Source organism: Microcaecilia unicolor, chromosome 5 (genome assembly GCF_901765095.1).
Source record: "Microcaecilia unicolor chromosome 5, aMicUni1.1, whole genome shotgun sequence".
Classification (NCBI taxonomy): Eukaryota; Metazoa; Chordata; class Amphibia; order Gymnophiona; family Siphonopidae; genus Microcaecilia; species Microcaecilia unicolor.
In genome coordinates, this window is record NC_044035.1 from 357783328 (window position 1) to 357927506 (window position 144179).

Sequence of the window (144179 nt, forward strand, 5' to 3'; positions counted from 1 at the left end):
TCTAGAAGCCTGCCCTTGACTCACAGAAACTTGCACGGCCACGTTGCTGATCTGCAAGGGCAGGCTTCTACATTACTACTACTACTTATCACTTCTATAGCGCTACAAGGCATACGCAGCGCTGTACACCATACATGAAAAGACAGTCCCTGCTCAAAGCGCTCACAATCTAAATATGGAATGTTGCTAGTGGAATAGCAACATTCCATGTAGAATCTCAAATAGTAGCAACATTCCATATTCCACTGCACTAACCACTAGGCTACTCCTCCACTAGCAACATTCCCCTTAGAATCTCAAATAGTGCCAACATTCCATGTAGAATCTCAAGTAATAGCAACATTCCAGAATCTCAAATAGAAGCAACAGAATCTCAAATAGTAGCAACATTCCATGTTCCACTGCACTAACCACTAGGCCACTCCTCCACTAGCAACATTCCATCTAGAAGCCTGCCCTTGACTCACAGAAACTTGCACGGCCACGTTGCTGATCTGCAAGGGCAGGCTTCTACATTACTACTACTACTTATCACTTCTATAGCGCTACAAGGCATACGCAGCGCTGTACACCATACACAAAAAGACAGTCCCTGCTCAAAGAGCTCACAATCTAAATATGGAATGTTGCTAGTGGAATAGCAACATTCCATGTAGAATCTCAAATAGAAGCAACAGAATCTCAAATAGTAGCAACATTCCATGTTCCACTGCACTAACCACTAGGCTACTCCTCCACTAGCAACATTCCCTGTAGAATCTCAAATAGTAGCAACATTCCATGTTCCACTGCACTAACCACTAGGCCACTCCTCCACTAGCAACATTCCATCTAGAAGCCTGCCCTTGACTCACAGAAACTTGCACGGCCACGTTGCTGATCTGCAAGGGCAGGCTTCTACATTACTACTACTACTTATCACTTCTATAGCGCTACAAGGCATACGCAGCGCTGTACACCATACATGAAAAGACAGTCCCTGCTCAAAGCGCTCACAATCTAAATATGGAATGTTGCTAGTGGAATAGCAACATTCCATGTAGAATCTCAAATAGTAGCAACATTCCATATTCCACTGCACTAACCACTAGGCTACTCCTCCACTAGCAACATTCCCCTTAGAATCTCAAATAGTGCCAACATTCCATGTAGAATCTCAAGTAATAGCAACATTCCAGAATCTCAAATAGAAGCAACAGAATCTCAAATAGTAGCAACATTCCATGTTCCACTGCACTAACCACTAGGCCACTCCTCCACTAGCAACATTCCATCTAGAAGCCTGCCCTTGACTCACAGAAACTTGCACGGCCACGTTGCTGATCTGCAAGGGCAGGCTTCTACATTACTACTACTACTTATCACTTCTATAGCGCTACAAGGCATACGCAGCGCTGTACACCATACACAAAAAGACAGTCCCTGCTCAAAGAGCTCACAATCTAAAAATGGAATGTTGCTAGTGGAATAGCAACATTCCATGTAGAATCTCAAATAGAAGCAACAGAATCTCAAATAGTAGCAACATTCCATGTTCCACTGCACTAACCACTAGGCCACTCCTCCACTAGCAACATTCCATCTAGAAGCCTGCCCTTGACTCACAGAAACTTGCACGGCCACGTTGCTGATCTGCAAGGGCAGGCTTCTACATTACTACTACTACTTATCACTTCTATAGCGCTACAAGGCATACGCAGCGCTGTACACCATACACGAAAAGACAGTCCCTGCTCAAAGAGCTCACAATCTAAAAATGGAATGTTGCTAGTGGAATAGCAACATTCCATGTAGAATCTCAAATAGAAGCAACAGAATCTCAAATAGTAGCAACATTCCATGTTCCACTGCACTAACCACTAGGCTACTCCTCCACTAGCAACATTCCCTGTAGAATCTCAAATAGTAGCAACATTCCATGTTCCACTGCACTAACCACTAGGCCACTCCTCCACTAGCAACATTCCATCTAGAAGCCTGCCCTTGACTCACAGAAACTTGCACGGCCACGTTGCTGATCTGCAAGGGCAGGCTTCTACATTACTACTACTACTTATCACTTCTATAGCGCTACAAGGCATACGCAGCGCTGTACACCATACATGAAAAGACAGTCCCTGCTCAAAGCGCTCACAATCTAAATATGGAATGTTGCTAGTGGAATAGCAACATTCCATGTAGAATCTCAAATAGTAGCAACATTCCATGTTCCACTGCACTAACCACTAGGCTACTCCTCCACTAGCAACATTCCCCTTAGAATCTCAAATAGTGCCAACATTCCATGTAGAATCTCAAGTAATAGCAACATTCCAGAATCTCAAATAGAAGCAACAGAATCTCAAATAGTAGCAACATTCCATGTTCCACTGCACTAACCACTAGGCCACTCCTCCACTAGCAACATTCCATCTAGAAGCCTGCCCTTGACTCACAGAAACTTGCACGGCCACGTTGCTGATCTGCAAGGGCAGGCTTCTACATTACTACTACTACTTATCACTTCTATAGCGCTACAAGGCATACGCAGCGCTGTACACCATACACAAAAAGACAGTCCCTGCTCAAAGAGCTCACAATCTAAAAATGGAATGTTGCTAGTGGAATAGCAACATTCCATGTAGAATCTCAAATAGAAGCAACAGAATCTCAAATAGTAGCAACATTCCATGTTCCACTGCACTAACCACTAGGCCACTCCTCCACTAGCAACATTCCATCTAGAAGCCTGCCCTTGACTCACAGAAACTTGCACGGCCACGTTGCTGATCTGCAAGGGCAGGCTTCTACATTACTACTACTACTTATCACTTCTATAGCGCTACAAGGCATACGCAGCGCTGTACACCATACACGAAAAGACAGTCCCTGCTCAAAGAGCTCACAATCTAAAAATGGAATGTTGCTAGTGGAATAGCAACATTCCATGTAGAATCTCAAATAGAAGCAACAGAATCTCAAATAGTAGCAACATTCCATGTTCCACTGCACTAACCACTAGGCCACTCCTCCACTAGCAACATTCCATCTAGAAGCCTGCCCTTGACTCACAGAAACTTGCACGGCCACGTTGCTGATCTGCAAGGGCAGGCTTCTACATTACTACTACTACTTATCACTTCTATAGCGCTACAAGGCATACGCAGCGCTGTACACCATACACAAAAAGACAGTCCCTGCTCAAAGAGCTCACAATCTAAAAATGGAATGTTGCTAGTGGAATAGCAACATTCCATGTAGAATCTCAAATAGAAGCAACAGAATCTCAAATAGTAGCAACATTCCATGTTCCACTGCACTAACCACTAGGCCACTCCTCCACTAGCAACATTCCATCTAGAAGCCTGCCCTTGACTCACAGAAACTTGCACGGCCACGTTGCTGATCTGCAAGGGCAGGCTTCTACATTACTACTACTACTTATCACTTCTATAGCGCTACAAGGCATACGCAGCGCTGTACACCATACACGAAAAGACAGTCCCTGCTCAAAGAGCTCACAATCTAAAAATGGAATGTTGCTAGTGGAATAGCAACATTCCATGTAGAATCTCAAATAGAAGCAACAGAATCTCAAATAGTAGCAACATTCCATGTTCCACTGCACTAACCACTAGGCCACTCCTCCACTAGCAACATTCCATCTAGAAGCCTGCCCTTGACTCACAGAAACTTGCACGGCCACGTTGCTGATCTGCAAGGGCAGGCTTCTACATTACTACTACTACTTATCACTTCTATAGCGCTACAAGGCATACGCAGCGCTGTACACCATACACAAAAAGACAGTCCCTGCTCAAAGAGCTCACAATCTAAAAATGGAATGTTGCTAGTGGAATAGCAACATTCCATGTAGAATCTCAAATAGAAGCAACAGAATCTCAAATAGTAGCAACATTCCATGTTCCACTGCACTAACCACTAGGCCACTCCTCCACTAGCAACATTCCATCTAGAAGCCTGCCCTTGACTCACAGAAACTTGCACGGCCACGTTGCTGATCTGCAAGGGCAGGCTTCTACATTACTACTACTACTTATCACTTCTATAGCGCTACAAGGCATACGCAGCGCTGTACACCATACATGAAAAGACAGTCCCTGCTCAAAGAGCTCACAATCTAAAAATGGAATGTTGCTAGTGGAATAGCAACATTCCATGTAGAATCTCAAATAGAAGCAACAGAATCTCAAATAGTAGCAACATTCCATGTTCCACTGCACTAACCACTAGGCCACTCCTCCACTAGCAACATTCCATCTAGAAGCCTGCCCTTGACTCACAGAAACTTGCACGGCCACGTTGCTGATCTGCAAGGGCAGGCTTCTACATTACTACTACTACTTATCACTTCTATAGCGCTACAAGGCATACGCAGCGCTGTACACCATACACGAAAAGACAGTTCCTGCTCAAAGAGCTTACAATCTAAATTGGACAGGTAAACAGACAGAACAAGTAAGAGGTAGGGGAATTAAAGAGGAGGGGATAGAAGGGTACAGGGCAAGTGAGTAGTGGTTAGGAGTCAAAAACAGAGTTAAAGAGGTGGGCTTTCAGCCTGGATTTGAAAACGGCAAGAGACGGGGCTAGACGTACAGGCTCGGGAAGTCTATTCCAGGCGTGAGGTGCGGCGAGGTAAAAGGAACGGAGTCTGGAGTTAGCAGTAGAGGTGAAGGGGACAGACAAGAGAGATTTATCACTCGAGAGGGGGCGTAGGGAGAGATAAGAGTGGAGAGGTACTGGGCAGCGGTAGAGTGAAGGCTCTTATAAGTCAACAAGAGAAGTTTGAATTGAATGCGGAATCATTCTCTGTTCTATTTTCTTCCTCATCCCCTTCACTTCCACCTTCATTTCTTCGGTTTGCTCATCTTCCCATTTCCTCTTCCCTCCCTACATCTCCTTTGACTGACTTGATGTAACGCACTATATACGAGTTGATGAAATGAATCTCTTTGGATGCAATGACTTGATATGTAATCAGCAAGCAGGGGGTTCACATTTCCTCTCACTCCTTTCCATTTGCGAAGGTTATAGGGTCAACTGGGAGATTTTGCAAGCTGGTTCTTGCCAACAAGTTTTGTTTCTTTAGCAGAAACCCTTGGAAAGTTATCCCTGAAGTAGTTCATTTCATAATTATCTGGACATGACTGAATGTTGGTGGCTGAAACTTCCATATTAATTGCTTCACATTCGCTCCCTCTCGCACCTGCATCACTAATGAAAGCTTCAGAAAGCCTTTCAAGCATATTAGAAGCCCTAAGCATTGACCTACATTTCACTTTGTCTATAAGTCTATAAAGAATGTCCCTTTTTTTTTTGTCCAGTGCTGAAATTAAAAATAGAACTTCCCTTCCCTCTCATTTCCCCTCTTGCAGCTTTTGAAGGTGCTGCACAAAATCGACTTCCTGATGCCCCTGTTCTAGTTGGTGATTTAGCAGCTGGGCTCATTAAAGAATCTTGCGGTATTTTCTCTCCGTGTAATGAGGAGAAGTCCTAGTGATGTTTCTTTTCAGTCTAATGCACAAACCCCTAAATTCTATATACTGTGCCTTAATTTCCGTGTGGAAATTGAAGCATATTCCATAACAATGCGTGTAACTTAATTGGTTAACAAGCTAATCAATGCTCTCAATTGGATTCATAGGAGCCAACTTTTCAAAATGATTGGAGGTGCTGAAATTTTTTTTTACAGGTGGTGCAATCCCCCCTCCACCCCACTCTCCCCCACCCCCTCCCTCTCCACCCCCCCCTCCATTCATATCCAGCAATTCTCCTCTCTCCCCTACCCTCCCTCCCCTCTCATCCATGTCCAGCGAATTCTCTTCTCTCCCCTGCCCTCTCCTCCCTCCATCCATGTCCAATAAGTCTCATCTCTCCCCTGCCCTCCCTTCCATGTCCAGCGATTTCTCCTCTCCCATCCATGTCCAGTAACTCACCCAAAATACCACCTGCTCCTTTTCAGCCCCCCTCTCCTCTGAGTTCCAGGCCCCCCTCCTCTCCTCTGAGTTCCAGGCCCAACCCCAGCCCGACCTCTTCTCCCACAAGAGTCATCTGTCCTCGCCTTCCTGCCTTCCAGAATTTAAAACTCATCTTACCTCGCTCAGTCCCGGCAGCAGCAGTGAAAGGCGAGCAGGCTCAGCGCTTCAGCCTTCCCTTCTCTCTCAGCTCTGGTTCCGCCCTTGCGGAAACAGGAAATGAGGGCGGGACCAGAGCTGAGAGAGAAGGGAAGGCTGAAGCACCGAGCCTGCTCACCTTTCACTGCTGCTGCCGGGACTGAGCGAGGTAAGATGAGTTTTAAATTCTGGAAGGCAGGAAGGCGAGGATGGAGGACTCGAGGGAGAAGAGGGCGGGCAGGTCGGGCTGGAACCGGAACCGGAAGTTCCAATGGCGGGGAAAATATTGGGGGTGCTCGAGCACCCACAGCACCCACAGAGTCAGTGCCTATGATTGGATGTTAACAAGCAGTTATCAGCATTAATTGGCATTAATTACGATTTATACGCACAACTCACTAATCGTATTCTGTAATCTGATGCGTGTAAATTCCAAGTCAAACAGTTGAAAAGGGGGTGTGGTTATGGGTGTAGAATGAGAATTTGTAAAATCTATGCATATTATTATAGAATACATCCGCTCTGCACCTAATATAGGCGTTGGGATTTACGCCAAGGAAAAAATGGCCTAAATGAATGTGACCAACTTTGGACGCATGGAAAGGCGCTCAGCGTGTTCTATATACCGTGCGGAAATTTAAGCCTATTCTATAAAATTTAGGCATACTTTACAGAATACGCCAAGGTGTATTTTTTTTTACCGCGTGGATTTTTCAGGCGCCATATATAGAATTTAGCCCAAAGTGTTCTTGGATGTGGAATAACTCCTGAAGAAAGCTAAAAAAAGATGCTGGAAATTTTGTTTTCAGAACTCTTTGAACAGAAATCTTTGACTACTCCTGATTAATTAGACTGAACATTTTAACGTATTTCCTGAGCATGTACACCAGAGGAATTGTGGAAGTCAGAAGCACTCTGTGGGATTGGATCATCCCTTAGTAGCAGATGATTTTTTCGTTATTTTTACATGGAAATATCATTGTATATCTAGTTCTGTTACTTAAATACCGGGATTCCATGCAGGAGGTGAATTAAGATTCTTCCACTGCTTCACTTAATAGCTTTCTCGCTGACACCAGAATTAGACCTCTTATTTTAGGCTTGTTAGTTTATTTATCTTACTCAAGAGAAGCTTGTGAACTAGCTCCAGGCTATCAATGTCCTCCTGTAACTATTCTGGGATCTGCATCTTTCATAATAGAACAGGAACCTATGAGTGCAGGCATTGTGTATCTCAATGGGAGAGGGGATGAAATCTTCACATTAAAATTAGCATATTAGCAACATTGTTGGATTGTTGGTGTGATCACGAAACGGCAATGAATGTGACTATGCTGCCTTTATGTGGCTGGTGTTGTGACAAAATGCCCACTGCCCTGATTGTGATGCCAATGTTTAATCGTAAAGCTGTGAGACCTTGATGGGCAGTCTGGATGGACCATGCAGGTCATTATCTGCTGTCATTTACTACGTTATTATGTTTATTTATTTATTTATTTGTTACATTTGTATCCCACATTTTCCCACCTATTTGCAGGCTCAGTGTGGCTTACATAGTACCGTAAAGGTGTTCGCCAATTCCGGTATGAACAAATACATTAATGTGGTAGAATAAAGTTCGTGTGTACAGACACATTAGGGAATCGTAGAGAGGAAGAGTTATTATATGTCCATTACGAGCTTTGGTTTCGTTGTGTTGCAGGGTACAGGCATTTAAGTTGGGTCGGTAGGGTATGCCTTTTTGAACAGGTTAGTTTTTAATGATTTCTGGAAGTTTAGGTGATCATAAGTTGTTTTCACGGCTTTTGGTAATGCGTTCCATAGATGTGTGCTTATGTAGGAAAGGCTGGATGCATAGGTTGATTTGTATTTGTTAACCTTAGAGTTAGGAAATACATACATGAACTCAAGGACTTGTGACCTTGAGCTTGTGTGCTGGTCCTACGGTACCTACCTTCACTCTAGAGTAAAACCTAGGACTCCATTGCCAGTCTGAGCCCAATGAAAGGCTGAAAACATTCTGTAAGACTTCAGAGTCTGGGGGGACATTTATAACACGACATATGATATGGATGAACCACGTTATGATGCCCTAATACAGTGGGGGAAATAAGTATTTGATCCCTTGCTGATTTTGTAAGTTTGCCCACTGACAAAGACATGAGCAGCCCATAATTGAAGGGTAGGTTATTGGTAACAGTGAGAGATAGCACATCACAAATTAAATCCGGAAAATCACATTGTGGAAAGTATATGAATTTATTTGCATTCTGCAGAGGGAAATAAGTATTTAATCCCTCTGGCAAACAAGACCTAATACTTGGTGGCAAAACCCTTGTTGGCAAGCACAGCGGTCAGACGTCTTCTGTAGTTGATGATGAGGTTTGCACACATGTCAGGAGGAATTTTGGTCCACTCCTCTTTGCAGATCATCTCTAAATCATTAAGAGTTCTGGGCTGTCGCTTGGCAACTCGCATCTTCAGCTCCCTCCATAAGTTTTCAATGGGATTAAGGTCTGGTGACTGGCTAGGCCACTCCATGACCCTAATGTGCTTCTTCCTGAGCCACTCCTTTGTTGCCTTGGCTGTATGTTTTGGGTCATTGTCGTGCTGGAAGACCCAGCCACGACTCATTTTTAAGGCCCTGGCGGAGGGAAGGAGGTTGTCACTCAGAATTGTACGGTACATGGCCCCATCCATTCTCCCATTGATGCGGTGAAGTAGTCCTGTGCCCTTAGCAGAGAAACACCCCCAAAACATAACATTTCCACCTCCATGCTTGACAGTGGGGACGGTGTTCTTTGGGTCATAGGCAGCATTTCTCTTCCTCCAAACACGGCGAGTTGAGTTCATGCCAAAGAGCTCAATTTTTGTCTCATCTGACCACAGCACCTTCTCCCAATCACTCTCGGCATCATCCAGGTGTTCACTGGCAAACTTCAGATGGGCCGTCACATGTGCCTTCCGGAGCAGGGGGACCTTGCGGGCACTGCAGGATTGCAATCCGTTATGTCGTAATGTGTTACCAATGGTTTTCGTGGTGACAGTGGTCCCAGCTGCCTTGAGATCATTGACAAGTTCCCCCCTTGTAGTTGTAGGCTGATTTCTAACCTTCCTCATGATCAAGGATACCCCACGAGGTGAGATTTTGCGTGGAGCCCCAGATCTTTGTCGATTGACAGTCATTTTGTACTTCTTCCATTTTCTTACTATGGCACCAACAGTTGTCTCCTTCTCGCCCAGCGTCTTACTGATGGTTTTGTAGCCCATTCCAGCCTTGTGCAGGTGTATGATCTTGTCCCTGACATCCTTAGACAGCTCCTTGCTCTTGGCCATTTTGTAGAGGTTAGAGTCTGACTGATTCACTGAGTCTGTGGACAGGTGTCTTTCATACAGGTGACCATTGCCGACAGCTGTCTGTCATGCAGGTAACGAGTTGATTTGGAGCATCTACCTGGTCTGTAGGGGCCAGATCTCTTACTGGTTGGTGGGGGATCAAATACTTATTTCCCTCTGCAGAATGCAAATAAATTCATATACTTTCCACAATGTGATTTTCCGGATTTAATTTGTGATGTGCTATCTCTCACTGTTACCAATAACCTACCCTTCAATTATGGGCTGCTCATGTCTTTGTCAGTGGGCAAACTTACAAAATCAGCAAGGGATCAAATACTTATTTCCCCCACTGTATTGTAGATTTATGATGCTGATGCTTTGTATTTGGCACATCAATGCTCAGTAGTATCTAACGATGGTTGGTTGTATAGAATGAGATATTTCTCTGATAATGTAGTATTGCCATTTCATTTAAAACTGATGATGAAATGGGATGTATATATCACATGCACTGTCCCATGAATACTAATGGTCTCTTTAATCCAACAGAAGATAGAAGTGGAATCTCCCTTCCGTGACCTGCTAAACCAAATAAAAAGCTGATTCAACCTACGAAAGGAATTCGTCACCTTTAAATCTGCTTTAAAAACTTGGCTCTTCCAAGAAATATACAGCTCCACTTAGACCTACTGCAATACTATCACCATCTTTCCCCACCCTTCTCTTTTCCCTTCCCTTTCTTCTCACTCCTGTCTCTCAATGCTTACCTCTCCTCCATAGCATTACCTCTTTTATTCTAGGTCTTGAATGTTTCTGAGTGTGGTGTTCTTTCCTATCCAAACATTGTAGTTCTTCTTTTCCATTATTAATTTAAGATTTAGATTGTAAACCACCTTGATCTGCAAGTTAGCAAAGGCAGTATAACAAAATTTAAATAAACTAGAAACTATTCCAAGTCATAAGGCATAAAATTAAAAAACACACAACTAATATTTGTTCATAACATCCAGAAGACTGCTTCAGTGGACAGAGCAGAGATATCCATATCAGGTACTTTAAGAAACTTGTTTTTAGAATATCCTCGTGCATTTGGGACCTCTGGGAAAAATTAATTCCAGCATTACCTCTGCATGATGCCATTCAGATCAGGTACTTTAAGAAACTTGTTTTTAGAATATCCTCGTGCATTTGGGACCTCTGGGAAAAATTAATTCCAGCATTACCTCTGCATGATGCCATTCAGATCCTCGGCAAAGTAACTGGACAGTGCTGGGGGTGGGTTCCTGTACAACCTGGATCGCTGGATTAACCCATCCATGGGAATTGAAAGCCAGATTAGAGAATGACACGGGGACTGGGACACGCGGTTAACCACAAGGATGACAGAGCTCATGGAGATGGGGTGGGGACACAGCCAGCGGGAATGGGGACAGAACCCACAGGGACAGGGACAAACTTTATGCCCATCCCCATGTCATTCTCTAATCATAACAGTGCTTCACAGGGCTTATTTCTCCCCCTGCTAGGGCAAGTGGTTATATTTTGTCCTCAGGGACATTTTAACAGGGTGGGTTAGGATTTCTTGGGGTAGTAGAAGTCAGCTATTGTTGGGACTAGAAGGGTAGAGGAGGTTATTATAGTTGGTCATTGTTATTCCTGTTTTCTATTTGTGATTTATAAACAACAGTTGTACAGAATATTATTCCTTTTTATACTTTAATAAAGAGATTTAAATACAAAAAAACATTTTTACAGATGAGGACAAAGCCCGTAGGGATAGGGACAGAGTTCATGGGGATGGGGACAAACTTTGTCCCAATGTCATTCTCTAAGCCAGATGCAAGCAGCAGATCTCATACAGCAAACAGCCCCGAGACCTAGAGAAATGCAAAATGTTTCATTCAAAGTTGGAAATGTTTTCATGCTGCCCATTTCTGATTTTATTACATTGGTTCTGACACCTTTTAAAGGATCTACATAAGAATTCTCCAGAGAGAATTTCAGACCACAAACCTCACTTCCCTTTGTTTCACATGTGCAGTACACAGCTCATGTACTGTAACTGTCACTGAAGAATTCTTGTGTGACCTAATAACAATCCAATTTTCTCAGAAATAATCAAGATCCTAAAACTCTGCAGTGTATCATGCAAAAGACACTTCATCCCAGAGCAGCTGGCATTGCAGCTGACAAGGAAGAACCTCATTATTATGAAACTAGTAAAAAAGCCCCGTTTCTGATGCAGATGAAACGGGGGCTAGCAAGGTTTTCTTCAGAGTGTGCATGTGGGAGTGTGTGTGTCCCTGCCCTGTGCCCTCTCTCCCCCTCCCCCCTCTGAGTCCAGTCCTTCAGTGTTAAGTTTCCTGCTGTACTGTGTTTGTGTTACAGAGAGAGTGAGGGTGTCTCTCTCCCCTCCCCCCTCTGAGTCCTTCACTGTTACAGAGAGAGGGATTTTGTGCTGTGCTGTTTTCCTTCACTCATGGGGAAACCGGATATCTCTGACGCTTCACACTTTCGGCTGGAGGCTTCGTTAGAACGTTGGTGGTGCCTTTTATATATAGAGATAGAGATTCAAGGAATCCATAACAGAGACAAATGGAGGCCGATAGCTCTTTTATTCTTTGGTGTTTCAAAACTGTAATTTTAAGGGTTTATTTTCCAATCATTTAGTGTTGTTTTGAGGGTACAAAACTCAATGTTTATCATGGGGGGGGAGGGGTTGACATAGGTATTATTGCTGGGCATCTGATCTAGTGGAATCAAGAAAGGTGTTTTTGTCACTTAGGGGATGTTAACACAGAAAAGGCACAAAAACTTCAAAGACAAAAGATAAACCAGGGGAGGGGTGAGAGAGGATTGCAGGGGGGGGGAGGGGGGTTACGTTGTTCCAGTGTTTATTCAGTAAACACCTATTCTAAATCTGTGACATTGGCGTATATTGGCTAAAACCTAAAGACTGAGGCCCAGATGCATCAACCAAACGTAAAAAAAGCAAAATTGTTAAAGCCATTACCGAATTTTAAAAAACGACCAATGCTCCAAAAAAACAAGTCGCACTTCAGTGCGGTATTGTAAAGAACGATGCACTAATCCCCGTCGGTAATCGGCTCGTAAAGCATGCGCAGAGCAGCCAAGCGTTATGCTGGCTGCTCTGCGCATGCCAGAAACGTAAAAGAAAACACAAACACGTGGCTCCCCACTTTCCCCTGCATGTCTCCACAAACATTAAAGGATCGGGAGGGGGCAAAGGCGCTCATCAGCAGCGTCCTGTATCTACGTAGATAACTGACGTCAGAGGAGGGCGGGCACAGGAAGAAGAAGGAGACATCGGAGGAGACAGAAGAGATCAAGAACAGCTGATCCATCCCGTGCAGCGCCTTCAAACATAGGTGAGAGGCGCTGCACCGGCCATTATGGTGGAGGGGGGGAGCGGTGGGGACGAACGGGGGTGGGGGGGCACGGAGGTGGAGGAGGGCAGGAGGCGGAGCATTGCCGACTGAAGAAGAGAGAGACAGGAAGGGAGGGGGAGCCCAGCAACTGCAAAGGTTTCATTTTTAACAGCTTTTATTTCACAATCGGAGCAGCGAGGAGCAGCGGGGACTTCGGGGGGGGGGGGGGGGGGGGGCAAGGCAAGGCCGTCTATACAGGACGCTGCTGATGAGTGCCTTTGCCCTCTCCCGATCCTTTTTTAATTTAGTTTCGTTTTTTATTTTAGGCACAGGGAAGCAGGGAGCCACTTTTCTTTTTAAACATGCCAGCAATTTGGTTTTTCATCGTGCAGGGGGCAGCGGGGAGATGACAGCTCAGGCTTTAACGACAGGTCTGAGCGGACGTTAAATTTCTGGCGGTAAGTGAATCGTTGCTATCGTCGGTATGGTTAGTGCATTCCGAATTGTCTACATTTCAATGGTAGTTTATCATTTGCATTCCAGTTTCGTTAGCTGCTAGCTTCCTCGGAAAATGGCCTTTGATGCATGCTACGTTTGAAAATTTCTTCATTAAGGGTCATTAAAAGGGTCGTTCAGGTTTAGTGCATCTGGGCCCGAAACCCTAAATATATATGAGCTATTACAGTGTCAAAGTTCTGCAAATCTTGTCCCTCACTACTGCCAGCAAGTCACAACTACAACAGTCCCTTCAGTCCTGATTAGATTGTAAGTTCTGTGGAGCAGGGACTGTCTCTTCATGTTCAAGTGTACAGCGCTGCGTATGTCTAGTAGCACTATAGAAATGATAAGTAGTAGTAATCTTTGGGATTCCAGAATCTTGCTACTCTTTGGGATTCCACCTGGAATCTTGCTACTCTTTGGGATTCTGGAATCTTGCTACTCTTTGTCCTTATGCCTTATTTGTCCTGTTTGTCTGTCCTAATTAGATTGTAAGCTCTGTCGAGCAGGGACTGTTCAAGTGTACAGCGCTGTGTACGTCTAGTAGCGCTATAGAAATGATAAGTAGTAGTAGTCTTTGGGATTCCAGAATCTTACTACTCTTTGGGATTCCAGAATCTTGCTACTCTTTGTCCTTATCCCTTATTTGTCCTGTTTGTCCTGATTAGATTGTAAGCTCTGTTGAGCAGGGACTGTCTCTTCATGTTCAAGTGTACAACGCTGTGTACGTCTAGTAGCGCTATAGAAATGATAAGTTGTAGTAGTCTTTGGGATTCTGGAATCTTGCTACTCTTTGGGATTCTGGAATCTTGCTACTCTTTGTCCTTATGCCTTATTTGTCCTGTTTGTCTGTCCTAATTAGATTGTAAGCTCTGTTGAGCAGGGACTGTTCAAGTGTACAGCGCTGTGTACGTCTATTAGCGCTATAGAAATGATAAGTTGTAGTAGTCTTTGGGATTCTGGAATCTTGCTACTCTTTGGGATTCTGGAATCTTGCTACTCTTTGTCCTTATGCCTTATTTGTCCTGTTTGTCTGTCCTAATTAGATTGTAAGCTCTGTTGAGCAGGGACTGTTCAAGTGTACAGCGCTGTGTACGTCTATTAGCGCTATAGAAATGATAAGTTGTAGTAGTCTTTGGGATTCCAGAATCTTGCTACTCTTTGGGATTCCGGAATCTTGCTACTCTTTGTCCTTATCCCTTATTTGTCCTGTTTGTCCTGATTAGATTGTAAGCTCTGTTGAGCAGGGACTGTCTCTTCATGTTCAAGTGTACAGCGCTGCGTACGTCTAGTAGCGCTATAGAAATGATGAGTAGTAGTAGTAATAGTAGTAGTACACACCCCACACTGCACGTCACAGCTACAACAGTCCCTTCTACACACCCCACATGACAGTCCCTTCTACATACCCCACACTGCATGTCACAGCTACAAGAGCACCCTCTGCACACCCCATAGTGGAGATGGCAGCTATGCACATAAGTTAGTCCAATTTTCAAAGGAAAAGTATGGTCAGATACACATTTCTTGTTTTATTTTGTATACTAGATGTCTATTTTGCAAAGCATCCAACAAATTGCAGAAAATACAAAATGGCTCTGTACTAAGGGGAAAAGCCTCAAAGGGCTCCGAGACCAAAATTTGATCTCAAGGAGCTTAAATGGACCAAAATGGTCCTCTCTTCATCATAGGCAAAAAAAAAAAAAAAAAAACCCCGTGCCACAGATCTAAATAACTTTCATTGTCTGTGGTAGCTATGCTCTATGCTGAATATGCATGATATTTTTTTGGTTTTATGTTTTTACGAATACAAAAAGCAGTCTGTTGTCCATGCTTTTTTGCAAATACAAAAACAGACTGTTATCCGTGCGTAGAACACTATTGGAGCTTAACACGCTATCAAATTAACACTATTTCACTTATCTTAATAGAATAGTGTTTGCTGGATACCGCTCTCCGCTGTGCGGTCCTCCTCCACTTGCTGCCCTGAGCCGACGGTGGCCAGCGTTTCACTGTTTCTTCAGGGTCTCAGGCTGCAACTGAGAGAGAAAAAACTTTTTTGTCCAGCACAACAAAACATGCACAGATAAACAAACAGCATAGAGCTTAGCTACCACAGACAATGAAAGTTATTTAGATCTGTGGCACCGTGGTTTTTTTTTTTTTTTTTGGCCTATAATGAAGAGAGGACCATTTTGGTCCATTTAAGCTCCTTGAGATCAAATTTTGGTCTCGGAGCCCTTTGAGGCTTTTCCCCTTAGTACAGAGCCATTTTGTATTTTCTGCAATTTGTTGTTTGTTTTGAAATTTTGTATACGTCCACACCACGTGAACAGTTCTCTAGTGTATTTTACAAAGCACCCAGGTTGGATGAATTTATGCGTATACAGGCTCTATGTGTACTACTATAGTGGATTCCAGATTTAGAAAAAGCCATTTCTACAGGTAAACACTGTTTTATTCATGAAAGTGGCTTTTATAATTACCCTCTTAATTTCACTGACAAAGGGAATCAGGATGGAGCAGAAGGGCTAAGAATAACCATGTTTTGGGTAAAGATCATGGGGTCCTGCTATAAGGGTACCTGCAGAGTCATCAAATGGGTCTCCTATGGAAAAACACGATTCCTTTTACTTTACCATGACATCACTGGTTGTTACACAAAAAAAAAGAGCTTCCAGTGCCCAGTATTATAACGAGGGCAGGGACTTCATTTTGGAGGGAAGTTCCCTGGGGTAGAAAACCCTGAGCTCAGTTCAAATTCTTGCCTTTGGATATTTGCCTTTCCAGCTGATGACCTGCATGTGCGGGGGAGAATCTTTCCAGCACCAAAGCCCAGCACTGATTTCATGGGGCAGGATCGGGCACTACAGATCCCACACTGCTTTGGGATGTAAAACCAGGATTGGCCAAAAGGTCTCCAGCTTGGAACTGGGTTAGAGATACCTGGCTGCCCTAGTCAGAACAGCCTGGGAGCATTTCCAGTGACAGTGCTGGGCTGTGACTGGGACAGTGGGAAAAGGAGCAAAGAAGAAACTGGGTCTGGTTGTCCATTAGGGCATCTGAACAGGATCCTGAAACAGCAACAAATCATCTGGGGACCATCACATGTCCCATTACTACTACTACTACTATTTAGCATTTCTATAGCGCTACAAGGCGTACGCAGCGCTGCACAAACATATAAGAAAGACAGTCCCTGCTCAAAGAGCTTACAATCTAATAGACAAAAAATAAATAAAAAGTAAGCAAATCAAATCAATTAATGTGTACAGGAAGGAGGAGAGGAGGGTAGGTGGAGGCGAGTGGTTACAAGTGGTTACGAGTCAAAAGCAATGTTAAAGAGGTGGGCTTTCAGTCTAGATTTAAAGGTGGCCAAGGATGGGGCAAGACGTAGGGGCTCAGGAAGTTTATTCCAGGCATAGGGTGCAGCGAGACAGAAGGCGCGAAGTCTGGAGTTGGCAATAGTGGAGAAGGGAACAGATAAGAAGGATTTATCCATGGAGCGGGGTGTAGGGAAGGACGAGTGTGGAGAGATACTGGGGAGCAGCAGAGTGAGTACATTTATAGGTTAGTAGAAGAAGTTTGAACAGGATGCGAAAACGGATAGGGAGCCAGAGAAGGGTCTTGAGGAGAGGGGTAGTATGAGTAAAGCGACCCTGGCGGAAGACGAGACGGGCAGCAAGACGAAGTCACCTACGCACTGTTTTGAAGCTTCAGAATGCCTGAGTCTCTCTGCACCTCTAACAGCTAAGAAATAGTGACAATCTTCCCTGCGTTATCCTTATACTATCTGCTACACTGTTATTAAGGAAAAAATTCACATATGCTGACAAAGAAGAAAGGTTGCAAGAGTGAGGACTTGGAGACTTTGTAAATACATTTTGCTTACTGCCTCTGCCAAAGTGAATTGTTTATCATTTATTACATTTTGATACACTGCCTAGCTTTATCAGATCAAGGCAGTTTACAATGATACAATATTATATCAAGAAAGGAACTCAGCAAGCATTTAAGGACCGGACTGAATGATGTTCTGCTCTATGAGATAATTTGTGCTGATAAGTTTGCCTTATTTATTAAGTTTTGTATTATATATTCCCTACCAAAAATTTATAGATTGCACAGGTTATACATTTTTAAATAAATAAATACAAAAGATAGGAAAGACCTAACACAGACGTACTAAGAAAACTACTACGTTTACTAGCTATATGCTACATTATATCTGACAGAAACTGCTCATGAATTCCCCACCTCCACAGGTTGGATGAAAAAGTGAATTTTTAACAGGAGGGGTGGCCTAGCGGTTAGAGCACCCGTCTTGCAATCCAGAGGTGACCGGTTCAAATCCCGCTGCTGCTCCTTGTGATCTTGGGCAAGTCACTTAACCCTCCATTGCCTCAGCTACAAACTTAGACTGGGAGCCCGCCAGGGACAGCAAAATACCCATGAATGTAACTCTCATTGAGCTACTATTGAAAAAGGTGTGAGCCAAATCCAAATAAATGTAATTTCTGGCAGGTACTTGTGACCTGGCTTGGCCACTGTTTGGAAAATAGGATACTGGGCTAGATGGACCATTGGTCTGACCCAGCATGGCAGTTCTTGCACTCCCTCATGTTTACTCTCCCATTGTGCTTTTGCTGGAGAGAGGATCGCCATCCTTTGTTCACGCATAGATCTCCCTGCCCTAGCAAGTATGTATAGAATGCCCTAGCATGTATAGAAGAAATTGCCGGGGAATTCAAATGCACAGGCCAGTTTGCTCATAACAAGCTCTATAATTGTATTCTATAAAAGACAAAAAAACCAATGAAAAAAGACGAGTAACTGTCTCTGTTAACATTATTGTCCACAGACTTAAAGTAAATGTGTTCAGAAAAACAGTATTAGAATGCTGTGACCAGGGGCGTATCTGGACTCCGGCGGTAGGGGGGGCCAGAGCCAGAGGGAGGGGGCACATTTTAGCCCCCCCCCGCCGCCGCCGAGCCCCCACCGCCACCAATGACTCTCTCCACCCCCCTCCCGCCGCCAACCCTCCCCCGCTGCCGTTCTTACTTTTGCTGGCGGGGGACCCCAACCCCCGCCAGCTGAGGTCTGCTTCCACCTGCCGCAAAAACTTCTTCTTCAGCCGGCGGGGGACCCCAAACCCCCGCCAGCCGCCCCGCGGTGTTTAAAATTCATCTTCGGCCTCCTTGGCCGTGCTGCTGTGATAGGCGCTGTTGAAATCCACTTCGGAGTCTGACGTCGTTGTACGTTGTACGTGCTGCGACGTCAGACTCCGAAGTGGATTTCAACAGCGCCTATCACAGCAGCACGGCCACGGAGGCCGAAGATGAATTTTAAACACCGCGGGGCGGCTGGCGGGGGTTTGGGGTCCCCCGCCGGCTGAAGAAGAAGTTTTTACGGCAGCGGCAGGTGGAAGCAGACCTCGGCTGGCGGGGGTTGGGGTCCCCCACCAGCAAAAGTAAGAACGGCAGCGGGGGAGGGTTGATGGCGGTAGGGGGGTCCAGGGCAAAATCTGCGGGGGCCCAGGCCCCTGAGGCCCCACGCAGATACGCCCCTGGCTGTGACTCGCTTACTGTGTAGACTAATTGCCTATGGGCTCCTGGAGGTTGTCAGCCCCAGCCCTGGTCCCAAACAATAGAGGTCTATAAAATAATGAGTGGAGTGGAAAAGATATGGAGCGTCTGTTTACGCTTTCCAAAAATACTAGGACAAGGGGGCATACGATGAAGCTGGAGTGCAGTAAGTTTAAAACAAATAAGAGAAAAGTTTTCTTTACTCAGCGCGTAATTCGACTCTGGAATTCGTTGCCGGAGAATGTGGTTAAGGCGGTTAGCTTAGCAGAGTTTAAGAAAGGTTTGGACGGCTTCCTGAAGGAAAAGGCTATAGAATGTTATTAAATGGATGTAGGGAAAAATCCACTATTCCTGAGACAAGCAGTACAAAATGCTTTGCTCCGTGGATCTTGTCGGGTGATTGTGACCTGGATGGGCCACTGTTGGAGACAGGGTGCTGGGCTAGATGGACCTTTGGTCTGTCCCAGTGTGGCGATGCTTATGTCTTATGTCTTTATGTGAACAGTGCCCTCCCATACAGTCTTGGGGCATAAGCAAGGGTCCGACTTACATTTGTTTCCTGTGTTGCTGTCCTTGAAAAGCCTTTTTTTCCTTGCTTATTACAGAAACTTTATGTCTGGGGGTCACGTGATGCTTGCGAGCTGAGCGGACGTCTCCAGCTCGGGCTCCGCTCCCACTGCCGGAAAAAAACCCCGGTTTTGCGCACTAAAACCCCCCGAACACGCCGCAGGAACAGTTGAGGGGCACCCGCTTCTAATCGGCGATAATCGGAGAGCTGAATAAGCGCTGGCGGTGAGAGGGAGCGGTGTTATGCCCGTAAAGACACAGCGGCAGAGTAAGCAACGCGTGGCCATGGCGAGTCCCAAGATGGCGGACAAAACAGAGCCCGCGGGGATCCTGACCCTGCCGAGCACGGCGATTCAAGAAATCACACAACAAATCACTGCGAGCTTGGATGAAAGGCTAACTAAAATACAGACCTCAGTGGACTCCATTAAGGATGCGATGGAACGTCAAAATGCCAGAATGCAGCAAGCGGAGGATCGAATTTCCCGCCAAGAGGACAGATCGGAGGAGATGCAGGCTCGAGTGGAAACGATGGAAGTGCGCCAGGCCCAGCTTTCCCAGCAGATTGATGATTTGGAAAATCGTAGCAGGCGCAACAACGTCAGAATTATCGGCCTGCCAGAAGCGGTTAAGGATGTTGAACTGCGGAATTTAGTTGAACATTGGCTGCCTGACCAGCTGGGGCTCCAGTCAGCCGACACGAAAATGCTGGTCGAGAGGGTCCACAGAGTGGGGTTCCAGCGCGAGAAGGACACGCGCCCGAGACCAGTAATTGCGCGCATCCTTAACTATGCCGATAAAGAAAAACTTTTCCACGCTTATCGCAGCAAGAAATCCTTGGAGTATGACGGCCACAAGCTTTTGTTGTTTCAAGATTTCTCTGCACGAGTCACAGAGCAGCGAAAGAAGATGGGCCCACACTGCAAGAGACTGTTTGATAAGGGGGTGCGTTTCGCCCTCCTATTCCCGGCGAAGGTGAGGATCCTCCACGACAACAAAACGTTATTCTTTACGGACCCTAAAGAGTTGGAGGCCTTTGTCAGGCACCTGCCGTGAGGAGTTCTTCAGGGAGCGTGATTGGAGGATCAGGACTGAACTGAGAAAATGGGCCTCTTGGGATTTGTGGCAGATGGCATGTAAGCATTGGGGGCCCCGCGGATAAAGGAACTATAATAGCAGCCCAGGGATGATGTGGCTTCTGCGGTTTTGCGGACGCTTCAAGTTGCCGCTCGCACATATCAATGGGGGCCTTAAACCTGTGGGTGGTAAGGGGGAGCACAGTTACTCTAAGTTGTTTTACTTAATGTTTTCTTTAACCGGAGCCATGCGCTGGAAGGGAGGGGGCCGGGGCTGGAACAGGGCACCGGCACCTGGACTATGTAGAGGGTATTGTTCTGTTATACAAAGCATGGCTCCAGCCGATGCATTGACAGTTGAAAGTTATATTGGTTGCATTGTCATATAGTTTCCTACGAGACTATGTATAAGTTTTAGGAGGGGATAAAGGGGTTTTTTTTTTTTTTTTCCTCTTTCTTCTTATTTCTATTTGATGACAGGGGGGCGGAGCCACGGGCGGGTGGTTATTGGTGGGTTATAGGAGGGAAAATAGCTCCTGGGTGGGGGTTCGGGAGGGAAGGGGGGGAGGGGGGGAGGAAGGGGGAGTATGGATGTGTACGAGGGGAAGGTTGGGGGGTGGATGGAAGAGAGGAAGTGGAAGGTGTGTGTGTGCAGGGTAGGGCGGGGGGGGCTGGGGGAAGTCTGAAAGATACGCAAAACTTGAAGCCTAAAAGTGTGGTTTGCCTGAGTGAAGCAGGCAGACGTGGCATAAGTTTGTTGATGAATGTTTGGTGGCCGGAAGGTTGGCGCAGCTGTTCCCGCAGGCTATGCTGGGAGGCCTGTGAGAACTTTTGTCAAGAATTGAGTGCTAGAATTTGTGAATGCTTAAAATATGGTTAATTTAAAGATCATCACACTTAATGTTGATGGGATCCATTCTCCCATCAAGCGTACAAAACTACTCTCCTGGTTGTCTAAAGCGGGGGCTGAGATTGCTTATTTACAAGAGACACATCTGTCAGCGGCAGAACATCAGAAACTCCGAAGGGGATGGGTAGGGGAGATAGGATATTCCTCCTACAATGCAAGACAGAGAGGGGTGGCTATCTTGATACATAAAAGACTCCCCTTCATTGTTCATAAAACAATAGCTGACAGAGATGGGAGGTATGTCTTGGTTCTGGGAGAACTCTGGGGACAAAAACTTTTACTGTGTAATGTGTACGGGCCCAACGTATACTCTCATAAGTTTTTCTCCGAGGTGGTGGCCAGGGTGGGCGCCTACTCTGAATACCAGCTGATTGTAGGGGGGGATTTTAATGTGGTAGCGGACCCCTCAATTGACTGCAAGCCAGCGAAATGTAAGGGTGGAAACTGGGAGCACAAAGGGGTGAATTTTGTATGTAATCAGACGGGGCTAGTGGATATCTGGAGGTTACTGAACCCACAGCAGGAGGAGTTTACGTTTTATTCACACCCTCATGGGGTTTATTCTAGACTGGACTACCTCTTGGTGGACCTCTCCCTGTCTGCTCGGATTTCTAGAGCGCATATAGTAAATCATACCTTAAGTGACCACCAGGCAGTGGAGATAATTATTCCGTGGTGTACGGAGCCGAGCGAGCGGGTGTGGAGGTTCTCCCCTCTGTTAGGTACTGATAGAGGTTTTCAGGAGTATATGCGGGCTAAGTGGGTGGAGTATCAACAGCACAATCAGACATCAGATGTGAGCTCGGGAACATATTGGGAAGCTTCCAAGGCTGTTATGAGAGGGCACATCATAGCATACGCGGCGGGTGCAAAGAAGAAGAGAGAGGCGGACTTGTTGCGCCTGTCTCAAGAATACCATCAGTTACGCCGGAAGCACATTTCTCAGATAAACGAGGACAATAAGCTTGCCCTGAAGCAGGTTAAACAGCAGATAGATGAGATCTTGCGGCAACGAGCCGAAAGGGATATATATTACCAGCGGTTCCGACTTTTTAAATGGGGTAATAAGGCAGGCAAGTTGTTGGCCAGTTTGGTGCGACCCTCGCGAAAGAGACAGATCACATCTATTATTCAGGATGAGCAGGGGAGGTCATACACTACAGAGTCCGAAATTGAACAACAATTTGTGGAATTTTATAGTTCCCTGTACAGGGCCCGAGATTTTGACCAGACCAAGTATGAGGCTTTTTTCAAGGATTGCAGCTCCCACGCCTGGATGGGGAGCAGCTAGCCCATCTGAATGCCCCCATTTCAGAGCAGGAGATAAGGGAGGGCATAGGAGCCCTGAAAATGACTAAGGCCCCTGGGCCCGATGGCTTTGGGCCTGAATATTATCGAATCATGGCAGACCTGGTGGCACCACCGATGAGGACCTGGTTTAATGATTTGGTTGACAGGGGGGTGCCCCTGCAGCGTAATGAGGCCCATGTGGTGCTTTTACCGAAACCGGGGAAGGACGTGGCCAGGGTGGGGTCTTACCGACCAATTTCGCTATTAAATCAGGATGTTAAAATCTTGGCGGCTATCCTGGCCAGGCGTCTGAACCGGGTCATACATACCTTAGTACATGAAGATCAGGTGGGCTTTGTGCCAGGGAGGCAAGCTTCTATGAATATCATGCAAGCCTTGATGGCCATCCATGAGTGTAAGAGGAAGGAAGGCCCGGCGGCTATAGTAGGGCTGGACATGGAAAAGGCCTTCGACAGTATCTCGTGGGAATACTTGTTTAGGGTGCTGGAGCAATTTGGGATTCGTGGGGCCTGCTCTGAGTGGATCCGGGCACTTTATGCCAATCCCTTTGCACGATTACAGATAAATGGGAGGCTTACTGATTATTTTACAATTCAACGGGGTACAAGGCAGGGGTGTCCCCTTTCGCCGCTTCTTTTTGTGCTGGCTATAGAGCCTTTGGCTGCAAAGATCCGTGGTAGTGAAGAGGTCCGAGGTATTCGGGTAGGGGGTAGGGAGCTGAGGGTGAACCTCTTTGCTGACGACATTCTATTATATGTTGCCCATGCCCCAAGGGATTTGGAGAAGGCACTCTCTGTGGTTGGGGGCTTTGGGGATATCTCAGGACTCAGAGTTAACTATAATAAGTCGGAGTTGCTGCCCATGACGGATACTCAGGGGGCGAGGGGGATGGCGGGGCTTCCGATACAACCGGTGGCAGGGGCAATGAGATATTTGGGCATCTATCTAAGCACTAATAGAACTACATTTTATAGGAAAAATGTGATAGATGCTCTGGACAAGATCAAGAGTTTGTGTGACAGATGGAGGGACTTGCCCCTTTCGCTGATGGGGCGAATAGCATTAGTAAAGATGGTGTTGCTTCCCAAGATTTTATACCCGATACAGGCTGCACCAATCTGGGTTCTCAGACGGGAAGAACGCAAGTTCCGATCCCTTATTAGGACTTTTATATGGAGGGGGAAGGGGGCACGAATAGGGGTCTCCAAATTATGCCACAGCAAAGACAGAGGGGGTCTGGGATTACCGGACTTACGCCGGTACGTGGCGGCGTTAATGCGCCTTATTTATGAGGGAATGGGAAGGAGCAATTGTTTCTTGCCTATTGAGGGACTAGGAGACTGGAGTCACCCGTGGACTTTTCTTAATCTGCTGCACGTGGGATCGAGTAGTGACTCTTGTATGTCACACAAGTTGGCTTTCTTACGACCCTTAAGGAGAGCTTGGATGTGGTGGAGAGGTCAGCAGCGGTGCTCTTCGGATGCCTCACCATATTTGAGTATGACAGGTAATGCGGCATTCCCGGCGGGCATGGGATTTTCTATTTTTTCTAAATGGGCAGATTTGGGCTGCAGGATATTGGGACAACTTTTGGAGGAAGGATCGGGCGTCTTCTTGTCCTTTGACCAAGTTAAGGCACAGTGGGCCGTACCAAATAACAACTTATTACAGTACTTGCAGGTTAGACACTACTGGTCTACTATAAAGGCGCAACATGGAGACGGTTGGCTTTGGGGTCCCCTAGATAAGATTTTGTTACGTATGCCCACTAAGGCTAACAGTTTGTCTACTTGGTATAAGATCCTAACAACGAACGGGCAGTGGGGGGACATGGAACAGCTGGTAATGCGCTGGAATGAGGATGTAGGATCTAGGTACACGGAAAAGGAGTTTGGGAAACTTTTCACTAACCTGTATAAGATGGTTAGAGCTGCTGACCTGCAGGAGACACAATACAAGATCCTCCATAGAGCATTTATTTCTAGAGCAAAGGGGGCAGCCATAGGACTCTGGACAGATGACAGATGCCTTAAGTGCAGGACTGAGGGGGGAACCCTTGTACACTCTTTCTTGGAATGCTCGGCTCTATCACTGTGGAATGTGGCTTTTCAATTATTGGCTGCCGTGTTGCAGCGGGAATTGGAATGGGACTATACAACTTTACTGTTAGGGGATCAGTCATTATTGGTGGTCCAGGGATTGCGATATCCACAGCGTCGATTTGTGTATGTCTCTCTGCTGCTGGTTAGAAAAACAGTCTTGCATTTCTGGGTGTCACCGGAGCCCATACCTGCAGAAGCTTGGAAGGCAAAAATGAGGGAAGTAGGCAAATATGAGAATCAGATCTACAGGGGATCCCCCAGACTGGCCAATAGACAGTACGCTTACATATGGGCTTCATGTTTAAATATCATGGGCTAAGGCTTCCATGATAGTAGGAGGGGAGGGGGATAGGGGGAAGGGTATGGGTAGATGGGTGCGTGGAGTACGAATGTTGTGATGGGATGTGTATGCATGATGGCTTGCTAGTGTGTGAAAGTGGGGAAAAAAGGAGGGTTATAAAAGAAAATTCAGTATGGAATACATCTCACTTTTATGATAATGTTTCCTTGTTCTGTCGAATTTTGTATCAGTATTGGTGTGCAGAGTGACCTAGACTATGTTTTTTCTGCTTTTTATGAGTGTATTGTGTACTGAAGAAGTTAAAAAATAAAATTAAAAAACAAAAAAAAAAAGAAACTTTATGTCTGAGGTAGTTGAAAATGAACGGCTTTCACAGATGTCTCTGGATCTCTCCTACATTCTATGTACTATTCCTTGTGCCAGCACTTCCCGGAAATCCTGGATGTCTCCTGACATTCTGTGTGCCACCCCCCCCCCACCCCCCGCACACGCACAAACACACACTCGCAGGAGTCACCAGATATGTCCTGGCACACTCTATACCACTCCCTAGTGCCAGCATTACCAGGTTTTCATATCTTCTTTCTATCCTGAAAATCCAATCAATGAGAAATAAACAAGGCAAAGAGACCAGGAACACAATGTGCTCAAAAGAAAGAATTTAGAGCTAAAAAGCAGGAAAAAGTTTAAAAAAAAAAAGAGAGAGAAACCATGTGCCAGAATGTGTGTGTGTGTGTGTGTGTTTGTGTGTGTGTGTGTGTGTGTGTGAGAGAGAGAGAGAGAGAGAGAGAGAGAGAGAGAGAGAGAGAGCATGTGGAATTCGTTGCCAGAGAATGTGGTAAAGGCAGTTAGCAGGGTTTAAAAAAGGTTTGGATGGCTTCCTAAAGGAAAGGTCCACAGACCATTATTAAAATGACTTGGAGAAAATCCACTACTTATTTCTGGGATAAGCAGCATAAAATGTAATGAGCTTTTTTGGGATCTTGCCAGGTATTTGTGACCTGGACTGGCCACTGTTGGAAACAGGATGCTGGGCTTGATGGACCTTTGGTCTGTCCCAGTGTGGCAATACTTATCTACTTATTACATTTTTGTTGTAAAAGGGTCCCCCTGATCGGTTAATTTGTTTTACGGCTTAACCATTATGCAGAGTAAGCAGCGAGCTTGGACAGTAACTTTGGGAGGGGCAGGAGGAGGTGCCAAGAGCAGCTACAATTAAAGCGAAGCAATCGATCCCGGCAATCACACAAACTCAACAAATCCTCAGTGTCTGCTTTTATCTACAGGGAGAGTACACAGAGAAACATGACGGCAGATAAAGGCCAACTATCCCATCTAGTCTGCCCATCCACAGCAACCTCTATCTCCTCTTTTCCCTAACAGATCCCACATGCCTGTCCCATGCTGACTTAAATTCAGATACCATCCTCGTCTCCACCACCTCCACCAGGAGGAGATTCAACGTATCCACCACAGTCTGCAAATGGTTCATCTGTCCCCATTAAAGAGCTTTTGGAAATGGCCAAAATATCAAACAAATCCAACAAATCACTCAACTAACACATAGTGGCGGTTATCTTAGCGGAGTTTAAAAAAGGGTTGGACGGCTTCCTGGAGGAAAAAGCCATAGAATGTTATTGAATGGACGAGGGGATAATACAGTATTTCTAGGATGGGCGGGACAAATTGCTTGTTCTTTTGGCCGTTGTCGGTGACAGGGTCTGTACCAGCATGGCGATCCTTATGTACTTATGATATTCAGAACGCAGGAGTTAGCCGAACTGCATCCCACAGTCGGTGGTGAACCCGGAAATTCAATGTAAGGCTGTATTCGGTGACCAGCATTAAATTTCCAGGTTCTTTTGGGCGGCCTGAACACAGCCAGTTATGCTGATATTCATCAGCTGACCAGCTAAGTTATAGCAGGCAAAGATAGACCCTGCTATTTATACGGGTCTATTTGGCCACTGAACTTAGCCAGTCATGACAGCCAGTGACCACTAATATTCAGCCGAGATATCAGCTATCTGACGCTGAATTAATTTTCCAGATCTTACATGGGTCTTACAGCAGAACTGTTAACGAGAATCGCTTCACTATGTCTGGTCAAGTCCAATAGACTAAAAGAACAAATGATGCTAGCGACACCCGCTCATAAGGCAATCCGATACCAGAAGATCTTTGGTGCCATATTGCCAGTACCAGGAGTCAAAACATGGAACTTTCTATCTATGACCAGGATCCTCAGGAGCTTAGTCAAGATCGGGAGGCGGGGCTGGTGGTTGGGAGGCAGGGATAGTGCTGGGCAGACTTATACGGTCTGTGCCAGAGCCGGTGGTGGGAGGCAGGGCTGGTGGTTGGGAGGCGGGGATAGTGCTGGGCAGACTTATACAGTCTGTGCCAGAGCCGGTGGTGGGAGGTGGGGCTGGTGGTGGGGAGGCGAAGATAGTGCTGGGCAGACTTATACAGTCTGTGCCAGAGCCGGTGGTGGGAGGCGGGACTGGTGGTTGTGAGGCAGGGATAGTGCTGGGCAGACTTATACAGTCTGTGTCAGAGCCGGTGGTGGGAGGCGGGACTGGTGGTTGGGAGACAAGGATAGTGCTGGGCAGACTTATACGGTCTGTGCCAGAGCCGGTGGTGGGAGGCGGGACTGGTGGTTGGGAGGCAGGGATAGTGCTGGGCAGACTTATACGGTCTGTGCCAGAGTTGGTGGTGGGAGGCAGGGATAGTGCTGGGCAGACTTATACGGTCTGTGCCAGAGTTGGTGGTGGGATGCAGGGATAGTGCTGGGCAGACTTATACAGTCTGTGCCAGAGCCGGTGGTGGGAGGCGGGACTGGTGGTTGGGAGGCAAGGATAGTGCTGGGCAGACTTATACGGTCTGTGCCAGAGCCGGTGGTGGGAGGCAGGGATAGTGCTGGGCAGACTTATACGGTCTGTGCCCTGAAAAGGACAGGTACAAATCAAGGTAAGGTATACACAAAAAGTAGCACATATGACTTTATCTTGTTGGGCAGACTGGATGGATCGTGCAGGTCTTTTTCTGCCGTCATCTACTATGTTACTAATGTAACTAACCTCAGCTTCCGGAAGAGGCTAAAAACTGATTTAATTTGAATATTAGCGCTTAGCAGGCTTTAGGCTATTTAACTGGCCAGGAGTCATTCCTGGCCGGTTAACTAGCACTGAATAACCAACCCATATTTGTCTCGTCCATATTTCAGTACATAGTAAAGCACATATTTATGTAACAAACTCAGATTTCCTTGTTATGCTACAGTATGTGAGACAGGCTGTCACTTCTAAAACCAGCGTCACATCGACTGATCTTTGGCGTCAGTGCACATAAAGCCAGTTCATTCTGTTTATTATTCTGCTCTTTATTTGGGGGGGGAGGGGGGTTTGGAAGATTAAAACAATATTCAAACACTGAAAGTCCACTTCTTTAGCTCTCATTCCACTCTGGTCCACTCCATACATTGCAGGATATCCCATTCAGACTAAATGTTAATTATTAATATCCCTTTAAAAGTGCACATTAATTATTACAGGGCTTATGCACATACAGCAATGGGTATTATTAATGTTTCAAGTGCAATTTGTTTCATATGTATATGAAACCAAGTATAATGTTTAAAAGTATGATGTCCAACTATACATTTTTACAGCTGTATTCTAGGAAAAGCGGTATTGCGGTGATGATGGCTGACTTCAATTAGCCAAAGTGCAGGGGGACTGAGAGACTGAATGGTGATTGAGAGGGGGACACAAGGCTGAAGGTCCAGCTCCTCAGGTGCCTGAAATCATTCGCTCGACCCCATCTGGAAATGCCATGTAACTCAGTGGCATAGCCACAGGTGGGCCTGGGTGGGCCAGGGCCCACCCATTTAGGGCTCAGGCCCACCCAAAAGCAGCACACGTTTGGTGGTAGCTGGTGGGGATCCCAAGCTTGGCCAGCTACTCTTCACGATACCGGCACCTGAGCATGCTCATTTTTCAGTGCATGCCTGCTGCAGACTGCCGAGGTGGAAAGAAACGTTTTCCCATCAGTTGAAATATTAGTTTGGTGGTGGTTGGGGGGAACAACACTTGGTGCCCACCCACTTCTTGCCTAGGCCCACCCAGTCTGGCTACGCCCCTGATGTAACTGTTGGAAGATAACGGATGGTGGACACTCATTCAATGGATGAGCATTAAGGGGGTGATGTTATACAGTAATACCTCAGTTTTCGTTGACCGGTTATTGTTGATTTTTTCCGTGAAAAATTTGTCTCGGATTTTGTCAGTTGCCATGGATTTCGTCGGCGTGCCCACGTGACCTTGCTGCTAATTTTGCAAAAACAAAGGGCGACCCACACGTTCTCCTTTCTCATTGATTCATATGGAAATAATTGCCTCGGTTTTCGTCGGTTTCGGATTTCGCCGATTGTTTTCGGACGGATTATCGACGAAAACCGAGGTATCACTGTAAAGGAGTTTTCATGTGGAATTTAAGTCATGGTTTACGCATGTAAAATATCCCATAAAATTACTACAAGGATTACGCCCCCCCCCCCCATTCTATAACAGGGTGTCTAAAGTTAGGTGCCATGGAGGGTATTCTATAAATAGCATCAAGATTTCATACCAGAAAGGAGCGCCCTTTACAGAATAGCCCATTATAAAAATTATTGAAACATAAACCATAAAGTTGTATTGCTATGTTTATCACCCTCATCTCACCTATCCACCCCATCCTGTTAGACTATCAATGAAATGCTTGGATGTTTTACTTATAAATACTGTCATCTACCACATTTGCTTATTTCCGATCTGACGAAGGGCAACCTTCGAAAGCTAATCAAGAAATGTATTAAGTTATGTCCAATAAAAAAGGTATCATCTTATTTTCTTTTCCATGTTTTATTTTGTTTGATTTCTATTGATTACCTTTAAAAGTGGACTAACAAGGCTACCACACCTCTCTACTTAGAATAGCACTTAGAGCCCATTTCATGCCAAAAGTTGGGTGCTGAAACCTGGTGTAAACACCAGTGCCCAACTCCAGGCATTTTGGCATAGAAATGGGGCTATTCTATAACAACCCCCCCCCCCCCCCCATCCTCTTCTACTGTAATGCTGAAATAGCAAATAAAACAAAAATTGTGCAGAAAAAAGACCCCAGACAAGCAGAAGTCATGCCACAGCAACAAATAACAGTGCAAATAGGAACGCTCCTTCATAATCACAGGTCAGAAAAAAACTCCACTTAAAACAGCTTTTCAGCATTACAATAGGTTAATGTTCATGTTACTGCCAAAGGCTTATGATAATGTCCCCAGTAACCACTCAGCAACAGCAGTAGCAAATTCAGAAATGGCCAAAGCCGTCAACTACAAAAGCCGCAATACTGATCCCAACAGGAGTACTCTTTCTCCCACAAGAACGTCATCAGGGTGAAAGACAGCTTCTCGCCTCCACTGCTGGCTCAAAGTTGGCCGAGTGTAGAACTGGATGACAACTTTTTAAACCAAGGGGCCCTTTAACCAAGTCGCGTAGGTTCCTACGTGCATCCAATGGAACAGCAGAGAAGGAGTGGGGAAGGTAGGCTCTTTCCAAACGCACAGGCAGACGTGCGGTTAAAAATAGCTTATTGGTAACATCAAACAAATATATGACTCAACACAGCTGTGTTCCGGCGCCGGATCGAGTAACTTCTGCAAGCAGAATTGTAGCCTCAATGACATGCTCGCAGAAGTTACTCAATCCGGATTGTGGACTGTGGTCCCACTTGCAGTATATATTTAGCTGGATTTTAACATCATAGTCCTTCATAAGACTCCTGAAGAAGGCGCTATGGCTTCGAAACACAGCTGTGTTGAGTCCCCACTCCTTCTCTGCTGTTCCATTGGACTTCTTTCGTGGGGATCTAGTGCACCTCCACACCTCATAAACCTTGGAAAACAGGATGCTGGGCTAGATGGACCATTGGTCTGACCCAGTATGGCTACTCTTATGTTCTTCTTATGTTTCCCAATGATATGTTACAGGATACTTGTCGCACAGCAATTTTCCATGACATATGCACACAACTGATGCGCAAAGCTTTCAGAATACTGTAAGTTATGCATGTAATAGCCGCACCTGTCAAAAGTGGACCCACCTAAGTATGCACATATTTCTGCGACTTACGCCTGCATTCTGCAGAGGACTCTGAGTGCACCAATGCCATTACAGGACACATCCAGGTACCCAAACAGAGGCCCCCAGTTACAGAAGAGTTGGTGCGGTGACAAAAGGGCACAATACTTTTATGCAATCTACATGTAGGTGCATTTGGGGCGTAGTCTGGGAAGAGCAGTGGTGGAATCACAAAGTTTGTGTGTAGTTTATAAAACACACACATGCATTCCGTGTACATTTACACCTACTTCTGAGCATGTCCAAATACATGCAGGTCTCTTTTAGACCATGACTGTGCAGATTTTGTGAGGCTGTTTTATAGATACTTATCTGCCATTATAACATAGCTGTTAGAGACTTTTCCTTCACATACAGCCATTTCACTCGTCTCTGATATTGTGTTAGTTTGAAATGAATGGAACATAAACCATAGGGGAAGCACTCTGCAACCTGAATTGCAATTGTTAACCAGGGGCGTAGCTATGGGTGGGACTAGAGGGGAACAGGCCCCTCCAGCACTGGCTCAGGCCCCTCCAACTTCAGTGACCTGGGGCTGGGGGTATTTATTATTACAGTTGGTGAGGATCCCTCAGGCTCCACTCCCTGAATTGCTCTGGATACTCTCTGTTTATTCTAATGTACAGTCGAAGCTGCAAACTCGTTGGGACCTCTCAGGCACCATGATCATGGTTGGGGCATGAGTCTCATGAGGAGCAAAATAAAACCATGACAGTTCCTCAGAATTGAATTGTGCTACCTTGGCCTACCTTTATCAGCCTAGCAGGCATCACATACCCAAATATTACAGCACTAAAGCGCATACGAAGGAGCCTTCAGTGCCTTCATGACCAGTTGCTCTCCAGACTGCCCGGAAACAGAGCCCTATAAGAACTGCTGTCTGCTGCTGAGGCCTCCGCTTGCTCGCCATTTCACAGTCACTCTGCTAGCTGTGCTGTTTGTTTGCTACTGCAGCACTGGAATGACATAATAGGCAACAGCTAAGCTCCATCAGATTTGTCCCAGGAGTTCTGAAAATGAAGACGTGATCATATGAAGGCTGCTCTCAAGCAAGCATCTGCACACACTTTGGATCAGAAGTCCATCAGGTGATGATTGTATCATTGGCACCAGACCACAGCAATGCAAGCCAAGCCAGCTTTTTTCTTCCACCATTTCCTCATTAGTGGTCATTGTGACAAGCTAGCCTCTATCTTCCAAACATGTAACCACCACAGGTGAACAACCTTCCAGGAGCTGTGTAGAGCTGGAAACTGTCCATTTCTGGTAGGCTGTACCTGTTTTCCAACCATTGTTTGTCATTCAGTGAGTTTTTAGTATTTAAAGCCCACTGATGATAAAGTGTTATAGGGCTGTGCAGTATCATGGGGAAGATGAGATTTTTTTCATTCCTGGGTCCGGCTTCTGCTCATTGGGCCACCTAGTGGTCAGACTCAAAGTGCACACTTACGCAGTTCGACAAGGGGCCCCAGTTTGGTCCCTGACTAAGGATTTGTCACTGATGAGTATCAGGAAATTGTGGGATCAATAAAAAAGAAAAGAAAGCTAATACTACCAGGACGAACTCAGTGCAGGCAGTGGGCTTCAAGAGTACACATGTAGGACACGAGTCTCTGCATGATGCCATCTCCACAGCTAGAAAGCTGCCAGTCCCTCCCACCCAGAGTCTTTTCCCTTGTTAATCAGTTGGACATATGGGGGATGCTGTAGAGTGGGTCAAGGGACAGCATGCGTGGCGGGGTGGGTACATCTGTGTGACTGAGCGAGCGCCATCTGACGTATTCAATTATCTGCTGCTGACTCCAGTAATCTAGGAGACACTTCGTTGTGGGGCTTGGCAATGCTTTCATGACAGACTCGGATGATGTCATTAGTAGGAAGGACGAGACCCCGCTGGCATGAAGCCATCATTAATTAGCAGGCTGTGAGTCTAGCTGGCTGATAAAACACTACAGATAAATGGATGCACTTCAATCATCAGTCTCCTGCTTTCATTGTAACACACACACACAAAAAAAAACACAACATGTTACACTGACTTTCTGTCATCTCAGAATTTAAAGGTGCAGTGCTGGATATGGGGAAGAGTGAGGAGCAAAGAGAGACAGAACAGAGAGTGATTTGATAAAGGCTTGGCGTAGTTCTCAGCGTGAGCTCTGCACACAATTTTCTGCGTTATTATGGCTACCCTATTGAAAACTGAGTTCAGTGTTACATTCAATGTTACATTGAATTTTTGCTGCATTGTCGGCTGTGAAATAAGTTATTGCACTTTTTGGACATTTGAGTTATACACATATGAAAGAGCATGTGATGGTGTGAAAATATAATTATAGGGTCTGGACATTTTGTTAGGGCTTGTCCTATGACCTATTTAACACTGAGTTTCATTTTGCTGATGCTCTTTTAAAAAAAATAATAATATATTTTATAAAACCATTCGATTTATTGTTGTCCCAAGTTTTATAGTCTCCACTTGACTGTATTTAGTCCTAGAAAAATTCCAAACATGCCTATATGCCTGTAATGGACTTAGATACAAATCTACTTATGCATCCAGCTTTTCTTACATAAGTACACAACTGTGGAACACTTTGCCCAAAGCTGTAAGGTCTATCCACAACCACCTTAACTCCAGGAAAATACTGAAAACCATCCTGTTTAAGAAAGCTTATCCCCCTGATCCAGATTAACTTTCTACTTCCTGCGAAACACCTAAATATGGACATTTCTTGTAGCTTAGTTATACTTATGTTTCTTATCATGCTTTCTACTTCATTATGTACCTGTATTATTGAACCGGAGCTCTCCGGTATTGTGTAAGCCACATTGAGCCTGCAACTAAGTGTGAAAATGGGGGATATAAATGTGAAATAAATAAATAAATAAAGACTCACATAAACATCAGAGCGCAGTGCTTAATAAATCCAAATGGTAATGAAGGTGTTAGTTATTCAAAGATGTCCACAGAAGACCTGAAGGTGCTGGGGCTTGAGTGTGTGGTCTGCGGAGGATGAGTCAATTAAAAAAATAAAACAATTGGGGGCTGAAGCTCTGAGGTGACCACATCATTGAATGCATAGCTAAGGGAAAGCGGCTGTAGCTGAGAAATGACAGGCAAACTGTACCTGGTTCCTTTATTAGGTGGAAACCAAAACACAAAAAAGTACCAAGGGCCTTCAAAACGGGACAAGTCCTTTTATCCCACAGTGTAGATCAATCTTGTATGTCAATAACTCAATTTTGTACATGAATGACCCAACACAGGCCATGTTTCAGTGTATAGTGTAAGAAGCTTGTGCCTCAGATCCTGAGTGAGTTCATCTAACAATTATTATTTCCGTTTTCTGCTCTTAGCAATGCAGGTTACAAGGTAGACTAATTTTGTGATCGTTCAGAATGGAGAGTGTCTGACTGCAGGGAATAACTGCGGTCATTGGTAAGAAGCGTTCACAGTCTCTCAGCTCTTAGGCACATTTCTGCTTTCTGGAGAAATGAACAGACCTGGGAGTCATTGATGTCGCTGTTGTCTGCAGTATAATTGGGAGCGCTTATGTCTGGCACAGAGTATGGACCTGATAAAAGCTTCAGGTTTGCCCATCTAAGGGATTACAGCTCCAGCCTTCAAGACAGCAGTTTACTTTCTTAAATAGCCTTGAAGTGAAATGTTTATTTGCTCATTGGTTCCCCATATTGCGATTTCTTCCCTGGTGAAGACCCTGCAATGTTTATCTCATTATCATCCATTCTAGTCTCCAGCTGTGTTTCCCAATCAGTGTCCTATGACATAAAGATGTGCCTTCAGACTTGATCGGCTGTGCCATAGAAAAATGTCACCACTGTTTAGTACTCAGGTACAGACCAGCACATGGGCTTGCTCTCAGCACCAAGAGACACTAGCGGGGGGGGGGGGGGGGGGGCTCTTAATAGACAGGAGCTCCTTTTCAGCACATTTGTAGTCATAAGGCCTTGCTCCTCCCTACTGAAAGCGTGAGCCCTCGAGTGTGATAATTAACAGGCAACATGTAGGGTACAGATGGCCGGTTCACATTTTGCACTCTGCACCTCCTTCTTACATAAGTACATAAGTAATGCCACACTGGGAAAAGACCAAGGGTCCATCGAGCCCAGCATCCTGTCCACGACAGCGGCCAATCCAGGCCAAGGGCACCTGGTGAGCTTCCCAATCGTACAAACATTCTATACAATCAAGCCATTGTGACATCACTAATGAGGTTGGCTCTTATTGGTGGAATGAGCCACTATGACATCACAATAGGTTAAATCACTGCTCTATGTAATAAAAGTGAGCCAAGTAGAGGACATAAGTACATAAGTAATGCCACACTGGGAAAAGACCAAGGGTCCATCGAGCCCAGCATCCTGTCCATGACAGCGGCCAATCCAGGCCAAGGGCATCTGGCGAGCTTCCCAAACGTACAAACATTCTATACATGTTATTGTTTCCCTCCTGACTCTGAGTCTCCTCATTCTAGTTCTTTGAGTCTCTAGTGGGGCTTTCAGTGTTTCCCTAGCTTCTCTTTTGGCCACAGCACCTGCTGCATGGGAGTAGGTGCATCACAATATATTAATGAAAATGTAGGTGTGCCTTGGGCTTGAAAAGGTGAGAAACACTGGTTTACTGAAGACACATTTCAGCTGCATTTTAAACCATCATTATAATCTCTTTAGTGACTTAATTCAAAGCACGATGCCATGAGAACATGTAATTAAACTCTGGAAGTCATTGCCAGATAATGTGGTAAAGGCGGTTAGCTTAGTGGGGTTTAAAAAAGGTTTGGACTGTGACGGTTTCCTAAAGGAAAAGTCCATAGATCATTATTAAAATGGACTTGGGGAAAATCCACTGCTTATTTCTGGGATAAGCAGCAGAAAATGTTTTGTACTGTTTTGGGGATCTTGCCAGGTATTTGTGATCTGGATTGGCCACTGTTGGAGACAAGATACTGGGCTTGATGGACCTTTGGTCTGTCCCAGTATGGCAACACTTATGTACTTGGGATTCTAAATGGAATCTTGCTACTCTTTGGGGTTCTACATGGAATGTTGCTACACTTTGAAATTCTGCATGGAATCTTGTTATTCTTTAGAATTCTAGAATCTTGCTACTCTTTGGGGTTCTACATGGAATGTTGCTACTGTTTGGGTTTCTGCCAGGTATTTGTGACCTGGATTGGCCACTGTTGGAAACAGGATGCTGGGCTTGATGGACCTTTGGTCTGTCCCAGTATGGCAAGACTTATGTACTTATGAGAAATTCCCATCTTACGATGGCTGTAAGAAAAGCTGTTGCACAATAGTTCCTGCACTCAAAAATAGTAACTGGAACCTCAGACCTATCCATTCCTTCCAACCCAAAGGAGGAGATTTCCTATATAATAATTCTCACCTCCAACATTCGAATGTGCCTGGGACCGTGCCTCCCTCGGAGGTGGTCTGCTAGGCAGGCACGCACTGACGTCAGTGACGTCAGTGACAGCTGATACCAAAGCAAGGGGAGGAGTAGGGAAACACGCCTACTCCTCCCCCTGTGTTACGGCCCACTGGACCCCCCTTCCGCGACCCTGTCGACCCCCCTTCTCGGTGAAAACCGTCCCCTGGCGCCGTCCAGTATCTGTGCTGACTGGGGACCCCAACCCCCGTCAGCCGAAGTCCTGTGCAGGCCTTTGCAGCGTTGCTTCTTCAATGATCTTCGGTTCAAGTTTCTCTGCGTGCATCTGATGTCAGACGCACGCAGAGGAACTTGAACACAAAATCATTGAAGAAGCAATGCCATGAAGGCCAGCACAGGACTTTGGCTGAGGGGGGCTGGGGTCCCCCATCAGTACAGGTACTGGACGGCGGCGGGGGACGGTTTTCGCCGAGAAGGGGGGTCGACTGGGTCGCGGAATGGGGGGGTGAAAACGGAGGGATGGCAAAGTCTGGAACAGCGAGGGAGGGTGGGGGATGGCCTTGCTAGCGCCCGTTTCCTTCCCTTTGGAAAGGGGCATTTTTTTACTAGTGTCCTATTAATAGGAAATCTACACAGACCCTAGTGGTTAGTGCAGTGGACTTTGATCCTGGGGAACTGGGTTCAATTCCCACTGCAGTTCCTTGTGACTCTAGGCAAGTTACTTAACCCTCCATTGCCCCTGGTACAACATAAGTACCTGAATATATGTAAACCGCTTTGAATATAGTTGCAAAATACCACAGAAAGGCGGTATATCAAGTGCCATTAACAAGACTCCAGGCACAATCTCAAAGAGTAGCAACATTCCATGTAGAACCCCAAAGAATAGGAAGATTCCGGAATCCCAAGGAGTGGAAGAGTAGCCTAGTGGTTGCTACTATTTGAGATTCTACAGGGAAGGAGTAGCCTAGTGGTTAGTGCAGCAGATTCTGATCCTGGGCAACTGGGTTCAATTCCCACTGCAGCTCCTTGTGACTCTGGGCAAGTCACTTAACCCTCCATTGCCCCAGGTACAAATAAGTACCTGTATATACTATGTAAACCATTTTGAATGTAGCTGCAAAAGCCAAAGGAAGGCAGTATATCAAGTCCCATTTCCCTTCCCCTATTTGAGATTCTACATGGAATGTTTCCACTATTTGAGATTCTACATGGAATGCTGCTAGTGGAAGAGTAGCCAAGTGGTTAGTGGGTTCAATTCCCACTGCAGCTCCTTATGACTCTTGGTAAGTCACTTAACCCTCCATTGCCCCAGGTACAAATATACTGTACGTGTATATACTATGTAAGCCGCTTTGAATGTATTTGCCAAAATCACAGAAAGGCAGTATATCGTCCCACTCCCTTTCCCTTCAACCCAAAGGAGAGACTAATTCTGTTAATGGGAACTTATTTTGGACTACATAAGCATATATCTTTTGTTTTAATCCTCCCTCCCTTCTTTCCTATCTTTATTGTAGTTCTACCTCCTTTCCTATTGTCTCCTGTCGTCAACATTAATGATGGATTACTTTTTGTATAACTAGATTGTAAGCCTCCTCGATGCTTCTTCCCATAGGCGGGATAGAAAGTTCTAAATAAACTTGGAACAGACTGACCCACTCCTTACAACCCAAAGGGGAAGATTTGCCCTGCTAATGGGACATCTACACTGACCGATTCCCTCAACCCCAAAGGGAAGACCTGTCTTAGGAATGGAAACTATATATTCACCTGTTTCTTCAACCTAAAGGAAGACCTGGCTTGGAAATGGAAATTCTACACTCACATGCTTCTTCAACCCTTGCTACTGGGAAGGAACTATGTAGATTAATAATCATCAATCACCACAAGGAGAGTGATAAACCAATGTGTATTAAACCTTTAGATACAGAGTCTTCAATATAATCTTCATAAACCTTTTATTAATGGAGGAAAAGACCTCAGAAGCTATTGCAAACCACAAGTTGGCTGCCAATTATGCTTTCAACTTCCATCCCTGGTCAAAACCCTCCCTTTTTAAAATATTTATCAAATATGTGCATATAAGCTATTCAAATACCATCAAGAACAGAAGCCTGAGAGATAATAGCATCCTTTGAACAACCCATGAAGAAGCCACTGATGAAATGGCAGGATTTCATTGGGTTTTTTGAGACAAGTTCTTAGAATTAAGTTTTGCACAATATATACATGTTTGATAAATATTTTAAAAAGGAAGGGTTTTGACCTGTGATGGAAGTTGAAAGCATAATTGGCAGCCAAAATGTGTGACTTGCAATAGCTTCTGAGCTCTTTTCCTCCAGTTATAAAAAGTTTATGAAGATTATATTGAAGAGTCTTTACCTGAAGGCTTAATACGCACAGATGTTTCACCCCGCTTGTAGGAATTGATGTTTATCAGCTTTTGAGCAACAGAGTTTCTCTACTACTGTTGACTGATTTACCAAGAACTATGTAGACTAATCCATTCCTTCCGATCCAAAGGGGAAACCTGATTTACTAATGAGAACTCAGAATGATCCATCAAACCCAAGGAAGAATGCAGCTTGTGCTCCAGATATCTGATTTTGCATCGTAGCCACTTTGTGTGAACACCTCTGGGCTCATGTACTGAGGTGTGCTGGTGAATGTGGTGGCTAAGTCTGAGGGCACCATTAAAATTCGAGAAACACCAAAATTACTTGAAATCTCCAAAAAGAGAAAATGAATAATGCAAAGAAGGCAGGATGAAAGACTACATGCAATGAATAAACATGCACCTCTCGCACACCAGGACTAAATGCCTGAAAACAGAGTAGCTGGAGAGGAGAGAGGGGTACTCATGACAAGGGATTATCCCTTCTCAATGACGAAGAAGGGCAACCTTCGAAAGCTAATCAAGAAATGTATTAAGTTATGTCCAATAAAAAAGGTATCATCTTATTTTCTTTTCCATGTTTTATTTTGTTTGATTTCTATTGATAACCTTAAGAGTGGACTAACATGGCTACCATACCTCTCTACTCAATGACAGAGTAAATTCAGAGAATGATTTCTTCACCCAACCCATAACAGAGTAGGCAGGGATAGTAGAAAGTCCTTAGAAATCCATATCCTACACCCACCTATTTTTATCATCTCATTTTTCAGAAAGATGTTTTCTGGTTTTGAGATCTTGATGCATAATTAATCTGGAAAAAGAGGAGAAACTCCAGAATGACACGCATATTCTCTGTTACTATGCAGAAGACATTAATCTGAATACGCAGACTTTACTTCGATAAAGGTCAAAGAAAGTGGATACCCCGGTTGTGACAGACATTTGGGAACCCTATGAAGGACAATCTGTGCACTGAGGACATATCCATGGCTGGAGAGATTCTAAGCAGAACTCAGTCACCCTTCAATCTTCATTCAGTGCAATTCAAAAGCAAAGCACATAACATTTCTCAAGAACTGAACTTCAAAGGATTATACAAATACAAACACTTTTCATCAATGCTTCCCAAAGGAAGGATAGAGAATGAGAAGAAAGAAAAGGAACCATGGAAAAGGTGACTATCTTTCATGTAGATACTGTATCCCAAGTAACAACTGGATAAACCACTCCATCACCTGGTCCTCAGAGAAGTGTCTGCCGGGCTCTGATGGCTGATGTGAGCTTCTAGATTCCAATCCCATTCTGTGAGTTAATGACAGACACTACAGCACTTTCATGTGGTGCCTGGCACATCTCGTCATCTCTCTAGCTCCGAATCAGATGTGACCAGTGCAGAAAATTATACACAGTTCTTGCCCTCTACAAGTAATTGGGACAGTCAGACACATAGGTATCCCATGGAGATGGAGGCTCTCTCTACCAGTTTTGGAATGGAAGGGAATGTTTCATGTACTGGTTTGTCTGAACCGCTAAGGTAGAAATTAAGCGGGAAAACCAAAGACTCGGTTTCTGGGAAATTGAATTTTGTTTCTATTGTATTTTATAATAATCTTATGTGCTGGAAGTTATTGTATGTAATTTCCCAGTCTGATTGACTGTTTTCTATTGTTTTGGTTTTTACCATTATCCACATTGAACTTTTAGGTAATTGTAGAATAAAAACACAAATGTAATGTAATTAAAAATTGGGTCCTATATCCAATGGGTATCTTACTGGATTCTGATACAGTGCTCGATCCTAACGATGCAATGTTAGATCTGTCATACTACACACACAGTAGCCCCGATGAGTTAAGATTTCAGACATTTCTGAGTTATTGCCTTACTTCCCCCAGCAATCATTGTGTAATGAAAATAATCTGGTGTAAACTGTGATCTGAAATGAAGTGTGTTGAGTATATCGTGAAACTCCAGCTCTGTCCTTATGCCAAGGCAATAGGAAACAATGATGATCCTCTCCACTGGGACAAAATATATTGTCTCTCAACAAACAAAAATGAAAATGAGTTAGGATATTGTTGAGCTGGGCTTACCTTTTGTATTGTACTTTCTGCTGTTCTTCAAGCCTTGTTGCTGTGAGTTTCAAACTGCACCAGTTGCTACTCAGGACTTTCTTAGGCTCATGTGTGTGGTAACGTCCCGCGGGAGGTGGTAGAAATGAAAACGGTAATAGAATTAAAAAAAGAACGGGATAAAAACAAAGGAATCCTGTTCAGAAAGAATGGATTCAAAGAAGCTTAGCGGAGATTAGGTGGCAACACCAGTAATTGGGAAGCAAAGCCAGTGCTGGGCAAGACTTCTACGGTCTGTGTCCTGATCGTGGCTGAATAGATTTGGATGGGTTGGAGAGGAGCTTTTCAGGGGCTTCGATGACAACTTCTGAAGTTTTAGAACAAGGCCAGTGCCAGGCAGACTTCTACGGTCTATGCCTTAAAAACGGCAAGGACAAATCAAGATCAGGTATACCTATGAAGTATCACATCATACCTTATGTAATGAGTTTATCTAGTTGGGCAGACTGAATGGACCGTACAGGTCTTTATTTGTTGTCATCTATTATGTTACTATGTTAAGCTCATTGTGCTCTACCAATTACAGTGTTGCACTGAGATAATACTAGGACTGGGGAAGGTCACAGTAGACATAACGCTACCATGTCATGACCTACTACTACTACTTAACATTTCTAGAGCGCTACTAGGGTTACGCAGCGCTATACAGTTTAACAAAGAAGGACAGTCCCTGCTCAAAGGAGCTTACAATCTAATGGACAACATGTGCAGACAGTCATGACCTGTAATGACTGTAATGAGAAAGAATGTAATGACCATGTCATGACCTGTAATGAGCAGTCATGTCTGAAATTCCCTGCATGTAGAGAAAGTTTGTAGGGTTTGGCAGATGCCCTACAGTTTCAGATACAAATCATTTGGCGTCCACAGTAATGGGGCTCCAAGCTGCCAAAAGGCTACATGATTTATAAAGCCAGCTAAAGAAATAGTTTGAGGTAGAAACGCATTCTATTAATGCAGGGACATCAGAATGCCTTTTTGCTTGGGGGGTGGGGGGAGGGCAAGTTTCACCCTCAACCCCACTTCATTTTACCTTTAATCCCACCTCTCTGCTCCTCCATCTTCACCTTTCCTTACATATGGCATTTCTTCTTCCACCCCCACCCTCTAGTAACTGTCCTTCTCTTTCTCCTCCCACTGCAGGTCCACATAGCCCCCACCCCCCTCTTCCCACCCCCAGTCCACATCTCCCACCTATCCCTTTGTGAGCTCTATGTCCCCTTCTACCAGGCCCAGTATTAGATCCCTGTGTTCTCTCTGAGCCCCCCTTTCTCTACCCCAATATCAAACCTTTCTCCCAACTCTAACATCATCCCCTTCTGCCACCTGCCCCCAGCATCAGGTCCCTTCTGCCACCCCTACCATCTGCTAGTGTAAGCCCCCTGTGTCATCTCCAGATACCCATCAGCCCCCAGGCACCTTCTCCAAGCCTCAGCCCCTACATTACAACAAAAAAATCAGGATTTCTTTCATGTCAACTATACTTTATTTACAGGTTCTACTAAGAGAAGGAAAAGATAATTGTCAGTCCCATGGTATAGGTTTTGAGTTATCTTTTTTCAGGGTTTTGTGCTACTTTGCAAAGTGTCTGGCCTATTTGAAAGCAGGATCCGGGGCAAGGGCCGCTAAAGGTGGCCTTTGTCACCCAAAATAAAATTGCTCAGGACTAGTGGTCTCCGCATCCTGTAGAGTCACCACACAAAGAAAAACCCATGTCTGGCAATGGAAAGAGCATGTGCTGTTCATGAGGTGATAATCACAATTTAAATATTTGTTGTATGGCGAATTCTAAGAGGGATAGTTCTGTTGCTGGGGAATATGAAGTAGAACTAGACTTTCGGTTTATGAAGAAATTCTGACCAATCCTGGAAAGAATCCAGACCACTCCCATATGACGCTATCAATTATAATGCTAATTTTAAAGTGGGGGGGGGGAGGAGGAAGAGGAGTATGATGTGCAACAATGTCACTTTGAAATGCCCCTCCCCCATACTTAGCTTGCCTCCCTGGTGCCACCCAAAATATTTCTGTCTAGAGATGCCACTGAATGGTGATAAATGGAATTCGCTCAGAAGAAAGAAAGGTAAGTAGTGGATAAGTGCCGGGACCGATTCTATTCAAATACCGTATTTGTGAGTGACATTGATGAAAGGTTCGTTTCAGAAGCGTAGCAGGGTTGAGGGCATGGGGGAACGGAGAGTGGACTGCTGACGGCGCCGGTAAATATTTTAAACATGACAGATCTCGTCAAAAATAGGTGCCGTCGCCGTCGGAAGTCCGTTTGGGGGAGTGTCCGCTCCCCCGGCGACCCATCTAGCTATGCCTCTGGTTAGTTTATATTTTTCAAAATTAGCTGTTGGAAGCCTAATGGCATCAGTTACACTGGTTCTGATGTGCTTTGTAATTTGAGGGCCGATGACCGTAACTCCGGCACTATTTTGAATAGCACCTTAAAAATACCACCAGAACAGTGCAGAAGAACAATGCCAGGATGCTGAGATGCAAATATAACCATGCTCATAGCTTTGAGCCTTAGGGAGTTCGGTGGGAGGATTGTGCTTTGGTGCGGGAGGATTGTGCTTGGCGCGGTAGGATTGTGCTTGGCGCATGCGCAGAAGAGTTCAGCAGTAAACTCAGCTCCTGTGTGCATGCATCTGGTAAAACCCGAACGTGAAGCACACAAAGGCATCTGTTTTCTGCAGCCTAAATATACGTGCTTAACATTTGTTTTGCTGGATGCTTATACCGATGCCCTACCAAAAGCCATAAAAATAACGCAAGACCTAACCACCTTCCGAAAACTATTGAAAACGGATCTTTTCAAGAAGGCATACAACAAACATTCATCTTAAATACTAAATAACAATACTATGCAAGATCTATACAAAACCGAAATCTTACCACATGACTGTATAGCCTCTTTGCTATTAATGACTAAGCACTACCACTTTAAACCTTATGTCGAATAGGGAATATCTATAGTCACTGACCTAATCTATATAAATAAAATCCCCCCTCAGATGTTCTGAAGCTCACTCCATCTGTCCTGAACTCCTGTCCTCCTGGTAGGCTAGGCTATTCGGACTACTCACCCTCAGTCTCAGCCACACCCATCTGGGCCATAGGCCACGCCCAATCTGCACATAAAAAGCACCCTCAACGTTCTAAAGCACACTCTGAGGCTTCAACAGTTCGTATGTTCCAAGCTCTGTAACCATTTTTAAGCACACTACATCTCTGCCCCGCCCTGACCTATCAGAGAAGGGAGGAGTGTCACAGCTGCACCGCTCTGACCTATCAAAGGGAACTGAAACAGGAAAAGGGAGGAGCGTCACACCGAATGACGGACCTATCAGAGGGAAGTCAAATAGAAGAAGGGAGGAGCGTCAGAGGCCATCTGACCTATCAAAGGGAACTGAAACAGGAAAAGGGAGGAGCGTCACACCGAATGACGGACCTATCAGAGGGAAGTCAAATAGAAGAAGGGAGGAGCGTCAGAGGCCAAGGGGACGGCCGTATCTACGTCTCATAGGTTTCTTTGCTTTCTTTTCAGTGTATTGCAGCTGCAGCCACTTAGGTAAGTCTAGCAAGCCTGTCAGCTACTGAATACAGAAAGCAAAAGATAGCATGTGGGAACTTGCTCCATTTTGTTCTCTGGAATGCAGTGATTATTATACAAATGGTCTTGCTTTCATTATTTTGGTAGGGGCTGCCTTCATGACTGTCCACAGTCCCCCCCAGTCCTGACACCTGACAGGGGGGACAGGGAAGGACACTCACTGTCTCACATACGCACTCGCACACACTCATTCTCACATACACACACGCACTCTCACAGACACACTCACATCCACTCTCTGTCTCACACACACACACTTGCACATTCTCACTCTCACACAGTCACTCTCACAGACACTCTCTCAAACATACACACTCCACGCAAAACCTTGCTAGCGCCCGTTTCATTTCAGCCAGAAACGGGCCTTTTTTACTAGTGTATACTAAAATCCAAGCTATTACTCAGGAACCTTCATGCAGCACCATAACATATTCTGCTTTACCATGTATGTATACACATGATATATATATATATATACCACGACCTGTTCCATATATGTTATGTTCCATGTATATCACCATGCATGTTTGCACCGTAACGCAATACCATGCATAATTCTCTTACCTGGAATGGCAACAGCCATTACGGCAAATATATGTCAACATGTATGTTGCACCTTAACGCAACTTGGATATAACAAAAGAGAGGGAACGAAGTACAAACTAAAGTCCAAACAAAAAAAACAGCACCACGGGCCTTTAAAAGAACTGTGTTCCATTTTTAAAGGCCCGTGGTGCTGTTTTTTTTGTTTGCACCTTAACACAACACCATTTGTAATTCTGTTACCCGGAAATGGCAACCGCCACTACGACAAATGTAAGCCACATTGAGCCTGCAAAACGGTGGGGAAATGTGGGAAACAAATGCCACAAATAAATAAATAAATAAAAATATTTAGATGTAAGTAACAGGTGTCATTATGTGCTTTGCTTTTTTTTTTTTTTTTAAAGCATGCAGGACAAGAATGCCAATGTGTGCTTCACGTTCAGGTCTTCTGTTTCTCACAACAAGCTCTCAAGGGCTTGCACGGGTTTCCTTCTGCTTCCAAAAGCAATCAAAGCCAGTAGATTTTTCAGAAAGAATCACGAGAGAAGCATGATAATCATAGGGAATTCTCTTTTCCAACACCCTAACGCCTACTCGGACCTGACGTTATTTTTTACAGTGGTAAGGCACCTTTGTTTTGGGCACTCTTTTCCGATCATTGGGGAGGAATACAAAATGACCTCATTTTAAATAAGCTTGACTACATTTGCATGCTACCTGCACTAAGGCCTGGCGCTCTCGTTGTTTGCTGCGTTAGACCCCTCTGATCATTCAGCGCTGGTAGATGCGGGGGTGCTAGTGCAGCGCTAATGGCCTCTAGCGCCTGCGTTTATTTTGATCATTGGGGCCTTAGAATTTCACCCATTTTATGCCACCCCCTTCTGCCTCGATCTCTGCTTTCTTATGTAGTCTTCCAAGTACAGCAGACAGATCTCCCAGAAACTTTAATTAAAGTAAGTGACAATCCAAACAGTTGGCTGAATGTACTACAATTACCAGACAATTCTAAAACTCAGATAAGCCAGCAGAGAATAGTACTAGAATGGCACGATCGAGAAATAGCCAATCTGCACTTCTGGTTTCAATTCTGGGCTAATCTAGGTCCAGAGGGCAGTCCATCATAAACTGGAATTTCTGGAGAGCCAATTTAAGCACTTGAGGCTCCTGCACTTTCCCAGAAATCTTTGTTTTTTTGTCATTTACTGTGGAGGAGTGGCCTAGTGGTTAGGGTGGTGGACTTTGGTCCTGGGGAACTGAGGAACTGAGTTTGATTCCCACTTCAGGCACAGGCAGCTCCTTGTGACTCTGGGCAAGTCACTTAACCCTCCATTGCCCCATGTAAGCCGCATTGAGCCTGCCATGACTGGGAAAGCGCAGGGTACAAATGTAACAAAAATAAAATAGATACTATTGGAGATTCTACATGGAATGTTGCTACTATTAGAGATTCTACATGGAATGTTTCTACTCTTGGAGATTCTACATGGAATTTTGCTACTATTGGAGATTCTACATGGAATGTTGCTATTCCACTAGCAACATTCCATGTAGAAGGCTGCGCAGGCTTCTGTATCTGTGACTCATAGAAGCAGAAGCCTGCGCAGCCACATTGGTGATCTGCAAGGGCCGACTTCTACATGGAATGTTGCTAGTGGAATAGCAACATTCCATGAAGAATCTCAAATAGTAGCAATGGTGGAGGAGTGGCCTAGTGGTTAGGGTGGTGGACTTTGGTCCTGGGGAACTGAGGAACTGAGTTTGATTCCCACTTCAGGCACAGGCAGCTCCTTGTGACTCTGGGCAAGTCACTTAACCCTCCATTGCCCCATGTAAGCCGCATTGAGCCTGCCATGAGTGGGAAAGCGCAGGGTACAAATGTAACAAAAATAAAATAGATACTATTGGAGATTCTACATGGAATGTTGCTATTCCACTAGCAACATTCCATGTAGAAGGCTGCGCAGGCTTCTGTTTCTGTGAGTCTGACGTCCTGCACAGGACGTCAGACTCACAGAAGCAGAAGCCTGCGCGGCCACATTGGTGATCTGCAAGGGCTGACTTCTACATGGAATGTTGCTAGTGGAATAGCAACATTCCATGTTGAATCTCAAATAGTAGCAACAGTGGAGGAGTGGCCTAGTGGTTAGGGTGGTGGAGGAGTGGCCTAGTGGTTAGGGTGGTGGACTTTGGTCCTGAGGAACTGAGTTTGATTCCCACTTCAGGCACAGGCAGCTCCTTGTGACTCTGGGCAAGTCACTTAACCCTCCATTGCCCCAGGTACAAATAAGTACCTAAGCCGCATTGAGCCTGCCATGAGTGGGAAAGTGTGGGGTACAAATGTAAGAAAAAATATATATATCTTCAGCAAGTCTTCAAGACCTTGCCTGAGATTATTCCTCCATTACCTAAGGCTTATCAAGAGTCACAGTTCCTTTAAGGGAAGAGCAAATGGAGAGAGAGACTCTCTGGAGTTGTTGCATGTCCTGGAGGGACCTATGCTGAAAAAGTTACTAAGGCAACTCTGATGGAAGTGTTTTGCATATGAACTGGGATTTTCAATTTTATTTGCATAATAGGTTAATACATTTCTATAGGTCTAAAATTTGCATATTTCTGAACTTGTCTGAACAATGCAAGAAAGCGGCAGGAAATTTCTAACCACCAGGCAGGTTGCTTTGTCTCAAGGGATGGTTTTCTCAGTGAAGGTTTCCATGTAAATGCTTTATTAAATATGATAATATAATATATTAATAATGATAAAACAAAATTGGAATACCTAAAGCGAGCCCAGAAAATCCTAAAATTAAAACTGAATGCAGAGAACACTATCAAGGCCATAAACACCTGGGCCATGCAAGTAGACAGATGTACAGCTGGACTCATAGACTGGACCCAACTGGAAATGGATAATCTGGACCTAAAAAGCTCAACTCTTGATGACAACGAACCACACTTTGTACCCATGAAGTGACATTGACTGACTATAATTATCATGAAAATAGTGTATAAGGTCTGCACCAAGTTAGATAGAACGGACTAAATGATTAAATCAAGGCCAGAATCAGAAGATGGTAACCCAAATTTGCAGGGAAAACATCCTAAAAGTGACAGGGAAGAAAAACGAATACAGAAATGAACAGATGGAAACACGTTTGGCTAACTGGGGGGGGGGGGGGGGGGGGGGGGGGGGGGGGGGGAGGGAAGCCTTGTGTGGACAATACCTTAGGGAAATCGAGAATAATGTGGACAACATCAGAAAGTGGCAATGACTGGAGACAAAAGGATTGGAACAAGCAACTACAAACGAACTGCATGAAGGCAAAATTCAACATATTTCAATGAATAGCAAATGTAGATGATGTTTTCTCTCCTTCCTATCAAGAAATGCAGTTCCTTTCTTATATTTTCTGTTTAGTTTGCTCACCACCTTGCTTTGCTCTCCATGATAATGCGGTATGTAATGAAAAAAAAAATCAAACCACTGACCACTTGCTTAGTGGATATAGTAAAATTGCCCAAACCGATTACTACTACTACTACTTAACACTTCTAAAGCGCTACTAGGGTTACGCAGCGTTGTACAGTTTAACAAAGAAGGACAGTCCCTGCTCAAAGGAGCTTACAATCTAAAGGACGAAATGTCAAGTTGGGGCAGTCTAGATTTCCTGAATAGAGGTATAATGGTTAGGTGCCAAATGCGACATTGAAGAGGTGGGCTTTGAGCACGGATTTGAAGATGGGCAGGGAGGGGGCCTGGCGTATGGGCTCAGGGAGTTTATTCCAAGCATGGGGGTGAGGGCAGAGCCTGGAGTTGGCAGTGGTGGAGAAGGGTACTGAGAGGAGGGATTTGTCCTGTGAGTGGAGGTTTCGGGAAGGAGCGTAAGGGGAGATGAGGGTAGAGAGGTAACGAGGGGCTGCAGATCGAGTGCATTTGTAGGTTAGTAGGAGAAGCTTGAACTGTATGCGGTGCCTGATCGGAAGCCAGTGAAGTGACATGAGCATATCGGTCCAGGCGGATGATAAGACGTGCAGCAGAGTTCCGAACGTCATGACAGGGCACCCCACAATGATCCACTGGAGCTTGTGCAAAAAGTACGACTTTAGAGTCATCAAACACTGTTATAACCACCAAATAGAAAAAGTCACAGAAAATGAAACAATCAAGATTTTATGGGACTTTCTAATTCAAACAGACTGGCATTTGGAACATAACACGACCATCTACTCTTCAGAAAGACACTCAAGACCCACCTGTTTAAAAAGGCATACTCTACAGATCCCATGTAAATGCCTGATCTCTGCGACACAACAACGCAAAAGTTCATAATGGCCATCACCGAACTCTCCCGTCGAATGATTCCTCTATGTGGGTGTTATTAAGAAGGGTATGGAGTCCAGGTGTGCGGATGTTATAATGCCGTTGTATCGCTCCATGGTGCGACCGCACCTGGAGTATTGTGTTCAGTACTGGTCTCCGTATCTCAAAAAAGATATAGTAGAATTGGAAAAGGTACAGCGAAGGGCGACGAAAATGATAGTGGGGATGGGACGACTTTCCTATGAAGAGAGGCTGAGAAGGCTAGGGCTTTTCAGCTTGGAGAAGAGACGGCTGAGGGGAGATATGATAGAAGTGTATAAAATAATGAGTGGAATGGATCGGGTGGATGTGAAGCGACTGTTCACGCTATCCAAAAATACTAGGACTAGAGGGCATGAGTTGAAGCTACAGTGTGGTAAATTTAAAACGAATCGGAGAAAATTTTTCTTCACCCAACGTGTAATTAGACTCTGGAATTCATTGCCGGAGAACGTGGTACGGGCGGTTAGCTTGACGGAGTTTAAAAAGGGGTTAGATAGATTCCTAAAGGACAAGTCCATAGACCGCTATTAAATGGACTGGAAAATTCCTCATTTTTAGGTATAACTTGTCTGGAATGTTTTTACGTTTGGGGAGCGTGCCAGGTGCCCTTGACCTGGATTGGCCACTGTCGGTGACAGGATGCTGGGCTAGATGGACCTTTGGTCTTTCCCAGTATGGCACTACTTATGTACTTATGTACTTATGTCCTACCACATGAACCTTACCCTATCACAACTTCACCTTGTATTTGTATACACCGGCGTCTGCGACTGCTCTCCGGCATTATGTAAGCCACATTGAACCTACAAAGAGGTGGGAAAATGTGGGGTACAAATGTAACAAATAAATAAATAACACATCCAATATAACTGTAATCAAAAATAATGCTGTGATTTTGATAGACATTGCGATTACCAGGAGGCATAAGAATTAAGGATAAAGAAATGGACAAATTAACAAAGTACTGAGACCTGACAATAGAAATAGCAAAACTCTGGAAAAAAACAAGTCAGGCTATTCCTATTGTTAGAGGAACCTTAGACGGATGTATTTTTACAAAACTGTGGAATTTCTGATTTGACAAGAACAGACCTACAACCACTTAGCAACACTAATTGGCATTAATTAGAATTTCTGCACACATCTTTCTAGGCGTATTCTATAATGCGGTGCATGTAAATTCTAATGCGTGCAGCTGAAAAGGGGCGTGACCATGGGCGTGGAATGGGCAGGTCATGGGCATTTCAAAAAAGCTATGGGGCCCTTTTACAAAGTGGCAGTAAGCCCAACGCAGGCTCATCGTGCGCCAATATGGCGCTACCACCGGCCCAACAGGGGCACCAGCAATAGTTCCAGCCCTAGCATGCACCATTTCCTGAGCTAGGGAAAACAGAGCACTATTTTCTAGCGTGGCACTTACCTGGAAGTAATCAGACAGTGCCACACTCTACCTGGTTACTGCAAGGTTAGCGTGGGAGCCCTTAGTACCCCCTCAGTGGGTGGCGGTAAGGTCTTTCACAGACTACACAGAGACACTGCATGGCTTGCAACATTTCATTCTAGAAGTCTTTATCAAGACTATACGAATTATATCCACTCATTCATACAACTTGAATCATTCAAGACTCCTGGGGCAGGCTTGTGGCCGAAACACAGTACTGTGTCGAGTCTGTGAGTAAAGCTGTTTCCTTTTATCATCATAGTCCCGTTTCCCTGGAGTCATTGGTCCACTTCCCACTTCTTATTTTGATACTCTCCCTTGCATGGCCATGCGGTAAGAACAATCTTACACAATCGCACAGCAAAAACAGCCCCCACCACAAGCGCAGGGCCCTTTTTACTGTAGCTTAGTAAAAGGACCCTGATCTGCGCCTAAGTTAGGTGCAGCTGTTTAGGCCTGGTTTTATGTCAGGGCCCTGGGCAATGCACTGACCTTGCGGGACCTCATGGCAGAGGTCTGCAGTGCCCCTCGGTGACCCCCACCCTTTGGCAGGTTGCTCTCGGCAGTGCTCCTGGGTGCCTCATGGGCAATGTAGATCACGCTGGTACAGCCCTGCTGGGGGTGGGGCCTCCTAGGTGTGCAAGTGTGTCATGAGTGTGCCTTTGTATTTTAGCTGAGGGGAGGGACCCCAGGATACTCTAACCTGGCGACAGCTTTGGGGCTGTATTTTAGGAAGCAGCTCTGTTCTTTCCATTGCTTTCGCAATGAGGTCACCTTGCCTTGTCTCAGCTGCCTCAGGCCTCTGTCTCGCCTGCCTGTCTCCAGCTCCTGCCCTGCCTGTCTCCAGCTCCTGCCCTGCCTGTCTCCAGTTCCAGCCCTGCCTTGTCTCTAGCTCCACTGCTGCCTGTCTCCAGTTCCAGTTCTGCCTCGTTTCCAACTCCAGCCCTGCTTGTCTCCAGCTCCAGCCCTACCTGTCTCCAACCCCAGCCCTGCCAATCTCCAAACCCAGCCTTGTTCATCTCCAGTTCCTGCCTACCTTATCTCCAGTTCAGCCTTGCCTACCTCACTGGTTTTCAGTCCAAGTCTGCCTGCCTAGTCCATTGCCTGGTGCTATGCCTAGCCTGAGTGACTCACCTGCTACTAGCCACTCCCCAGCAGTGGTCCAAGGGCTCACTTTCCCTGAGTTCATGACATTTTAGTCACAAGAATGGCCACTAAGCATATTCTATAAACTATGACTAACTTTAGGTGTAGTTTATAGAATCGAGCTAAGCGAGTGATTTTTTGGCACCGATTTTTAAGGTGCTGTTTATAGAATTTGGCCCTATGTAGAATAAGAAATAACAAAAATAATTTCAGAAAGATGGCTGTCACTTCACATACATGGACCTGACCCTCTCATGTAAACTCCTAGCTTGAAACGTGTTTCTTTTATCTTTTCTTGCAATGCCAGAGCATAGGTATATCCAAAGAAGCTTTCTATTGGAATACCCTACTCAATCAACAGGACCCAGAACTCCATATATCTCCAGAGTAGATGGACTAATAGGTCTGGGTCCAGATAAAATCTTCACTGCTCCTGATCCTGTCCCTGCAAAAGATGCTAAACAGTAGGATGACCTGATGGTTCGTCCTGACTGTGAACGAAGAATTCAATTATCAAAATCTTGACGTGGGCTTCAGACTATTGTAAGGCTGAAAGTCTGCCTTGACCACCCGTTACCCTTGCATTAGCTCTGCCCTGGCACTACACTCATACCACCCCCTCATTCTGTAAATGGCACCCAATGGGCACGTGGTTATAGAATAGGGTAATTTCCACACATAAATTAATTGTCTCAACTGGCGCTTAATTGAAGATAGCTGTTAATAAGTGGCCCAAAAAAGGCACTAACTAGTAGTTATTAATTTGGATTTTGCTGACACCTTTTTCAGTAGTAGCTCAAGGTCAGTTAGACTGGGTATTTCCATGTTCCTGGAGAGTTCATAATCTAATTTTGTAGTAGATGCAAAGGAAAGCTAAGTGACTTGCCCAAGATCACAAGGAGCAGCAGTGGGATTTGAACCAGCTAACCTCTGGATGTCAAGACAGGTGCTCTAACTGCTAGGCCACTCCTCATCAGTTCTATGCCCCTAAACAATGAGCTTAATTTCTCTAGCACGCAACTCCAGAGGGGACGTGTCTAAGGGAGGGGCTTGCCCAACATTTCGGTGCAGTCTTATCAAATACTTGCATTTATGCGCCTAAATGCCAGTAGTTATGCACAAGCTTCTACACTGGCACCTAAACACAACTGCTATTACAGAATTCATGCTTAGTGCCCTGTACCCTGGTGCCTACCTTTAAGTGCCCTTTACTGAATCTACCCACTTAAATTGCTTGTGCAGGGCTCTCTGGTGATATTCAACGGCACTCAACTGAATATCCCCTCTACTGCCCATGCCGAAATCAGCTAATTTGTGGGCAGTCTGGGGGTGAAGTTAGGGTGGAGCAGAAACGTAACTAGATAGTGGTAATTTTCAGTCCACTAACTGGCTGAGCAAATGCATAACTTTATGCGTGGACTTAACCAAACACAAGTAAATATCAGCCAGTGTCCGGTTAACTTTTGGGTCCTGGCCAAATGTCTTGCTGTCCCTCTCCCTCCCCCCAGAACCAGAGAAGCAGCCTCTCCTTCCGATCCCCTCTCCCTCTCATCCCCAGAAGTAGAGAAGCAGCCCCTTCCAATCCCCCCTCTCTCCTTCCCAACACCATCAGAACCACAGCCTCCCTTCCAGTCCCCCTCACTTGATGACAGCCCTCCCACCTAACGATATAACCTAGTGGTCCAGTGGGGTCCAAAGGGCAGCAGCAATGCCCAATCGATCCTGCCTGTGGCGACTGCCTCCTTAAAATGGTTGCTGCAACCTCTAGCAACAACCTCATAGTTCTGGGCTTCTTGTGGATGTCAGGCAAAAATAACATGTGTTTTTCTATGTTAATAGAAACATTTTTGCTACTGGCGTGCTGATTTGTCTAGAAGATGATGTACATGGTGGAGGCATAGCCAAGATATACTTTAACATGGAGCATTGGTCCTTTAACATAAGAACATAAGCATTGCTATACTGGGACAGACCAAAGGTCTATCAAGCCCAGTATCCTGTTTCCAACAGTGGCCAATCCAGGTCACAAGTATCTGGCAAGATCCCAGAACACCAAAACAGATTTTATGCTGCTTATCCTAGAACACGCCTGAAAAGACCAAAGGTATAATATGTAGTAGGAAGGAATCTGATTTCTCTCTTAATCATAGCAAATTCATCTGTTACAAAGACACATTTCCTTTATATCTAGGCAATGGTTGTTTTTTCACATTAAGGATGATACATTCAGTTAAATCTCTATTTCCCCAGAAAGCCCTGCAAACAATTATGCACTCTATTGTCACCAGCAATCTTAATCACTGCAACTTTTGTTTAAATGTCTTCAAAGAGTAGATATTCAGCATTTTCAAATCATCCAAAATACAGCAGGAGAAGAGGGAAAATACTGGACCCATGGGGTGGGGGTGGATGTGGGGGAGGAAAGGACGCTGGGACCTGTCTGGGGAATGGAGGAAGAGGGAGGGATGCTGGACCTGCAGGTGAAGGGGGCAGAAGAGGGAAAGGGACATTTGCTGAATTCCCAGGGAGCAGGGCAGGAGGAAGGGAAGAGAAAGGGAGAAATGTTGGACCATGGGGAGGAAAGGGACACAGAAAGGCACTGCTGGACTCTTGGGAGGCATAGCAACACAGAGGGATAATGACAGACAAGTCAGAGAGTTTAGGGACATAGAGACGTGCTGCTGAACACTTGTGGGGGGGGGGGGAATAGGGACACAGAGGGATGATGATAGACATGTGAGAGGGGATAGGGACACAGAAGAGTGATGCTCGGCGGGGCAAGAATATGGACACAGAGAAGAGGGATAGTCAACATGGTGGGAGGATATGGGAAATACTGAACAGGGTGAATAATGACACAGAGGAAATAAAGATGGTAGACAGAGATAGAAGAAATGCAAAATGGACAAAGAGACCCTGGCAAGAACATACGCATTGCCATACTGAGACAGACCAAAGGTCCATCAAGCCCAGCATCCTGTTTTCAACAGTGGCCAATCCAGGTCACAAGTGCGTGGCAGAAACCCAAATAGTAGCACCATTCCATGTAGAACCCCAAAGAGTAGCAACATTCCATTCAAAATCCCAAGTACATAAGTGTTGCCATACTGGGACAGACCGAAGGTCCATCAAGCCCAGCATCCTGTTTTCAAGAATGGCCAATCCAGGCTACAAGTACCCGGAAAGATCCCAAAACAGTACAATACATTTTACGCTGCTTATCCTAGAAATAAGCAGTGAATTTTCCCAAAGTCAGACAGAGGAAAGCAGAAACCAGAAACTATGACCAACATGATTAGAAAAATAAAATGACCAGACCACAAAGGTAGAAAAAAGAGCTTTATTTTCTATTTATTGATTAGAATATGTCAGTTTTGGAATGCACATCTGCCAGAACTGGTGTTAGACATGGCTGGTGTTTGCGAGAAAAACCTCCAGCATTCTCTAGCATAGTAGTGGAAAACTTCCAGCTTTGGGATGGGCCCCCTTTGCATCTCTGTTATTAAAAGGGCAAGAAAATAGTACCTTGTAACTCCACTGGCTGCCAAATATCCATAGAATTACATTTAAAATTTAGCACTTGTTCACAGGGCTTTTTTTTCAGAGTGTACTCAGTGGTACAGAGTACTGGCACCTTTTCCACTACATGTTAAAATTGACCCATGGCCCCTAGGTATTTGAAAGAACCCAGGCTCTGTACACCAATGCTGCCTTTTTATAGATTCCGTGGCTGGTTGCAGAGGGCCTGGCTATTGTGGGGTGAGTCTCTCAGTGATCACCCCACCCTCGAAAGATGGCCTGGGATTTCAGTACCGGCACCTTCTCTGTTAGAAAAAAAAAAACCACACTGCTTGTTTATAAGATTCATCATTCAGGAATGCCATTTTTCTGTTTCATCTATTGATACCTTACTCTTTACCTAGAGCAGTGGTTCCCAAACCTGGTCCTGGACGCACCCCAGCTAGTCAGGTTTTCAGGATATCCATAACGAATATTCATGAGAGAGATTTGTATGCAGTGGAGGCAGTGCATGCAAATCTCTCTCATGAATATTCATTGTGGATATCCTGAAAACCTGACTGGCTGGGGTGTGTCCAGGACCAGGTTTGGGAACCACTGACCTACGGCTCTGTTTACTAAGGTGCACTAAATAGAGACACCCATATATTCCTATGGGTGTCTCTAGCACTAGAATGAACGAAAAATACTAGTGTGTCTATAGCTCCATCAAGCTCCATCTCTGGCCGTCTTCAAATCTAAGCTAAAAGCCCACCTTTTTGATGCCGCTTTTAACTCCTAACCCTTATTCACTTGTTCAGAACCCTTATTTTATCATCCTCACTTTAATATTCCCTTATCTCTTGTTTGTCCTGTTTGTCTGTCCTGATTAGATTGTAAGCTCTGTCGAGCAGGGACTGTCTCTTCATGTTCAAGTGTACAGCGCTGTGTACGTCTAGTAGCGCTTTAGAAATGATAAATAGTAGTAGTAGTACTCTTTGGGATTCTGCATGGAATCTTGCTACTCTTTGGGATTCTGGAATCTTGCTACTCTTTGTCCTTATCCCATATTTGTCCTGTTTGTCTGTCCTAATTAGATTGTAAGCTCTGTCGAGCAGGCACTGTCTCTTCATGTGTACAGCGCTGTGTACGTCTAGTAGCGCTTTAGAAATGATAAGTAGTAGTAGTAGTACTCTTTGGGATTCTGCATGGAATCTTGCTACTCTTTGGGATTCTGGAATCTTGCTACTCTTTGTCCTTATCCCTTATGTGTGCTGTTTGTCTGTCCTAATTAGATTGTAAGCTCTGTCGAGCAGGGACTGTCTTTTCATGTTCAAGTGTACAGCGTTGCGTATGTCTAGTAGCGCTTTACATAGTAACACAGTAGATGACGGCAGAAAAAGACCTGCACGGTCCATCTAGTCTGCCCAACAAGATAAACTCATATGTGCTACTTCTTGTGTATACCTTACCTTGATTTGTATCTGCCATTTTCAGGACACAGACTGTAGAAGTCTTGCCCAGAACTAGCACCATTTTCAGGACACAGACCGTAGAAGTCTTGCCCAGAACTAGCCCCACCACCCAAACACCAGCCCCGCCTCCCAATCTCGGCTAAGCTTCTGAGGATCCATTCCTTCTGCACAGGATTCCTTTATGTTTATCCCACGCATGCTTGAATTCCGCTACCGTTTTCATCTCCACCACCTCCCGCGGGAGGGCATTCCAAGTATCTACCACTCTCTCCGTGAAAAAATACTTCCTGACAGTTTTCTTGAGTCTGCCCCCCTTCACTCTCATATCATGTCCTCTCATTCTACTGCCCTCCCATCTCTGGAAAAGGTTCGTTTGCGGATTAATACCTTTCAAATATTTGAACGTCTGTATCATATCACCCCTGTTTCTCCTTTCCTCCAGGGTATACATGCTTGTCGTCAGAGAAAATACGTTAGACACATTGAACCCGATTTGATTGCAAAAATGTGGGATATAAATACAAACAATAAAGGCAATACCAAAGGCAGCACAGAGACTACAAGCATGCTGCAATTCAAATGCTCAACACTAACTGTAAGAAATCACCCACCACCAGTGGATCACCTGTACTTAGTAAAATTTATATCAGCATTCGCAATCACAAGGCTCCTTGCCAGATGAACTATATATTTCTGAGCTGACGCCTCAGGACAATCCATTGGGGCCAGTTTGCATTTTTATGTTGTTCATAGTTCAACTATAAAAATATTTAAAGTTGATGAACAGGTGCATGACACAAAGGCTCCGCGAACATGTAGCCTATTAGAATCTGAAGTACATGAGAGTTATTACAGCAGAATTACATGCTGCAAGACAAACCAGTTTATATTAAGAGCCGCTTAAATGCCAGCATTAAATAAAAGTACGTGTTCAAGTTATATTATTCAAGGATGGGTAGGCAATTCAGAGGCCTTATTTAACCAAAATCATTTTAAGCAGTACTATGATTTAAAGTACCTAAGTCTTCCCAATATTATATCTTTTAGAAATGATAAGTAGTAGTAGTAGCGCAGCTTAGTAAACAGGGCCCCTAGAGTTTTAAGATCTGCTCCCCCAAATCTCCTTCTGATAACATCTTTTAGCCACACAAGTTACCTATTTTTAATGTGGTGGGTCCTTCTTTGTAGAATAACCTATCCAACCCTTTAAGTCTGAAACCCTCTTATGAAGCATTTAAGAGGAGCCTCAAGACATTCTTGATTGTAGATGCTTTCGGATCTGAATAAGCTAGGAAAATGTCATATTTACAAAGAGATTTATACTACATCTGATCATTTCTCAGCTATCTTGGCCCTGTGCTTTGGAACTCTCTTCCACCATCCCTTCTCTCCTTCAAAGCCCTCCTCAAAAACTCACCTTTTCTCTCTGGCTTTCAACCCCCCTCCCCCACCCCACCCCTTCTAGAATCCCCTCCTGCCCACTCTGTCTCCTTTTCTCCTTCATTGGTCTTGTTAAACATTTTGTTTTGTAAGCTGCTTAGTTGCCTGTTTGGATCTATTGGGGGTATATTGAGCCTGAGAAATAAATAAATATGTGGGGTTTTGTTTGAGGGACAGTCAGAGTCTGGCAGAACAAAACACTCAGCTGTTTTCTTTCTGTTTTTTACTTTGTTATTTTGTATAAAATTGTATTACTTTTTCATCCTTGTTTTAAAATTTTATTGCAAACCCCCGTGGTGGTTATTTTCCAAATGGTGGTATATCTATAAATTGTATCTGTAAAGTGTATATTGAGGTTAACACCTGCCATTTCAAATTTTTTTTCCTGGTAATTTTAAATCTGGCTCACAAAACTCAAGGTAAAGATGTCATAACACGGCTACAGGCAAAGGCTGTAGTACAAACTGCATAGAAACACAACTGCCTGAAGTCACACCAGTGTCTGCTGATGGTCAACACAGGCAGGAAGATGGAGCAACAGAGGACCTGGGGATGTTTCAGAAATGAAATCGGAACGGGATTATAAAGGAAATCAGTTCTTCATTAAGTGCTCACTGGCTCCTGTCACAATCTGAGTTGTGCACACATACTTCTAGCTTTAAGTGAAGATCATTACTTTTTAATTGATACTTGTTAAAAAAAAAAAAAAACTTCCTGAGGAGCTTTTTAATCTTAAGGTTTGCAGCAGGGTTTTGGCAGCAGAACTGATCTGAAACAGCACAGTGCACTCTAGTGGCAAGCTCTGCAAGTGCAGGCTGAGAGAGAACCAAGAATCTGGGAGGGCTGAGAGTGTCAGTATCCCCAAAGTGAGGGCCTCCTATCAAAGGTCTTCACAGTCAGTGTCCAGGGAATGTCCATGGCCTTGTATTGCTGGTGGAGGCAATGTCCTCATTCAACAAGAAGAGAAGAACCAGACTGTCCTTGTTTCAGAGTTCTTTGTGCCCTTTTCTCCCTATCGTACTGTCCCTGTAGACTCATCTAGACCACATAGTAACATAGTAGATGATGGCAGAAAAAGACCTGCACGGTCCATCCAGTCTGCCCAACAAGATAAACTCATATGTGCTAGTTTTTGTGTATGCCTTACCTTGATTTGTACCTGTCTTTTTCAGGGCACAGACCGTATAAGTCTGCCCAGTACTATCCCCGCCTCCCAACCACCAGCCCCGCCTCCCACCACCACAGGAGCAGTATAAGCTGTGATGTTAGCAGGTACATTCCTAAGTCACAGGATAGTCACTGGTTGGGTTGCCTTCAGGTATCCTTCAGTAGCCTAGGCAAATTAATTATGGTGCTCATTTTCAAAAAAGAAAAGGTCTCACAAGTGGCACAAAGCATGTTTCCTGCCAAAATGTCCAAATCGTGATTTTCAAAAAGGCAGAATTGGGATGTCTTTCACCGAGTGCATCCAAATAGCAAGGGGGCGTGTTTCGGGTGGGACTTCTGCAGGGCTTGGGCAGGCTTACAGTCTAGATGTTTTTCTGCAATAATGGAACAGAAAAAAAGGTCCAGGGCAGAAGAAAATATGTTTTTATCTAAACCTGTTTCAGTCATGACTAAGTCTGAAAAAGGTGCCCTAACTGATCAGCTGACCACTGAAGGGATGAATGCATAACCCCCACTTAAAACCTGTGACCCCCTTCCCAACCCCCAAAGATGTGACATTGTAACATAGTAGATGACAGCAGAAAAAGACCTGCACGGTCCATCCAGTCTGCCCAACAAGACAAACTCATATGTGTATACCTTACCTTGATTTGTACCTGCCTTATTCAGGGCACAGACCGTACAAGTCTGCCCAGCAGTACTTCCCGCCTCCCAACCACCAGTCCCGCCTCCCATCACTGGCTCTGGACAGACCGTATAAGTCTGCCCTCCGCTATCCTCGCCTCCCAACCACCAACCCCTCTTTCACCCACCTGCTCCGCCCCCCAATTTTGGCTAAGCTTCTGAGGGTGTTATCAACTGAGATAGAAAGTGAAGGAAGAGGAGAAGTGGGTTTTGGTGGAAAGACGATGAGCTCGGTCTTGGACATGTTCAGTTTCAGGTGGCGGTTGGACATCCAGGCAGCAATGTCGGATAAGCAGGCTGATACCTTTGCCTGGGTCTCCGCGGTGATGTCTGGTGTGGAGAGATACAGCTGGGTGTCATCAGCATAGAGATGATACTGGAAACCATGAGATGAGATCAGGGAGCCCAGGGAAGAGGTGTAGATTGAGAAGAGAAGGGGTCCAAGGACAGATCCCTGGGGTACACCAACAGATAGCGGGATGGGGGTGGAGGAGGATCCATGAGAGTGAACTCTGAAGGTGTGGTGGGAGAGATAGGAGGAGAACCAGGAGAGGACAGAGCCCTGGAACCCAAATGAGGACAGTGTGGCAAGAAGTAAATCATGATTGACAGTGTCAAAAGCGGCGGATAGATCGAGGAGGATGAGGATGGAGTAGTGGACTCTGGATTTGGCAACCTGGTACTTGACCATAGCTTGTGGTATGAAACATTTTAATCACTGGTTTTTGTCACACATGACTGATATTGAAACACAGCTGGCAGTGACAGTAGATACCAGGCTCTATGACAGCTCCAGATATTATGGCCATTCCTAAGAAAGCAGCAAGTAAGTGGATGGAGTAGCCTAGTGGTCAGTGCAGTGAACAGTAAATAATGTCACCCAGGTTCAATTCCCATTTTAACTCTTTAATTTCAGTAGAAATATGTGAGCCCTCCTGGAACACAGAAATACCTCCTGTACTTAAATATATGTGACCTGCAAGCCTGAGGGCTATATGGTGGACATTTTGCTACAGTAGGTTTTCTCTGTTCCTGGAGGACTCACTGTACAATATGAAGGGGTTTAGGCAGGATTTGTACCTGGGTCCTTTTATATGCACTGACCACTAAGCTGCCTCTCTGCACTGCTGGGATGTCTGTGTGGCCACTTTACTAAGAATGCTGCCAGACAGACGTTCCTATGACCTGCTTTTCTCTGGGACTTTTTTTCTCTCTCAAAAGTAGGAGTTACAGATGGATGTGTTCAGCCTGAAAATGTCTAGTCTTAAGCCATAATCGAACCAGAAATTTAGACATGTTTCTGGTTTATGGCTGTCAACTAGACTTTTTTGGCAAAACATCCCAATTTGAATTTTGTTTTACCAATAAATCCCCCTGTTCACTAAGCCGTGCTGGTGGCTGCTGTACGCTAATGAATGGGATGTCTTGGCATTGCCACTTGGCTTAGTAAACAGGGGAGAAAGTTTGGACACTAATTCGCCGATATTCAGCGCTATTTAACCAGTCAGAATGGCTGCTGACCAGTTAAATAGCGCTTAACTGATATAACCGGCTATCTGCTGATTTTTAAACCAGGTTTCCCTGCGTGAAAACCTGGTATATCTTTGGCTGGTTTAAAGATAACCGGCTAAGTCTTGAATTTTTAGGTTTATTTATCCCTTACTAAAGTGTATGGACCAGCCACCTCCTAATAGGTGGAATAAATAAACCAAGGCTATGTCCAGAATGAGAAATGTGATTGTTTATTTGTATTCATCATCACAATACCTAGGAATACATAAATCACCCAAGGCTGAGCATTTGCTCTTTATTAGATACCTTATTTCTTATCAAGTATTTGCACAATTAGCAGATCAGTGATATCTCACTGGGAATACAGAACACTGTACACAAAATTACTTCTATATCTGAGACTCCAAAGAATATACTAGCAACCAAATACTTTTATTTATTATTCTCCAAATATATGTACAATCAATTGCTTATGGGAGTACAGTACCACAGCTACACATAAGTGTTCTTCTGGGTCTGAGTCTCCAATGTTTTATTTTAGGGTCATTTTCACCCTCACCCCAAATTACCAGCTAAAGCCAATTTACAGATATAAAAGACTCCAGGGTTCTTATGAGAAAGCAATAGGATTACTTACCAATTGATTGGTTTCTCATGGGAGTGCAGCCCGGCTTGCACATAGGTGCTGGCAGTGACTGTCTCACCCCCAAGAAATAGGAAGTACAATCACTTATCTACACTCATTAACATAACAGGTCATTCTGATAACAATCCCATTTATTGGATATATGCTAATGTAACACTGATTGGCCATGATAATGAGTTGATTAGCATTTACTGGAAAAGCTAACAATAGACCAGCTCTTACTGGAAGACTAACCACCTTATAATCGAAAGAGAAAAACGCCTATATTCCAACCTAAATCGGGAGATGGACGTCTTTCTCTCGCGGGTGCCCAAATCGGTATAATCGAAAGCCGATTTTGGGCGTCTTCAACTGCACTCCATCGCGGGAACGAGTAAAGTTGATGGGGGCATGTCGGAGGCGTGGTGAAGGCGGGACTGGGGCATGGTTATTGGCCAAGCAGAGATGGGCGTCTTTAGGTGATAATCGAAAAAAAGGCATTTTACCGCGAATTGGGGTCACTTTATTTGGACCTTTTTTTTTCACGAACAAGTCCCAAAAAAGTGCCCCAACTGACCAGATGACCACTGGAGGGAATCGGGGATCACCTGCCCTGGCTCCCCCAGTGGTCACTAACCCCCTCCCACCAAAAAGAAACTTTTTTCCCAGCCTGTATGCCAGCCTCAAATTCCGTACCCACCTCAATGACAGCAGAATGTGTTCTATCCTCTGACAGCCTTTCCCTGGTTCTGATGTGGGTCTCGGGTGAGTGTGACACCTTTTCTGTTAAGGGCACTGCAGAGTCACATTAGCAATGCATTGTGGTGGGTGTAGGGTATTGGGCTCCGTGATTCCACTAGCTTGTGTTAAATGCTCATGATGTTGGTAGTTGGTAGTTGCTTTTCCCTCTGCTTACTGGGTCAGAGTGTGCCCTGTTTTGTTTCTGGTAGTCCATGAGGTAGTGGCCATTTGTGTAAGACACTTTTAGATCCCTTTCATGTGTTAGCCATGTTACAGCATCTGGGCCTTAGTTCTTACCTTGAATGTTGCTGAAAGAGGGCATTGTACACCATGCTGCCAGCTCGGACCTACTGCTAATCTCAGTACCAGCGAGACTCGTTGCCAGTGGGGCACAACCTCTGATCTGCAGTTAACTGTGCTTATTCAAATAAAGGACGTTTTCAGCGAGATTAGTCTTCAGGTGTCAACTGCTGTGCCAAGGTTATACACCAGCAACAAGTCCAGTCCCTGGAGCACTTTTAGTGGGTACTGCAGTGCACTTCAGGCAGGCAGACCCAGGCCCATCCCACCACCACCTGTACCACTTGTAGTGGTAAATGGGAGGCCTCTGAAACCCACTGTACCCACATGTAGTTGCCCCTTCACCCCTTAGAGCTATGACAGTGTTGTACATTTGTCCCTCCCACGACCAAATGGTTTGGATTAGGACGTTTCTGAGCTGGGCGTTTTTATTTTCCATTATCGCAAAAAAAACAAACCGCCCAGCTCAGAAAGGACCAAATCCATGGGCATTTGGTCCGTTCAAACCGTATTTTCGAAACAAAAGATGGACGCCCATTTTTTTTTTAAATACGGTCTGTCCCGCTTCTTCACGTACCTGTTTTCGGACATAGACGCCCATGGAGATGGGCGTTCACATTCAATTATGCCCCGCCACGTCATCTTCCTGAGGAGTAGTTGCTGTCATATTTCTAAACCCCTGGGGTCATCTATTTTGCACCTGCACCCCCTCCCTCATATAGCTTGTGACATTGTGTCTTAACAGATCATGAGATGTTGACTCAGACCTTGGTTCAACTGAAAGTCACTTAGAAATGGGCCCGTCAGTTTTTACTGTCATCTCAGAGTCTGAACCAAAGTATGATTTCAGGCCTGAAAAATACTCCAGAATATACAGTCTGAATATCAACTTAGCTGATTATCTTTAAACCGGCCAAAAATAAACCAGATATTCAATGCCAGTCACTGGAAATGTACCAGCATTGAGTATTCACGCTCAGCGCCCACCGAGGGACTTAGATGGTCTAACTCCTGCAGTCTGAATATTGGACCCAATACTTGGTCTACCAAAAGGGCAATTACCACCCTCAGCTAGTAGTGGGCCAGCACTTTGACTGCCCGCTGCCGGCGTTCAACTCCGATATTCAATGCTGGGCATTTTTCAATGCTGGCTAGTGCATGGCCGGTTAAGTCGGTATTCAGACTTAACCGGCCATGGCTTAGTGGGTGAAGATAGGCCTGCTTTTTATGCGGTTTTATTTGCCCGCTAAGTCTGGCCAGATAAGTTCCGAATATCGGGATTTAACCGATCACACCCCCCAGAACACCCCCTGAATGCCCCCAACATCACTAGGTTTATTTTCAGTGCTAACCAGGCATTTTCAGTAGCCATAACCAGTTAAATATTGCTGAAAATGACCGGTTATCTACCGAGGCGCGAGTTAATCGGTCAGCGGCTATTCCTCTCCAGTTAACTCGTGCTGATTATCGGTCGGTTAGTAGCCAGACATGATTGTGGGCTGCAGATTTTGAGGAGACTTGGATGCATTAGGTTATTTTAACTTCTGAGAGATTCAAGCAAAATGCAAATTGCAGAGGGAAAACTGGAAAGTAACAGGTATGAAAAGAGATGGACTATTTTACACATAGCCTGAATCTTATACATCTTACCCATTTACTTAAAGAATTTATAACCTGCTCATTTCATCCAGTTCAGCAAAACATAAGGCATAATAATCACAGAAACACAAGCAAAAAGCAAGAATAATTAGCCATTTAAAATCCACTTTCCCACAACAAGAACCCTAGCATGTCAATACACATAAAATCCACCCAAGAAGTCAGAAAATACCCCCAGTTTAGCTCAGCTTTAACCCAGACCTGTACACTTGATAAAAAAAATAGGTCTTCAGAGTTCTTCTAAAATCCAACAAACTCTTCATTTGCTGCAGCTCTGTTGGAAGAAAGTTTCACGATAAAGCAGCAAAAAAGGAATTGTGCTCTTACTCGTGACTCAGGAAGGCAACAGTCCTCACAGTGTTTTCTGGTAGGAGTCTCTAACAGCATGGCAGCAGATGATCACAAGGACAAAGCTGGCACATAAGACTTGAACACTGATGTATAATACAGAAGAGCCTCACCCTTCAATGTCCTGAGAATCCCAGATTGAAGTCTTAAATTTCACCCACCACATCACTGGTAAAGCCAATGAAGTGCCTTGAGTTTGGCTATGATTGTGAGGGAGTGTGTAAGTGAACCCTGGTCTAGGGTTACCAACATGTCCTCCATCCCAGGGCACTGTCGGGTGTCCGGGTTATTTTCTTCATTTTCTTTGTTTGCCTGATTTCCAAGTTTCTGGTGACGCAAATGTAGTCGCAGACACCGACGCAAGTGCCAGCGTAGTAGAGGTTGCCTGATCTACTGGCATGTGCATGTGGCTGAGTCATGCAGCAAGAGGAACCTTCTCATGCACTGCATGCAGCTGGCAGTAGAGGACCCAAAGGAGATTGGAAGGAGGTCTGGTGCTGCCTAACTACCTCAGCCAAGCCTGCCAGTGGCGGGAAGCTACCAGCCCCACGCTCTTCTACAGCTGGCACAAGCTGCACTGCTCAGGAGGGTAGGGAGTCCTGGTGCTACATCACTCTGATCACCTGCGACCAGGTCTGACTCATTACTGCGGTGCCCCCCTCCCTCCCCAGCAATACATACCACGAGGCTGAGAGAAGAAGGGAAGCAAGTCCGAGTCCTGACACTGTACAGCCAGCCCTTCTTGGAGCCCCCCCCCCCCCAACCAACCATGACACCACTGTAGCCACGGACTTCCGGCACAGCCAGCCCGAGTTGGAGAGACTGTGATCCTGCAGTGCACTCAAGGTGAAAAATTGGGAGACTTTTTTGGGGCTGGTGCTGGGCCCAGTGAGGTGGGGAGGGGAAGGGAATGATAATGGGAATAGGAATGGAGGAGGGGTTGAATACAGGGAAATATATATACTGGATAAGCTAGGACCAGCAGCTGTTCATTGATGCCATATGAGCCCAGTTAATACATAATGGGGAAAAAAAGACCTCAGTTAAATTTGCTCCACCTGCCAACATGACCTGTTGCTTCAATCTTCCATCAAAAAATGGTTTTAAAGATTTGTAATGCAGTCCAACCGGTCACTGATAATCCAACCAAAACCAGACAGGGATTCCCTGTTTCACAAAGTTGCTTCAGGGGAAATCATCTGTTCCACGGCTGGTTGAATTACAAATCTTTAAAACCATTTTCTGATAGAAGATTGAAGCAGCACGTCAGTCATGTTGGCAGATGGAAGTAACACAGCATAACAAATAAGTCATTTTCACCTGCCATTGTTGTAGTTGAACTGTTCCTTCATTAGAGGTGGTTGCATGCCGTTCCTTGAGGAACTTTTGATATATCCTTGCTTCCATAGTGGAGGTCTTTTTTCACCACTACAGTGGTGGAAATAAGTATTTGATCCCTTGCTGATTTTGTAAGTTTGCCCACTGACAAAGACATGAGCAGCCCATAATTGAAGGGTAGGTTATTGGTAACAGTGAGAGATAGCACATCACAAATTAAATCCGGAAAATCACATTGTGGAAAGTATATGAATTTATTTGCATTCTGCAGAGGGAAATAAGTATTTAATCCCTCTGGCAAACAAGACCTAATACTTGGTGGCAAAACCCTTGTTGGCAAGCACAGCGGTCAGACGTCTTCTGTAGTTGATGATGAGGTTTGCACACATGTCAGGAGGAATTTTGGTCCACTCCTCTTTGCAGATCATCTCTAAATCATTAAGAGTTCTGGGCTGTCGCTTGGCAACTCGCAGCTTCAGCTCCCTCCATAAGTTTTCAATGGGATTAAGGTCTGGTGACTGGCTAGGCCACTCCATGACCCTAATGTGCTTCTTCCTGAGCCACTCCTTTGTTGCCTTGGCTGTATGTTTTGGGTCATTGTCGTGCTGGAAGACCCAGCCACGACCCATTTTTAAGGCCCTGGCGGAGGGAAGGAGGTTGTCACTCAGAATTGTACGGTACATGGCCCCATCCATTCTCCCATTGATGCGGTGAAGTAGTCCTGTGCCCTTAGCAGAGAAACACCCCCAAAACATAACATTTCCACCTCCATGCTTGACAGTGGGGACGGTGTTCTTTGGGTCATAGGCAGCATTTCTCTTCCTCCAAACACGGCGAGTTGAGTTCATGCCAAAGAGCTCAATTTTTGTCTCATCTGACCACAGCACCTTCTCCCAATCACTCTCGGCATCATCCAGGTGTTCACTGGCAAACTTCAGACGGGCCGTCACATGTGCCTTCCGGAGCAGGGGGACCTTGCGGGCACTGCAGGATTGCAATCCGTTATGTCGTAATGTGTTACCAATGGTTTTCGTGGTGACAGTGGTCCCAGCTGCCTTGAGATCATTGACAAGTTCCCCCCTTGTAGTTGTAGGCTGATTTCTAACCTTCCTCATGATCAAGGATACCCCACGAGGTGAGATTTTGCGTGGAGCCCCAGATCTTTGTCGATTGACAGTCATTTTGTACTTCTTCCATTTTCTTACTATGGCACCAACAGTTGTCTCCTTCTCGCCCAGCGTCTTACTGATGGTTTTGTAGCCCATTCCAGCCTTGTGCAGGTGTATGATCTTGTCCCTGACATCCTTAGACAGCTCCTTGCTCTTGGCCATTTTGTAGAGGTTAGAGTCTGACTGATTCACTGAGTCTGTGGACAGGTGTCTTTCATACAGGTGACCATTGCCGACAGCTGTCTGTCATGCAGGTAACGAGTTGATTTGGAGCATCTACCTGGTCTGTAGGGGCCAGATCTCTTACTGGTTGGTGGGGGATCAAATACTTATTTCCCTCTGCAGAATGCAAATAAATTCATATACTTTCCACAATGTGATTTTCCGGATTTAATTTGTGATGTGCTATCTCTCACTGTTACCAATAACCTACCCTTCAATTATGGGCTGCTCATGTCTTTGTCAGTGGGCAAACTTACAAAATCAGCAAGGGATCAAATACTTATTTCCACCACTGTATGTACTAAGTTTAAAACCTGTTGCTGTAATGTCTTGGCTCTTCCGTCAAGCTTATAATCTATCCTAGGCCTATCTTTATTGTGGACTTCACTGGTTCCTTTCTTTCCTGCCCCTCCCCTCCTTTTCTCCAGTACCTAATTTGTTCTATACGTAATCTAAGTAGATTACGTGCTATAGACGTAATCTACTTAGATTTCAGCAAGGCTTTTGACACGGTTCCCCACAGGAGGCTCTTAAATAAACTGGATGGGCTGAAAATAGGACCCAAATTGGTGAACTGGATTAGGAACTGGTTGACGGACAGACGCCAGAGGGTGGTGGTGAATGGAGTTCGCTCGGAGGAGGGAAAGGTGAGTAGTGGAGTGCCTCAGGGATCGGTGCTGGGGCCGATTCTGTTCAATATATTTGTGAGTGACATTGCCGAAGGGTTAGAAGGTAAAGTTTGCCTATTTGCAGATGATACTAAGATTTGTAACACAGTGGACACCCCGGAGGGAGTGGAAAACATGAAAAAGGATCTGAAAAAGCTAGAAGAATGGTCTAAGGTTTGGCAATTAAAATTCAATGCGAAGAAATGCAAAGTGATGCACTTAGGGAGTAGAAATCCAAGAGAGGCGTATGTGTTAGGCAGTGAGAGTCTGCTAGGTACGGATGGGGAGAGGGATCTTGGGGTGACAGTCTCTGAGGATCTGAAGGCGATGAAACAGTGTGACAAGGCGGTGGCCGTAGCTAGAAGGTTACTAGGCTGTATAGAGAGAGGTGTGACCAGCAGAAGAAAAGAGGTGTTGATGCCCCTGTACAAGTCGTTGGTGAGGCCCCACTTGGAGTATTGTGTTCAGTTTTGGAGGCCGTATCTTGCTAAGGATGTAAAAAGAATTGAAGCGGTGCAAAGAAAAGCTACGAGGATGGTATGGGATTTGTGTTACAAGACGTATGAGGAGAGACTTGCGGACCTGAACATGTATACTCTGGAGGAAAGGAGAAACAGGGGTGATATGATACAGATGTTCAAATATTTGAAAGGTATTAATCCGCAAACAAACCTTTTCCGGAGATGGGAAGGCGGTAGAACGAGAGGGCATGAAATGAGATTGAAGGGGGGCAGACTCAAGAAGAATGTCAGGAAGTAATTTTTCACGGAGAGGGTGGTGGATGCTTGGAATGCCCTCCCGCGGGAGGTGGTGGAGAGGAAAACGGTAACGGAATTCAAACATGCGTGGGATAAACATAAAGGAATCCTGTGCAGAAGGAAGGGATCCTCAGGAGCTTAGCCTAGAATGGGTGGCAGAGCTGGTGGTTAGGAGGCGGGGCTAGTGCTGGGCAGACTTATACGGTTTATGCCGGGGCTGGTGGTTGGGAGGCGGGACTAGTGCTGGGCAGACTTACAGTGGGGGAAATAAGTATTTGATCCCTTGCTGATTTTGTAAGTTTGCCCACTGACAAAGACATGAGCAGCCCATAATTGAAGGGTAGGTTATTGGTAACAGTGAGAGATAGCACATCACAAATTAAATCCGGAAAATCACATTGTGGAAAGTATATGAATTTATTTGCATTCTGCAGAGGGAAATAAGTATTTGATCCCCCACCAACCAGTAAGAGATCTGGCCCCTACAGACCAGGTAGATGCTCCAAATCAACTCGTTACCTGCATGACAGACAGCTGTCGGCAATGGTCACCTGTATGAAAGACACCTGTCCACAGACTCAGTGAATCAGTCAGACTCTAACCTCTACAAAATGGCCAAGAGCAAGGAGCTGTCTAAGGATGTCAGGGACAAGATCATACACCTGCACAAGGCTGGAATGGGCTACAAAACCATCAGTAAGACGCTGGGCGAGAAGGAGACAACTGTTGGTGCCATAGTAAGAAAATGGAAGAAGTACAAAATGACTGTCAATCGACAAAGATCTGGGGCTCCACGCAAAATCTCACCTCGTGGGGTATCCTTGATCATGAGGAAGGTTAGAAATCAGCCTACAACTACAAGGGGGGAACTTGTCAATGATCTCAAGGCAGCTGGGACCACTGTCACCACGAAAACCATTGGTAACACATTACGACATAACGGATTGCAATCCTGCAGTGCCCGCAAGGTCCCCCTGCTCCGGAAGGCACATGTGACGGCCCGTCTGAAGTTTGCCAGTGAACACCTGGATGATGCCGAGAGTGATTGGGAGAAGGTGCTGTGGTCAGATGAGACAAAAATTGAGCTCTTTGGCATGAACTCAACTCACCGTGTTTGGAGGAAGAGAAATGCTGCCTATGACCCAAAGAACACCGTCCCCACTGTCAAGCATGGAGGTGGAAATGTTATGTTTTGGGGGTGTTTCTCTGCTAAGGGCACAGGACTACTTCACCGCATCAATGGGAGAATGGATAGGGCCATGTACCGTACAATTCTGAGTGACAACCTCCTTCCCTCCGCCAGGGCCTTAAAAATGGGTCGTGGCTGGGTCTTCCAGCACGACAATGACCCAAAACATACAGCCAAGGCAACAAAGGAGTGGCTCAGGAAGAAGCACATTAGGGTCATGGAGTGGCCTAGCCAGTCACCAGACCTTAATCCAATTGAAAACTTATGGAGGGAGCTGAAACTGCGAGTTGCCAAGCGACAGCCCAGAACTCTTAATGATTTAGAGATGATCTGCAAAGAGGAGTGGACCAAAATTCCTCCTGACATGTGTGCAAACCTCATCATCAACTACAGAAGACGTCTGACCGCTGTGCTTGCCAACAAGGGTTTTGCCACCAAGTATTAGGTCTTGTTTGCCAGAGGGATTAAATACTTATTTCCCTCTGCAGAATGCAAATAAATTCATATACTTTCCACAATGTGATTTTCCGGATTTAATTTGTGATGTGCTATCTCTCACTGTTACCAATAACCTACCCTTCAATTATGGGCTGCTCATGTCTTTGTCAGTGGGCAAACTTACAAAATCAGCAAGGGATCAAATACTTATTTCCCCCACTGTATACGGTCTGTGCCGGGGCTGGTGGTTGGGCGGCGGGGATAGTGCTGGGCAGACTTATACGGTCTGTGCCAGAGCCGGTGGTGGGCGGCGGGGATAGTGCTGGGCAGACTTATACGGTCTGTGCCAGAGCTGGTGGTGGGAGGCAGGGATAGTGCTGGGCAGACTTATACGGTCTGTGCCAGAGCTGGTGGTGGTAGGCGGGACTGGTAGTTGGGAGGCGGGGATAGTGCTGGGCAGACTTATACGGTCTGTGCCAGAGCTGGTGGTGGGAGGCGGGGTTGGTGGTTGGGAGGCAGGGATAGGGCTGGCCAGACTTATACGGTCTGTGCCCTGAAGAGGACAGTACAAATAAGTAGCACATAGGAATTTATCTTCTTGGGCAGACTGAATGGACCGTGCAGGTCTTTTTCTGCCGTCATCTACTATGTTACTATGTTCTGCTTCCTTTTCCGTTTTCCCCTGACTACTGTGGTAGGACTGTGTGAATAGTTGACTACTCTTTCCTATCCTTATTGTAATTCCTTTCATATTTTGCTGTTAGAATTGCAAACCAACTTGGTCTGCCAGTTAGTTAAAGCGGTATAGTAAGTTTATTTATTTATTTATTTATTTTAGGTCATTTATACCTCGCCTTTTGCCGCAGTTTTGCAGCCTCAAAGCGGCTTACAATGAACAGTTAAATACAGCTACATGGAAAATCAGGTACAAGTACAGTACATTAGGTACGGGAGAGAAACAGGGTAGGAAGGGGAAAAAAGGAAAAGGAAAAAGAGACTAAAATGGACGGCAGAAGTCCAGGAGCAGGAAAGCAGAGTGACTCAACAGGACTGGCAAGGTGATCGTCAAACAAAAATAAAAATTAATAAAAATAATTGGGCTCATAAGGTATCAGTGAACGGCTGCTGATTCTCTGTATATTGATTGTGTAATTTGATAGAAAATAGTCGAGGATACGCCAGGAGCCAGGGAGGGGGATGTGGAGGAAAGAACAAGCCAGGGAGACAGAGCAGGAATGCAGAACATACAGGGGTCCTTTTACCAAGCTGCGGTAAAAAAGGGCCTTGCGGTAGCAGTGGGGGCCATTTTTCCTGTGCACCAGAGCCCTTTTTACCACAACGGGTAAAAAGCCCCTCCCCCACAAAATGGCCACGCAAAAAGATTACTCTTACTGCAAGGCCATGCGGCGGGGAGCACTTATTGCCACCCATTGAGGTTTATAAAATACACGCTTAAGTGGAAAGTCATGCGTAAATTTGGGCACAGTCATTTGCATGTGGTGCAAATGCCTGCACCTACATTTACACGCATAGCACCATTACTCTGTAATTGCATTCGTAACTCAAAGCTATGCCCTGTTCTGCCCATGACCCTTCCATTTCTGTGCCCCCTTTTATGGAATGCACATAAATCTTAGGTGTGGATCCTGAGCCTAACTTTACATGCATTGGTCCCAATTAAATCTAATTAGTGCCAATAACTGCTTGTTAAAAAGCCAATTATTGGCACTAATTGGCTTGTTATTCAATTAAATTGTGCTTGCAAATCGGGAATGCATCTAAATTTGCACTCACAATTTTTGGCGACCTTTACAGAATCATGGGAAAACGTCAAGTATGAACTTGAAATGCCGAAACAAAGCTATTCATTTACTACTACTACTACTTAACATTTCTAAAGCGCTACTAGGGTTACGCAGCGCTGTACAATTTAACATAGAGGGACAGTCCCTGCTCAAAGAGCTTACAATCTAAAAGACAAATGAACGGTCAGTCTGATAGGGGCAGTCAAATGACACAATGAAAGCGAAATACCCATGTTTTTGTGCAGGTTGATATAACAGAGTAGCAGAATGCATAACATGTGGTGGTGGGACTTACATTTCTGTTGCACATTCAGGTTCATTTATTTGAATTAGAGGTGCATATCAGAACATCGAAGCATCTTAAGAATGTTCGTGGAGAAAAGCTTGTCTATAAAATTTACCGATTATTTTCATAACATCGTGTTCCAAAATCAATGATTCTGTTTCGGCTGCTGAAGGAGCATTAGCGTTTCATGTTGTTATCATAGCTATAAACCAATGGACTGCAGCTGCAGGTTAGTAAAATCAATATTACCTGACTCTAACGTTGCACGCAGTACACAAACTAGTTGCCAAGCCAGCTATTTTGCCGCCCAATTGAACTGGTTTTAAACTTGGTAGCGGACTATTTTCAGAGTGGTTGCTGGTTTTTGGGCTACTTTTAGCGTGTTTTCCGGGTTTTGGGGTGGTATTTTTTCCAGTTCCAGCTGCATTTCAAGCCTCATTCTGGGGCTCCAATAGCTTCTCTCATTGTCCAATGCCATGCTTGGGTGCCATCCAATAGGAGAAGATAAACAATACTATTGGACATCCAGAATGAGGCTTGAAATGAGTTTCAAGACTCATTCTGGATGTCCAATTGGCTGATGCTCGCCTGCTTGTGCTGCTGCTCTCACATATAGGCAGGCTCAGCTACCCAGCCAGTGCAGCAGCAGCGAGACGAGAGAGAGCACTGGAGTACACCAGCCGGAAGAGGCAAGAGTGAGCACGTGGACCACCGTGGAGTATGGAGGTAGACTAGTGCGCTTGCATGAGTAGCCCCACACCCATGCCCCCTCCCCCACTCCTCAGATAGCCTGTTGGAAAGCTTGGGCTACTTTTGGGTACTCTTGAGCACGGGTTGGACTGGAAAAATTTTTCCCACCTTGAAAGCACTAAGCTATGTACATTACTGTGGGGTCATGATAGATGATAGTAATCATGGGTCTGAGAAGTTATTTCCAATTCTTATTCACTACTTCATTTGGAAAAATGGTGCTTACCGTCCAAACTCACTGACATGCTGCTGGCAATAATGTGTTTGCTTTAAAGAAGATGAAGGGAAAAATCAGCGACACTGGTATGTTAGTTGGCATTGGTTGTCCAGCACATGTTTTGAATAACTGCATGCAGCATGGCGCTGGTACACTTGATCTTGACATTGAGTCAATAGTTTTAAAATTATACAACTATTTCTCAATCTACGCTATTAAAATTGAACATTCAAACTGCGAGTTTGTTGGAGTATCATCAGCTGATTTATCACAGCAAGACTTGATGGCTGTCTTTATTTCATTGCGTCCACCGGCTGTTGCAGATGTTCCCAGCCTTGACTTCTTTCTTTTTGTCTCAAGAAAAGGCACCTGTTCTGATCTGAAATTTCTTTGAAAATGATCTGAGTGAGATTTACCTTTGACATATACATTCACTGATGAATGAATTCCACTCACACACTGAAAAAATTGAATGTGAAAATAACTTGTTACTGGAGGTTATGAACTGCATTAAATCTGTTCAGTCTGTTCTCAGATGCAGTGTACAAGATGGTTTGGTATCATTAAAGGTAAAGGAGTTGTTAATGAAGTTGCATCAAGATGGACTAGATGACCACTGTGATGCTTTTTGTAGCCTCGCTGATGTACACTACATATTTGGAATATTTGGAGATGTGGACCATGCCACTGGAGGAGTTCACCAAATTTGCGTGGATGGCTTTAATTGAAATTCCAAGTTGGGATGAAGTTGTTGCAACTGTGGCATATCTCAAAAAGGAAATAGACATAGCAAATGTTTTGATCAGTTCTGCAACTTGAAGAGATTTGTTGAGTCAAACCGAAATGAACAAGACATCACAAAGTTATTGTCCCACGAGAAATGGGTGAAGTATTTGAACAGCTGCAAGACTGAGGAATGTTTCTCAGAACTTCTTATCATTGCAGAGTTTTTCTCACATAACATGTTAGTTTTTTCTCTAATGCACAGTCAATGGACAAAGGAGAGAAACAAGTTGTTGGTTGAATCTGTCAAAGAAATTTCGTTCATGCAGCACAACCTTAAGCGTATGATATGCAAAGACTTCCATATGTATCTCAGAGGCCAGCTAAAGTTGCTGAGAGATATCCACTAGTCTGATAAGTACGCTTGGACTCAGACTCAATCAAACTCAAATCCAGAAGTTTTTGAAAAGTAGATTATTGTGTACTGCTGTACTGTAAGTCAGTCACTGTTGTGTGTTAGTTAACTAAAAGTCATCTGTACATTTGCTATGATTAAATATTTCTTTAGAAAAGGTAGCAACCATTTTATTTTGTGTGTCCTCTTTTTGTCTCTACAAATAAGGTAACCCTACCCCAGTCCTCCTTAAACACATTCCCCCACTGGGTCATCTTTGATCTGAGCTGGGGAACTCAGGCAAGAGGGCCAGTACAGCAAGAGAAGATAAAAAAGGGAGGCCCAAAACAGGGATAAGCAGCCCTCCAGATTACACTCCACTAACTTATGTATGAGAAATTCTTCTGCTGCTCAGTTGAAGCTTGCCTGCAAAGTAGGACAGGCTCCCCTGTTTTCATTAATGTCCTGGATAAAGGGGGTTTTGTTTGTTAAGCCGATTCAGTTTGTTTCTTTACAGGCCTCCCAGAGGCCCAGTGCTTGAACACTTGCCCAGAGTATCACAGCCTGTCACAGGTCTTGCTGCTGAATTCTTAACTTATTGCAGCTCTTCCCAAAGAGGAAGCATGGAGTTCAATAAACAACACATTGCAAAAAAATCAATAGATAATAAAACCATTATTTGTAACACGGTGTGAAAGTCCTCGGGTGCAATAAAGTACTATAAAGTAACTTCAACTTAAAGAAGGCCCCTTGAATTACTGTACTCACAGAGAGATAAGATAACTTTTTGGCCTCTGTCCATGTAAGTGCCATAGCCAGCCCTAACAATGAATGTTCAGCAGACTGTCTGAATAGAGCCCTAAACATTCTTACATGCCACCTTGGCACTATGGGTGTAATTCCATAACTGGGCGCCATCATTTAAGTGCCCCAAGAGGCTATAACAGAACAGAGGCACATAGGTTCCTTTACAGAATGCTACTGTAACCCAGTATCAGTTGGCCTGATTTTCAGCATTATTAAACCAGCTAGGAACAGCTCCTGGCCAGTTAATAGAACTTGCTATGTTGCACTAAACCAGCTGCTTAAATAGCAAGCCTATCTTTAACCACTATTAACTTTATTTAGATTTTGCTCACACCTTTTTCAAGGTGAGTTACGTGCAGGTACACTGGGTATTTCTCTGTCCCTGGACGGCTCACAGTCTAATTTTGTACCTGAGGCAATGGAGGGTTAAGTGACTTGCCCAAGATCACAAGGAGCAGCAGTGGGATTTGAACCGGCCATCTTTGGATGTCAAGGAAGCTCCAACCACTAAGCCACTCCTCCACACAACTTTACCTGCTAGCACCGAATATTCACTTAGCCAGTTAAGTTGAGGCGGACAAAACTGACACCAGACACAGCCTGTATATGCAGGGTCACTGCTGGGCGGTGGCAGCTAACCACGCTGCCTGCCACTGGCTGAATATCGGGGAGAGCGTGCCTAAATTCTAGGTGTCCACATTTATGCCAGCCATAGAGCTGATATAGTGTGAGTACCATGTCACGTCCAGTATCCTGTATGCTAGAGAGAGGCATAGGTGGGAGCCCTGCCTGTGTCTACGCCCCCCCCCCCCCCCGCAAGTACACAGTAGTATATAGAATTGTCTTTTATCTGGATAGTACAATTACCCCCAGATTCTATATATGGCAACTAAATTTGTGTGTGCAAATCTGGCAATGTCCCCAATTGTTTACTAAGCCAATCGACGCAAAAAAATTGGCCAATGATAAGCAATTATCAGCACTAATTGGAATTTCTAAGCGTATTCTGTAAAGTGGTGCACATAAATTCTAATGTGTCTCAAAAGGGGGTGTGGCCATGGGCGGATCGTGGTGTTTCTAAAAATTACATGCACTGTTATAGAATACACCCAATCCGTGCCAAAGTTAGGCACGGATTTAGTTGGAATAAATGGTTTTAGTTGGAATAAATGGTCACGCTTAAATTTAGTCGTGGGTCCGGGTGCTACACATCTACTATAATAAAACGCACCCTCAACGTTCTGAGGACACTGACGTCACTGCAGGCACTCACACACCGGTTCGTAAATTCATGGTGGTGAAGCCACAACACTGACGATGTCTCCGTGCCCCGCCCTCGCATCACACGTGATGACATCGAGGGCGGAACACGAAAACAAGGCAAATCAATGCACGGGAAGCAGTAGGGAAACACGTGCAGTATGTTTCCTTACTCCTCCCCTTCCAACAAATCCCAGCCGCAAACGACGACGTGCCGATCACCCCGGCCCCTTTCACCACATTGCCCCGCCCCTTTCAAGGTACCAGCCCGCCCCCGGTACCACACTCTTCCCCTCATCACCTTCCCTCCCCCCTGTCACCTCCCCTCCCCTTACGCCACTATCCCTGGTGGTCTAGCGGTACCTGTTCGCTCGGGCAGGAACGAAGGAACCCCCGCTTTCCTGCCCGGGGCGCTGCTGCTAGCTGCCTGGCTGCATCGTGTCTGAGTCCAGCTCTCGGCGAATCAAAATGGCCGCCGAAAGTTGAAGCTGCCTCGCGAGACTTCAACTCTCGCCGGCCATTTTGAAACGCCGAGAGCCGGACTCCCACACGATGCAGCAAGGAAGCTAGCAGCACCACTATGGGCAGGAAATAGGGGGCTCTTTCTTTCCTGCCCCGACCGAATAGGTACCTCTAGACCACCAGGGAGAAAAGCGTAAGGGGAGAGGAAGGGAGTCTGGTGCCGGCTAGGGCCCGTTTCATCAGCGGCAGAAACAGGCCTTTTTTACTAGTATTCTATAAACCACACTTAGCGTTAGTCACGGTTTATGTAGCCTAGTGTGCAGTGGACTTTGATCCTGGGAAACTGGTTTCAATTCCCACCACAGCTCCTTGTGACTCTGGGCAAGTCACTTAACCCTCCATTGCCCCTGGTACAAAATAAGTACCTGAATATATGTAAACTGCTTTGAATGTAGTTGCAAAAACCTCAGAAAGGCGGTATATCAAGTCCCAGTTCCCTTTCCCTATTGGAGATTCTAGATGAAATGTTGCTACTATTGAGATTCTGTTGCTACTATTTGAGATTCTACATGGAATGTTGCTATTCCACTAGCAGAATACGTAATCAAAAATATCTTTGTCTCTGGTAACATATACTATCCAAAACATGAACCAGGACTGTTTAGCCACAAAAGCGTATGTATCTCTATGTGTCCCACGTAGTGTCACCGGTTGCAAAATAATGATATCCTAATATTTGTTTGAGTACCCTCAGATATCACCCACCCATGCAATCAAGCTGCTAATTAGTAGTATAGCACTTCTTTCATTGGGTTACTCATTTAGTATATTGGGAGGGTGTTTCTTATATATAACTCATACACCATCACCCAAGTGCTATAAATATTGTTCAACCACTCTACAATAATAAATATCGTGAAACACAATGTACTTAGCTTCGTCTCACCGAGAATAAATCCAGACTAAGGATTTCTTCCAACAAGTGCCTTCCCCTGAAACCGCCCGACTCCGCGGGTTTCAAGCACTTTCATCAGGGACAAGGGTTAAGGCCATGATCTCTCTCCATATAAATCCTTCAAAAGCGCTTCAACATCTTTAAACACTTTTTCAGTTTAAATGGAAGGTGCAGGTTAAGGTATGATCTTGAAGATGTAGACATGTTTCTGGTCGGAAGGTTTAATAGATTGACCATGTAACTTGGTGATACTCCATGGATGATCTTGTGGATTAGTGTGATGGCCTTAAAGTTGACTCGTTCTCTGATAGGGAGCCAATGAAGTTTCATACAGAGGGGTGTTGCACTTTCAAATCTAGGCTTCCCATAAATAAGTCTAGCTGCCGTGTTCTGGGCAATAACACAGCCAGACAAAGGTGTAAAAATGAAAAAAGTGCTTTATTAACAGAAACCTGTAAGTTCTTCTCTCTCTCTCCGTTTCCAGGTCTGGCTCCAGCCAGACCTCTGAACAGGGCTTACAAGTCTCAAAACCCAAAGTTGGCTTACCTCAGCCATGTCTTGGTCGCTAGACATAGGTTGTAAAGGCATATGCTGGGCTTCAGTTCTTCCTTCCCTGGACCTCTTTAACCCCACTCTGGCCCTGTCTTTTATACTTCCTAGCTCTGACTCCATCTGTCCGGTCTCACTTCCTCCCTGGGCTGGACTAGTGGTTTTAAAGTGGCTCAGGTTTGAGGGACTATTCTTAAGGGTGAGGGGCAGTGTTCTGTACACCCCCTCACAATCTGCCTACATTTTTCTCTGTTTCTATATTAATCTCCATTTTAACATCATGTATCTTATTTTGAGCCAACACAACATTATGTTAATTAAACATATCAAGCATCCATATCTAATAACCCTGACTCTAACCCTGTCAACAGCTAAACAGGGGTAAACCAACAGAGAAGGTTGCCTAACATGCATAAAATAATCTAGCAGTCAATTAACCCAGTTCTTTTGTTAGCCTCTGACACTGCAACAAAATGATGGACACTTTCAGGGTCCAAGCAGGAAAAACACAACTGCAAATTATTAAATTTCACTAGTACAGTAACCAGAGACTCCAGCCCACAGAAGCCAGTTCTGTGAGTGCTACTGAATGCTGAACACCCCCAATATTGGGCAATTTCCTTCACTATGTCCAGGGAGGGTAATTTGTATTGTGGTTGGCATCCCCAGTCATTTGAAATGTTGGTGCCTAGGTTCCTGTCCTGTGTACCTACAGACTGCAGCCTGTGCTACTTGCTTTGAGCAAGTCAAGGACAGGACACACGAGGAAACTGGTTTCATTAACATCTGTTGATGACTTAGGAGTTGCAAGACAGCAGGGATGAAAAATCTCAGAAAGAGCATTTCTCTGTGAAAGCATTAAGCAGAGGGAGGTTAGCATTGCAGTGCAGGGCTAACCATACAAAGAAATTGCTCATCAAGTCTACATTTAGTCCTCAGTGAGAAATGCAATTGGTTTGATTCACTTTTCATAATGCTTGAGCAGTGCTTTTAAAGGAGTGACACAGTAGGAAGAGACTATGATCCATCCTTCCTAAGTACTAAAAGCTCTTCCTAGCCTCAGAATGGTTTTTCCATACATAACAGGGGGTTAACCAAAACCCTTTCTCTGCATTCTTCACACAGTAGGCTAGTCAGAATGGGTCTGTCCTGGTATCCTTTAACATCCTTGGGTATCGGTTCCACCTGGGAATCATTCAGGAAGGAGAGAACACTGTTGCTCTGGAAACTGTGAGGTATTTCCAAGGTAAAGTTCAACAGGTATAGGAACTAGATGTTTCTGCTGAACTATTAAATACACATGCCCTCTACACTAGTATAAGGGATGGTGCAGCCCTGGAACTCACCAGTATATTACTGACCATGCAGAACTTTAAATATTAAAACAAAACTGTGAAACAAACAGAGACAAATCTCAACCCCCAACACAACTGGGAAACATTTTATTGTTTTGTTAAGGAAATGGTTGATGCCATTTCATTTCCTTTGGAAGTGGATGGCGAGCCCAGGGCCAAGATGCTCATGTTCCTGGACTACACGTCTCCTCCTAGGGAGGCTGTGACTGTCCCTCTTCACGAGGTACTCCAGGAAGTCTTCATAGGAACTGGGTGTTCCCTCTGTCGCTCCCAGTCATACCCAATTCTCTCTCCCCTCTCCTCCATCCAAGTCCAGCATTTCTCCTCTCTCCCCCCAAACCCCTCCATCCAATCATGTCCAGTAATTCTCCTCTATCTCCTGCTCTCCTCTCCATCCATTTCCAGCATTTCTCCTCTCTTCCCTGCCCTCCCCTCCCATCCATGTGCATCTCCTTCCTGTCTTCCGTTCCCTCCATCCATGTCCAGCATGTTTCCTCTCTCCCCTGCCCTCCCCTCCCATGTCCAGCAATTCTCCTCTGTCCCCTGTCCTCCCTTGCCATCCATGTCCAGTGATTCTCCTCTCTCCCCTTCTCTCCCCTCTCATCCATGTCCAACGATTCTCCTCTCCCCTCTCCTTCCATCCACGTCCAGCGAATTTCTCTTCCCTGACCTCCCCTTCCATTCATGTCCAGTATGTCTCCTCTCTCCCCTGCCCTCCCCTCCCATCCCATCCATGCCCAGCGATTCTTCTCTGCCCCCTGTCCTCCTCTGCCATCCATGCCCAGCGATTCTCCTCTCTCCCCTGCCCTCCCCTCCCATCCTTGTCCAGCCATTCTCATCTCTCCCCTGCCCTCCCCTCCCATCCATTTCCAGCGATTCTCCTCTCCCCTGCCCTCCCATCCATGTCCAGTGATTCCCCTCTCTCTCCTGCCCTCTCCTTCCATCCATGTCCAGCGATTCTCCTCTCTCCCTCCCATCCATGTCCAGCAATTCTCTCTTCCCTACCCTCCCCTCCCATCCATGTCCAGCATGTCTCCTCTCTCCCCTGACCTTCCCTCTCATCCATGTCCAGCAATTCTCTCTTCCCTGCCCTCACCTCCCATCCATGTCCAGCGATTCTCTCTTCCCTGCCCTCCACTTCCATCCATGTCCAGCAACTCTCTTCTCTTCCCTCCCATCCATGTCCAGCAATTCTCTCTTCCCTGCCCTCTCCTCCCATCCATGTCCAGCAGTTCTCTCTTCCCTGTCCTCCCCTCCCATCCATGTCCAGTGATTCTCCTCTCTCCCCTGCCCTCCCCTCCCATCCATGTCCAGCATGTCTCCTCTCTCCCCTGTCCTTCCCTCTCATCCATGTCCAGCGATTCTCTCTTCCCTGCCCTCCCCTCCCATCCATGTCCAGCGATTCTCCTCTCTCCTCTGCCCTCCCCTCCCATCCATGTCCAGCAATTCTCTCTCCCCTGCCCTCCCATCCATGTCCAGCGATTCTCCTCTCTCCCCTTACATTATTGTCCAGCGATTCTCCTCTCTCCCCTGCCCTCCCCTTCTATCGATTCTTCTTTCCCCAGCCTGTCCTCCTTCTCCACTGCCTGCCTGCTACGAAGTAATAAAGAAAGGCTGACAGCGTCGGACTCGGCAGTACGAACGGTGCAGGCAGTGATTGAGAGAGGCTGACAGCGTCGGAGCTTCCCTCTGTGAGTCCCACTTAGTTTGTTTCAACTTCCTGTTTCCGCAGAGGTGGGACTCGCACAGGGAAGCTCCGATACTGCCAGCCTCTCTCAATCGCTGCCTGCACCGTTTGCACTGCCGAGTCCTAGAAAAAAACAGTAAGTAGGCGAGTGATCTAGTGCAGGACTCACCGGAGGAAAAAAGGTACCAGTACGCCGTACCAGTGCGTACTAGCACAAAAGAAGCTCTATGTTACTATGTTATTCACATTGTATTTCAATGTCTTTTTTGTCAAACCCCTGAGGCATAGACACGCCGAAACACGACCCGTGTTGGGTTGATTTATTAAAGGACTCTCGATTGTTCCAGTTTTGAAGGCGCATTTATGTTTGGTTTTTTTTTGCTGTTTCTCCTCTCTTCCATGCCCGGCACTTACCAACAAGTGCCTTCTGGGGCCTTCCTTACGCACCTACATTATCTTCTATTGCTGCTGCTGCCCTTATGACTTTCTTTATTGATCTGCAGTCCAGAGGTATATAGCCAGACTCGGTATTTTGGATGGGCCCAGAGATAAATTGGATGAGCCCTTCCATGTGCCCCTTACCTCCCCCCCCCCCCCCAAACACACACCACAAATATCTTCCCTGAGATATTTTTTAAAAACATAAGAGGGTTTTTTTCACCAACCCCACATCTTCTCTGTCTCTTCTGTGGTGTCCCGGCATTTGCGCTCCTGTCTCGAAGCTCCGTGCCTCCCCGATGTTGGTACAGGTGTCCTCGGCACCTGCAGAGATTCATTCTCACTGCTTGCACCAGCCCCACAGGCTTCCATTGGCCATGTCCCACCCTCGCTGACGTCATTGCCTTAGTACATAAGTATTGCCATACTGGGACAGACCGAAGGTCCATCAAGCCCAGCATCCTGTTTCCAAGTGGCCAATGCAGGTCACAAGTAACTGGCAAGATCCCAAAAAAGTACATTTTATGCTGCTTATCCTAGAAATAAGCAGTGGATTTTCCACAAGTCTATTTTAATAATGGTCTATGGACTTTTCCTTTAGGAAGCCATCCAAACCTTTTTTGAACCCTGCTAAGCTAACTGCTTTTACTACATTCTCTGGCAACAAATTCCAGAGTTTAATTACACGTTGAGTGAAGAAACCTTTTCTCTGATTCGTTTTAAATTTACTACTTTGTAGCTTCGTTGCTTGCTTCCTAGTCCTAGTATTTTTGGAAAGAGTAAACAAGCGAGTCACATCTACCTGTTCCACTCCACTCAATAACAACATAATGTAACAATACTTTGTATTTCTCATTCTGGAAATGGCGATCGCAATTACGGCATAATGTAAGCCACATTGAGCCTGCAAAAAGGTGGGAAAATGTGGGATACAAATGCAACAAAAAATAATTATTATTTTATAGACCTCTATCATATCTCCCCTCAGCCGCCTTTTCTCCAAGCTGAAGAACCTTAGCTGCTTCAGCCTTTCCTCATAGGGAAGTTGTCCCCTCCCCTTTATCATTTTCGTCACCCTTCTCTGTACCTTTTCTAATTCCACTATATCTTTTTGGAGATGCGGTGACCAGAACTGAACACAATATTCAAGGTGCGGTCGCACCATGGAGCAATACAAACGTATTATAACATCCTCATTTTTGTTTTCCATTCTTTTCCTAATAACACTTAACATTCTACTTGCTTTCTTAGCTGCTGCAGCACACAAGCAAAGGGTTTCAACGTATCATCAACGGTGACGCCTAGATCCCTTTCTGGTCGGTGACTCCTAATGTGGAACCTTGCATGACGTAGCTATTATTCGGGTTCCTCTTTCTCACATGCATCACTTTGCACTTGCTCACATTAAACATCTGCTATTTAGACGCCCAGTCTCATAAGGTCCTCCTGTAATTTTTCCCAATCTTCTTGCGATTTAACAACTTTGAATAACTTTGTGTCATCAGCAAATTTAATTACCTCACTAGTTACTCCCATCTCTAGATAATTTATAAATATGTTAAAAAGCAGTGGCCCCAGCAAAGATCCCTGGGGAACCCCACTATCTACCTTTCTACATTGAGAATACTGACCTTTTAACAGTACTCTGTTTTCTATCTTTTAACCTGTTTTTAATCCACAATAGGATAGTACCTCCTATCTCCTGACTTTCCAATTTTCTCTGGAGTCTTTCATGAGGTGCTTTGTCAAATGCCTTTTGAAAATCCAGATACACAATATCGACCGGCTCACCTTTATCCGCATGTTTGTTCACCCCTTCAAAGAAATGTAATAGATTGGTGAGACAAGATTTCCCTTCACTAAATCCATGTTGGCTTTGTATCATTAATCCATGCTTTTGAATATGCTCTGTAATTTTGTTCTTTATAATAGTCTCTACCATTTTGCCCAGTACTGGTGGCTGGCTCACCAGTATATAATTTCCTGGATCTCCTCTGGAAATGTTTTTAAAAAAATCACATACATTGGCCACCCTCCAATCTTCCAGTACCATGCTCGATTTTAAAGATAAATTACATATTACTAATAATAATTCTGCAAGTTAATTTTTCAATTCTATCAGTACTCTGGGATGAATACCATCTGGTCCAGGAGATTTGCTGCTCTTCAATTTGTCAAATAGAGATTTCATTCAGTTTCTCCAACTCATCAGCTTTGAATACCATTTCTGGCACCGGTATCTCTCCCAAATCTTCCTTGGTGAAGACAGAAGGAAAGAATTCATTTACTCTGTCCGCTATGGCTTTGTCTTCCCTGATTAGGGAGCACAACCCACTTGTCAGGGCTGATCTAGCAGAATGATAAAGTGGGAAGGAGAAAGGTAGACACTGGATGGAGGAGGGGAGGCGAGGAAGGCAGATGCTGGATGGAAGTGGGGAGGGGAGAGAGGCACACACTGGATGGAAATGGGGAGGGGAGAAAGGTGCTGCTGGATGGAAATGGGGAGAAGGGTGGACGCTGTATGGAAGTGGTAAGAGAGAGAGGTGGATACTGGATGGAAGAGGGAAGGAGAGAAAGTGATAGATACTGGATGGAAGTGGGGAGGGGAGGGAGAGGCAGACACTGGATGGAAGTGGGGGGAAAGATAGGGGCTGACAATGGGTGGAAATGGGGATGAGAGAGGAGCAGATGCTGAATGGGAGAGGAGAGAGGGGCAGACATTGGATGGTAATGGATCCTCAGAAGCTTAGCCGAGATTGGGTGGCAGAGCCGGTGGGGGGGGGGGGGGGCAGGGCTGGTGGTTGTGAGGCGGGGATAGTGCTGGGCAGACTTACATGGTCTGTGCCAGAGCCAGTGGTTTGGAGGCAGGGATAGTGCTGGGCAGACTTATATGGTCTGTGCCCTGAAAATGACAGATACAAATCAAGGTAAGGTATACACAAAAAGTAGCACATGTGAGTTTATCTTGTTGGGCAGACTGGATGGACCGTGCAGGTCTTTTTCTGCCGTCATCTACTATGTTACTATGAGGCAAATTTTCAAAGCACTTTGGGAGGCTAAAGTTCCATAGGTTTCTATGGAACTTTGGGAGGCTAAGTGCTTTGAAAATGAGCCTCTATGTAATGGCACTGAATATGACATGATGCGGATGGTTACCTAGATAATGGTGCTGACTATTGCTATTATCTGGACAGTTGCCATGATGATATTCAGATAGGGGCTGCAGTGGAATATTTAGGTATAACTTCAAACACTGGGGTTAGTATATTATGAAACTCCAACTATAGAGATTGAATATTGGCCCAGATGTTTTCTGAGTAACTCCTGTTATGCATGTATTCCCCTGTGCATTTTTACATGCAAGTAAAACAGCTTTTATTTTTTTTTTTTTAATATTTATTTATTAGATTTTTATACTTAAACAGAGGTCATCTGTCAAAGTGAAATACAGCCATAAGCAAAAATATAAAACTTATAAATCAACATCATTCAAGAGAACATTTTTTTTAGCTTCTTTAGACCACAATAAAGTAAAGAAAAAGAAAGAAAGGGGCGGCAGGGATCAGAGAAGATTATTTAGGAATTAACATCAGAATAATAAGGCACCGTACTTCCCGGTCTATAAACTACTTTGATAATTTTGAGTCTAGAAAAGATCTTAGCTGTTCTGGTACATAGAAAATATATTTTATCTGGGCCAACCATATTATACATTTACAGGGGTAAGCTAGCAAAAAGGAGCCTCCTAAGTCTATAACTTTAGGTCTCAAATTCAAAAATTCTTTTCTCCTTTGTTGTGTTGCTTTGGTAACATCAGGGTATAACCAGATTTTTTCCCCTCCAAACTGAGAGTTTGTGGTTTTGAAGTATAATCTCATAATTGAGTTCAAGTCCTGCTCAAAGATAAAAGAGACTATCAAAGTAGCTCTTTCAGTCACTTTTTCTAAAGATTGTTCTAAAATTGCTGAGATATTCAGATCGATTTCTTCTTTTCCTGTATCTTTTCTTTCTCCTTCTGCTCCTTTGGGTTTATTTGGAATATAATAAATTTTATTAATTGGTGGAATTGCTTCTTGTGGAATTTTTAGATTTTCTAGAAGAAATCTCTTAAACAAATCAAGAGGATTAAATCCAAGGAGCTTAGGAAAATTAAGTACTCGCAAATTCAGTCTTCTATTATAATTTTCTATTTGTTCTATCTTCCTTCGTAGATCAGAATTATCTTTAACCACTACTGACTTGAACTCTTGCATTTGTAGTGCTTCACTCTGTAGCGTTGTAACTTTTGCTGTTAAATCCTGTTTAATCAGTTCTATCGAATCTTTAAGTTCTTCAATCTTAAGGTTCAAAGTTTTTACCTCACCCGACGAAATCTGTAAGGTTGAATCCATTTGTATCAGTTTGAGCCAGATCTTATCTAGTTTCATCTCCGTGCTTCCCTCCAGAGCTTGTGGAATCTTCAAATCTGTGGGCCTCAGCGGCTCCATTGGCAGAGTCGGTTCCCCACCAGGCTTCCCTCCGAACGCACTTCCGGCAGTCGTTTGGGTTGCTTCCCGACTCGCCAGGGTCGCTGGACACGGAGGAATTATCGATGTTGGTGGAGGAGAAAGGGATGTTTCAATCTCCAGCAGCTGTTCCGCTTCCCCGGATACTGCTGCAGCGGATCCTAATCTCCGTTGTTCCTGGGAAGTCACGGGGAAGAAGCGTTCGAGGCTTGCTTGTATCGGGGAGGAAGTTGAGGTAGGCTGGGGTACTAACCTCAACGCCCCTTTACATTTTGAATGTGGCATTACGATAGTGGAAACCTCTGTTTTCTATATTCCTTCAAAAAGCCGGCCAAGAGCGTCTTACACTGCACCCGATCTCGGCGCCATCTTGACACGCCCCCCGTTAAAACAGCTTTTAATGTGTTGCTTTCAGACTTTCTTACATGTCTAGATCGATTCCATTTTCATACATTTAAATGCCACACAAAGCTTTGAAACTTTACCTTGATATTTACTGTTTCAAAAGGGCAATAATAAGTCTTTTCCATATATACAAATGCTGTAGATTTATTTTGGTTGTTACAAAGGGCACAGGCAGTCTGACACCTGCTCCACAGGCCTTGGTCACATAAGTGCTTGTTTGGTAAGTTTCAAATTGATCAGTTTATTCATACACTGTGAGCTAAAGCTCGTTTTCTGTACAGAAATAGAAAGTGGTTTTGCTAGTGAAACTGAAAATTAGCACAGCTGCAGAATCTCCCATTAATTGAGATGACTTCTATGAATGCAGCAAATTGTACACTGTTTAATTTAAGCCCATCGTACTGTCTCCTAATATGAGTGGCACAGCCACGTGAGACGAAAGAGCGACTCCAGCACAAAAAGTGCAGACGGTCTCAATTTTTCTTTCTTTTTTTTTGTTTCGCCTTAAAGCCTCTAAACACTGCAAAGAGTCTCTGGTACAATCTTCCCAAACAGACACTGGCAGGCACAAGATGTAAGGTGACACATTCTCTTTTATCAAATAGAAAATCTCCCCGGGTTAGCATACTTCTGAAAGTCAAGCACCTCAGTGGCCATGATAGATGTTTTGCCTTATTGCTGCCACAGTGAATCATACAGAAAGCAAGCTGCTGGTTGACTTCTCCCCAAAATAACAATGTCCCTTTGAGGCATCACAGTGCAGGAGTGAGTCAATACTGGAGCAAACTGGACAGAAGCCAGAGACAGAAGGAGAAGTGCTAGTCTGATATTCCATTTCATTTGATTTAATTACTTAGGGTCTTGTTTACAAAGATGTGGTAGCATTTTCAGCATGCACTAAAAATTAGCATGCACTGTGTAAATACCCATAGAAATATTATGGGCACCTACACGGTTAGCGTGTGCTAAAAACACTAGTGCACCTTGTATAAAAGGTCCTCAATATACCATTTAATACAGTTAAGTCTTAAAGTAGTTTATAATAAAACAGGAACAAGTAAAACCAAACAATATAATTGCTTTAACCAAAATCAAAGTAAATCAGCATATGGCCCTTGAACCCTGATACAGTGATTTATATACCACAAAACACTGGCCATCATTGGAGGACGACCTTTGATTCAAAAGATAAGCACCGGGGGTCACGTGATCACTACTTCCTGAATGGACGCCTCACATCTGCTCTGCTCTCCTACCCCTAAAAAATCTGCTCATTCATCTTGCTGCAATAACAGTACTTTTCTATTTTGCACTAAAAGTGTTTCTCATACCATATAACCTTCCAAGCAGGGGCTGGTAGAGATCAGTGGAATGCCGATCAAAACACCAAGACTGCAGAAGGAGCGCTCTAAATCGAAGATGGTGGTGGAATCAACTGTGTCTCCCTCCCCTGGGCCCACTCCGGTCGTGGAGGCCCAGGAAATGGCAATCAAAGAGATAACCCGATATATGTCAGGAATCCTTGGTGATTGGTTGGCAAAGCTGCACACGGCGATCGATGATGTTAAGAGCAGTGTGGACGCCCAAGCAAGCTGCGGACCGGATTTCCTGCCAAGAGGATCATACACAGGAAATTTCCAGCCAGGTCTTGGAGTTGGAGAGGCTTTGCAAGGCCCTCGTGGACCAGGTAGAGGATCAAGAGAACTGGGGATGACACAATAACATCCGCCTAATCGAGGTTCCTGAGTCAGTGAAGGATAAAGAACTCTGGGATCTCTTGGAGCTCTGGCTGCCCCATGGATTGGGCTTGGAGCTGGATGGACCATGCTTGAAAGCGGAGCAGGTGCACCTCATCAGTGTCTTCAAGGAGGATCGGATTAAACCCAGGCCAGTCATTGCCTGAATTTTTAACTTTGCAGAGAAGGCCCAGTTGATGACACGCTACAAAGCTAAGCGGGAGGTATTATACAAAGGTTCTAAGCTATTGATTTTCCAAGACTTTTCCACCAAAGTTAGTGAGCAACGGAGGCTGCTGTCCCCTTTTGCACACAATTGTTTCAACGAGGCATACACTTCACTCTACAATACCTGCGAAGGTTCGGATCAATCATGATAATAAATTTTTCACATTGGAATTCCCAGAGGCCCTGAAAGCTTTTTAGGATGAACACTCAGCTTGAGAACTTTGTGTGGTCAAGTTTTTGCCAGGGTCTGGGTTGCCTTATTAGGGTCAGTACATCCCCTTCACCTAGATCTGGGGATCCTTCACCAGTATACACCTATGGCACGCTCCTGCTGATGGCTTCTGTTTGGGCTCTCTGTGGCCTTAAGAGGGGGCTGACTTCATGTTGTGATTTGAGGACCAAGCCTTGTTCATTATAATTTCTATTAGTGCCTGCTGAACGCATGTTTCATTGTACTTTTGAGCACTTTGACTCTTTGCAGCAAGGTTCAATGTTTTTCTTTTACATAAACTACTGCTTTTGTGGGTTTGGGGGAGGGGGAGACAATGTAATTTCAGTGAGGTTTGAGTGGGTACAGAATGACTGTGGGGTGTGCATGGACTGTGTTTGTTGGTTTCTGGTTGCGATGGAGTGTGTATGATTTGTTTGGGGGGCAGGAGTTGAAGGGTTGGGAAGGGGGTAGGGGGCCTTACTAGGCTGATGGCCTTCACTCATACTCAGGTGTTTATTGAGGGTGGCACACACTTTTTGGGTGGGTTTAGCTGTGAGACCCACTCGATTGTTTGTTTCTCTGATATTGATACTTTGGACTGGGCTGCTTCGGTGTGTGTTACTGGCGTCACCTGGGCTGAAAATTATCACTTTGAATGTGGATGGCATTCATTCCCCTGTAAAAAGAACACATATATTGCAATACCTTAAGAGAGATCATGTGGACATTGCTTTGCTACAGGAAACACATCTGAATGCCTCAGAACACCTGACGCTTAAGAGAGATTGGGTAGGCGAACTATACTACTCTGCATTTAATAACAGGCAGAGGGGTACAGCCATTTTGCATCATAAGAAGCTTACCTTTGCCCTCATAGTCTTTATCAAGACTCAGAGGGCAGATGTGTTCTGGTGGCTGGGGAGCTTCAGGGCGTGAGGGTAGTTGTTTGCAGTCTATATGTCCCTAACGTATATTCTTACAAATTCTTTGCCCAATTAATGGCTAGACTCTCCACTTTTGAACAGTATCAACTAATCATAGGGGGAGACTTTAATTCCACGAGTGACTCTACCATTGACTGTAAACCACCCAAAAGGCCAGCCAAAGATCAGGAGGCCACAGGAATTAATTTGCTTGTTAACACTCTTGGAGTGCTTGATGTGTGGAGGACTCTACATAAAGACGAGCAGGATTATACATTATATTCTCACCCACACGGGGTACATACCTGACTTGATTATATCCTTCTTTCTCAGACACTTCTGGGTACGGTGAACACAGCCTTTATTGAAGCTGTGACCCATTTGGATCACTCCTTGATGGGAATCACACTTCGCATGGGACAGGTGAATGGACCCTGTAGTTGGCGCATGAGTCCCACTCTGTATCTCCAGGAGGAGTTCCGCACGTATTTGTGAAGGGCTTGGCAAGATTATGTAGTGGAAAACACTCTAGAGGAAGTGGGCCCTAGATCATATTGGGAGGCAGCTAAAGCTGTTCTTAGGGGCAAAATCATAGCTTGTACTTCCCAACTCCATAAGAACAGGTCGCGTGATATTGTAGCATTATCCCACAAGTTAAAGGAAGTTCAAAAGACTTTTCAGGCCTCCGCAACTGCTCCATCTTATGAGGAATATATGACAGTGAAACACCAACTGCAGATTGCCCCAGATCAGAAATTTTCAACCTTTTTCATCTCACGGCACACTTACTTGGCACTAAAATTGTCAAGGCACACCTCCACACATTGTCCAGCATTTTACCTTCTCCCCTATTAAATAGTCCAGCATTTACCTTCTCTTCCCTCCCCCCCTCCATCCTCACAAATAGACCATTATCTGGATTTAGTGAAAGGAAATCTTGCCTCACCAATCTATTACATTTCTTTGAAGGGGTGAACAAACATGTGGATAAAGGTGAGCCGGTTGATAATGTATATCTGGATTTTCAGAAGGCGTTTGACAAAGTACCTCATGAAAGACTCAAGAGGAAATTGGAGAGTCATGGGATAGGAGGTAGTGTCCTATTGTGGATTAAAAACTGGTTAAAAGATAGAAAACAGAGAGTAGGGTTAAATGGTCAGTATTCTCAATGGAGAAGGGTAGTTAGTGGGGTTCCCCAGGGGTCTGTGCTCGGACCGCTGCTTTTTAACATATTTATAAATGACCTAGAGATGGGAGTAACTAGTGAGGTAATTAAATTTGCTGACGACACAAAGTTATTCAAAGTAAAATCACGGGAGGATTGTGAAAAATTACAAGAGGACTTTACGAGACTGGGCATCTAAATGGCAGATGACGTTTAATGTGAGCAAGTACAAAGTGATGCATGTGGGAAAAAGGAACCCAAATTATAGCTACGTCATGCAAGGTTCCATGTTAGGAGTCATGGACCAAGAAAGGGATCTAGGTGTCGTCATTGATGATACGTTGAAACCTTCCACTCAGTGTGATGCGGCGACTAAGAAAGAAAATAGAATGTTAGGTATTATTAGGAAAGGAATGGAAAACAAAAATGAAGACGTTATAATGACTTTGTATCGCTCCATGGTGCGACCGCATCTCGAATATTGTGTTCAATTCTGGTTGCAGCATCTCAGAAAAAGATATAGTGGAATTAGAAAAGGTGCAGAGAAAACGGAAATGATAAAGGGGATGGGATGACTTCCCTATGAGGAAAGGCTAAAGTGGCTGGGGCTCTTCAGCTTGGAGAAATGACGGCTGAGGGATGAAGCTACAAAGTAGTAAGTTTAAAACGAATCGGAGAAAATTTTTCTTCACTCAACATTTAATTCAACTCTGGAATTCGTTGCCAGAAAATGTGGTAAGGGCAGTTAGCTTAGCGGAGTTTAAAAAAAGGTTTGGCCGGCTTTAGAATTAGAAAAGGTGTAGAGAAGGGCGATGAAAATGATAAAGGGATTGGGACGACTTCCCTATGAGGAAAGGCTAAAGTGACTAGGGCTCTTCAGCTTGGAGAAAAGGCGGCTGAGGGGAGATATGATAGAGGTCTATAAAATAATGAGTGGAGTTGAACGGGTAGATGTGAAGCGTCTGTTTACGCTTTCCAAAAATACTAGGACTAGGGGGCATGCGATGAAGCTACAATGTAGTAAATTGAAAACGAATCGGAGAAAATTTTTCTTCACTCGTGTAATTAAACTCTGGAATTTGTTGCCAGAGAATGCGATAAAGGCGGTTAGCTTAGCAGAGTTTAAAAAAGGGTTGGGCAGCTTCCTAAAGGAAAAGTCCATAGACCATTATTAAATGGACTTGGGGAAAATCCACTATTTTCTGAGTTAAGCAGTATAACATGTTTTGTACTTTTTGGGGATCTTGCCAGGTATTTGTGACCTGGATTGGCCACTGTTGGAAACAGGATGCTGGGCTTGATGGACCTTTGGTCTTTCCCAGTATGGCAATACTTATGTACTTATGTAATGTAGTTATCTCTCCCTCCTGTTTCCTCTCCAGCCAGCGAGCAGGCATCTTCTCTTGCCTCTGACCCCCACCCCCACCTTTTAAAAGTTTTCTTGTCTACAGCGGTAGACAGCAGCATAGCAGCGATTCATACAGGCTGGTCATGCCAACCCCGGAGCCTTCTCTCTGACGTAGCTTCCTACTTATGTGGAAGCAGGAAGTTACATCACAGAGAAGGCTCCGGGGTTAGCAAAAGCACACTGTATGAATCACTGCTCACTGGCACTGACCTCTAGAGAGAAGAAAACTTTTAAAAGGTACACTCCGTTCTGGCACAAATTAAGCTGGCCCTACTAATAAATGACCCTCAACTCCCATGGCACACCTGAGGACCAGCCATGGAACACCAATGTGCTATGGCACACTGGTTGAAAAATACTGACCTTGATCAACATGCTAGCTAGTATATGACTATATAAGTATCGGCCACATTGATGGGACAATAAAACGGGGAAGCTGTTGGCTTCTTTGGTGAACCAGCGCTGGGGGAAAAGTTATATTAGTCGGACAAAAGGGGAGACAGGTAACCTGTTCACTAAGCAGGACATAGCTCAGGACTTTGTTCGTTTTTATGAATGTTTGTACAACACAGGTCATTTTGATGAACAGGCCTGCACTTCCTTTTTCAGTCCTTGGACCTTGCTGCCTTGTTTGAGGCTCAGGTGCAGGAGCTCAATGCTCCCTTTTCAGGAAAAGAGGTGCAGGCAATACTTGGGGGGGGGGGGGGGGGGGGCTTAAATTGGCTAAGGTTCCAGGACCAGATGGTCTTGGCTCTGAATTTTATAAAATCCTGCAGGATCTGCTTGCCCAGCCTTTTTTGGCTATGTGTGATGACCTGTGTGCTACCCAACACTTGGGCTCTACAATGAATCATGTATTTATTACAGTTTTATCAAAGCCAGGGAAGGATGCGGAGCAGGTGGGATCCTACCGCCCATCTCATTGCTCAATCAGGACGTAAAGGTTTTGGCTTCCCTCTTGGCATCCAGACTGAACAGGTTTCTTCCCCAGTTAGTTCACTCAAGACCAGGTAGGCTTTGTCGGCTAATATTTTGAAGGCTCTCTGGATCCTTAACGAAGGGAGGACTATTCCTGGGGATGCGATTCTGGCCAGCCTGGATGCGGAAAAGGCCTTTGACAAGGTGATCTGGAATTATCCTCTAGCAAAGAGTTCCAGACCTTAACTATTCATTGAGTAAAAAAATATTTCCTCCTATTTGTTTTAAAAGTATTTCCATGTAGCTTCCTCGAGTGACCCCTAGTCTTTGTACTTTTGGAATGAGTAAAAAATCGATTTACTTCTACTCATTCTACACCACTGAGGATTTTGTAGACCTCAATCATATGTCCCTTCATCTGTCTCTTTTCCAAGCTGAAGAGCCCTATCCTCTTTAGCCTTTCCTCATACGAGAGGAGTTCCATCCCGTTTATCATTTTGGTCGCTCTTCTTTGAACCTTTTCTAATTCCGCTATATCTTTTTTGAAATACAGTGACCAGAACTGAACACAATACTCAAGGTTCGGATGCACCATGGAGCGATAGAAAGGCATTATAGTGTTTTCAGTCTTATTCACCATCCCTTTCCTAATAATTCCTAGCATCTTATTTACTTTTTGGGCCGCCGCCACACACTGAGCTGATTTCAGCATATTATGTACAACGACACCCAGATCTTTTTCTTGAACGCTGACCCCCAAGGTGGACCCTAGCATCAGGTAACTATGATTTGGATTATTCTTTCCAATGTACATCACCTTGCTTTTGTTCACATTAAATTTCATCTGCCATTTGGACGCCAAGTCCTCCAAATATCCTAAGGTCTTCCTGCAATATTTCACAGTCCACACGTGTTTTAACACCCTTGAATAGTTTAGTATCATCTGCAAATCTGATCACCTCACTCGTCGTTCTGATTTCCAGATCATTTATAAATATGTTAAACAGTACCGGTCCCTATTTAGAACACTGAACAACAGCTGATTCTCCAATTTCATTGCAGCATATGTGGTAGGGGTGCTTTAGATGATGCTGGGAGTTTTGCTTCTTGAGTAACGGGAGGCTCAGTGCCGCTCAGCCAGAAAAACAACCAACATTAAGCGAATGCTACATACCTGTAGAAGGTATTCTCCGAGGACAGCAGGCTGATTGTTCTCACTGATGGGTGACGTCCACGGCAGCCCCTCCAATCGGAAACTTCACTAGCAAAGTCCTTTGCTAGCCCTCGCGCGCCCGCGCGCACCGCGCATGCGCGGCCGTCTTCCCGCCCGAAACCGGCTCGAGCCGGCCAGTCCAGTATGTAGCAAGACAATACACTTCAAGGGAAGACACAACTCCAAAGGGGAGGCGGGCGGGTTTGTGAGAACAATCAGCCTGCTGTCCTCGGAGAATACCTTCTACAGGTATGTAGCATTCGCTTTCTCCGAGGACAAGCAGGCTGCTTGTTCTCACTGATGGGGTATCCCTAGCCCCCAGGCTCACTCAAAACAACAACCATGGTCAATTGGACCTCGCAACGGCGAGGACATCACTGAGATTGACCTAAAAAATTTACCAACTAACTGAGAGTGCAGCCTGGAACAGAACAAACAGGGCCCTCGGGGGGTGGAGTTGGATCCTAAAGCCCAAACAGGTTCTGAAGAACTGACTGCCCGAACCGACTGTCACGTCGGGTATCCTGCTGCAGACAGTAATGAGATGTGAATGTGTGGACAGATGACCACGTCGCAGCTTTGCAAATTTCCTCCATGGTGGCTGACTTCAAGTGGGCTACCGACGCTGCCATGGCTCTAACATTATGAGCCGTGACATGACCCTCAAGAGCCAGCCCAGCCTGGGCGTAAGTGAAGGAAATGCAATCTGCTAGCCAATTGGATATGGTGCGTTTCCCTACAGCCACTCCCCTCTTGTTGGGATCAAAAGAAACAAACAATTGGGCGGACTGTCTGTGGGGCTGTGTCCGCTCCAGATAGAAGGCCAATGCTCTCTTGCAGTCCAATGTGTGCAGCTGACGTTCAGCAGGGCAGGAATGAGGACGGGGAAAGAATGTTGGCAAGACAATTGACTGGTTCAGATGGAACTCCGACACAACCTTTGGCAGAAACTTAGGGTGAGTGCGGAGGACTACTCTGTTGTGATGAAATTTGGTGTAAGGGGCCTGGGCTACCAGGGCCTGAAGCTCACTGACTCTACGAGCCGAGGTAACTGCCACCAAGAAAATGACCTTCCAGGTCAAGTACTTCGGATGGCAGGAATTCAGTGGCTCGAAAGGAGGTTTCATCAGCTGGGTGAGAACGACATTGAGATCCCATGACACTGTAGGAGGCTTGACAGGGGGCTTTGACAAAAGCAAACCTCTCATGAAGCGAACAACTAAAGGCTGTCCTGAGATCGGCTTACCTTCCACTTGGTAATGGTATGCACTGATTGCACTAAGGTGAACCCTTACGGAGTTGGTCTTCAGACCAGACTCAGACAAGTGGAGAAGGTATTCAAGCAGGGTCTGTGTAGGACAAGAGCGAGGATCTAGGGCCTTGCTGTCACACCAGACGGCAAACCTCCTCCAATGAAAGAAGTAACTTCTCTTAGTGGAGTCTTTCCTGGAAGCAAGCAAGATGCGGGAGACACCCTCTGGCAGACCCAAAGAGGCAAAGTCTACGCCCTCAACATCCAGGCCGTGAGAGCCAGGGACTGGAGGTTGGGATGCAGAAGAGCCCCTTCGTCCTGCGTGATGAGGGTCGGAAAACACTCCAATCTCCACGGTTCTTCGGAGGATAACTCCAGAAGAAGAGGGAACCAGATCTGACGCGGCCAAAAGGGAGCAATCAGAATCATGGTGCCTCGGTCTTGCTTGAGTTTCAACAAAGTCTTCCCCACCAGAGGAATGGGAGGATAAGCATACAGCAGACCTTCCCCCCAATCCAGGAGGAAGGCATCCGACGCCAGTCTGCCGTGGGCCTGAAGCCTGGAACAGAACTGAGGGACCTTGTGGTTCACTTGAGATGCGAAGAGATCCACCAGGGGGGTGCCCCACGCCTGGAAGATCTGTCGCACCACACGGGAATTGAGCGACCACTCGTGAGGTTGCATAATCCTGCTCAACCTGTCGGCCAGACTGTTGTTTACGCCTGCCAGATATGTGGCTTGGAGCACCATGCCTTGACGGCGAGCCCAGAGCCACATGCTGACGGCTTCCTGACACAGGGGGCGAGATCCGGTGCCCCCCTGCTTGTTGACATAGTACATGGCAACCTGATTGTCTGTCTGAATTTGGATAATTTGATGGGACAGCCGATCTCTGAAAGCCTTCAGAGCGTTCCAGATCGCTCGCAACTCCAGAAGATTGATCTGTAGATCGCTTTCTTGGAGGGACCACCTTCCTTGGGTGTGAAGCCCATCGACATGAGCTCCCCATCCCAGGAGAGACGCATCCGTGGTCAGCACTTTTTGAGGCTGAGGAATTTGGAAGGGACGTCCCAGAGTCAAATTGGAGCAAATCGTCCACCAATACAGGGATTCGAGAAAACTCGTGGACAGGTGGATCACGTCCTCTAGACCCCCGGCGGCCTGATACCACTGGGAGGCTAGGGTCCATTGAGCAGATCTCATGTGAAGGCGGGCCATGGGAGTCACATGAACTGTGGAAGCCATGTGGCCCAGCAATCTCAACATCTGCCGAGCTGTGATCTGCTGGGACGCTCGCACCCGCGAGACGAGGGACAACAAGTTGTTGGCCCTCGCCTCTGGGAGATAGGCGCGAGCCGTCCGAGAATCCAGCAGGGCTCCGATGAATTCGAGTTTCTGCACTGGGAGAGGATGGGACTTTGGGTAATTTATCACAAACCCAGTAGCTCCAGGAGGCGAATAGTCATCTGCATGGACTGCAGGGCTCCTGCCTCGGATGTGTTCTTCACCAGCCAATCGTCGAGATATGGGAACACGTGCACTCCCAGCCTGCGAAGCGCCGCTGCTACCACAGCTAGGCACTTTGTGAACACCCTGGGCGCAGAGGCGAGCCCAAAGGGTAGCACACAGTACTGGAAGTGGCGTGCGCCCAGCTGAAATCGCAGATACTGTCTGTGAGCTGGCAGTATCGGGATGTGTGTGTAGGCATCCTTCAAGTCCAGAGAGCATAGCCAATCGTTTTGCTGAATCATGGGGAGAAGGGTGCCCAGGGAAAGCATCCTGAACTTTTCTTTTACGAGATATTTGTTCAGGGCCCTTAGGTCTAGGATGGGACGCATCCCCCCTGTTTTCTTTTCCACAAGGAAGTACCTGGAATAGAACCCCAGCCCTTCTTGCCCGGATGGCACGGGCTCGACCGCATTGGCGCTGAGAAGGGCGGAGAGTTCCTCTGCAAGTACCTGCTTGTGCTGGAAGCTGTAGGACTGAGCTCCCGGTGGACAATTTGGAGGTTGAGAGGCCAAATTGAGGGTGTATCCTTGCCGGACTATTTGGAGAACCCACTGATCGGAGGTTATGAGAGGCCACCTTTGGTGAAAAGCTTTCAACCTCCCTCCGACAGGCAGGTCGCCCGGCACTGACACTTGGATGTCGGCTATGCTCTGCTGGAGCCAGTCAAAAGCTCGCCCCTTGCTTTTGCTGGGGAGCCGCGGGGCCTTGCTGATTCGCACGCTGCTGACGAGAGCGAGCGCGCTGGGGCTTAGCCTGGGCCGCAGGCTGTCGGGAAGGAGGATTGTACCTACGCTTGCCAGAAGTATAGGGAACAGTCTTCCTTCCCCCGAAAAATCGTCTACCTGTAGAGGTAGAAGCTGAAGGCTGCCGGCGGGCGAACTTGTCGAATGCGGTGTCCCGCTGGTGGAGAGACTCTACCACCTGCTCGACTTTTTCGCCAAAAATGTTATCCGCACGGCAAGGCAAGTCCGTAATCCGCTGCTGGATTCTATTCTCCAGGTCGGCGGCACGCAGCCATGAGAGCCTGCGCATCACCACACCTTGAGCAGCGGCCCTGGACGCAACATCAAAAGTGTCATAAACTCCTCTGGCCAGGAATTTTCTGCACGCCTTCAGCTGCCTGACCACCTCCTGAAAAGGCTTGGCTTGCTCAGGGGGAAGAGCATCAACCAAGCCCGCCAACTGCCGCACATTATTCCGCATGTGTATGCTCGTGTAGAGCTGGTAAGACTGGATCTTGGACACGAGCATAGAGGAATGGTAGGCCTTCCTCCCAAAGGAGTCTAAGGTTCTAGCGTCCTTGCCCGGGGGCGCCGAAGCATGTTCCCTAGAACTCTTAGCCTTCTTTAGGGCCAAATCCACAACTCCAGAGTCATGAGGCAACTGAGTGCGCATCAGCTCTGGGTCCCCATGGATCCGGTACTGGGACTCGATCTTCTTGGGAATGTGGGGATTAGTTAATGGCTTGGTCCAGTTCGCAAGCAATGTCTTCTTCAGGACATGGTGCAAGGGAACAGTGGACGCTTCCTTAGGTGGAGAAGGATAGTCCAGGAGCTCAAACATTTCAGCCCTGGGCTCGTCCTCCACAACCACCGGGAAGGGGATGGCCGTAGACATCTCCCGGACAAAGGAGGCAAAAGACAGACTCTCGGGAGGAGAAAGCTGTCTCTCAGGAGAGGGAGTGGGATCAGACGGAAGACCCTCAGACTCCTCGTCAGAGAAATATCTGGGATCTTCCTCCTCCTCCCACGAGGCCTCACCCTCGGTGTCAGACACAAGTTCACGGACCTGTGTCTGCAACCTCGCCCTGCTCGACTCCGTGGAACCCCGTCCACGATGGGGGCGTCGAGAGGTAGACTCCCTCGCCCGCATCGGCGAAGCTCCCTCCGCCGACGTAGTCGGGGAGCCTTCCTGGGAGGTGGCCGCGGTCGGTACCGCACGCGGTACCGACGTCGGGGACCTCAACCTGGGCGATGGGCCAGCCGGCGCCACGCTCGACGGTACCGGTGGCGCAAGCACCGCCGATACCGGAGGGGTAGGGCGCAACAGCTCTCCCAGAATCTCTGGGAGAACGGCCCGGAGGCTCTCGTTTAGAGCGGCTGCAGAGAAAGGCTGAGAGGTCGATGCAGGCGTCGACGTCAGTACCTGTTCCGGGCGTGGAGGCTGTTCCGGGCTGTCCAGAGCGGAGCGCATCGACACCTCCTGAACAGAGGGTGAGCGGTCCTCTCGGTGCCGATGCCTGCTGGGTGCCGAATCCCTCGGCGACCCAGAGCTCTCGGTGCCGACACGGGGAGGAGACCGGTGTCGATGCTTCTTCGATTTCTTCCGAAGCATGTCACCGGAGCTCCCCGGCACCGACGAGGAGGACGTCGAATCCATCCGTCGCTTCCTCGGGGCCGAGACTGAAGAAGGTCGATCTCGGGGGGGCTGTACCGCAGGAGCCCTCAGGGTAGGCGGAGACCCACCCGAGGGCTCACCGCCACCAGCAGGGGAATGGACAGCCCTCACCTGCACTCCACCCGATGCACCACCGTCCGACGACATCAGCAGACGAGGTCCTGGTACCACCGACGTCGATGCAGCTATCCGATGTCTCGGCGCCGATGCAGAGGCCCGGTGCCTCGATGCACTCGATGCAGGGGCGGCCGAGGAAGATGGTCTGGACGCTGACGACGTCGATGCACTCGAAGATCCCGGTGCCGATGCCGACGAAGAGCCCGAGAACAACACGTTCCACTGGGCTAGTCTCGCTACCTGAGTCCGCCTTTGAAGCAGGGAACACAGACTGCAGTTCTGAAGGCGGTGCTCGGCCCCCAGACACTGAAGACACGACGAGTGTCGATCAGTGAGCGAGATAACCCGGGCGCACTGGGTGCACTTCTTGAAGCCGCTGGAAGGCTTCGATGTCATGGGCGGAAAAATCACGCCGGCGAAATCAAAAGCCGAAATGGCGAAATTTGAAGCACCAAATTTAGAGGGAGAAAAATCTCGACCGAGGCCGAAAAGAGGCCTACCCCGACGACGAAAGAAAACTTACCGGGGCAAAAAAGCTGGAAGTACGGGGAGGATTTACACGAAACCCGGCGGGGGGTTTCCGGAGCACTTCCCGACTAGGACAAAGCTTTCCCGAAGGAAAAAAAAAAAAAACACGTTCAAAACAAATTGGACGCGCGAGGTCGACTTTCCGGGGCTCGACACGGCGAAAACACGACCGTACCGAGTGCGGACAAAAGAAGACTGGCCGGCTCGAGCCGGTTTCGGGCGGGAAGACGGCCGCGCATGCGCGGTGCGCGCGGGCGCGCGAGGGCTAGCAAAGGACTTTGCTAGTGAAGTTTCCGATTGGAGGGGCTGCCGTGGACGTCACCCATCAGTGAGAACAAGCAGCCTGCTTGTCCTCGGAGAATATCTTCTTTTACAAATTGGCTGCAGCACAACTGGCAAGATTTCAAATTGTGATTTTTGATTCGTTTTTTTCAGGCATATTTCTGTTTTAATGCACTTGAGTACTTTATATACCCAAACCACTGGAATTAACACATCTGTTTACTGTCATTAACTCCTCGTCCCGTTTGGGCCGGTTTATGAATCTTGGGATGAGCTGCTGGTACAAGATGAGAGAGCTGTGCGCTCCTTCAAATGGACACTCCGTGAGAGGCTGTTGGAATCTCTATTAGGCATATTTATTAGCAAGTCACTTTTAATTACATGTAATACGAGAGCTAGGATGCTGCTGGCCATAATCCAAAAAAACATCTTTAATTATAAGTAGCAGGAAATTGGAATTTATTTGGATAATCTAGCTTCCCGTGGAGGCTGGCTGATGTGAAAGATCATAGAAAGGTGATACACTGGGCGAGACCTTTAATTCAAATCTGAAAACAATCACATCACAGTAACAAGAATCCCATCACAGGTTTCGGGATATACAAAGCTTTCAGGTGATGTTGAAAAGAATCAAAAGCTACAATTACAACACACTTTTTTCATAAATCCTTTCACAATAAATCCTGCTTTTAAGAAACCAAAGCAAACCTTGGGGGTAGTGGGGGGAAATCCGAGTCTCTTTGGGGTCAGACTTGCCCAATAACTGGATGTGAATTCACTAGTTGACCAGACAGGGAAAGCAATGATCCATCCAAGCAGGTCAAATTTCAAAAAGATGAAGCTCAGTCACTCAGCTAAGAAACTGAGAGGTCTTTTTACTAAGCTGCAGTAAAATGGGGCCTGTGTTAGCATCAGCACGTTGTTGACATGCACTAAGAACCCCTTTTACCACAGAGGGTAAAAGACTGTCTTTTTTTCTGAAAAGAAATGGCCATGCAGTAAGTGAACCACTTACCGCATGGCCATTTCAGAGGGGAGCACTTACTGCCACCCATTGAAGTGATAGTAAGGGCTCCCGCGCTAACCCAGTGGTAACCGGGCAGCACATGGCGCTGCTTGATTACCACCGGGTAAGCACCAGTGATACAAAAATAGAAAATATTTTTGTAGTGCTGGAAATGGCTCACGCTGGGGGTGGAAACTACTGTCAGGCTCCTGCAGTACCTTGGCAGTAGTTCTGGATGGGTAAAAGGGCCCCTGAGAATGGAGTGGAGTGGAGGAGTGGCCTAGTGGTTAGGGTCGTGGACTCTGGTCCTGGGGAACTGAGTTTGATTCCCACTTTAGGCGCAGGCAGCTCCTTGTAACTCTGGGCAAGTCACTTAACCCTCCATTGCCCCAGGTACAATAATACCTGTATATGTAAGCCACATTGAGCCTGCCATGAGTGGGAAAGCGCGGGGTACAAATGTAAAAAAAAAAAACATCAGTAAAGTCTTGTGAACTTGGACAAGTCCCTTCAACCTCCATTGCCTCAGGTACAAACAATGGGCTATATATTAATGTGCATTGACCAGTTAAAGCATGCTATTGCACATCGCATAGAGGGTAATTTTATAACTGGTTGCCTGGATTCAGAGGGCAAAAAGGCTCCTGTTGCAGTCTATTTTATAAAGACACGTGTGCCTATGGACTAGAGAATGACATGGGGACGGGGACCCACAGTAACCGCGGGGATGGGGACAGAGCCCACGAGGACGGGGACAAACTTTGTCCCTGTGTCATTTTCTACTTTGAAGCCTGTTAATGAACTGGACTGTTATTTATGTTTGAGTGATGCAGACAACGATAGTTTGATTTTTTTGGAAAAACAAACATATTGGCCACAACTAGCAAAATTTGCTTGGGGGGATCCTGTACATCCTGCTACCAGCAAATCTTCTAAGAAGACATCTTCTATTGAAGGACTGTGGAAGACAGGCTAGCTAGACTGAATCCTGAGATTGTTGATGACTTTTTATTCATCCACAGATTAAAAAATCATAACAGTGCTTCATAGGGCATACTTCTCCCCTCTAGGGCATACAGAACGGGTTGTATTTTGTACCCCTGGACATTTTAACAGGGTGGATTAGGATTCCTTGGGGTAGTAGAAATCAGATATTGCTGGGGTTGGAAGGGTAGAGGGTGGTGGTGAGGAGGGTTATTATAGCTGCTCACTATTTTATTGCTTTCCATTTGTAATTTATACACAATAATTGCACAGCATGTTGTTCCTTTTTATACTTTAATAAAAAGATGTAAATATAAAATCATAATTGTTCGAGGCTTCTGCAGATGAGGACAGAGCCCATGGGGATGGAGCGGGGACGGAGACAGAAGCTGCGGGGACGGGGCGGGGACAGAGACAGAATCTGCGGTGACGGGGTGGGGATGGAGACAGAACCCACGGGGATGGGGCGGGGACAAACTTTGTCCCCATGTCATTCTCTACTGTGGAACTCATTTTCAAATGAGAAAAATATCCAAATTGTTATTTTCAAAACCAATTTTTAGACGTTTTTCTATGAAGTCCTTCAGAAGTGCATTCAAATCACAAGGGGACGTGTCAGGGGCATGTTAAGTGTGGGATCTGGGTGTTCCTAACATGTGGATGTTTTTCAGCCATAATGGAACAAAACTGTCCAGGACTAAAACTAAGACATTTTGAGCTAGACCTGTTTTTATAACGAATAAGGCACAAAAAGGTGCCCTAAATGACCAGATGAAAAAATGTGATTAAAAACATTACTTGCCAGCCTCAGATGTTATACTCAGGTCAGCAGGTCATCCTCCTCGACCTATCCGCCGCTTTTGACACTGTCAATCACAACCTACTTCTTGACACACTGTCCTCCTTTGGGTTCCAGGGCCCTGTCCTCTCCTGGTTCTCCTCTTATCTCTCCCATCGTACCTTCAGAGTACACTCTCATGGTTCGTCCTTCTCCCCTATCCCACTCTCTGTTGGAGTTACTCAGGGATCTATCCTTGGGCCCCTCCTTTTTTCAATCTACACCTCTTCCTTAGGCTCCCTGATCTCATCTCATGGTTTCCACTATCATCTTTATGCTGACGACACCTAACAAACTCATCACTGACATCGAGGTATTCCTCCAAATTTCATAGTATGATGACAATGTGTCTCCATGCATCCACATGCAATAAATAGACAGTGCCAGCACCCTTATTGTGTATTAGATGAAATAAACGTCTGCTTTGAAATGCTTTAGCAGACGGAGAGACCAACAATTATTCAACACCGCATAAAAGCACATTGAAGCAGATCCTGTTGTCTAAGAGTATGTTCTTAAGACGGAGAACTTAAGATCTTACCCGCTATATTACTAACCCAGCATCAGACAAAAAAGCGGAAAGTGCAAGCATTTTTGTCTGATGCTGGGTTAGTAACTTTGAGGTTCCGATGGGGATGAAAGGATCTATGTGCATGGAGATATACATATATATAATTTTAGTGTGCCCACGATGTGCGAATGCGGAGTTATTTTAAACATTAGGACGTGCCCCGTGATGTCTCTGTACATATTTCTTTTAAGTACTGTTTTGCACATGTGCTCACTTGTGGCAGTTTATGCGATTGAAGGCGTCCTACAAACGAGCTGTCGATATAGCGGGTAAGATCTTAAGTTCTCCATTTTAAGAACATACTCTTAGACAACGGGATCTGCTTCAATGTGCTTTTATGCGGTGTTGAATAATTGTTGGTCTCTCCGTCTGCTAAAGCATTTCAAAGCAGACGTTTATTTCATCTAATACACAATAAGGGTGCTGGCACTGTCTATTTATTGCATGTGGATGCATGGAGACACATTGTCATCATACTATGAAATTTGGAGGAATACCTCGACGTCAGTGATGAGTTTGTTAGGTGGAAACGATGAGCATGACTGCTTTGGGATATGAGGGGATAGTATTTTGGCTTATTATACATACAGGTGTGTAATTATCAGTATAAACATCGGTTAAGAAAGGTTGGGTTTTGTTCATTAGCTGTTGAGTCTGAATATTCTATTCTTTTTTACATTAGGTAATATAACCTGATTGTTTATTCCACATCTTTGTCAACTTATTATCTTGCTGACCTATAGGAGTCCCTTGGTAAGGCTTGATTTCTTTATGTCTATTTTTAAGTTGGTGATGCTGTAATAAAGTTGTGTATATGATATGAGCATCTGTGGGTGTGCACCATAAGTCCACAAGCTCACTTTATATGTCGAGCTTTTCACACACCTGTACACATGAATATGAAATATGACATTATTGTGTGCATATGTGTATGTACGTGGATATGCTCTGATGTTTATGAACAGGCATGTGTAAATGTGGATATATATATATATGTAGACATATGTATGAATGTATATTCCTCAGGCCATGATAATGATGTTTTTTATCCTATATAATAAAACGCACCTCCAACATTCTGAAGCTGACTGCATGGCTGAGGCATTCTTGCTCTCTGTATCCATCTCCTGAATTGACATCACGTACTTCCGGGTTTGTCACAAGCAGAAGTGACCAACCACACGAGGTTTCTCGGCTTCAGAATGTTGGAGGTGCATTCTATTAAATAGGATTGGTCAGTTCCTTGAAGCACAGCCAGAGCTCAGCGTCCTGCACAGTAACGCTCGGACACCAGAGAGAGGGGGGGGGGGCCTGACACCAGAGAGAGAGAGGGAGGGAGGGGGGGGGCTGACACCAGAGAGGGGGGGAAGGTATCTCTGTCACACACACACTCTCTCTCTCTCACACACTCTCTCTCACACAGTCAGTGTCTTTCTTTCTCTCTCTCACTCTCACAAACTCTGTCTCACACTGTATCACATTCACTCTATGTGTCACACAGTCACTCACACACTTTCTTGGTCTCATGCACTCAGTCTCACAGAGAGTCTGTGTCTCACACACACTCTCTCTCTCACACACACTGTATCTGTGTGAAACACACTCTCACACTGTCTCACATATGCACTTGCACACACTCTCATTCTCAAACACACACTCTCTCTCTCACAAACACACTCACACCCAGACTCACTCTCTCTCTCTCACACACACACACTCGCACATTCACTCTCTCTCTCACACACAGTCACTCTCACATACACTCTCTCAAACATACACACTCCGAGGAAAACCTTGCTAGCACCCGTTTCATTTGTGTCAGAAACGGGCCTTTTTTACTAGTATTTTTATATTTTATTACCTTTTTATATGTATATGTGTATGTATGTTCATGTAGGATTGCACATGTATTTTAACTTTTAGATATTACTTTGATGTTGGTTCTGTACTATTGTGTTCTATATACATCACATATATGTATATTTTTTATTGATATATTTTTATGTATTTTTATGTTAGACCCCTGATGCAGGCATTTGTACGCCGAAACACGGACCGTGTCGGGTCTTCATTATAAATAAAGAACTACATTTTTCTCAATCCTGAAGGCCCAGTGTTTGCTTTGTTTGGTTGTTTGGTTGTTCTTGTATACTGTATTCCCCCGCTTCTTCCTCTACAACATTAGCAAAATACGCCCCTTCCTCTCTGAGCACACCATCCACTCTCTCATGTGGATAATGATGAAGAAAAAGCAAATTTGCTAAATAGATACTTCTGTTCTGTTTTCACAGAAGAAAATCCTGGAGAAGGACCGCGATGGACTGCAAAAAGTACAAATGAGATTGAAGTGGATAGAGCACTGTTCACGGAAGAGAGTGTGTATGAACAACTTGAAAAGCTAAAGGTGGACAAAGCCATGGGACTGGATGGGATCCACCCTAGGATACTGAGGGAGCTCAGAGAGGTTCTGGCGGGTCCTCTTAAAGATTTGTTTAATAAATCCTTGGAGACGGGAGAGGTTCCGAGGGATTGGAGATCGGCAGATGTGGTCCTTCTTCACAAAAGTGGTGATAGGGAAGAAGCTGGAAACTACAGGCCGGTAAGCCTCACTTCGGTTATTGGAAAAGCAATGGAAGCGATGCTGAAGGAAAGGATAGTGAATTTCCTGGAAGCCAATAAGTTGCAAGATCCGAGACAACATGGATTTACCAAAGGGAAATCATGCCAAACGAACCTCATTGAGTTCTTTGATTGGGTGACAGGAGAATTGAATCAGGGACGAGCTATGGACGTAATCTACTTAGATTTCAGCAAAGCTTTTGACACGGTTCCCCACAGGAGGCTCTTAAATAAACTGGATGGGCTGAAGATAGGACCCGAAGTGGTGAACTGGATTAGGAACTGGTTGACAGACAGACGCCAGAGGGTGGTGGAGAAATGGAATTCGCTCGGAGGAGCGAAAGGTAAGTAGTGGAGTGCTTCAAGGATCGGTGCTGGGGCCAATTCTGTTCAATATATTTGTGAGTGACATTGCCGAAGGGTTAGAAGCTAAAGTTTGCCTATTTGCGGATGATACTAAGATCTGTAACAGAGTGGACACCCCGGAGGGAGTGGAAAACATGAAAAAGGACCTATGGAAGCTAGAAGAATGGTCTAAGGTTTGGCAATTAAAATTCAATGCGAAGAAATGCAAAGTGATGCACTTGGGAAGTAGAAATCCACGGGAGACGTATGTGTTAGGCGGGGAGAGTCTGATAGGTACGGGTGGAGAGAGGGATCTTGGGGTGATAGTATCTGAGGATTTGAAGGCGACGAAACAGTGTGACAAGGCGGTAGCTGTAGCTAGAAGGTTGTTAGGCTGTATAAAGAGAGGTGTGACCAGCAGAAGAAAGGGGGTGTTGATGCCCCTGTATAAGTCGTTGGTGAGGCCCCACCTGGAGTATTGTGTTCAGTTTTGGAGGCCGTATCTTGTTAAGGATGTAAAAAGAATTGAAGCGGTGCAAAGAAAAGCTACGAGAATGGTATGGGATTTGCGTTACAAGACGTATGAGGAGAGACTTGCTGAACTAAACATGTATACTCTGGAGGAAAGGAGAAACAGGGGTGATATGATACAGACGTTCAAATATTTGAAAGGTATTAATCCGCAAACGAACCTTTTCCGAAGATGGGAAGGTGGTAGAACGAGAGGACATGAAATGAGATTGAAGGTGGGCAGACTCAAGAAAAATGTCAGGAAGTATTTTTTCATGGAGAGAGTAGTGGATGCTTGGAATGCCCTCCCGCGGGAGGTGGTGGAAATGAAAACGGTAATGGAATTCAAACATGCGTGGGATAAGCATAAAGGAATCCTGTGCCGAAGGAATGGATCCTCAGGAGCTTAGTCAAGATCGGGAGGCGGGGCTGGTGGTTGGGAGGCGGGGATAGGGCTGGGCAGACTTATACGGTCTGTGCCAGAGCCGGTGGTGGGAAGCGGGACTGGTGGTTGGGAGGCGGGGATAGTGCTGGACAGACTTGTACGGTCTGTGCCAGAGCCGGTGGTTGGGAGGCAGGGCTGGTGGTTGGGAGGTGAGGATAGTGCTGGGCAGACTTATAGGGTCTGTGCCTGTGCCAGAGCCGGTGGTTGGGAGGTGGGGCTGGTGGTTGGGAGGCGGGGATAGTGCTGGGCAGACTTATACGGTCTGTGCCCTGAAGAGCACAGGTACAAATCAAAGTAGGGTATACACAAAAAGCAGCAAATATGAGTTATCTTGTTGGGCAGACTGGATGGACCGTGCAGGTCTTTTTCTGCCGTCATCTACTATGTTACTATGTTACTATATTACCTCTCGCCTTGACTACTGCAACCTACTCCTCACCGGCCTCCCACTTAGCCACCTATCCCCCCTTCAGTCCATCCAGAACTCTGCCGCACGTCTTATCTTCCGCCTTGACCGATATACTCATATCACCCCTCTCCTCAAGTCACGTCACTGGCTTCCGATCAGATACCGCATACAGTTCAAGCTTCTCCTACTAACCTACAAATGCACTTGATCTATAGCCCCTCCTTACCTCTCTACCCCCATTTCCCCTTACGTCCCTACCCGTAACCTCCGCTCTCAAGACAAATCCCTCCTTTCAGTACCCTTCTCCACCACCGCCAACTCTAGGCTCCGCCCTTTCTGCCTCGCCTCACCGCATGCTTGGAACAAACTCCCTGAGCACATACGCCAGGCCCCCTCCCTACCCATCTTCAAATCATTGCTCAAAGCCCACCTCTTCAATGTCGCCTTCAGCACCTAATCACAACACCTCTACTCAGGAAATCGAGACTACCCCAACTTGACATTTTGTCCTTTAGATTGTAAGCTCTTCTGAGCAGGGACCGTCCTTAGTTATTAATTTGTACAGCGCTGCGTAACCCTAGTAGCGCTCTAGAAATGTTAAGTAGTAGTAGTAGTAGCATGTAGGTCCCTGGAGTAGTCTAGTGGTGGGTGCAGTGCACTGCAGACAGGTGGTGTCAGGCCCATACCTCCCCCTACCTGTTACACTTGTGGAGGAAACTGTGAGCCCTCCAAAACTCACCAGAAACCCACTGTACCCACAAACAGATGCACAAAATCAAGCCATTGGGATGTAGGAGGAGCCAGCAGTTTTAGTAGACATGTCTCCCAGACATCCCAGGAAAGCAGTAGGGCACCCTAGGGGGCACTGCAGAGGACTTCATAAAATGCTCACCATTGCTCCCTTACCTTGTCTGCACTAACCATTAAGCCACTCCTCCTCTGTTTTGGACGTCTTGCATTTGGACGTATTTTGTTCGAAAATGGATCAAAAAAAAAGGACGTCCAAATTCCAAAACATTCAAATCACAGGACATCCATAGTATTTTCGAACACAAAAAATAGATATGTTGAAACCTTCTGCTCAGTGTGCTGCTGTGGCTAAGAAAGCAAACAGAATATTAGGTATTATTAGGAAAGGAATTGAAAACAAAAATGAGGATGTTATAATGTCTTTGTATCGCTCCATGGTGCGGCACCTTGAATACTGTGTTCAATTCTGGTCGCCGCATCTCAAAAAAGATATAGTGGAATTAGAAAAGGTGCAGAGAAGGGCGACAAAAATGATAAAGGGGATGGGACGACTTCCCTATGAGGAAAGGCTAAAGCAGCTAGGGCTCTTCAGCTTGGAGAAAAGGCGGCTGAGGGGAGATATGATAGAGGTCTATAAAATAATGAGTGGAGTTGAACGGGTAGATGTGAAGCGTCTGTTCACGCTTTCCAAAAATACTAGGACTAGGGGACATGCGATGAAGCTACAATGTAGTACATTTAAAACAAATTGGAGAAAATTTTTCTTCACTCAACGTGTAATTAAACTCTGGAATTCGTTGCCAGAGATTGTGGTAAAGACGGTTAGCTCAGCTGAGTTTAAAAAAGGTTTGGGCGGCTTCTTAAAGGAAAAGTCCATAGACCGTTATTAAATGAACTTGGAGAAAATCCACTATTTCTAAGATAAGCAGTATAAAATGTTTTGTACATTTTTGGGATCTTGCCGGGTATTTGTGACCTGGATTGGCCACTGTTGGAAACAAGATGCTGGGCTTGATGGACCTTTGGTCTTTCCCAGTATGGCAATAATTATGTACTTATGAAAATGACCTTCTTTCCTGTTTGGAATTTGGACGTCTTTGTAAAATGTCCAAATTCTGATTTAGACGTTTATTTTGAAAATGCCCATGTCATTTATTTATTTTTAATTATATGTGTGGTGAATAAATTGGACTTTCTTGGATTACATCTTTGTGATCTGCTCCTTTTCTGCTCCAATTTTATAAGAGGCATTATATTTGTGAAAATGATTTTATCAGATTATCCCCATAAGTATTGGTCTGTGACTTGTTTCATCTACACGCACAGTAAAGTTCTCACTCTGTATCCCTCATCATTTTGTCCACATCAAAGAACATTTCACAAAACATACTTTTGAAACATTTTAGTGTCCAAGTGGTTTATATTTAACTATTGTGACCAAGCTCAAATGTTGATTTTTTAATTTGTCTTTTTTTTGGCACTTACTAGTTTTGCTGAAATACAAATGTTTATGCAGTCATAGTTTGATTAGCACAATTCAGGTCTAATAGACTATTTCAACAGCACAATTAGGAGCTTATTATTTCAGAATATTGTTATTGGTTTTCTGGCAGGTATCGTGAGCTTTAATCATCCAGCTGCTGCTTGGAAAGCTCTCCCTGAGGGGTCAGCACACATAGTTGAAGACACTTAATTGCTCTGGGTTTGAATTCCATAATGTACAATATATGCTCCTATTTCCAGTTCTGTGTCACTTGATCAGCAGAAACTCCTTTGCCTTCTCTTGGGTTAGGATGGCTTTCCATTCAATTTGAGATCCCATCAGATTATCAGTCACCGCAGTTCAAAGTGATTGCATCAAATCTACAGGGTCCATCACACCAAATCACCATCTTTTTCAAATTATTCTCTCCGCCTCCTTGCACAGACACTCACGGAAAACTGTATTCATTGTTTTGAATTCCCTGATTATGAGAAGCTAATAGCATGGGCTAATGGTCCACTGGCCCAAACAGAGAGTTTTCAGAGGTAAACGGATACAGCAATCAGAGGATCTGGTCTTTCTCTTTAGCGAGGTAACTGTTAGGAGGCAGGGTTTGAGACTCTGCTAGTCCTAGTGCTATTGGGACCAATCCCGATGCTCCCATGTGTATGCCTGTACCCCGCCATGCCCCCAGTCTCCCTCTGTTCTGAGAATATCCCTCTTTTCCCTACTTGTTACAGTTAGCTCATTTATAGCCCGCAAATACCAAGAAAATAGTTTATAGCAGGTTACAACAAAGATACTAGATTATAAAAAGAAAAAATCTAGGACTTAACAATGATTAAACAAGATTATCCAAATCAGAAATGATCATAACAGTATGTATCACACTATAGTTACTTCCCTAATACATGTTTATAAAACAGCAATGTCTTTAGATCTTTCTTAAAAGTAGCATAACTGGGCATTCGACTTAAAATAGATAACAAAACAGGCCATAAAGTAGCAGACTAATAAGAAAACAAACATGTAAACAATTTCTTAGGGGGAATGTTGCAATAATCCAATTTACTAAGAATAAGTGACTGTACCACCAATCTAAATAAGTCTTCTGATAAATATTTTCTAACACTTCTCAATTTTCTCATCATATAGAACAAACTTCTTACTAATTAACCAACCTGATTTTCCATAGTTAATTTCTCATCTAACGTGACACCCAAAACCTTAACTGAACCTTCTAAAGAATAAGAGTCACCATCAATACTAAATTGTAAATTTATATTTTAACTCGGCCAATTCCCCAGCAGAAGAAATTTAGATTTTTTTCCCTTATTTTATTTAAGGTAATTAGCAGCCATCCAGGCAGTGATAATTGTAAAACAGTGAGCAATAGTGTTATATGCTTCTCTGAGATCTGTCATAATAGGAAAAACTATCATTATATCATCTGCAAAAATATAAGCAGAATAATTTTCCTTTTCTAAACATTTGCCCCAAAAAGACATAAGGACATTAAATAAGACAGGCGACAGAGGAGATCTCTGAGGAACACCTGACAGCAAAAACCAGCCTTTTGAAAGCAAACCCTGCATCTTTACTCGGTAAGTTTGAAACATTAAAAAAGCCCTTGTTCCATGATAACACCTTACCTGTAACACCAAAACCATCTAAGATTTCGAGTAATACCTCATGATAAACCAGATCAAATGTGCTAGAAAGATCCACCTACATAATAAGCGCTTCTTGACCCGTACTCAAGAGGTTTCTAATATGATTCAGAAGTGTAACCAACAAAGTTTCTGTACTATGGTTGGGCCGAAATTCAGACTGGGACACGTACAACAACTCATACTGTTCCAAACAAGCCACTAACTGTTTAATCACTAAAGATATTGAAGCAACTGATCTATAATTGGTTATATCACATTTTGGATTCAGAGAATTTTTCAATATTGGAGTAAGAATAATTTCAGAATATTCCTTTGGAAAAATACCAAAAGCAAAAGAAACTTCAATCCAGTAGAGGATCCTCCTTGAAAACCTCTGGTGCTGATTTCATTAAATATGTCAGACAATTATCAAAATGACAAAGAGGGGCATAATTGAAAAGGCCCCCAAGTTTTCCTGAGGACGTCCTCGCAGGATGTCCTGGTGAAGGGGCGGGGAAACCTGTATTATTGAAACAAGATGGGCATCCATCTTTCGTTTCGATAATACGGTTGGGGACACCCAAATCTTGACATTTAGGTTGTCCCTAGAGATGGTCGTCCTTAGACTTGGTCGTTTCTGATTTTTGGCGATAATGGAAACTAAGGACGCCCATCTCAGAAATGACCAAATGCAAGCCCTTTGGTCGTGGGAGGAGCCAGCATTCATAGTGCACTGGTCCCCCTCACATGCCAGAACACCAGCAGGCACCCTAGGGGGCACTGCAGTGGACTTCAGAAATAGCTCCCAGGTACATAGCTCCCTTACCTTGTGTGCTGAGCCCCCCAAAACCCACTACCCACAACTGTACACCACTACCATAGCCCTTACAGGTGAAGGGGGGCACCTACATATGGGTACAGTGGTTTTGTGGTGGGTTTTGGAGGGCTCACATTCACCACCACAAGTGTAACAGGTGAGGGGGATGGGCCTGGGTCCGCCTGCCTGAAGTGCACTGCACCCACTAAAACTGCTCCAGGGACCTGCATACTGCTGCAATGGAGCTGAGTATGACATTTGAGGCTGGCATAGAGGCTGGCACAAAATATTTTTTAAATATTTTTTGAGGGTGGGAGGGGGTTAGTGACCACTGGGGGAGTAATGGGAGGTCATCGCTGATTCCCTCCGGTGGTCATCTGGTCAGTTCAGGCACCTTATCGTGGCTTGGTTCTAACAAAAAAAGGACCAAGTAGTCGTCCAAGTGCTCGTCAGCGACGCCATTTTTTTTTTATTATGGGTCGAGGACGCCCATGTGTTAGGCATGCCCAAGTCCCGCCTTCACTACGCCTCCGACACACCCCCGGGAACTTTGGTCGTCCCCGTGACGGAAAGCAGTTGGGGACGCCCAAAATCGGCTTTCGATTATGCCGATTTGGGCGACCCTGGGAAAACGCCCATCTTCTGATTTGTGTCGAAAGATGGGCGTCCTTCTCTTTCGAAAAAAAGCCTGAATGTGAACTAGCAAATTTTATACATAAGAGATTCAATTATTCCCCGGTAACACTGGAGAAAACACTTCAGGAGTGATCAGCTGGCCAACCATCATCATAATTACAAATATAATTAGATCTACATTTGTTAACCTTATGATTATGCAAAAAGACAAAAAGAGTTTCAATTTTCATTTGAAAATGATCAGCTAGATGATCAGCACTAGGTAATAACTCTCCAGGCTTCTCCGGAGTACGCAATACATCAATCAGACTATTCACTACCTGAAACAGTTTGCTCACAATGTAAATGTTTCTCAGGGCCACCAAGAGGCTGAGCTGGCCTGGGGCAGGGCTGCCGCTGCTGGGCCTACCCCTAGGACTGCCACTTCCGCATAGCCAGACCACAAAAATTGTGGAGGGGGCACATTTTGCCCCATCTCCCTGACCCCGCCACAACTCCACATACCTTGGCTGGCAGGGGTCCCCCCGCCAGCAGAAGCCTTCCTTAAGCCTACAAGGTCAGGAGAAAAGCCACCGCAGAGCAGACAATGCAGCGGAGAACAGCACTGGAGGAAGGCTTCTGCTGGCGGGGCTTGGGGACCCCGGCCAGCTAAACCAGAGGCCTTGAAACTGTGTCTGCTCCTCCCCAGCCACTAAGGGGAGCCCGGCAACAGAGTTTTCTCTCTCCTGTTCCTGTCGGAATGCGATCATCAGGGTCCCATCAGGAGCAGGAGAGAGAAGGACCCTGGCGCCGGGCACGGGGGAATCTTGCCCCCCTGCCCTTGGCAGCCCTGATGTTTCTAGTAATAACAGTAGCGTAGTACTCCTCCTTGGCAAGAACTATGGCTTTCTTATACCTATTTACTGCTTTCCTCCATTTAACCTTGTTCAAAGTTGATTCTTCCTTCCTCCATATTCTCTCCAGTAATGTACATTCATGCTTTAATTTTAGCAACCCTGCAGAATACCATCTATTGTACATAAGTATATAAGTATTGCCATACTGGGACAGACCAAAGGTCCATCAAGCCCAGCATCCTGTTTCCAACAGTGGCCAATCCAGGTTACACGTACCTGGCAAGATCCCAAAACAGTACAATACATTTTATGCTGCTTATCCTAGAAATAAGCAGTGGATTTTTCGCCAAGTCCATTTTAATAATGGCTTATGGGCTTTTCTTTTAGGAAGCTATCCAAACCTTTTTTAAACCCCACTAAGCCAACTACTTTTACTACATTCTCTGGCAAAGAATTCCATAGTTTAATTACATGTTAAGTGAAGAAATATTTTCTCCGAATTGTTTTAAATTTACTACTTTGTAGCTTTATTGCGTGCCCCCTAGTTCTAGTATTTTTGGAAAGAGTAAACAAGCAATTCACGTCTACCCATTCCATTCCACTCCACTCATTATTTTATAGACCTCTATTATATATCCCCTCAGCCTTCTTTTCTACAAGCTGAAGAGCCTTAGCTGCTTTAGCCTTTCCTCATAGGGAAGTTGTTCCATCCCCTTTATCATTTTCATCACCCTTCTCTGTACCTTTTCTAATTCCACTATATCTTTTTTGAGATGTGGTGACCAGAACTGCACACAATATTCGAGGTATGGTCGCACCATGGAGCAATACAAAGTCATTATAATGTCCTCATTTTTGTTTTCCATTCCTTTCCTAATAATACCTAATATTCTATTAGATTTCTTAACCGACGCCACACACTGAGAGTTTCAACATATAAGTACATAAGTAATGCCATACTGGGAAAAGACCAAGGGTCCATTGAGCCCAGCATCCTGTCCACGACAGCGGCCAATCCAGGTCAAAGGCACCTGGCAAGCTTCCCAAACGTACAAACATTCTATACATGTTATTCCTGGAATTGTGGATTTTTCCCAAGTCCATTTAGTAGCGGTTTATGGACTTGTACTTTAGGAAACCGTCTCATCCCTTTTTAAACTCTGCTAAGCTAACCACCTTCACCACTTTCTCTGGCAACGAATTCCAGAGTTTAATTATACGTTGGGTGAAGAAAATATTTCTCCGATTTGTTTTAAATTTACTACACTGTAGTTTCATCGCATGCCCCCTAGTCCTAGTATTTTTGGAAAGCGTGAACAGACGCTTCACATCCACCTGTTCCACTCCACTCATTATTTTATATACCTCTATCATGTCTCCCCTCAGCCGTCTCTTCTCCAAGCTGAATAGCCCTAGCCTCCTTAGTCTTTCTTCATAGGGAAGTCGTCCCATCCCCGCTATCATTTTAGTCGCCCTTCGCTGCACCTTTTCCAATTCTACTATATCTTTCTTGAGATGCGGCGACCAGAATTGAACACAATACTCAAGGTGCGGTCGCACCATGGAGCGACACAACGGCATTATAACATCCTCACACCTGTTTTCCATACCTTTCCTAATAATACCCAACATTCTATTCGCTTTCCTAGCCGCAGCAGCACACTGAGCAGAAGGTTTCAGTGTATTATCGACGACGACACCTAGATCCCTTTCTTGGTCCGTAACTCCTAACGTGGAACCTTGCATGACGTAGCTATAATTCGGTTTCTTTTTTCCCACATGCATCACCTTGCACTTGCTCACATTAAACGTCATCTGCCATTTAGCCGCCCAGTCTCCCAGTCTCGTAAGGTCCTCTTGTAATTTTTCACAATCCTGTCGCGATTTAACAACTTTGAATAACTTTGTTTCATCAGCAAATTTAATTACCTCCCTAGTTACTCCCATCTCTAAATCATTTATAAATATATTAAAAAGCAGTGGTCCTAGCACAGACCCCTGAGGAACCCCACTAACTACCCTTCTCCATTGTGAATACTGCCCATTTAATCCCACTCTCTGTTTCCTATCCTTCAACCAGTTTTTAATCCACAATAGGACATTTCCTCCTATCCCATGACCCTCCAATTTCCTCTGTAGCCTTTCATGAGGTACCTTGTCAAACGCCTTTTGGAAATCCAGATACACAATATCAACCGGTTCCCCTTTGTCCACATGTTTGTTTACTCCTTCAAAGAATTGAAGTAAATTGGTCAGGCAAGATTTCCCCACACAAACGCCGTGCTCACTTGGTCTCAGTAATCCATGTCCTCGGATGTGCTCTGTAATTTTGTTTTTAATAATAGCCTCTACCATTTTCCCCGGCACTGACGTCAGACTCACCGGTCTACAATTTCCCAGATCTCCCCTGGAGCCTTTTTTAAAAATCGGCATTATATTGGCCACCCTCCAATCTTATGGTACCACGCTCGATGACGCCTAGATCCTTTTCCTGGTCGGTGACTCCTAATGTGGAATCTTGCATTACATAGCTATAGTTCAGGTTTCTGTTTCCCACATGCATCACTTTGCACTTGGTCACATTAAATGTTATCTGCCATTTGGATGCCCAGTCTCGTAAGGTCCTCTTGCGATTTAACAACTTTGAATAACTCTGTTTCGTCAACAAATTTAATTACCTCACTAGTTACTCCCATCTCTAGATCATTTATAAATATGTTAAAAAGCAGCGTTTCCAGCACAGACCCCTGGGGAACCCCACTATCTACACTTCTCCATTGAGACCACTAAACCCTATCGACCAACTCACCTTTATCAACATGTTTGTTCTCCTCTTCAAAAAAATTTAATAAGTACACAAGTATTGTCACACTGGGACAGACCAGAGGTCCATCAAGCCCAGCATCCTGTTTCCAGCAGTGGCCAATCCAGGTTACAAATACCTGGCAAGATCCCAAAAAAGCTCAATACATTTTATGCTGCTTATCCCCGAAATAAGCAGTGGATTTTCCCCAAGTCCATTTTAATAATGGTCTATGGGCTTTTCCTTTAGGAAGCTGTTCAAACCCTTTTTAAATCCCACTAAGCTAACTGCCTTTACCATATTGTCTGTCAACGAATTCCAGAGTTTAATTACACGTTGAGTGAAGAAAATATTTTCTCCAATTCATTTTAAATTTACTACTTTGTAGCTTCATTGCATGCCCCCTAGTCCTAGTATTTTTGGTGAGACAAGAATTCCCTTCACTAAATCCATGTTGGCTTTGTCTCATTAATCCATGTTTTGAATATGCTCTGTAATTTTGTTCTTTATAATAGTCTCTACCATTTTGCCTGGCACCGACATCAGTTTCTTAATTTTCTTTTCACATACAGGGGCTATTTCGTGAAATACAACCAAACAATTTTTATTCCAGTTATTCAACCAAGTAATCTGTTCATCTTTCATTATAGGAATCTGACATGTAATGATATTCCAGAATTGGGTCTGATCAATTTTTCGCCTGCAAGATCTTATCACTGGATTTGACGTCTTCATATATCTCACTGAGGAAGGCCACCAATTAATTCTAAAAGAAGCCAAAAACTGGTCAGACCAAATAATTTCTGACCGAATTGGCAAAGAAAAGTTAATTTCCCCCAAAATATCTTGAGAATAGGTTGTCAAATCTAATTGATGTCCTTTTTCATGAGTGGGTTATGACATTGGTAGTATAAAATTCAAATTATCTAAAAAAAAGCTCGCAGTTCAATCACATTAGTATTCTCCAACTGATCTAAATGTAAATTTACATCACCCAAGGGCAAATTATAGGATGAATTAAGAATGTTTTTCCTATAAAATCATAAAAATCATCTTTAGCACCTGGCCATTTACCTGGAGGACAATAAAAATAGTATGCAATTTAAAGAACCCATTAAAGATGAATCATAAATTTTACAACATAGTTTTTCTAAATATGGTCTCAGGAGAAAAAGTACTTTTACCCACAGGGACCCTAAAAAATGCTCAGAAGCATGTTTATGTGCTTAACATGTGGACACCTTTAAGAAACACATGGAAGGCAAAAAGCAGTTCAATCACATTAATTACATTTCTTAAGGGATCATTTTGGGTGGAATAATGTAAATACCATTTAGGGTACAAAATCAATCATTGAGGAACTCATTTCATGAAGCTGTGGTAACTTTTAAGGCAGAAAAGGCATATCCTGTTTTCTTTACTGGAGGGCTAGTCAATGATAACTTGGGTTTTACATCATTGAGAATCAGCCTCCAAGAGAACAATGGCACGGGTAAATCGCCATTTTCCTGCGTAATTCTGCTGTGTAAACTGCTCACCCTAACACTCTACTATTGTTTTATTTGTAAAATCTGTATGCTGCTTTTGTTTTTACTTTAACTGTTTTTATCTTTAGAGACTGCAGTCTTGCTGGTTCTCTGCAACTCCGTTCTCAGATGCCTGACTCTGCACATACCAACTACATCATCAAGTTGCATCCTGTTAGTGTTAAATTCAATTCTGGTAGACCTGGGGCATTTACTATTTTCTCCTTTTTGTTCCTTTTGTTAAATGCCTCTTTCCGCCTTTGTGTGTTATTCCAATTTCCTTTTTCCCCCATGTCTACTCCCCAGGTCTTGCAGCCCATCCCTTCGTTATGGGGCCATCGACCTCCGCTATCCACAGGTTCTCCTCATCTCTTCTCTTTGGCTATGACTTTATCCTCTCCTTCTGTGCTTTCAATTTCTCTTATTAATTGCAGATCAGTTGCTATTTTTGACATCCTCTCCTACCTGAATCCTCTGTGTTAGTGAAGCCTGGATGAAAGAAGGTGATGAGGCTCTTCTCAATCAGTGTGCTCAGCCCTGATACTCTGTTTTTATCGACCTGTCAGCTATCCCATCACAGTGGGGAAGTGCCTTTGCTTGTACTGGCTATATATCACCCAATAGAACTCTCTACTGATTCTTTTACTTACTGTGAGTTACTTTTAGTTCGACTCTCTTTGCCCTCCCCCTTTTTCTCCTTCTTGTCTATTTTCCTCACACTTTTGATTCCACCTCTTGGGATTATTTGTGCCAATCTCTTTATGAAGCTGTCAATACTTACTCCAACCTACTTATTTTAGGTGATTTTCATTTTCAATAGGATAACCCTTCTCATCCTTATGATGACCGCTTTATGTCGCTACTTTCTGATCTGTCCCTGATACAACATGTAACTATTCCTACCCATCAATCATGTAATTCATTAGACTTGGTTACGTCTACCTTCTCTTTGGGCTCCTTCGCACTTACTGACCTTAATGGCTTGTCCGTTTCTTTGGTCTGGCTACTTTTTGGTTTCATTTACAGTCCATCTCCCTTCTTCCTCCAATAACTCTGTCCCTTTACATCTTTATAGTGCAGCTCAAATGTTTCATAGTTTCGACCCGAATAAGGTACCTCTCCTATTTTCTCTCCTCCCTGCTGATTTTTTTGAAGCACCTTTGCATTCCCAGGCTTTATCCTGGGAGTCCAAGTTTAGTAGCCTGTTTTCCAGTTCTAGATCATTGGCTGCTAATTCACATTGCCCCCACCAAAAGACTTGTTGGTTTCATAGTGGTCTTCATGTGGCCTGTCATCAAGATTCATCATTCAGAGAGAATCTAATGAAAGCATAAAACTCCTTACTTACTATTTATAAAAAAAAAAAATCTTATAGTTTCTACCATGCCCAGGTGAAACAGGTGGAAAAGAACTTTTATTCTAGACAGATTTTGATGGTTGTCAACCAGCCTAAAAAGCTTGTCTTGGTGGTTAGGGATATTATCTTGTTTGGCAACACTAACTCTTCAGTCTGTTCTCTTACTTCTAATGAATGACCTGGCTCATTTTTTCAACTCTAAGGTGTCCCAGCTTCAATCTCAGATACCCCTTTCAGGCCCCCAGTTGTCCACCCCCTGGCTACTAGTTCTCATGGGAGTTTGATTCTTTCTTCTACTGTGTCCGCAGTGCCTCCTGCCGATCATGCAACAACTTCTCCTCATTCTTCCTTTTCTAGTTGCTGGTCTGCTTTCATGATTCCATCTCTTATAGCTTTAAATAAGTTGGTGTCTCAGATGTGCACTACTACTTGTCTACTTAATCCCTTTCCTTCTTCTTGGCTTTCAGTTCTTTGGAATTGTCTCCTTCCATTTGTTCTTCACATGGTTACTGCTAGACTTTCGCAAGAAATTGTTCCCTCTCTTTGGAAACACCCTGGTCCGCCCACTCCTTAAAAAAACCCAGTTCACTACTTTGAACCCAGATTTATATTCAAACTATTGTCCGATTTCCAACTTGTTGATTATCAATAGAAATCAAACAAAATAAAACATGGAAAAGAAAATAAAATGATACCTTTTTTATTGGACATAACTTAATACATTTCTTGATTAGCTTTCGAAGGTTGCCCTTCTTCGTCAGATCGGAAATAAGCAAATGTGCTAGCTGACAGTGTATATAAGTAAAAACATTCAAGCATTACTATGGGGCCAACTTGTTGATTAAATCTAACATTCTTGAACGAGTTGTATTCCAACAACTTTCTCACTTCACAGAAAATGAAAATATTCTTCATCCACGACAGTTGGGCTTCCGCCCTGGATACAGTTGTGAGACCATCTTAAGTTCTCATTTGAGTGGTCTCCACGCCTCCCTCGATAAGGGTAACATTGTGATGCTGGTTTCACTTGATCTGATAGCTACTTTTGATCTGGTGGACCATAACATCTTACTACACAGACTCCAGGATATAGGTACAGTGGGGGAAATAAGTATTTGATCCCTTGCTGATTTTGTAAGTTTGCCCACTGACAAAGACATGAGCAGCCCATAATTGAAGGGTAGGGTATTGGTAACAGTGAGAGATAGCACATCACAAATTAAATCCGGAAAATCACATTTTGGAAAGTATATGAATTTATTTGCATTCTGCAGAGGGAAATAAGTATTTGATCCCTCTGGCAAACAAGACCTAATACTTGGTGGCAAAACCCTTGTTGGCAAGCACAGCGGTCAGACGTCTTCTGTAGTTGATGATGAGGTTTGCACACATGTCAGGAGGAATTTTGGTCCACTCCTCTTTGCAGATCATCTCTAAATCATTAAGAGTTCTGGGCTGTCGCTTGGCAACTCGCAGCTTCAGCTCCCTCCATAAGTTTTCAATGGGATTAAGGTCTGGTGACTGGCTAGGCCACTCCATGACCCTAATGTGCTTCTTCCTGAGCCACTCCTTTGTTGCCTTGGCTGTATGTTTTGGGTCATTGTCGTGCTGGAAGACCCAGCCACGACCCATTTTTAAGGCCCTGGCGGAGGAAAGGAGGTTGCACTCAGAATTGTACGGTACATGGCCCCATCCATTCTCCCATTGATGCGGTGAAGTAGTCCTGTGCCCTTAGCAGAGAAACACCCCCAAAACATAACATTTCCACCTCCATGCTTGACAGTGGGGACGGTGTTCTTTGGGTCATAGGCAGCATTTCTCTTCCTCCAAACACGGCGAGTTGAGTTCATGCCAAAGAGCTCAATTTTTGTCTCATCTGACCACAGCACCTTCTCCCAATCACTCTCGGCATCATCCAGGTGTTCACTGGCAAACTTCAGACGGGCCGTCACATGTGCCTTCCGGAGCAGGGGGACCTTGCGGGCACTGCAGGATTGCAATCCGTTATGTCGTAATGTGTTACCAATGGTTTTCGTGGTGACAGTGGTCCCAGCTGCCTTGAGATCATTGACAAGTTCCCCCCTTGTAGTTGTAGGCTGATTTCTAACCTTCCTCATGATCAAGGATACCCCACGAGGTGAGATTTTGCGTGGAGCCCCAGATCTTTGTCGATTGACAGTCATTTTGTACTTCTTCCATTTTCTTACTATGGCACCAACAGTTGTCTCCTTCTCGCCCAGCGTCTTACTGATGGTTTTGTAGCCCATTCCAGCCTTGTGCAGGTGTATGATCTTGTCCCTGACATCCTTAGACAGCTCCTTGCTCTTGGCCATTTTGTAGAGGTTAGAGTCTGACTGATTCACTGAGTCTGTGGACAGGTGTCTTTCATACAGGTGACCATTGCCGACAGCTGTCTGTCATGCAGGTAACGAGTTGATTTGGAGCATCTACCTGGTCTGTAGGGGCCAGATCTCTTACTGGTTGGTGGGGGATCAAATACTTATTTCCCTCTGCAGAATGCAAATAAATTCATATACTTTCCACAATGTGATTTTCCGGATTTAATTTGTGATGTGCTATCTCTCACTGTTACCAATAACCTACCCTTCAATTATGGGCTGCTCATGTCTTTGTCAGTGGGCAAACTTACAAAATCAGCAAGGGATCAAATACTTATTTCCCCCACTGTATCTCCAACACGGTCTTCAACTGGTTCACTTAATTTCTCTCTCATCGCAGTTACAAAGTCCATTTTGCTTCATCCGATACTCTTCCTTTCCCCTGTGGTGTCCCTCAGGGGTCTATGCTTGCATTACTCTTCAATATCTTTATCCTCCTTCTTCACAAATCTAGTCCTTTTTCTCCTGATCTTTCTGCCCTTAATTCAATCTTGCAGAAAGTATCTTCATGGCTATGTGAAAATCGTCTTTTGCTCAACCCCTCAAAATCTATCACTTGCTGGATCATGGGAGATCTTCCAGCCCCCTCATTTGCTCCGATTTCTCTTGTTTCTCACTTTAGATAACTTGGAGTTATCCTTGATCAAAAGCTTTCTTTTTAATCATCATACTTCTGCATTATTAAAATCCTGCTTTTTCATGGCTTAGACAATTCAGAATCCTTCATTCACTTTTAGACTTTACTTCCCAAAAGGATGTATTATATGCACTATTGATGTTCAAATTGGCCTATTGTAACAACATTCTTTCAGGTCTTCCTCGTTATCAGTTTTGATGCCTACAAACCATTCAGAACGCAGCAGTCTGCATTTTCTCCCATGCTTCTCAGTTTGATAGACTCACTCCTCGATTCATACAATATCATTGACTTCCAGTGATAGCATATATCCAGTTCAAGATCCTTATCCTTACCCAACAAATCTCTTCACTCCATCTCAAGTTTCCTCTCTCATTCACTCTTACCATCCTCCCCTTGCACTCTGTTCAACAGGTTTGTAACATCCAACTCAATAGTGATGATCTTCAAAACATTTGTTGATCACTTGCCCCTTAACTGTCTCATGATTTTTATTACCCTGTCTTGCCCGAGAATGGTTCTGTTCTGCTGTGGATTTTTGATGCTGCAGTCTCTTTTTCTTTTTTTTTAATAATTTTTATCTTTCCTATTATGACTTACATTCCTTTCTTATTTCTGAGTTTTTAAATTTATTGTGAACAGTCTTGTTATATTCCAGTGAAAGGCAGTATATCAAATAAAGCTAACCATAAGCCATATGTGAGACATTTTTCCAAGCTTTTTTAGGCAATTACCTCTGCAATCCCCCTGAAGCCAAGGGAGTAGACAAAATACCTCCCTTTCACAGGGGCTGATTCAGTCATTTTGACTATCTTATGACAAAAGACATCACATACCCAATCAGATCATATGCCATGTGCTAATTTCCAAACATTCTCACTTCCAATGGAGTGGCTTCAAGAATCTTAAAAATAAGCAGTACAGCTTTCAGTACTATGCAAAAATCAAGAATAAATCTCCACAGATACATAACATACCAGAAAGAAAAACAGGTGTCATCCTCTGAGGGATATATTTCAGGATCAGACCTGACTGCGTTAATAACTTTGTGATCAGAAGACTAAAAGAAACTTAAAACTACCCAAGAACGTGATAATAAAAATTAATTCCATCAAACTCCCTGTTTGAAACAAATATAAAGGGACTCAACAGGGAATTTGTTTGATTGCTCGATATTCGACATCAGTGTACTATAATCATCATAACCATGTAATTTTGTTTTTAATATGTCAGTTTCCAGTATTGTTACGTTACTCTGTAAGCCACATTGAACCAAACCTGATTTGGAAAATGTGGGATATAAGAACAAATAAATGGAAAATGGAAATTATTCTTGCTCTGTCTTTTTCACCTTCTTTACCCTCTCAAAATCTTTTGTACATATCTAAAAAGGAATTGACTTTGACATATATGATTAAGGTAAGATATCCAAATCATATTTTCATTTTATAGTTTCTTACAGCTTGAAAAACAAACCTTGATGGTGTAATCCAATCTACCATGTAAAACTGTATATTCAGTATTAAACAAGAGATGAGATGTTTCACCAAAGCAAAAAACTACCTATAAAAACGTCACAAATGATATTTCTACCAAAAAAAACCCCTTTGTTTTCTGAGTTTTTTTCCAAGGCTAAAACACCTCCCATAATTTCTGTCTTCAACAATTTGTTTTGCATATTTCTGTCTTCAACAATTTTTATGATATGGGAGGTGTTATAGCCAATGATTGAAAGAAATCAAGTATTTAGTACCGTGTTACTGTTTTCTGAGGCTTTTTCTTTCTGATTTTGAATAAAAAAATTTTTGTAGCAATATTATTTGTGAACTTTTTATAGGTAAACTGTATATTCACACATCTTGTAAAGAAAACTGAGTTATTAGTGGTCAGACAATGTATAAATCTGAATTTTCCTCCAGAGCTTGTTATTAATAATCGGAAGGTTGTTTCCAAAGTTAGGTATTTTAAAGTTGTAATGCTACATTTTAAAAAGGTTAAGTTCGGTATGTTTTTACCAGATTTATGCTCCATTGGATTTTGCCACCCTTCTCGATCTTTAAGATCACAGCTACAAGTCCTATCTACAAGCACAGGATACGTCAAATGCAAAGCACTGATAGGGAAGGCAAAGAGAGATTTTGAAAAGATGATTGAGTTGGAGACAAAAACACATAGTAAAAACTTATTTTTGATATTTTAGAAGAAGCTGGTAAATGAATCAGCTGAATTGCTAGATGACTGAGGGGTAAAAAGGGCACTCAAGGAAGACAAGGCCATAGAGAAGATTAAGGGGCCCTTTCACAATGCCACAGTAGAGCTACCACCTCATTGTCATGTGCCAAAATCGGAACTACTGCCAGGCTACCGCAGTAGTTCCCACCCCTAGTGGATTGTTTGACCTGCATCCTCCTCTATTCAGGGAAAGCTGGGATTATCAAAAATATAATTGCTAAACACTGGTCCCTGCTCTCTATTCATCAGATTCCCCGTTTCACCCACACAAAAGGTCGAAATTTTGGGAATATTTTTGCGGGATCCACAGATGGGAGACTGGCCAGTTGTCCAGACCAGGGAGGTCACTGACCCTGTCAACAATGTGTATATTGCAGATTTGGATGGAAAACTTCAGTTGTTTATAATCCTAAGTCTGGTCGACCTTTTAAATTAAATCAACCTACTGACTGCAATTCTGCCCAGGTTGTTTATGGAGTGATGTGCCCATGTCACAAGTGGTATATAGGCCACACAAAAAGGAAAGTAAAATGCAGGCTCGCTGAGCATGTCAGCAATATACGAGTACATAAAAAGGATGCCCCTCTGGTTGATCATTGGGACAGTCTGGGACATCAGGAGCATGAATTAAAATATATTTTTTTCGCTCAGGTGAAGTTGCCTTATGGGGGGGGGGGGGGATGTCTCCATGATTCTGATAAAAAAGGAACAACAATTCACCTTTCGTTGGGGAACAGTGACCCCTGGCGGATTGAATAAAGACATAGAATGGGCTAAGCTGCTTTAAATTTGAATTTCATTTTCCTGCCTTGAATCACTTTAAAAAGACTAGGGCGCATGCATTGGCGTGTTCCACCAGTGGATCTCCAACATCACGGAGTTTGGTCGTAAGCCACCGGAGTAAGTAATATATAACCATAGCATAAGTTGTTTTGATAGTATATAAGTATTGATGGAGATTGGGAAGTGCTTGGGATTCTAAACTTATATTTGGAGGATGTTTTTTTGTTATTTTTTTGTTTATTTGATGTTAATTTTATTTTTTAGTTACCATCCTCCTGAAGACGCAAAGTTTGCGAAACATGATTCATGTCGAGGACAAAGAGAATTACTTAGACCCTTTTTGTTTGAAAATGGGAATTCTTCATTGATTTCACACAATTTCAACACTACAGATTGGACCATAAGAGCTGTCAGTATTTTGGACACAACTTCACAGGACACAATTTTGCCCATCACCGTGAACAGCTAAGTGATAATATTTTCTTGCTTTAATTTTTGAATTTTCAAAGAACTGTGAAAATGGAGACTGTTGGCAAGGGAGGTTGGTTAGGGCTTTTTATGCCATGATGGTCTGACAGAAGCAATACTACTCTTGAATCTTGACTCTGGTCATTTGTAATGCGCTGTACACTCAGCACAACTCAAAATATTTATATTATTAATAGTTAAATTATCCAAATAAATATATATTTAAAAAACCATATAGGTTTCTTTGCAGTATATGGTTTATTTTATCTAGAAACCGAGGAGTATTGTGAAAAAAGTCAACATGGATTCAGTGAAGGGAAATCTTGACTCACCAATCTACTACGTTTCTTTAAAGGGGTGAACGAACAAGTGATAAAGGTGAGCCGGTTGATATTGTGTATCTGGATTTTCAGAAGGCGTTTGACAAAGTACCTCATGATAGACTCCAGAGGAAATTGGAGAGTCATGGGATAGGAAGTAGTGTTCTACTGTGGATTAAAAACTGGTTAAAAGATAGAAAACAGAGAGTAGGGTTAAATGGTCAGTATTCTCAATGGAGAAGAGTAGTTAGTGGGGTTCCCCAGGGGTCTGAGCTGAGACCACTGCTTTTTAACATATTTATAAATGGCCTAGAGATGGGAGTAACTAGTAATTAAATTTGCTGATGACACAAAGTTACTCAAAGTCATTAAATCGCAGGAAGATTGTGAAAAATTACAAGAGGACCTTACAAGACTGGGAGACTGGGCGTCTAAATGGCAGATGACGTTTAATGTGAGCAAGTGCAAAGTGATGCATGTGGGAAACAGGAACCTGAATTATAGCTACGTCATGCAAGGTTCCACGTTAGGAGTCACAGACCAAGAAGGGGATCTGGGTGTCGTCGTTGAAACCTTCTGCTCAGTGTGCTGCTGTGGCTAAGAAAGCAAATAGAATGTTAGGTATTATTAGGAAAGGAATAGAAAACAAAAATGAGGACGTTATAATGCCTTTGTATCGCTCCATGGTGTGACCGCACCTCGAATATTGTGTTCAATTCTGGTCGTTGCATCTCAAAAAAGATAGTGGAATTAGAAAAGGTACAGAGAAGGGAGACGAAAATGATAAAGGGGAAGGGACGACTTCCCTATGAGGAAAGGCTAAAGTGGCTAGGGCTCTTCAGCTTGCAGAAAAGGTGGCTGAGGGGAGATATGATAGAGGTCTATAAAATAGTGAGTGGAGTGGAACGGGTAGATGTGAAGCGTCTGTTTACACTTTCCAAAAATTCTAGGACTAGGGGGCATGTGATGAAGCTACAATGTAGTAAATTTACAACGAATCGGAGAAACTTTTTCTTCACTCAACGTGTAATTAAACTCTGGGATTCATTGTCAGAGATTGTGGTAAAGGCGGTTAGCTTAGTGGAGTTTTAAAAAGGTTTGGATGGCTTCCTAAAGGGAACGTCCATAGACCATTATTAAATGGACTTGGGGAAAATCCACTATTTCGGGGATAAGCAGTATAAAATGTTTTGTACATTTTGTGGATCTTGCCAGGTATTTATGACCTGGATTGGCCACTTTTGGAAACTGGATGCTGGGCTTGATGGACCTTTGGTCTGTCCCAGTATGGCAATACTTATATAACCACAGACATTGTTATTTTGGATTAAATTTTAACTGCCATACCCTTGACCATTCTTCTACCTTTTGGAGATCCCTTATCGTTTCTACTCCCTCCAGGGTATCCACTCTATTGGCTATCTTCGTGTCATCCGCAAAAAGGCAAACCTTTCCTTCCAACCTTTCAGCAATATCTCTCACAAATATATTAAACAAAATGGGCCCCAGCACCGACCCCTGAGGAACCCCACTGCTCACCATACTTGTGACCTGGATTGGCCACTATTGAGAAATAGGATACTGGGATTAATGGACCTTCAGTCTGTCCCAGTATGGCAATGCTTATGTTCTTATGTTAATCTGTTACCAAATTGTTGACCATTCCTCTAGCTTCAGGGGGTGTTTACCCTAGTGCAGATTTTGGTATCATATGCAGACAGCTCTTTAGCAATATCACTTACAAAAATGTTAAAAAGAACCAGCCTAAGAACCGCACCTTGAGGCACACCACTGGTAACATCCTTTTCCTCAGAATGAGCTCCATTTAATATCAACTTCTGTCACTTCCACTCAACCAGTTCCTAACCCAGTCACTTTAGGGCCCATACTGAGAGCACTCACTTTATTGGTCATCTATGCAGAACCGTGTCAAAGGCTTTGCTATAATCTAAATACACTACATCTAGTGCTCTCCCTTGAGCCAACTCTCTGGTCACCCAGTCAAATAAATTAATCAGATTTGTGTGACAAGACCTGCCTCTAGTGAAACCATTTTGCTTTGGGTTCTGTAATTCATTGGATTCCAAAACTTTTACCATTCTCTGTTTTTAAAGTGTTTCCATTAATTTACTTACCACAGAAATCAGACTTACTGGCCAGTAGTTCCCAACCTTTTCCACTTTTGTAGAGAGAGACCACATCTGCAGTCCTCTGGGACCACTCCTGAATGTTATATCTTTCACCTTTATTTGTGTAGACGTTACCTCTGTTTTGCTTGTGTGATTTAATGCCATCTGGTATTTCAGCTTTTGTACCATTTTCATGGATGTTTTGGTTTATAAATTTACAAAACTGTCAATAAAAAGTTTGGAAAAAAACCCCAACTGCTTGCGGGAATGTATAGGTTTTCTAAAAGTGTTCATCTTGGGCAGCCTTTTACAGGAGAGGTTAAGGGAGGTCTCCTCCTTAACACCCCCCCCCCCCCCATTGATTTTCCACCTCAAAATTGAAAGTACAGAAAGACTGCAGCTTCTGTACTTTAATTAGGAGAATTTACATGTGTGAGATTCTCAAATGGCACTTACATGAGTAAATTTACATGCATGTGAGCACTTATACATGTGAATTGCCATGTTCCCCTTGTTATTGTTTTCCATGTTGACAGCTGTAAAATAGATGCTCTGCTGCACATAACCACAACATAAAACATCCATTTTTGCATGTATTTTTAAAAAAGCTCTAATACTGGAATGTAACACATCCTAACCTGGACATATTAATTCCGATTCCTATGTTCTCTCTACAATGGGCCTTCATAAGTACATAAGTAATGCCATACTGGGAAAAGACCAAAGTTCCATCGAGCCCAGCATCCTGTCCCCGACAGCGGCCAATCCAGGTCAAGGGCACCTGGCAAGCTACCCAAACGTACAAACATTTTATACAAGTTATTGCCGAAATTGTGGATTTTTCCCAAGTCCATTTAGTAGCGGTCTATGGACTTGTACTTTAGGAAACCGTCCAACCCCTTTTTAAACTTTGCCAAGCTAACCGCCTTCACTACGTTCTCCGGCAACGAATTCCAGAGTTTAATTACATATTGGGTGAAGAAAATTTTTCTCCTATCTGTTTTAAATTTACTACACTGTAGTTTCATCGCATGCCCCCTAGTCCTAGTATTTTTGGAAAGTGTGAACAGACGCTTCACATCCACCTGTTCCACTCCACTCATTATTTTATATACCTCTATCATGTCTCCCCTCAGCCGTCTCTTCTCCAAGCTGAAAAGCCCTAGCATCCTTAGTCTTTCTTCATAGGGAAGTCTTCCCATTCCCGCTATCATTTTGTCGCCCTTCGCTGCACCTTTTCCAATTCTACTATATCTTTCTTGAGATGCGGCGACCAGAATTGAACACAATACTCAAGGTGCGGTCGCACCATGGAGCGATACAACGGCATTATAACATCCTCACATCTGTTCTCCATACCTTTCCTAATAATATCCAACATTCTATTCGCTTTCCTAGCCGCAGCAGCACACTGAGCAGAAGGTTTCAGTGTATTATCAATGATGACATCCAGATCCCTTTCTTGGTCCGTAACTCCTAACGTGGAACCTTACATGACGTAGCTATAATTCGGGTTCTTTTTTCCCCACATGCATCACTTTGCACTTGCTCACATTAAACGTCATCTGCCATTTAGCCGCCCAGTCTCCCAGTCTCGTAAGGTCCTTCTGTAATTTTTCACAATCCTCTCACGAGTTAACGACTTTGTTACTATTATGCTAAAATCGTTATTCTCTTTCAAGTGCAATGGAGATGAACTATGAAGGACATGAACACAGCATTCTGCTGCCCCCTGCTGCTCAGACCATTGCATTACTACTACTACTACTACTACTATTTAGCATTTCTATAGCGCTACAAGGCATACGCAGCGCTGCACAAACATAGAAGAAAGACAGTCCCTGCTCAAAGAGCTTACAATCTAATAGACAAAAAATAAATAAAGTAAGCAAATCAAATCAATTAATGTGAACGGGAAGGAAGAGAGGAGGGTAGGTGGAGGCGAGTGGTTACAAGTGGTTACGAGTCAAAAGCAATGTTAAAGAGGTGGGCTTTCAGTCTAGATTTAAAGGTGGCCAAGGATGGGGCAAGACGTAGGGGCTCAGGAAGTTTATTCCAGGCGTAGGGTGCAGCGAGACAGAAGGCATGAAGTCTGGAGTTGGCAGTAGTGGAGAAGGGAACAGGTAAGAAGGATTTATCCATGGAGCGGAGTGCACGGGAAGGGGTGTAGGGAAGGACGAGTGTGGAGAGATACTGGGGAGCAGCAGAATGAGTACATTTATAGGTTAGTAGAAGAAGTTTGAACAGGATGCGAAAACGGATAGGGAGCCAGTGAAGGGTCTTGAGGAGAGGGGTAGTATGAGTAAAGCGACCCTGGCGGAAGATGAGACGGGCAGCAGAGTTTTGAACCGACTGGAGAGGGGAGAGGTGACTAAGTGGGAGGCCAGCAAGAAGCAGATTGCAGTAGTCTAAACGAGAGGTGACAAGGGTGTGGATGAGGGTTTTGGTAGAGTGCTCGGAAAGAAAGGGGCGGATTTTACGGATGTTGTAAAGAAAGAAACGACAGGTCTTGGCAATCTGCTGGATATGAGCAGAGAAGGAGAGAGATAGATAAGCAGGTCCTGGTCTGACTCACAATTTTATGGGATTCAGTATTGCTTCCTACAGATAAGACCCAACGTTATAAGAGGGCATCTATGTAAAAAGTCCAAAAGGTTGCCTATTTTATAATGGCAGAAAAGGTGCCTACATGCCTTTACAAGGGAGGCTTATACCAGGACCCTCAGTGGCAGACAAATATTCTTGCACAAATTTACACCTGCTCTGAAGAAGGGTGTTGGGGTGATTATACTCTCTATGGAAATAATGTTATAAAGGTTTTTTGCACACTTATGCAAGTATATATATGCAAACTGAGCATTATAAAACCACCCCCTATCTATAAGTATGCATGATGACTACAACATGCATAATTTTACATGTCGTGGGTGAGGGTGTGCTTAGGGTCAGATCTGTACACAGCATGGGCAGGATGGTGATTTACATATGAATATCTACTCCTGCTTCCAAGGTGTCAATGTCCACAACTTCAGAAACAGCCATGTGCCTTTACAAAACAGGTCCTGTGACACCTCCAGCGGGGTTGGGTGTGGCCAGAGAAACAAAATACAGCCAGACAAAAGGTAGAATGCAAAAATAAATATTTATTTACAAGAGTAGAAATTCCTGGGTCTGTTTCTTCACAGAGGCCGGGGCACAGAAAGGGAAAACCCCAGTGGTTTCGGCAAACAGCAGTAAGCTGCCTCTGGCAGTAGTTTCAAACAGTCTGCGGCTACAGGATTGCCACGCCCCAAACACAGCCTTTCAGTTCTATTGTCAGATTTGGCTCCAGCCAGACCTCCAGCAAACTTGCAAAGCTCAACAGTAAGCAGCAAGGGCTTACCTCAGCCGATCACAGCAGCTAAATATATGTACAACAGGCACAGACTAGGGCTTCACCTCTCCCTTCCCTGGGCCTCTCTTGCCCCTGCCTGGCAGTTCCCTTTAAACTCCCCAGTTTCAACGCCCCGCCCAGCTGACTTCCTCCTGCAGCGGGACCTGTGCTCTTAAGGTGGCCCAGGTTAGTTATAGAGGGATCTTTCATAAGGGTGAAGGGCAGTGTTCTATAAACCCAGTCACGGGCCCAAAATGGGCATTTATTGCCCCTCCCAACCTAAGGGGTTCTTTCACTAAGCATGCTTACCGCAGGTTAAAATGCACTGCCGCAGGGTGCGCTCAGGTGTCCTGCAGTAGTTTTTGTATGTGTGCACATTACCCACACACTACAAAATAGTTTATTTTTTAGCGCTAGGGATGGGTCTGGGGGCAGAGAGTGTATATTCTGGCTCATCAGTCAGCACAGCTACATTGCCACACACTAACTGATTAGTGTGTGGTTAACACATGAGCTCTTACCGCCTACAAAACAGGTGTCTGTACATGCTCATGTACTAATGGGAAAATTAGCATGTGACCATTATTGCCGAAATAGAAAAATTGGCCATTTCCTGGCAGAGCTAAAACTGGCCTTAGCATGCAGGAAAGACCTGCGCTGGTGATAGTGCAGGCTCATATTTTATGCAGTACATGCGCACATCACAGCTTCATTCCAGCACTGCCCACACCATGTCCCTGGGAACATATATGCATTCCCAGGGACATGGTGCATAAAGGTTAATACACACAATCTTCTACAAGCTTGTCCGACATGTAAAGGAAAAATTAATACTTACCTGATAATTTTCTTTCCATTAGTCCCAACACATCAATCCAAAGACTTGTGGGTTGTGTCCCTCTACCAGCAGGTGGAGATAGAGAGAACCTCCGAGGTTTGCTATATGTGGACCTGTGCAGCCAAGTAAACCTCAGTATGAACGATACCAAAGCAGTGGAATGGAAACAACAGAAAACTCTCCTGACATTGTCAGACCAAATGCCCAACATACTTCCACCACTTCCAAATTTATTTGTTTTTATTATGTAATCAAACGAAGGAACATTCAGAAACAACGAAACCCGAAAAAACTAACCAACCGAAACAAAACTGCAGACAGTAAATCCAGGGGGGGGGGGGCCTCTGGATTGATCTGTTGGGACTAATGGAAAGAAAATTATCAGGTAAGAATTAATTTTTCCTTCCATAGCGTCCCACAGATCAATCCAGAGATTTGTGGGATGTACCCAAGCAGTCCTCAAGTAGGGTGGGACACCCCCAACCTGGCAGAAATCACCAACGAGCCAAACACCGCATCCTGCCGAGCTGCCACATCCACCCGATAATGAACGTATGGACCGAAGCCCATGTAGCGGCTCTGCAGATATCTTCCAGAGAAACCAAACAGGACTCTGCATAGGAGGAAGCCTGAGCTCGCGTAGAATGAGCATGAATTTGCGCAGGGGCTTGCTTGCCCAATGCCGCATAGCTGAAGTGATGGCCTCCCGCACCCAATGGGCTATGGTGGCCTTGGAAGCCAAATGACCCTTCTTACTGCCTCCAAAAAGGATGAAGAGATGGTCAGAAAGACGAAATTCATTCGTCACCTCCAAATACCTGAGAAGAGCCCGTCACGTCGAGGCAGCAAAGAAAAAGTCGGCAAATGCAGAGACTGCCCCAAATGGAAACTAGAAACCACCTTGGGCAAAAACAAAGGAACTATCCTAATCGATACCCCTGCCTTCGTAAAACGCAGGAAGGGGTCTCTGCAAGAAAGAGCCTGCAACTCTGAAATTCTCTGAGCCAAAGTAATGGCTACTAGGAAAATCGCCTTCAAGGTAAGATCCGTAACCATAATCCCAGATAAGGGTTCGAAAGGAGGACACTGAAGTGTTTTGAGAACTAGATTAAGGTTCCAGGATGGCAGAACTGGCACATGCAGAGGATGCAACTGATTTACGCCCCTCAAAAAATGAACCACATCCGGGTGGGAGGCGATCGATGCCCCCTGAAGCTGGCCTCTAAAGCATGCCAGAGCTGCCACCTGCACCTTAAGAGAACTCAACGAGAATGATTTCTGTACAACCTCCTGAAGAAACGCGAGGATAACCGCGATGGGAAGCAGTTGGGGACGCCCAAAATCGGCTTTTGATTATGCCGATTTGGGCGACCCTCAGAGGACACGCCCATTTGTGTCGAAAGATGGGCGCCCTTCTCTTTCGAAAATGGTAAAATTATGTCTTACCTGATAATTTTCTTTCCTTTAACGCAGCAGATGAATCCAAGAACTAGTGGGTTAAGTCCGCCTACCAGCAGGTGGAGATAGAGATAAACAAACTAAAGGCAGTGATGCCAGACGGCCAGCTCCTTCCTCAGTTAATATGTCATTCGTAAGCATTTGCCAAGGCCAAAACTATGAAACCAATAACAACCAGAAACCATCCTTACTATGAAAAACAGAGAACCAAATAAGAACTTCGAAATAACTGCAACTTGATCCAGAAATCGGAATCCTTTCCATGTTCCCATATCTGTCTGAACTCTGCAAAAGAGAACCCAGAAGGAAAAAATAGCCACACTGCATGGAAAATGAAAAAACCGTCGGCTGAACTAGTGAGGGACCCTGGATTCATCTGCTGCGTTAAAGGAAAGAAAATTATCAGGTAAGACATAATTTTACCTTCCTTGTCACTTGCAGCAGATGAATCCAGGAACCAGTGGGATGTACCAAAGCATTCCTTAAGTAGGGTGGGAAGTCGACGCTCCCCGCGCCAACACTCCCACCCCAAAACTCGCATCCTCCCAAGCAGATATGTCTAGCCTGTAATGCTTCGCAAAAGTATGACGGGACACCCAAGTATCCGCCCGACAAATCTCTTCCAGAGATAAGGCCGATGCCTCCGCCCAAGAAGCCGCCTGTGCCCAAGTAGAATGTGCCTTCAGGGCCACTGGAGATGCCCGCCCTTGTAGCAGATACGCCGCTCCAATGGCTTCCCTAATCCAGCGAGCAATGGAAGCCTTAGAAGCTGCCTCACCTCTTTTCGATCCCGACAAGAGCACAAAGAGATGAGCCGAGCGTCAAAACTCGTTAGAGATCTGTAAATACCGAAACAAGGCTCTCCGCACATCCAGGAAACGTAGCGAGGCAAACTCCCCCGGATAATCCTCTCTTCGAAAAGACGAAAGATAAACCACCTGATTGACATGGAAAGCCAAAACCACTTTAGGTAGAAACAAATCCATGACAGAACGTAGCCAACTGAGACATGCTCTAGCCGCATAACAACTACAAACAGAAGCTTGAAATGTCAAAGCGGCCACCTCAAAGGCACGTTTTAAAGAGGCCTCTAGCCGTCTGTCTTGCATATCCTTAAGTGCCACACCACCTTCCACTGGAAGAGTAGTCGTCTTAGTGACCGCCGTCACCAAGGAATCCATCCTAGGTAGAGCAAACTGCTCTAAACAGTCCGCTGAAACCAGATACTTTCAGCCCCCCATCCAAATCTGTCCACTGGGCCGAAATCAACTCTTCAATAGCTTCATGTACCGGAAAGGCCTTAGAAGGTCGTCTGGTACTAGCCATCTTGGGGTTGACCGCCTGAGAAGCTGCAACCTCAGGATCCTCTATATTCAAGGCTTCCAGCGCCTGAGAGATAAAGGAGGGCAGCTCCTCCTTATGGAAAATCCTCGCGGCGGAAGAGTCCTCCAGTTGGTCAGTGAGGACACCGTCTTCTACCCCCGTCTGCTCCGAGAGAGCCACCACGGAGGGAGCTGCAGGTGACTGTATGCAGGACTCCTCCTCAGACCCTCAAAAAAGCCTAGGCTTTTTAAGGGAGGAGAAATCCTCTGGGGAAAAACCCAAAATCTCTTGGTTACCCCCAGACCCCCTGAGAGGATCAAAGGCCGAAGCTGTCGCAGCCGCATTGGGGGGGGGGGGGGGCAAGGCCCTTTCAACAAAAACGCCTGATGGAGTAGCAAAATAAACTCTGGTGAAAATCCCTCCCCCGCAACGGAGGTCGCAGCCATGGCACCTGCACCACCGCCCACAGTGCCTAACAGCCCCCCCCCCCCGACTCCCCTACCAGCTGAGAAGAAGCTTTGCCCAAAACCGCTACCGGAGCTGACTCCGCCACCAATCGCAAAATGGTACGAGAATCGCCAGGCTCCAGGTGGGAAAGCACACTCTCGGGGGGGGGGCACCACTCCGTCGAGTCCCGCAAAATCAGCGTACCCCGCGCTGCAAAGGCCCGCCGCAGAACGCTGTTTCCCGCATCAGGAACAGTGTTTTACCGCCTATGCTGCCATCGCCCGCCCCCAAACAGGAACCCAGCAGGATTTACCCCGGACCAGGAAAGCGCGGGAACTGACAGCTGAGCTGAAGAAAAATACTCTCCGATTCCACTTCGAGGCAAGCTCAGACAAGCAGACAACAGAAAACAGGACTCTGACAGCAGTAACACAAACCTGCTCTCAGCAAAAACACACTTCCCTGTTTCTCTTTTATTTATTTATTTATTGCATTTGTATCCCACCTTTTTCCCACCTATTTGCAGGCTCAAAGTGGCTTACATATTTTTGTTAACACAATTATTCTTGGATGTCAGGTACAATTATTGTTGTACAGAGATTAGTTAAGGGAAGAAGTAGAGAGTAGAAGGGAGGTATTTATTAGGTATAGTGAACGGTAGGTTTTCAGCAGTGGATTAGTAAGGTTCTAGGTTTTCATTGTATGCATTGTTGAAGAGATATGTCTTGAGGGATTTACGAAAGATAGTTGTTTCGTTGATTGTTTTCAGGTTTCTAGGTAATGCGTTCCACAACTTTGTTCCCATGTACGAGAAGGTGGTATCATGCATCAGCTTGTATTTTAGTCCTTTGCAGCTGGGGAAGTGCAGGTCGAGAAATTTTCGGGATGATTTTGTGGCGTTTCTGGGAGGTAGGTCCACAAGGTTTAACATGTAAGTTGGGGCGTCTGCGTGGATGATTTTGTGTACCAGTGTGCAGATCTTAAATGTAATACATTCCTTAAGTGGGAGCCAGTGGAGTTTCTTTCTTAAGGGCTTTGCACTTTCATATTTAGGTTTTCCAAATATGAGTCTGGCTGCAGTATTCTGGACGGTTTGGAGTTTCTTGATGTTCTCCTCTTTGCAGCCTGCGTATAGAGCATTGCAGTAATCACTATGACTTATTACCATTGATTGTATCAGGGTACGGAATACGTATCTCGGGAAGAAAGGTTTTACTCTTGAGTTTCCACATGGAGTAGAACATCTTTTTAGTCGTGTTTTTCATGTGGTCGTCGAGAGTAAGGTTTCGATCAATAGTGACTCCTAGAATCTTCAAGTTTTGGGAGACAGGTAGAGAACAGTTTGGTGTGATGATGGTGGAGAAGTTTTTTGTGTTATGTTTTGAGGTGAGAACAAGACATTGAGGGGCATAATTGAACAAAAACGTCTATCTCCATGGGCGTTTATCTCCGAGAACAGGTCCGTGAAGGGGCGGACCGAACCGTATTTTTGAAAAAAATAGACGTCCATGTTTTATTCAACAATGTGTGAGCTGGGCATTTTTGTTTTTCAGCGATAATGGAAAATGAAAGCGCCCAGCTCAAAAACGAATAAATCCAAGGCATTTGTTCGTGGGAGGGGCCAGGATTCGTAGTGCACTGGTCCCCCTCACATGCCAGGACACCAACCGGGCACCCTAGGGGGCACTTTTACAAAAAAAAAAAAAAAAGGTAAAAGAGCTCCCAGGTGCATAGCACCCTTCCCTTGTGTGCTGAGCCCCCCAAATCCCCCTCAAAACCCACTGCCCACAAGTCTACACCATTACTATAGCCCTAAGGGGTGAAGGGGGGCACCTACATGTGGGTACAGTGGGTTTGGGGGGGTTGGACGACTAATAAGCATTAAGCAGCACAATTGTAACAGGTAGGGGGGATGGGCCTGGGTCCACCTGCCTGAAGTCCACTGCACCCCCTAGCAACTGCTCCAGTGACCTGCATACTGCTGTCAGGGAGCTGGGTATGACATTTGAGGGTGAAAATAAAAAGTTGTGAAACTTCATTTTTTGTGGTGGGAGGGGGTTAGTGACCACTGGGGAAGTCAGGGGAGGTCATCCCCGATTCCCTCCAGTGGTCATCTGGTCATTTAGGGCACTTTTTGGGGCCTTATTCGTGAAAAAACAGGGTCCAGGAAAAGTGTCCTAAATTCTAGCTAAAAACGCATACTTTTTTCCCATTATCGGTGAAATGCGCCCATCTCTGTTCGGCAGATAACCACGCCCCAGTTCCGCCTTCGCCACACCTCTGACACGCCCCCATCAACTTTGTCCGCATCCGCGACGGAGTGCAGTTGAAAACGTCCAAAATCGGCTTTCGATTATACCGCTTTATTCGTTTTTGTGAGATAAACGTCCATCTCCCGATTTAGGTCGGAACTTGGGCGTTTTTCTCGTTGGATTATAAGCAGGATTGTGTTTTTTCTGCGTTTAGTTTCAGCTGGAATTTTAAATAAATTCTATGGTTCTCTCTCTTTTTTTTTTTAGTGAGGCAGAAACAAATAGGGAAGGAAAGGAACAGCAAAAGTCTGTTCAGAGGGAATTTGAGGTGCAGCAGGGACCAAGCACCTGCATATGCTGCCAAAGGGGACACCACCAGTCCGCAACCCCTGGCTCAAACTGGCCACCGGCCCAGGAGCACCTTCAGAGTCCTTGGGTCCAGGAGCTGAAGAAAAAGCCGTCCACCACCTGCTGAGCTAGAGACATACTAACTGAGGAAGGAGCTGGTCGTCTGGCATCACTGCCTTTAGTTTATTTCTATATCCACCTGCTGGTAGGCGGACTTAACCCACTAGTTCCTGGATTCATCTGCTGCAAGTGACAAGGAATTTTAGTCCTATTTTCCTATTTAGCTAATCCAGCAGCAAGTTTCCTCGAAGACAAGCAAATTCCCTTCATAACTTCTCCCTTTTATACTGGTGCATTTACAGTGGGGGAAATAAGTATTTGATCCCTTGCTGATTTTGTAAGTTTGCCCACTGACAAAGACATGAGCAGCCCATAATTGAAGGGTAGGTTATTGGTAACAGTGAGAGATAGCACATCACAAATTAAATCCGGAAAATCACATTGTGGAAAGTATATGAATTTATTTGCATTCTGCAGAGGGAAATAAGTATTTGATCCCCCACCAACCAGTAAGAGATCTGGCCCCTACAGACCAGGTAGATGCTCCAAATCAACTCGTTACCTGCATGACAGACAGCTGTCGGCAATGGTCACCTGTATGAAAGACACCTGTCCACAGACTCAGTGAATCAGTCAGACTCTAACCTCTACAAAATGGCCAAGAGCAAGGAGCTGTCTAAGGATGTCAGGGACAAGATCATACACCTGCACAAGGCTGGAATGGGCTACAAAACCATCAGTAAGACGCTGGGCGAGAAGGAGACAACTGTTGGTGCCATAGTAAGAAAATGGAAGAAGTACAAAATGACTGTCAATCGACAAAGATCTGGGGCTCCACGCAAAATCTCACCTCGTGGGGTATCCTTGATCATGAGGAAGGTTAGAAATCAGCCTACAACTACAAGGGGGGAACTTGTCAATGATCTCAAGGCAGCTGGGACCACTGTCACCACGAAAACCATTGGTAACACATTACGACATAACGGATTGCAATCCTGCAGTGCCCGCAAGGTCCCCCTGCTCCGGAAGGCACATGTGACGGCCCGTCTGAAGTTTGCCAGTGAACACCTGGATGATGCCGAGAGTGATTGGAAGAAGGTGCTGTGGTCAGATGAGACAAAAATTGAGCTCTTTGGCATGAACTCAACTCGCTGTGTTTGGAGGAAGAGAAATGCTGCCTATGACCCAAAGAACACCGTCCCACTGTCAAGCATGGAGGTGGAAATGTTATGTTTTGGGGGTGTTTCTCTGCTAAGGGCACAGGACTACTTCACCGCATCAATGGGAGAATGGATGGGGCCATGTACCGTACAATTCTGAGTGACAACCTCCTTCCCTCCGCCAGGGCCTTAAAAATGGGTCGTGGCTGGGTCTTCCAGCACGACAATGACCCAAAACATACAGCCAAGGCAACAAAGGAGTGGCTCAGGAAGAAGCACATTAGGGTCATGGAGTGGCCTAGCCAGTCACCAGACCTTAATCCCATTGAAAACTTATGGAGGGAGCTGAAGCTGCGAGTTGCCAAGCGACAGCCCAGAACTCTTAATGATTTAGAGATGATCTGCAAAGAGGAGTGGACCAAAATTCCTCCTGACATGTGTGCAAACCTCATCATCAACTACAGAAGACGTCTGACCGCTGTGCTTGCCAACAAGGGTTTTGCCACCAAGTATTAGGTCTTGTTTGCCAGAGGGATTAAATACTTATTTCCCTCTGCAGAATGCAAATAAATTCATATACTTTCCACAATGTGATTTTCCGGATTTAATTTGTGATGTGCTATCTCTCACTGTTACCAATAACCTACCCTTCAATTATGGGCTGCTCATGTCTTTGTCAGTGGGCAAACTTACAAAATCAGCAAGGGATCAAATACTTATTTCCCCCACTGTATGTCCTCAACGTAACCCCCAGAACTAGCACACAGAGATATGACTGAAGCATTGTAGCCAAGTTCAGCTGACATCTACACGGACAAAATAGTGCTCAGTCCTATAAAGTCACAGCTATATAATATACACAAGCTTGAAACAGCAAGTCTGACCTACTGTCACGTCTGTGGTCGTGACCCCTCTCAGGCTTACCTTATTTCTGGGGATCAGCTTCTGAGCTGGCTTCTGTCTGTCCTTTCTGAGTTAGTTCTGTCCCTGTGTGCTGGCTGCTTCCAGCGTGGCTCCAATTACTTCACTATACTGCACCTGTGTGTGTTGCCTGAGTTAGCTCTGCCTCTGTCTCTGTGTGCTGGCTGCTTCCAGCATGGCTCTGATTTCTCCACTGTGCTGCACCTGTGTATGTTGAGCCTTTCTATGCTTCAGTATGCTTTCTGCTCCCCTTGCCCTCTGGTGACCAAAACCGGTGGCTGCCATAGACTGTCTCGCTGTCCCTACCCGTTCCAGGCTTCAGACCTGTCCGGATCTTCACGCTGCCAGACTTCTCTTTCTTGTTTGTGCCTGAACAGCACCCATAGTTGCCTTGAGATTGCTGCAGCTGAGCCTCAGGTGCTGATGGGTTTTATTAATCACCTAGAAACTTCTGTGTTTGCCTTTGCATTGCCTAAGGTCCCTGGGATGCTGGTGTGCTCTGTGCACTTCTGCCTAGCCCAGTTTATTGTCCGAGATTCTTGCCTGATTCTAGTCTAGTCTTTGTGTAGTTTATCTTGTACTGTATTGCTTGTTTCCCAGTCTTGTTTCTTGTTTGTATTTCTCTGTCTAGTTCCTGGTTGTCTGTGTTTCTTGTTTAGTGGCTGCCTGGCAGCTTTCAGTTCTCTTACCTGTCTGTGTTTCCTTTCTTAGTGGCTGCTTTGCAGCTTTCAGTCCTGACCCTTAAGCCTGTCCATTTTCTGCCTAGTGTAGTATTGTCTATGAGTCCTAGCCCAGTTTCCTTTCCCCTCTGACCCTTAGTCCTACCCTGTTCAGCCTAGTTGGTTTCCAGTTCCTGCCCTGTCCGGTAAGTCCTGCTGGCCACCTGCACCTGGGGGCTCAACCCCTGGGAAATGGTGATCAAGTGCAGGTGAAGTCTAGCTATCCCTACCAGAGTTCTGCCTTGTCTCTGGTGTGGGGTGGTTTTGCCTGCCGCTGCTGCTCCTCGGCAGTGGCCCAAGGGCTCACGAACCCAGGTTCGGCTTTGAAAACCTGATACCTACAATCATTATAAAAAGTGCTGTTCTTTTTTGTATGGCTTCACTTCGGGAAGTGGTGGCACAAGTGAGCCTGAAAAACTGGCTCAGGTGTTATGTTACCAGCCATTTGCACCTTTCTCTACAGTTACCATTCTCCAAGGCAAAAACAAAAGGTTTGTGTGTTATGACTTAATATAACAGAAATAGCGTGACTCTCATTTGCACAATGCTTGGAGTTTCTTGGCCTGTAAAATGTCTTTTCT